Genomic DNA, 140,145 nt, shown 5'->3' on the forward strand with positions numbered 1-140,145 from the left:
GTGGATTCTGTCACGATATGAGCTTGGAGAAGAACCCAAATGCAGGCAGGCAGTAAGGGGTTAACAAAAACAAGATTTTATTTTTTAACAAAAAACAGAAACCAAAACACCCACGATGGGGGACAAACACAATAATCAAAGACACTAACAAAGACAAAGAAAAACTTCCCACGAGGGGGCAAGACAAAAACCAAAGAACACTACAAAACAACTAACTTAACTAAACAGGACTCACGGACAGGACAAGGCAAGGCTGAGACGCGGGGTCAAATGAAACACACCAAACATCCATAGAACATCCAAAAGACAATCCACGAGCACAGGACAAAGAAACAAGAGGGGTATTTAAAGGGAAGACAAACGAGGGATAATGAACGAAGGTAGGTGTGGAACATAAAACACTCAGGGAAAGATAAGGAAACGAGAGGGGCGGGGCCAATGACGAGACACTGGAGAGAACGTATATTATTGTCAAAAGGACAATAATATGTTTCTCTCCACACATAACCAAAAGCTTTGTCATGGCTCTGCTACAGGACCAAGAAAAACATGACTAAATGAAGCAGAGCCATGACAACTATTACTATAGATCGTTTCATCAGACACGCACGCGCCTGACCCTGGGTTAACTTCTGGTTTGTGTTTGGCTAGTGTCTAATAATATAGCTATTTATATTATATTTCATTTATGTTAGTACACATTTGTATTATTGTATTACTGTATAATAATTGTATTAAATAAACGATTTGTTGAATTTTGTTGTATGTTCATTTGATTAAATAAACAATTTGTTGAATGTAGTTTGGTCGCATTTAAAAAAAATGTATGGTACATTGGTATCTAGCGGTTGAGCTTGGTATCGGAGTCTAAATTCAAAATATTGGAGAGACAAGTTTAGCCAAGTAACGGTTTCTTTTGATTGTTATCAGAAATAATCTACAGGCACTCTATTGTTTGTGAATGTGTGCCATTATTGCATTATTCTTCAAGAAGAAAGTCACATTCACTTAGGATGCATTGAGGGTAAGTAAAACATGGGGAATTTTGATTCAAGCCTGAAGTATCAAGCCTGAAGCCTTTAAGTTTAACGGCCAGGATAATTGCTTTTACATGACGCTATGCAGGCAGTTTGAGCAAGTAATGTAACAGTTTATTTATCGTAATATAAAACACAAGAGACAAGCAGTCACAATGTTGTTAAAAATGAAGATATTCCAAGGGTACCAACGTTAAACGATCGATTTGTATGAGGAACAGATGCGAAAACGATCACCATCTGCCGGACATCTCAGATCCGGTGAAGAACAACAGACGTTCAAACATTATTAGGCTTGTTTGAGATGCACCTTGCCTCGCCTGAAAAGAAGACGAGAGTAGGCGGCTGCAGTAAGGGAAGGAGTGAAAAGAGCGCAGGCAAGACGGACACTTCCCAAATCGCGCCGTCGAGTCGACTGGAAACGTCAGCAATGCATAGATCGCGTTCACATTTTTTATCGCATTTTTCTTGGGTCAACTGAGTTTAAAAGTGAGAAATGTTCTAAATAGTATATTAGACAAACTCTCAACCATGCCAAGGCTGTAAGAAATAATTTTTATGTTCTTCGACAAACGAATTTAAACTCCTATTTCAAGTTTCCAGTGTATCCCAAAAATATATATATATACATTTCAAAATTGTATGTGATATTAATCCTTCTGGGGAGTTCCTATATTGTGTAAATTCTGTAACTCATTTCCAGAAAACACAGACCCTATTTTTTCAGAGCATATTTTTCTTTAATTCCTGGACAAAGTGCAATAATTGTGGTTAAATTAGTCAAATGTTGTGAATTATAAAAAAATGTAATATGGAAAATGTGACAAAGGAGGTCAAACTTTTTTATATATTAATAACTTACTTTTGTTAGCTAAGAATTTAATTCCCAAATGTATTTTTTAAATTGTTTGTAGTATTTAAGAATTATTTGGGACAGTATTTAAAAATGCTGTCAAAAGCAAATAATAAAAAGCTGGAATTTTGTTAGATTTATTCGATAATATAAATAATATTTCTTGTTTTGAATTTATTAATATGGATGGATTGAACATTTTGATTTTTTTCTGTCTTTTTTGTTTTTGTTGTTTGGTTTGTATTATCTTTTATTATTTTTTCTCGTCTGTTTTTTAATGTAAACTGTATACCATCTTGTTTTGTAATGTTTTGTTATACTTTAATAAAAAAGCGCTTTTTATCGCAGATGAAATCTATGCAATTGAATTGACACTGCTTTTACATCAAGGTGGTTATGAGGAAGAATCCGATACAGCCGCCTGGCAGTCGCGAGAGTTTTTTTGACACACGTCAGCATGACATCAGAGCAAGGCGGACGTAACTCGGACACATTTCTTACCATCATGCATCTCGCGCTGATCACCGGTGATCGGTTCTGCGCAGAATTTGGCCATCTCAAACGAGCCTAAGTTACGGTTTGTTTTTTGAATGTTATCCAACTGCGTGCATTCACGGACACGGCATCTTCATGTAAAGTTATCGTACGGCTTCGGAGCAAAAAGGTCTGCGACACAAGTTGTTTGTAATACTTTTGGTCAGTTTGTGCAATAAATACCTGTGACTGTACTTTTATTTGCGTGTTGTATTTTATATGGTTGAGAAGTGGTTAGGTTTAGGGTGGGGTTAGGTGCTCCAAAATATTAAAACCACAAATAATTATGAAATGCTAAGAATTGCACGCGTCTTGGTCTGGAGCATTTAGCTAACAGCAACGCAGTTCCCCGCTGGTCGAAAAACGACCCCAAAACGGTACCCTGCGCGTTCAAGTGGTGCTGACCGAGCATCAATATGTGACGAGTCGGGAATGAGAACGGCTTGTACCAACCTAATTTCACCGAAATACGCAACAATTTTACAAGGTATGAATTTGTACGATGTGAATTGTACAAAAGTGTATGATTCTTTTAAAATATTTGATCAGTTTGGTCAGTTCGCGATCGCCTTCCGGGGGGGATGGGGTGCATCGGTCTGTGTCCCCCAAAGGTGCACAGGCTCTTAGAATCATCCTCACCGTCCCCCCTTTATGGCACCCTTGTGTTGCTGTATCATAAACTTAATAAACAAAGCATGTGATCCCATGATTTTTCACAATACAGAAGAATGAATGTTGTACAGAAGCAATTTTTTTGCTGAAGATTTCTAATTTGTGACTGACATTTTGTTTATGCGCTATCTGCCTTTCTCAATGCTTATGTAAACTTTGCGAAATGCTTGCAAGAATCTTTTTTACACAAACCCATTGGTTCACTTCATGAAACAATTCACTTCATAATTAATGAACCCATGTCATTTAGATGACATGGAGCTTCAACATTTTGAAGTTTTATATACAGTACATCTGGGATGGCGGGTGAATAAATCATGAGAGAATCTTAATTTGGGGGTAAACTATTCCTTTAACATCAGCTGACGTGAACATTCCTATAGTTAGAAGAACTTTAACACACAAACGTACTATAAACTATGTTATAGATTCACAGACTCCTATGGATCCAGACACTATGGGATTGATCCAGTCTTGTACTGCGTTTTAATAAAGAGGCGGTCACGCTTGTTGGTAAATTCAGCCGCGGATCATCTGAGCTCGACTGTTATCATAAATAGCAACCACGGGGCGTTTAAAGTCCATTTAAATTGATGGTGCAGAAAGTCAGCCCTTTAAATCCTGTTCAGTCCTAATTACCGTGTCCCGAATTGCTTCGAGTGGCAGAGCACATTTACTCCTCATCTGGGATTTTGATTTGCCGCTGACCTCTATGACCCTAAGACTGGTCCCTCGGGGAAAACTATTTGTAGCATTGTCCTGATAGCAACGCAAAACGCATTCATTCACTGCATACCTCCATCATGCTATCAGACATCAGTACGACAGACAAGATTTTCAGAAATTCTCTCAGAAAAAGATACTTCCATTTTTTATGTAAGCATAATTTTTTTTACAATGTCATTGTCTGGTATAGCATGAATGTTTGCTTTGATTGATATCCCTTTGCGTTAAACATGTATTGGCAGGTGGCGTCCATATACTTTTGGTCATATACTGTAGTGCACTTTACCCACAAATCAATGTGCTCTGTGAAAATGGCCAAAGTGTGCAGTGATCTTGCCACATATGTCACATGACAATATAATCATCACACTCCATCTACCTTGTGTATACAAACACTACAGAACACAGCGCCAATACATTCTCCTCATTAGAGCGATATTACACCATCACCTCTGCTAGAGAGATACTGTCAAATTCAACATGCGGTTAATTAACAATATGCCCAAGAAAACAGGGAGCACGGCCAATGATTAACCCCTTAGCTGGCTTGTCATCATACTAGTTGTACCCTTGTGCATTAGTGCACATATAGATCGGTCAGTACACACACACACGCACTATCCAATTAGCTTCAGCTGATAGGCCTTAAAATAGACATGGAGAAGGTATTTCATGGACCACTTGCTCCTTGGCTCTGGAATCGTGAATTAACTCATCCCTAGTGAAGTGCTGACATTTCTTGGCTGATTGGAATCAATACGGGTGACCTCTCAAAAAAAAAGAGCGATATAGAAAAAGAAAGGCGAACGCTCAGCCTCTTAGTATCCCACGACCATCGGATGCATATCAGACGAAGCCCAAACAGCCTGTTAAACATGTGGCGGATTTGAAATCGGCCTCCCATTGGAGCTTCTACCTTGTCAAGCGGCGCACAATAACGCATGATTGATATGAATATCCCTGTGAGTCAACAACTGTTAGACCCCCACTGGATACAAGAACAGCAGGTTTAGGCCAAAACGCAGCCCATCAAAATCTGTCAACATTGTGTGCCAGTGAGGTTCTTGCAATGTAAGCTACTGTACAAGGAAAAATCAGCAAGAGTTGAAGAAGAATATTCTTGTTGATCTGTACAAGATCTGTGAAGATGATGACTCGTTCAACCTATGTCATGTTACATATAAATATAAAATGGTTATGTGTTTTAGATATAAAGCAAAAAAAGACCACTCCAATTTTTTTTTAATAGAATTTCTTTGTGTATTGTGGCCATTCCAGTCGAGTGTCTGTTGAATTTCAATAAAGTCAAACCCTATGAGTGACATAAAGTCATCCAACAACAATGTGAAAGACTGACAGCATGACAAGATGCATGAAAACTGTGATAAAAACCAAGGTTATCACATAAATGATCATTTTTTAACTTTTTCCAAATACATGTAGAAATATTACTGTTGTGTAGCTTAAAAGTGAATATGAACTTGTTTTCTTTGCTGTATTTAAGGTCTGAAAAAATACAGAGCATCTTTTCTGTTTCCTATTTTTATCTGTTTCTCCAGTTTTCATTTACTGCAAATAGAAACAATATTTTAATTTGAAATTTGGGAGAAATGGGGTTAGTAATTCGCGGAATTAAACCAAATTAATAATTTTACCTAGTCAATTTAGAAAAATGGAATAACTGGTCTCTTAATTTTGTCCATGGCTCTACAGTTTATGTTAGCCTACATAAGGAACTATAGTATCAGTGCCAGAAATGTTTTATTAATTCAGATTGTGACGAGGGAGGCGGGACGAGAGCCGTGAGAGAACGAAGTGAGGCCAGTGGCACAAGTGATAATGAGTGTCAGCTGTGCGTTACACAGGTCTCGCATCTCTCACGGAGGAGCTCCGGAAGCATAAGAGGAGGAGTGACAGGAAGGTAAGACGAGAGAGGACCAGGCCTGGACATTGTGTGTTTTAGTTATGTTTGTGTAGCCGGCAGTCGACCGTGAGGTGGCTGCCGGCCTTTTACTTTGGTTTTGTTGTTTGTTTATTGTATTAAAAAGTTTATTTAATGTTCGCCGGTTCCCGCCTCCTTCCTCCTTTTATACGAACATTGTTACACAGATTATTTATTTTTTAATTGAATAAATATAATTCGGATAATATTTATTTGTATTATTTCCTTCATGTGTTACAAATAAAAAATATATATGTATTAAAAAAGATTACTCAGAATACTGGTCAACAACTAGGCTTTTCAAAGTCTGATTTTTAAACTGTTACCCATAATCATACATATGTGAATAATACACTTATAATAAAATACTGGGGTTTATGATTATGTCAGTTTTATATCAGTATTGTCTCATAAGTAAATCAGTTCACCAATAAATCATGGAAACAAAAATAACAAGAGGCGGAAATGAGAAAAACAGAAAGAAAATAGGGGTCGTGTGTTCTGTGACTCAGGTCACGACTTTTACAAAGCACTAGATGTCAGCCGCTCCATTTGTCATTTTCCCAGAAACCCCTGCAGCACAAGTCACAAGCGTCCCTCGACTGCACGGCTTTTAAATGCACCTCAAAATATTATTGACCTGAATATAATTCACGTTTGTCAACATTTACATAAAATCTCCTCTATTAAAAAGCCAATACAATTACAGTAGAAACATGAGTATTGCAGGGCAGTAGTTTTTACTTAAAGAAATACACTCAGGCTTATCTAATTATCTGTCACACATTATTTGTTACAAAATGTGGGGTTGCATAATTCAATTAAAGACATAAAAATCATCCAGTTCTGATGCAAGAGCGCACTAAATCAGAACGTCTGACGCAGAGCGTGTCGTACCAACGATGTTTACAATGAATTGTGTGCCTTTCCCTGGTCTTTAATGCATTCTCCCAGTTGCCTCAGGCAGTGAAGGGAGATTCTAAATGTGTCCAGAGCACCAATGATCGAGTCAAACGCAGCACAGCACAGCGCAGCTCAGCCAGCAGTCTACGGGCACACAAGAGGAATAAGATGGAGGGAAAACATAGGAGGAGGGTGGGGGTTTCTCTGTGTGCCCCCTTTTCTACGTCATCATAGCTTTCTTCTCTTGTTTTTACTCTCTCGCTCTCAGAAGCACTACCTCAGGTCTTTCGCTTTGGCAATCGATTCATTTATTGGTTTCACTTTGCACTTCCTGCATTTTAAGCATGCACAGGAAGTGCAGCGTCAAGCGCCCCGAATCAGATTGTGTCCGACACGATGTTGCTTTTGCAAACCTGTGCTTTTCGGATACATTGTGAAGGGGTGGGGGGCATAAACGGGCGGCACGGACAGGAAACTTCCACAGTCCGAGTGGCTCCATCTTCCTCAATTCTTAAACACAAGACAAGTGTGCTTTGAACGTCAGTGCGCTCAGAATTGTAAAATACTTCTGCCGCTATTCTTCTGTCTGTTCCTCATTCCCGACGCCCCCCCTTCCCCCCGCCTGTATGTACTGAATACAAGCTGCAAGCAGTCACGCAGCTGTTTCCATGGCAATATCTATCTGCGAGATAGATTCTTAACCCTCTCGCGCAGGCTTTCCTCACCCATAGCCCACACTGGCTGAAGCAAAGCAGGGGTGCTGCTATTTACAGCAGGCTGTATTTAAAACCTCACAGAAACACACGTCATCTTTTTTTTTGCCAAAGTATTTGTGTGGGAATACGTGTTAGGATTTCTATTGTTGCCGATGTATTAACATCCGGCAGACTCGCCCGGTCCAGTAGATGTGCAGTCTTTGGATTTCAGTGTCGGTTAGAGATTAAAAAGGAAATTGAGGGGGGTGTTCGGGGCTTTAGAGGAGGGGTCTCTTCTGCCTTAATGTGTGAAAGAAATCAATTAGCAATGCCTGTAATAATAATGCTAACAGATGATTTACCAAAAGTGTTGTGTAATAGCTTGGATTGAGTAAATAATAAAAGGGAGCTTTCCAGTCAGGTGGTAACAGATTAGTTTTGGTAGATACAAAACGCACAGCAGGGCCTTTACTGTAGGACCTTTATCTTTAGATGTGTGAAGGGTTTTCTGTAAGTATAAATGATTGCAAATGCTCATATTTATATACAGCTGCGGAAAAAATGAGGAGAACGCTCGAGTTTTACCTTTAAGCAGCATTTCTGCGTGTATTGTGTCAATTCCAACAGAAACAAAACCTCAGGCATGACATCAGCAGTCCCTCAATGGCAATATAAGAGAATGCAAAGACACATGAAATTTGTGAAAAAATTCTGCCTTATTGCATCATATATTCATTTTCAACTGATACATGTGAAAACATCAGTATTGTGTTATTTTAACATTGCAGTAGTCAAGATCACATCTTTTTTTTTGTTACTTTGTTTGTTCCTTTTCTGCAAATAAATGTAGCCTACAGTATATATAAATATTTTCATTTGGAATTTGGGAGAACTGTTCACTCGTTCACTGAATAAAACAAAAATTATACGTTTTCTGAAAAAACTGAAAATTATTTCGGAATCTCCTCATTTTGTCACCGGCTGTATTTTTTGTATTAGAATCAGGCTAATGGTTCACAGATGTGAAAAGCTCACACGTTCAATTTAATTCAATTAAATTAAACATCTCAAGAGAACATTTCAACATAAACGCTAAACTGTAGACCAATCACAAAAGACTGACTCAGCTCGACCAATCAGAGCGTTTCGTAAGGAGAGACTTCATAGAACCATGACAGCCTGTTTTCTGAGAATCGAGATGAGAGTGTAAAACACAGGTGAAACATTTAATATATAAAGCTTTTAGCCAAAATCAGACCCCTTTAAGATGTTTTGCACTGTGACATTATCTTCACAACACCACAAGACTGAACTGTACTGTATATAGAAAAGAGTAGAAATATACTCTCAACTGCAGTACAAAATAAATGTTCATTTAATGTATTTAGGACAAAACAGGAGCTAAATGTCAATGAAAAAGGGACACGTGTATGAGGATGTGCAGTTAACACAATAATCCCAGCTCATACTGAGTGAAAGGAGAAATGGTTCAATAATGCTATTGTGTAAATTAACCTTTTCAGAGCACCTTACAAGCACTTAATTGACCGTGTGTGTTAGATTAATGAACGTCATTGTGTGTGTGTTATCCCAGGTTAACAAATACAAAGTGAAAGACAAAGCCTGGTTATTGCAGCTCTGAATACAATGTATCTTTGACATATAACCTGATGATCTGTATTAATGCAACACATGCTGTGTTATTAGGCAATATCTATCGCCTTTAATGAGCCATACATTCGGAATCTGTGTATAAGGACTGGTTTATTTTTCTAGGACATTGCTTTACAGCCATTACATGTTGCACTTAAATGCAAAAGATGTGTCATGAATAGGCAGGTGAGAAGAACCCAATTGCAGGCAGCAGTGAAGGGGTTAACAAAAACAAGACTTTATTACATAAAGCACAAAACAAAACCCACGATGGGGAAAAACTGATAAACAGGAACACAGGATAACCGGGACGAAGACTAACAGACTAAACTGAACTAAAACAACACTTGACATAAACTAAACTCAAACACTTACTGAGAATAGACAGGACAATCCACACAGGAAATCGAACTTGGGAAATACAGCCAGGGTACATCAACACAGACCGCAGCAAGACACACCAAACACAATGACCGAACACAGGACAAAGAAACATGAGGGTTTAAATAGGGAAGACAAACGAGGGATAACGAGCAAGGGCAGGTGTAGAACATAAGACAAGAGGGAGACAATACAGGAACCGAGAGGGGCGGGGCCAATGACAGGACACTGGAGAGAATGCATATTATTGTCAAAAGGACAATAATATGTTTCTCTCCCCACATAACCAAAGACTTTGCCATGGCTCTGCTACAGGACCAAGAAAAACATGACTAAGGAAGCAGAGCCATGACAGAAGCCCCCCCCCCTTTAATGAGCACCTCCAGGTGCTCACCAAGGGGTAGACGGACAAGACAAGGAAGACTGAGACAAAGGCAAGACCAGACAAAACATGGAGAACAGAATAAGAGGCAGACAATACAAAATTACAAAGGGACTAGGGTGAGACAATAAAAACAACAAACATGGGAGGGGGGGAAGGGCCAAACCAGAGCCCATAGGGGGCAGTCCATGGGGGTGGGGAGAAGTCCCAGTCCCGGGCTGCACCTGAGGGTGCGTAGCCCAAAGGGACTTAGGAGGAGTCCTGGGGGGGACAGTCCTTGACCCTGGGGGTCTCCCCGGGGCCGGATTGGCTGCCGGACTAGGGACCGGCTGGAAGACCGGCTGGAAGCGGCTGGCAGGGCTGGCCGGCAGGAAGGCCGGCTGGCAGGGCTTGACGCCGGCTGGAAGGCCGGCTGGCAGGGCTTGACGCCGGCTGGAAGGCCGGCTGGCAGGGCTTGACGCCGGCTGGAAGGCCGCTGGCAGGGCTTGAGCCGGCTGGAAGGCCGGCTGGGCGGACTGACCCGGCTGGACATCGGACTGGACGCCGGCTGGATCACCGGACTGGAGCCGGCTGGACCACCGGACTGGACGCCGCTGGATCACCGGACTGGACGCCGGCTGCGCCGGACTGGACGCCGGCTGCACCGGACTGGACGCCGGCTGCACCGGACTGGACGCCGGCTGGACCACCGGACTGGACGCCGGCTGGACCACCGGACTGGACGCCGGCTGGATCACCGGACTGGACGCCGGCTGGACACCGGACTGGACGCCGGCTGGACACCGGCGGACTGCGACGCGACGCTGGACCCTGACACGCTGGACGCCGCTGCACCGGCTGGACGCCGGCTGCACGACGGACCTGGACAGGACCGGCACGGCTGGACGCGGCACCGGACTGGACGCCGGCGCACCGGACTGGACGCCGGCTGCACCGGACTGGACGCCGGCGCACCGGACTGGATGCCAGCCGCACCGGACTGGACGCCGGCCGCACCGGACTGGAGCCGGCTGCACCGGCGTGGACGCTCCTCCGCTGCCCTCTCCCTCCTTCTCCGCACCACCGGATCCATAGCCGACCTTGGCGAATCCGTGGGGACCGGAGGGAGTTCCGCAGTGGAGGAATCAGCCGACGTCATCCCCGGATCCCCTCCTCCCGCTCGCTACCGGCGCCACCAGAGTGAACGGGGACCGTGGAGCTCAAGCCGGAGGGTACCGAGTCCCCCCGGGCAGCGGCAGCCAGGTCGAGGCCCTCCGGCGTGATCGACCGCGAGGTGGAAGTCCCACGTGGAACCCCACCCCCGGATCGTCCCGGTTGGCCACGAACCTGACCATTGCCGCGAACCCTAGGGGACCCAGCAGCCTCTTCTCAGACGGGGTGAGGCGCTGAGTGAGGCAGCAGTTGAAGATCGTCTTCAACTCTGCCTCGTTGAACTCAGCCTCTCAGCCACCGCCGAGAATGCCCCGGCGAACTCCCGTTCCCATAGTTCCCCTGGCGGAAACCTAGCAGCAAGCGGGCTTGAGGCGGACCGTGAGGACGAGCCGTGCCGTCCATCTTGCTGCCCGCTGGGTTCTGAATGGCTCGTGTATTCTGTCAGTGTCATGAATAGGCAGGTGAGAAGAACCCAATTGCAGGCAGCAGTGAAGGGGTTAACAAAAACAAGACTTTATTACATAAAGCACAAAACAAAACCCACGATGGGGAAAAACTGATAAACAGGAACACAGGATAACCGGGACGAAGACTAACTGAGACTAAACTGAACTAAAACAACACTTGACATAAACTAAACTCAAACACTTACTGAGAATAGACAGGACAATCCACACAGGAAATCGAACTTGGTAAATACAGCCAGGGTACATCAACACAGAACGCAGCAAGACACACCAAACACAATGACCGAACACAGGACAAAGAAACATGAGGGTTTAAATAGGGAAGACAAACGAGGGATAACGAGCAAGGGCAGGTGTAGAACATAAGACACAAGAGGGAGACAATACAGGAAACGAGAGGGGCGGGGCCAATGACAGGACACTGGAGAGAACACATATTATTGTCAAAAGGACAATAATATGTTTCTCTCCCCACATAACCAAAGACTTTGCCATGGCTCTGCTACAGGACCAAGAAAAACATGACTAAGGAAGCAGAGCCATGACAAGATGGTATTTGGATTATAATTCAATGTATTTTTTATTATTATTTCACATGGAATTTTAATGAAGGAGCCCTGTGAATGTTTACAATATCAATACATTTTCCCAACATTTTTGGTCAACGCATGATCAACAGATGCAAAAATGAGAATGAAGAATCCAACTGTTCGTTTCTTGGTAAATGGTCCCTTAAAGACCTAAAGGTTTACAGAGCCATTTAGAATGAAACACTAAAGTTGCCATGTTTGAAGTTAGGGGTCTAGTTGGGGTTACCCTCCTGTGGCGAGGTGGGTTGCATTCTGAACATGAAGCACGGATTGTCAGAACATCACTACTGTCTAAAAAACAGAGAATTTGAATGTCACAGCTGGCATCTCTGGGACACGACTGGGATTTGCAGCCGAAAACAGATGAATGAAAGCCTTGCAAAGCATCCTCAGCGAGATGATACGAGAGTAAAATCTCGAGCATTCATCAGTTTTACAACCATTGATTTTCACATGCCGCAAGCTCTCCTGCTGTGTTGCTTCCCATCAAGGTGAGACTCGCAGAGGAATGCGTTTTTCAACCTTGTGTCTTTGTGCGGGAACGCCGTGTTCGCTCTTTAGCCAAGGGGAACATGAAAATCCAGTTCAGAGTCCGTATTAAGGGCAGTTTGGCCTGGTGTGGGAATGAGTCAAAATGAACCAAACTGGAGATCTCGATACATCCGCTTGCGGGAGTAAAGGGTTTGCAACAGAACTACTTTTCAATAAAAAATCAGCTGTTGCATTTGTAATTTATCTATATATAAATCTTGAAGGAAATGGGAATCAGCCACCTGTCTGTTCTGCATCCAACACACTGGTTGCTGGCCAGCACATGGATTCCTAATTTATTAATAGAAATAAAACACATTTTAAATGAACTTAATTCAACGGTCTTATTTTAGACCTAAGTCTTTGTGAGCAATGAACAGTGTGTATAAAAAGAGCAGCCAAGAGACTTGAAGACAGCAATGCATGAAGCATGTGATACTATTTATATCACAGAAGTGAGGGTGACCTAGTAACTCACACGCCTTATGCAACATTTGTGCATGTGTGTGCTCGCATGAATAAGTGTTTGTGCACGGTCTGGGACTCAACATATATAATCCTCTCAGATTCTAAACGCTTCCACCTTGGGAGTCAATTACAAACCGGTAGACATTCTTCACTGGACCTCACATTGTGAGAGGAATATACCAAATGTTGGGATCGGTTCCCACAGGATCTGGTTTAAAAGCCAAGACTCAACAAAACTTTCAGAAGGCCATCAGCTGACCTTCAAAAGGTTTACAGTAAGAAAAGCATATAAGAAAAGTCTGAAAGCATATTTATAAAGCTTTTGTTTAAATTGCATATAGTCGTCAGACTATTTACATTAATGTGTTTTCAGGAGTAGTGTAGTGTATGTAGGTAAACACATACCACAAATTTAATACATTCATATATAAAAAATCACGAATTCTGTCCTAGATTAAGCTAGATGTTGCCTAAAAGGTTAAACTGTGTACTTTTTAAAATGTCAGGTTGGCCTTGACAAATATATGCAGAGGCTATCAATAGTGATAACTAGCCCCAGTCTTTCCTAATACTATATATTAGAAAAAGTTGTTTTCAGTGCCTAATGTGCACCTGTGTGTAAAAAAAACTTTGTATTTGTTGCCTTTTTATGGTATTATTGCTCTGCTTCATAATCTCTTCATATGAATAAGCCGATTCATTCTTTGAATATTTGATTCAAGAAGTTCCCACACGAGTGCTAAGCATGTCAAAGGTCAGAGCAGAAGAGAGAACGGGTTCTTTATTTGCACATTTAAAGCCTAACACAGTGAAAGACAGTGTAACGCAGACCTTCAACGCTCACACCACCAAACTGTACATTGCGCTTAAGCAAGATTGAAAATAATTGGTGTAAGCACAAACCAACTGCACAAATCGCATTTTTGGAATTCAGCAATAGAGACCGAAAGAATGTCTATCTAAGCCGTTTCGGGACTGCATTTTCACAGATAAAGCAATACAGCACGATCTAGAAGTAAAAAAAAACTTAATTAGCTTTCTGCAACACAACTGAGTGACATTTTTAATAAGAGAATTTGCAACAAACAAATGCAAGCGTTGTAGCACATTTCCAAGCGCACACGTTCTCGCATGCTTTCCAAGGCGCATTTTTTGAGTGAGTCAGCACAGCTGAAATTGCTGTAGCTGTTCGCCTTTACCTCTTGAATGGCTTAAAGTTTTAAGGTATTTAAATGGAGACAGAAGCACATTCTCCTTTTACAGGCTCCCCTGAGACAACATGTTACAAAAAGTCGAGTGTGCAAAATCTAGTACTGATAATAGGAGATTATATCTACTGCTCCCAACACCCTCTCTATGCGGTGTGCACATGATCTCGGGGTACTACTCGGGCTTTGTGTGCCTCTGCTGATGAATTTTTCTAAAAACACTCTCAGTAGTAGAAATATGTCAACAGTATTACATCACTGAAGAAATCAGTCATTCTTTTATAAACTTGTGCACCACATATCAAGTTGTATATTCTGTTTAATACTATTTTGTGGTGGAAATGAATATGTTGAAAGTATATGGGGGTAACAAATATGGGGGTGATGTAGTTCGAGGAAAAAACAATCTACAAAGTTCATTGTGTTTCACAAGCTTTCACTTGTTTTCATGTTTTTTTTAATGTAATAATATTTTCAGGGTGAGACGCTAAAAATCCATAAATAAAAAGTCTTGCAAAATTACCAAAAATAAGTACATTAAGAAAAGTTTCCAAGACAGTTTTAGCACAATCTTAATTAATTTTACAGAATTGTACAGTTATTTTTTACAGATTTCTCCCGTATGTACAAAAATGCAAATTACAAATTTGTACTGTTTTATTTTTAACAGAATTTTCACGTATTTTTGAAATATGGTCAAAAACCATAGAATTAAAAAGACTACAAATTTACGCAAAAAAACGTAATTTTACAGAAACATTTTTTATTTTACGTAATATTTCTGGCGCCGCAGCTGCTAGAAAATATTCGTTTTTTTAAATGATGTGTTTGTTGTTAACACATTGTTTATGTTATGCTATTTAACAATTTTTATTTTGATTTTGTGCGAAATAAATGAAACGGACACCAAGAGTTGTGTTAAAAAGAATACAACATTTTGTTTGTTGAAATAATGCATTTTGACTAAAAAAACAACAAGTAACCAAAGTATTACACTACAGTCCACTGTTTTCAATTTCAATTTTTTTTGCTACAAAAGATTATTTTAATATCCGTTATTGACATCAACTGAAACTGATTTCAGATCAAACAAGAAAAGAAAGCTTTAAATGATATTGCCTGTTGTGCCTGCAGTGATTTTTCTTCTATCGTTTGACTGTAGAGCAATTTAGATTGAAATAACTACACATTCAGTGGTGTCAAAAGAACACTGTCATTTCCATTGTCATTATCCCAGTGGTCTTTAATATCATAGCTGTCATTCTAATTCATTAAAGCATTTAATGGCATTCGGACAGCCTGGAGCTCTGGCTAAAGTACCTTACGCTAATGAGATGACTGCGGAGATGTCTTGTATCTTCAACCTGAGGTTGGATAGGGGGTGAAACTCAAAAGTCACTAAGAGATGTCTAAATGACCTTCCTATTTTCCACATGCACTTCTAAGAGCTTAAAAGAGCAGAGCTTATATAGTTTATCAGAGGATACTCTTATGTCAGTGTAGGGTCTATGGCAGGACATTAGCAGGACATTACTTGTATGATCAATTTGCTCTTTTACACTTAAACACAGAGACTGACAAATGTGTAATGTAAAGCTCATACTGTATATGGCTGACCTGAAGGAGATGTAATTCTTTGTCATTTAGCCTTAACACTGCGAATGTTACACTGTTTTTGTCATGGCTCTGCTTCATTTAGTCATGTTTTTCTTGGTCCTGTAGCTGAGCCATGACAAAGCCTTTGGTTATGTGTGGAGAGAAACATATTATTGTCCTTTTGACAATGATATGCGTTCTCTCCAGTGTCTAGTCATTGGTCCCGCCCCTCTCGTTTCCTTGTTATCTTTCCCAGAGTGTTTTATGTTCCACACCTGCCGTCGTTCGTTATCCCTCGTTTGTCTTTCCTTTAAATACCCTCTTGTTTCTTTGTCTTGTGCTCGTGTATTACGTATGTTTATGTGCGTGATGTTTGTGCTGCTTCGTGTCATCGCCTCGCCTCGCCTCGCCTCGCCTTGCCTTGTCCTGTCTGTGATCCTGTTTTGTTAAGTAAGTTGTTTTAGTGTTCTTTAGTTTAGTTTGTTTACTGTTCTTGCTTTTGTTTTGCCCCCTCGTGGGAAGTCTTTTGTTTTGTATTTATCGCTGTTCTGTTTTCCCCATCGAGGGTGTTTTGTTTTGTCTTTTGTATTTATTATTAAAGTCTTGTTTTGTTAACCCCGTCACTGCCTGCCTGCATTTGGGTTCTTCCACGCCACACAGTTCGTGACAGTTTTAGCTATTATCAAAAAGTGAATGCTCTCATTCATGCATTTACTTCGAAGAAAATGTAGTAAAATGTCAGTTAGGGCAGCAGTTAAGGGGTTAAATAAAATAATATTTGTTTAACACAAAACACAAAAGAAAAACCCACGATGGGGAAACACGGTAACAAAACAAGAATACAACTAATATAAAAACTTGAGACAAAACACTTCCCACGAGGGTGCAAAAATAAACTAAATGCTACACAACGACACAACGTCAAACGAACACGATTTGGGTAGGTAAGGCAAAAGGCGAGGTGAGGCGAGGCAAGGTAAGGTAAGGCAAACGTTTGGCAAGGTACACATAGCAAACACACAAATGGTACAAAACGAACGAGCACAGGACAGAAGACACAAGGGCATAATATAGGGGAACTAACAAAGGATAATTAACAAGGGACAGGTGTCAGGGATGAAACACTGATGGAAAGCTAAACGGGGAAACGAGAGGGGCGGGGACAAAATACGAGACCCACAATAATATGTTTCTCTCCACACAAAACAAGAGGCTCTGCCATGGTTCTGCCACAAGACCAAGAAAGACGTGACAAGAAGAGGCAGAAACATGACATATTCTAAATGAACATTGAAAATAAACAAACATACTGTATATAATGTAAAAGCAATATTTGATCACAATACCATGTTGAGCAAGTGTATTATTTGAAGTCTGTTACTTAATTTGTTGCAGTCCTTTTTTGTACTTCCCTATTGGAAATTTCTCTCCAGAACATTTAGCTTAGCACAACAACAATGGATAGTCCAGGTAAGTGACTTGAAACATAAGCAGCAAACTAATCCTATAAGACAAAAGAAGCTTGTACAGTGCGTCCAGAACAAATGTAATCTACTCTTTCTGTTGGGCTTCTACTGATGCACTGGTTGCAGTATTTTGTACAAGATGGAGACCATATAGATTTTTGGGGGACTGTTCCAAAGTGAAAACAAACAAAAGTCATATAAAGCAGTTCTTTTTTCCAAATGAAAGGATAGGAAACTCAGTGTGTATCCGGTAGGTCTGTGTAATATTAGGGGTTTACCTCTGTTGTGACAAACAGAGAAGCACAACGTATTAATATTCTCCACTGGACAGCTCATTGAAATTCTATACACTGAACATGCTGCCTTGACCACTGCCAGGCACACATCGAAATCCGCTACACATCACACCCAGTAAACATATGATGTAAAGTCAAGGGGCTGTTACTGATACAGCATGTAATGCCTTGTTAAACTAATCTTGTAAAGCACAGCTGAACTAACGTTGATACTGCTGACGTCTGCCTATCCGTGTCCTTCACATCAACGTCCCTCACGTTTCAGTGGGAGGAGAGGCGCAAGAGAGAGGGCACGTTGACCCATTTAAGAAGTCAACTGGGGGTTGAGGATGCCCACATCACTATCGGGGCCCTCCTGTTCAGGAGATGCAACAGAGACGCCCTCAGCTCCTTTAAATGTGCCATCGAAACGCCACTGCTCTGCATCTCTGCTCGCAGCGTTGCCTAGCAACTAGACAAGACACATAGATGCCTGCATCCCTTATGTAAAAAATAAATGGGGAAAATTCACACTTCTTATGCGTTTGTGTGTTGTACACCAATCTTTTTATGAATTCATTTGATGGAAAATCACCTAAACCCATAAACGTGTCTTGATATTGTGACCCACATGTTGCCATGTGCAAAGGACACCACTAAATGGTTCCTTATACATCATTATTTATGAGAAAATCGTATTTTCAAGGTGAGCTGAGCTGAAATATGTGACAAAGCGCTAGAAATGCATGAAAATACACCGGGATACTCTCGCAGCATCTTAATAGGTTGCAGCGCGCGAGCCGACAAGTACAGACATCATTCCTCCGCGAGACTATCGCGTGGACAGACTGCCTTTCCTCTTTAGTTCGCTTTCGCTTTTATTTTTTAAACAAACATCGGCGTTTTATTCCGCACATTACGAAAGGACCATGTCCTTTTCTCTTCTTTTGAAATCCAAGCGTGCAAATCGGAGATTTCCGTTCCAGTCTTGATTATTTTCTCGGTTCCTGGAGGTGTTTTTTGCAATAGAAGTGTGTCATCATGTGTGCATTTGTTTCTCTCGTGAACAAGAGCAGGAACATGCTCGGGGATTCAAGGAAGAGATAAGGAAGAGCAACCTTGGACATTTTCGACCATTTTATTGTGGTTCATATATATATATATATATATATATATATCGCAGGGTTTTGGACAGTTACCTACATTTGGCTCTGCGTTTTTTCCCTTCATCTTTTTTATAAGGTTGTACTAGACTACAAGCTCTGACGTCTGCATCAGATATTCTCTGCTGCATTTCTTTAAATGTGCATTTATTCCCCTCAGTGACTTTGAGAGGAAAATCTCGACCATCAGCAGTGGGGGATGCAGATTTCCTTAAGATTTTTTTCACCTCGCACCCCCAACCTTTACAGCTGAGGGGGGGGGGGATAAGTGAAAATATCATACACCGTGGAGCATCCCCCCTCTTTGAAGGAGCATCACTGGAGCCATGGCTGGTCCACAGCTTTGGACCTGGAAGCTGCGACGACAGGTGTAGAAGAAGACTGATATCCTTTCATTTTTTTCTTCTCATTTTTTATCATTTTCTTTGTTTTGGGGCTTTTCTCCATGGTTTGGCTCAAGAAGACTTTCCAGCACTTTTGCAGAAGTCCTGTCGAAGCTGAGAGAGATGTCTGATCTTCTGGTGTTGATCGAGGGGGTCTCTGACCTGCACGGATTTCCATAGCTGAAGAAACAACAGCTTGGACCCATTAAAGATCTTTCAGAATCATCTGTTTTTTCTTTGCAGGGCCATCACACATGTGTGCATCGGCTGTTTGATCTCAGTCATTCATTTGGCCTTTTTTTCTCCCTTTTGTTGGATTTTTTTCATTATTGTTTTTGTACATATCTGTTTGGACCAAAGGCGGTTGGATTACAGAAAGTGAATAAACGGATTTGTGGAAATGTTGGGTCCTCAAGAAGACAAATTATGTGGAATTGTTTCTGCTCTGGCAGCTTTGTCCTTTGTCTGCTTTGCACAAAGGTAAGATGAATTCAAAATTATGACCATTCAATCAAATAAATGACTCCAAATTTTGGCCACTTCCAAATGATACGACAGATGATTCACTGATGGGGAAAAGGAGACATGTTTTCGTTATGCCACTTTTTTACCCCAATTTGAGGTTTGTGTGTGTGTGTGTGAGAGAGAGAGAGAGCGCGCGTTCCCCCATATGTGTGAGAAACATGCTCGCAATTCGCTGTGTAGCGCGTTAATTAATAGACCAAAACCAACAGCATCATTTTCTTAATACTGGTTACCCGCATGGCCTTTGACAGTGACATCTCACTAAATCAAAACCAGGTCATGAGAGAGCTGTACTTTGAATATCACACATGCAATATGTTGTTGCTGACCCTTATATAACTGTTTTTTATATTTTATTGCAATAATTTATTGAGTGAAATATACTGATATGCTATTGATCAGTGCATTTCCTCTGATCCACCCCCACCGCCACCCTGTCGCTGGCATTAGAAGAGATCCATCATCTCTCAGCCAATAAAAATAAAAACGACGACGCCTATCAGTCAATAATGGTTAATGACATGTGTTCAGTTGTGATCGTTGAGATGCGACGCGGGTTTGAAGCGACGAAGGCCGACATTCAACAATACGCACGTAATCTTTTCTCTATCTCAATACTGGGGATGTGAAAAACCTGTAATCCTGTGCCAAATAACAAGCATAATTAGATGTTCGACTTTACAGATTTTACGCATTCCACGTCAGATTTAAAGGATTTTTACATTTAAATTGTATTAAAACACTTTAATCGGTCAGCGATGGCCTAATACACAACGTCTTCCATTTTGACGTTTTACTATATTAATTTCGGTTCATTGCGCATGGCTGAGATATGCAAAGTGGATCGTTTTTGTTATCTAGACATAGCCACATTGCACTTGATTTGAAAATTCAGTAGTCAAAACAACAAGCTATGCAGAGCAAAAATGTATAAATAAAAATTGGGTTAAACTAGAAAATATGATATCGGGATATGCATTTTCTCAGATTGATATCATCTAAACCCTTCATTTTGCTCATTTTGATGTGTCAACAAGCTATCTGTTTAAAACCCACAGTAGGAGTTTTACAGACCCCCTGGTTCTAGTTTGTTTAGATACAATAAACCCATCAAAAGTTCCATGTTGAACTGACCACCACCTGTTTGTTCAACAGGTTGTTGCACCGTAAATGTTTTTCATAATATGATGTTTTTCTCTGCTCCAATGAAATGCCAGTAAAATGTTTTTGTGAATATGTTTTAAAATGGTTATCTTTGAGAGCCGGTGCGAATACACTGTAAAAGAATAATATCACATCTTGTAGCTTTGTTTGAATTCTTTTGTACAGGGTAGTTAGCTAAATCAGATAAATCTCTCTGTATAGGCATTTGAGCCAAGCATGCAACGGAAGCTGTATACAAAAAGTACACCGCAATGTAATACTTAATAAGCAAACAAATATGACTCAGGAATGCATCTATATGCTGTGTTTTCAAACACGATGTGTTCTCATTCTCTCTCCTGTAGCACCTCCACCGGAAGTACCGGAATATCTGTGGCCAAGACGACAGTGGACAAATTGCTCAAGGGGTATGACATTCGTCTGCGGCCTGACTTTGGAGGTACACTTGATCCTTTCCTAGTAATTTATTCATGTTATATCTACAAATGGTTATTTCCAATATAGTACATACTGTATGCTTACTGGCTGATGCAGGCATTTGTGTAGAAATGTTTTGGAACTTGGAGTTGCTTTTGAAATGTTGGTGCTTGTTACGCATGATGGGATGTGATTTACAAATTGTTGGAAGAATCGTGGTGACTGTGAGCATCAAACAAACAGTTTTTGGGGAAAACATCTTTTCTGTGATGAAACAGCACTTTGCTGGTTTGCTTTTCTATAAAAAGTTGTGTTTGCACAATGGCTGAGCACACGGTTTTAGGTTGCAGCTTGCGGTCCATATTTCTGCACATGCTCACATTGTTGAAGGACACAAAGTTGTCCGAAAATCCACAGGTAGCTTTGTCTGGCTGTCCGGCTATTCATCACAAGCCTTCTGTTTGTCCTCTGATATTGCAAAAAGACGATACATTTGCTACAGAATGTACTTTACAATTTAGCCATTCAGCACCCTTTCAGCAAATAACTGTGTATTTCGCCACACAAGCGAGTCTATTGTGAACTGTGCTAGACACAGCAAAATCAAACCCGATAAAGATCTAAACAAGTATGTCCATCTATACGTGTATGCGTCTATATTTACGTTCATGCACTTGGTGGACTGTTCTCTCCAAACCTCTTTCTCTAAAGTTTTTCCAGCTTTTTGTGTTCGGAGTATGGATGTTCCATCAGAATTAAACCCAAAACCCTCGCTCACTCGCTTACTCGATCCATCTGTAGCCTCCGTCAATCTATTCATTCTATTTTTTCCACCGCTCACCCATTATTCATATCCATTTGACAGTGTGCCACTATTCAAATATCACATATGTATTATTCATGCAAATATATATATATATATATACAGTATATGCTATATTCGCCCTACATGTATCTACGATATTTACCGTACAGCAAGCTATTCATTGCATTGTTTTTTGTTAAGGATTTTGTTGGTATACAGTCTGAGTTTGCATCTACTTTGCAGTATTTTAGGAGACACATGCGAGATCATTAACATAGCGATGTTAGCGACGGCCCCTCCACAGAGCACTGACGTGAGGTCAGTTCTACTTTTAGCGGAAACAGCATCCGCTCTGGTGCGGCCCGGGGAACTGTAGTCTATCACATCCTGATAATTCCATCATTAGTCAGAGTCTAACTCTCCTGACACAACTGCTGACCAGCTTCAGGAGCGCTGTGCATTTTAATTGGACCCGGACCACAGCTAAGCCAGCCAGCGAGAGAGGGAAGGCAGGGAAAAAGAGAGCGATGCAAAGGATGAAAACAGGCCAGTTACGTGGTCGGGAAACCAGGCCGTGCTTAAAGAGTTCCATCTCTTTGGCCGGCTAGAGGGATAGCCGCGGGGTTCAGTCGCGGTTTATTTGTGTATGTGTGTGTGCGTGTGTGTGTGTGTGTGTGCGTGCACTCCTAACGTCACATCACGCACATGAAGGCAAAGCCTGCTTACGCATGGAAGCATACATGCTTTAACACACGCAGACTCCCGGATGGTGCCAATCCCAACGTCAGTTCTTCAGATCTCTGCAACTGGCCCCAGCTGCAAACCGTGAAATGAAAACACATTTTTTTATGTTGCTTGCATTTGTAAGTCATATTTAGACTTAGAGTAGAGAAAAACTTGTAAACCTTGTTCCCCAAACATTAGGAAGGAAAACAGTTAATTTTCTCGAAGATAAAAGAGCCAGAAATCTCACAAATGTCTCCATTAGACAAACAGAGGAAAGATCGTAACAATGTCACAAACTGAGCTCAGATTTGCCAAGTCTGCAATCAAAAGTCAATGTGATCTCAATATGAACTCAAATATTTCTCATCAAATGTATCCAAATCCAGATTATTTTACCTCCACAATCAACTCTTAGTGTATTTTAATCCATTTTATTTCTCCATATCAGCTTTGGGAGAAACATCTGAGACTTGTTGATGCCTGATATTTAAATCGATGTTTAAGTAAAACACAACTGACAGCTCCATAAAATCTCCCGAGCTTTGAAAGATTTTTCTCTGAGAAGTCACAGATCTTGTTTCACATATTTTTAAGGGATGCTTTTTTCATGTAAATAAACCGCAATAATAGACCAGCATGAAATAAGGTAAATTTGTGGAAATGCATGTAGACTGTAATCATACCATCCAAAGTACTGATAATTATACAGACATTTCTAAAACAAAGTGAAATATGCATTGCTGGTCTTTTTGTGTATAATTATTTAGCACATCTATAGCAAATTCCATGTTTTTCCCCAAAATTTGAAACACGATTTACCAGATTTTTGGTGATCTTGTTATTTCATAAGTCTTTTTCGGTTTTGTTTGCTACACATGGTTTATGAACGTATGTGTGCAAATGTGTATCGGTCCATAGATTTCACTGTGGGCGGAGCCACTCAGCATGATGGAGTAATAGAAACAAACAAAACAAAATGTACTCCCAGACAGAATAACATGTGTCTATACTCTAACCACTAACATTATAATGGAAGTAGCTTTCTGCACTGGATACGTATTTACTGAATATTGAATAAAAATATTTCTTCTTCATTGAAGTTGATATGATATATACATACTGTAGCTAAGCCATTTCACTGTTGCAATGTGCATTGAACATACATTACCTTATAGCTGACTAGTCTTTGTTTGTGAACGTTGCTCCGTTGACTCTTCCAGTGTAAGACAGACTCGAGTGGCGCAGCACTCGGTTGTGTCCGGTGTGGACAGGCTTTAATGTGTCTGGCAACGTCAGTGTGATAAGCAAATTCCTCAGATTCAAGCCTTAGTTGCACCTATTACTGTTCATTGTTTTATCAGCAGATGGATGAGTCACTTTTTGTGTTATAGGTTATTTGCTTTGGCTCCAGCTTTCAACAAATAGCCCGTGGATGTGGTGCTTGGTCTGAGAAAGCAACCTGCATAAAACCACTGGAGGGGAAACAACATGCAAAATACCAACCCGGTCTCATGAATTGCGTATAAATAACACGCTGTTGCATTATCGTGAAATACGTACGGCAAAGTTCGATTTTGCGTGCATATGATACGCCAATGTTTGCGTGCACACCTCGCTGGAGAGCAGCCATTTTGAAACGTACATGAAGAGGAAACACTGAAATAATTAAAATAAAACTGTTAGATTTAGGGTTTGGGTTAGGGCAGAGGTTATAATATGCACGCACGCTAACATTAGGTTTAGGGTTTGGGGACAGGTTAATAAGACAAATTGCCGGTTAATATGCACACGCGCTAAATTGGCGTATCATATGCACGCAAAATCGAACTTTGGCGTACGTATTTCACGATAATGCAACGCGCGTGTTATTTATATGCAATTCATGAGACTGGGCTCAAAATACGGATACATCTGCAAATCTCTGAGGGAGAAATATACTATCATGATCCTTCATTCTTATATCGCAGTACATGAGAACACGGGGGAAAACATTTGGGGAACATTGTAATATTTGTGAGTTTTAACTCTGCAGAAATTTTTCATGTGACAAAAGCTTTGACTGTCAATGAAATATCAAAAGATTTGATTTCAAATCTGGACGCTTGTAAGGCAGCCTCTTAAACAAAACAGAAGCTCTGAGTGAATGATGTGGAACATCTACATAGGCAGGAAATTCTGGGCAGACACAAATAGCGCTGCTCAAAGCGTGTGGTAAATTTGACTCATTCTGAAATTGATTCTGAAGGAGTCTGACGTTTGCATTTTACAAAGGTAATGATGCAGTGCTTTAAGAAGCATATATTGGGCAACATAGTCAATTTCTAATGAGATCGACCAATTAAATAAAAATTTCAGACTGAAATGTAAATACATTTTTAATCAAGGTATCCCTTGACTTGTTCTCCATCCTAGATAAATATTTACACAAGTGCTTTCTGGGATTGCATTCACCGTACAATATGCATGCAAGATAAGGCAGCTGGCTGCATTTAAAAATCAAGGAAGTTTGATCATGACTTTAGTTTGTTAAGGTTCGGTGGCTTGTACATGCATGTAAACCTAATTTAATGTAAGCTTCATGGTCTATTAGCATCAACATGCATTTAAACTCCATTTTAGTTGCTTCAGCACTTGACATAGTAGCCCACTACGCACTTGAGCGCTCTTTCATCCGCATCCAAAGCATTTAACCATTATGCAGGTGAATTGTCCTAGCTAAAAGGGTACATGTAAGAACAGTCTGCGCCCATTTTTAAGTTGCGGATGTAAGCAATGGAAACGGAGAGTGGTATATTAAATTCCACCAACCTGAAAGTTAAGCCACTCGTATAACCCGCTAAACTGCGCCTGAATCCCTACGGAAAAGTGACAATGGAAAATGATGTAAATGAAGCAGAATTCCCCATTGTCTTAAGGAGGAAGACACTGAATTAATTACAGCCAGCGCTGGCCTTATTTATAACCTCAATAATCAGGGCAGCCTGTGAAGGTCTCTGAGGACCTTGAATTTATGAGATTGCTGTTTCTCATTTCGAGTCATCCTATCTAACAAAAGATACCTCCATGTGCCCTGGTCTGGCTGTGTCACCGGGGCCCATTTATGTGCTGCCCATAAAAAACATGCTGAAAGTTTAATCAACAGAATGGAACATGGATGCAGTTGCCTAGATACGCAACATGTCACACCCGAGGCCATAAATCAACATCAGGGCCTTATTCTCTTTCACAATTTTCCATGTCTCTCTTTTTTAGTAACAATAGGTGCAATTATTATTATCATTTTTATAGATAAAATTTACAGGGGTGGGAAAAAAACAATTACTCATGCCTGAAAACTGATTGCATCTTACTTTTGAGTCCTGCACTAATAATCTGAAAAATGAACAGTGTTGGGTAAGCTACTTTGAAACTGTGAACTGCTTAAAATCATAATTAAAAAATAATAAATCATAATTAAACATAGCTTAACTATACCATCAAGCTACTCTTTGAAAAGCTGCTAGGGAACAATGTATTTCTAAATATCTAAATATATGTAATCAGAGCTGTATTTTTTCTCATAAACTGTTCTTTAAAGTCTTCATTTACTCACACCCAAGGTGTTCCAAATCTGTATAAGATTCTTTGTTCTGATGAACACAGAGAAAGAAATTGATAAGAATGCTTGTAACCAAACAGTTCTTGTCTACCATTGATTACAATAAATTATATTACAACAAATGATAAATTCCTTTGTTCCGTCGAACACAAAAGAAGATATTTTGAAGAATGTAGGAAAGCAAACAGTTCTGGGGCACTTTTGACTACTATGGTAGTCAATGGGGTCCAAGAACTGTTTGTTTACAAGCATTGGTCCAAATATATTTCTCTGTGTTCATCAGAACAAATAAAATTATACAGATTTGGAACAACTTGAAGGTGAGTAAATGATGACAGAATTTTCATTTTTGGGTGAACTGTCTCTTTAATAAATATAAATCTTTTCGAAAAACACAACTTAATATTTAACACAGTAATATTTGTAACTGATCAAAAACATATGATTAAACACCAGCATTTACATACAGTAACTAAATATAAAACAAAACTAAGCTAAACTTCTGTATATTGATTAAATCAGTAAATTCTTTTTTAATGTTCATTAACAGAAACTATCTAAATTAATTGCCAATAAAAGCAATAAAAGAGCCAACGTCTCTTTTATTGGCTGTTACTTAAGTCGACTTGTAACATAAACATTACTCTATTCTGCAAGCAGAACTTTTCACATCGCTCAGAAATGTAGTGTTGCTAATTCTGATTTATTACTCTCCAATATGATTAATAATAATACAAATCCTGTTTATCGGTTAACTTTTTTTTTTATCTCTGAGTGATGAGACAGATTTGGTGTAAATTTGTAAAGTTTGAGTAATTGTTTTTATTTCCGCAATGTGAGGACACACTTCACAACCGTCTGGCAGTACAATGAGTTGACAGAACCAAGAGCATGAGCTCAGCACACAAGCACACTTAAATACACACTAACCTGGGCAAATGTAATCACACGCACACACAAACACACACGCACGTACGTACACACACACACTCAAATGCACACTAACCTGGGCAAATGTAATCACACGCACACACAAACACACACGCACGTACGCACACACACTCAAATGCACACTAACCTGAGCAAATGAAATCATGCCCAGACATACACACACACACAAATATATTGTGCTAATTTAACACTGTCACATTCATTCTCACAGAAACACGGGAACACACAAAATTTACCTGACTTTTCAAAGTCAGCACACACAGTACATGATTCCTGGCACTCCTGAAGACAGACACACACCCACACACAGGGCATTCTGACAAAACAAGCTCCCGCCTATCTGTTGGCATCCGAGGATGGTTTGACTGCTATCACAGCTACTGTATCAAAGTCACCCGTGTTTCTCTCTGAGACATTGTGAATGCTAATAACTGTTCTACAAATATAAACAAAGAATAAAGGTTTAGTTAGTCCATTTACTGGCCTAATGGTTAGAGAGTCGGACTCATGACCAGAAGGTTGCCGGTTCGATTCCCAGGGCCGGCGGGTAACAACTGAGGTGCCCTTGAGCAAGGCACCTTACCCCTACTTGCTCCCCGGGCGCTGTAGTGATAGCTGCCCACTGCTCCGGGGGTACGTGTGTTCACCACTTGCTGTGCGTGTGTTCACTACTCTCTGGATGGGTTAAATGCAGAGGTTGCCTTGTACATGTGCAATCTAAATCTAATCTAAATCTAAACCCCTTTCACTTAAAGTCCCAGTGAAATTGAAAATGACAATGCCTATTTTTTCATGAAATATTGCAGCGTTTATTGTAAATAGTTTATCAATGTGGGTCATTCTCTTTTTAGACTTCGTGTGCCCTCATAATCTTTAGTTAAAATCTGAAAATGCACTTCCTTCCTGTAATGACTATCTATCTTAAATGACGTAAGTTAGTCGGCTTGGGTGGAGCATCCAGTCTGCTGCCAGTTCCCTTTCAAAATGCAACAGCTGTTTTTATACTGTACCTCCAATCAAGTCGCAGAGAAAGACGAAAGCCACGCCCACTATTTTTCTAATTAGAAATTCCATTTCACTCGGAAATGCGTCAAAATACGGAAGTAAAAACGATCGCAATTTCCGGTTCACGGGGACTTTAAACTAAAGATGCACCGATATATTGGCCAATAATCTATATCGGTCAGTAAAAGCATTTTTCAAACTATCGGCTATCGTAAAAACAGCCAATGATCAGGCCGATATATATATATATAGCTAAAAATGTTAAGACACATCACCAGTTTGATGTTCAATATTAATAGTCATTATAAATTCATTTAATTGGCATCGGCAGATATCACTCTGAATAATCGGCTACCGTATCGGTAGAAAAATTTAGTATCGATGCATCTCTAATTGAAACCCATCTTACTGCTGATCTGAGAACAACTTAGGTTTGACTCCCCAATAATAATGACATACGGCTTTTAAAACGTTTCCCAGTTCAACCTTTACTTACACCCTCCACCCATTTCAGATTAAAGGTACTTACACTACGATATATCCTCTCAATAAAGCCTCAAATCAAAAAGAAGGGTGTTCTGCCAGGGGTGTCCACAGAAAGGCCCTGAAGGATTAGGCCTGCAGTCTAGTAGAAAGACCATTGAAATGAAACTGTGAACTGAAGGCAGCTAATTACATTATCTTTGAGAAGCTCACCATTTTACCCAAGATGTAAGTGCCCCCCATGGACTGCAGGATATCTAATAAAAAGCAGTGGCCTGTAAATTGTAGCAGTAAGTGTTTTGCCTGTGCTGGGTTATCGGCGTCTCCTTCAACTCTAGTACTGTGGGCAATGTTTTAAAAGCTTTGTTACATCGACACTGAGTAAATTAGGTTTGAATTTGAGGAAAAGTAATGGAAATGGCTCGACCACACTGTAAGCGTGTAATAAACTTGTAATAAGTGATGGGAAAACATTTATAAGCTACTTTTAGTGGTTAGACTTCTTTTTTATGCAACTTAATACAGAAATGTAATCATAATGTTGAACAAATAGAATCATGAAAAGGCAATTCGACAGTATTTCAATGAAATGCTACTCTTAGCCAAGAAGTCTTATACATTTGTGTACTGTACACTTGAATTGTGAATTGCGTGTGAATTGCACACTTACACACACAAATGTATAAAAACAGACTTTGTTGCATATGTTAACAATTCACACTATTGTTTCATTAACCTAATGGTTTTTTCAACGTTGATAAGTTTTTGTCAATTATATATTTTTTATATTAATTACTGTTATTATTATTATGTATACTTAATATGTATGATAATTTTATTAAAGCTGCAGTCAGTAATCTCTGTTTAAAACATAGCTGCAGATTACTTTACATGCTATTTATATGTGTTGAAGTCACTCTGACTTTTCCCACGAATTGCACCCAAAAGTTTATTTATAAATAATAATAAATTATTAATTTAATAATAATACTTTATTTATTTATAACAATAATTATAATTATAATACTTAATAATTGTTATTTATAAATAACATATTTATAATATAATAGGGATAATGGGACCGTTTTCAACTCAGATTATTTATGTACTTGTTCAATAACTGATTTTTGTTTATTTATAACCAAAAATGTTACGGATCAACATGTATGAACCACTGTTTGAGAAACACTGGATTAGACTAACCATCTTTTGTCAACTCCGTGAGCACAATTTTACACATACTGTTCCTTACTTAACTGGATGGTACCACGTCTCATGTGTAAATTTACATTGCAGGGCCGATATATAATCTAAATGGATGCCAAATCCTAGACAAATAGCAGTGCAGAGTAGCCAGAGGGCGAACCATCTCGTTAACACTGTGATTTACTATCACAGTCCTCCACAACAGTGTGTGTGTGTGTGTGTTTGATGATGTGTAGCCGCTCTGATGGAACGTACAAGCTGACACTTCTTCAAGCTTTATGCATTGCTGTGCATTACATGCCACTGTCACAGGCAAGGTGCTCTGGATGAACGTTAACTTGAGAAGATGTACGTGTATGTACGCTGTCTTAAGATGGTCGGCACGTTACTATGATGAACCACTTTCTAAAGCTCTCAGGGGCCTATGTCAGAAAACGACGTAAAAGTGCTCCGATGTACCCGCAACATTTGCTGCTCACCGTCCATGATGTCAGTTGCGATTTTAAGACGTTCTTATAAGTTTCTCTCTATCTTACCAGCCTGTGAATCTGTTGCCAGAATTGACTGATATCACCCCATAGCTGCACAAGCTTAGTGGAATGTTACGGGTTCAATACAAGTTAAACTCAATCGACAGTGTTTGAGGCATAATGTTGATTACCGCAGAGAATAAATTAGACTTGTCCTTTTGTTTGTAAGCAAAAAAAAACCTTGGGAGTAGATGATGTTTAAATAATGTTTATAGGCACAATGGTAGTATCAGAACAAAAACATCTACTTCTGTTTCTTGTCGTCTAAAAACATTCATAATGTGAGATGACAACAACCAGCTATTAAAAGTGCAGATGGTTTTTTTCCCCTAAAATAATTTTTACAGTGCAGTTTAATTGCAATTTGTAATTTTTTATACATTTTTATAAAGGGATGAGTCAAAATGATTTTTTCTGGTAATTTGCATCCCGGCTAACAGGGAATGTTCTCAGAACTTAGACTAACATACTTATTCTCTGCAAATATCATGCAGTAATATTAAAAGAGCATTTTATTAACATAAATGGGCAGTTTGACTGGACATGGGTTATCTTAAACCAGGCTTAGTTAAATTAGGATATTTAAGTCATTTTTAAAAACATAATTTACAAAAAAACATTACTGGTGGGCATCTTGACACAAAACAACCACACTGATATATTTTAAGATATGTCATTGCAAGTTGTTTTCGATCAAGAAACTTCTAACATTTAAGTTAGTCTGGGACTAGGCTTAAACCCTGTCCGGGAAACCGCCCCTATATGTTTCTGCTAAGCGTTTACATAAAATATTCTTATTTTGTTAGTAGACCGTTTACAAAAACTTTTACAAAACGCTTTCATAACTTATTGGAAATGTTAGCAAAACGTCTTGGTTAGCTGGTGTTATGCAACTGCATTCCCTTAACAAACACATCTGACAAAACGGAGGATGGGATGGGAAGCCAGTCCAGCAGAGGTCAGTCCATAAACATTGGGAATATGCCACAGCATATTCAGTGGGCTCCTTTATTGTGTGCCAGGAAATGGGACTAACGTGCATCCGCTGTGTTTGATTTGGGCAGGGTGAGTCATTGGCTAGCAGCGCAACTCCCCAACCCTAAAAGGGGAAACCGAAGTGATGATTATGGGAAAGAGAGAGAATGTTGAGCAGCCCTCTCCCATCCCACCAACCCCGGCCCCTCACCCTGGAGACGGCACTTTAAATCTAGCTGTCATCTGCGGGGCTGTGAACACGACCTCTTCTCCCTCAAGAATGAAGCTACTGGGCTTTTGGTTATGCCTGGTGTTTTGATATTGAACCAGACTGGATCTATCATAGACGTGTTGTCATTCTTATCTAACAACAATTTTAGCAGTGTTTGCTAAGGTTATTTTCATTATTATTATTGCGTATGCTAATATACATTTGAATGAACTCCTCAATCTAAATAGTAATGTGCCACTATTCATTAGTTATATGGATTTGAAATGTCCTACTTGTTGTTCGAAGGAATCTTCTGATATTTTTTGTGCGTTTGTTCATAAACCGACAACATCCGGTTCTGGATTAAAACATAAACAGATCCGAGTCATATCGGTAGTCCAGAATGTCAAAAAGACTTCATAAGGCTTTAGTGAATAACCACCTACTGTACTTACAAACATGCTGAAAACTCAAAACATCACCACAACCACCACCACCACAAAATAATGTCCTGGCATTCACTCAAAACGCCCCAATGTCCCAACTTTGGTAAGCTTTTACATGCATAAGGCCCACTCAGTTTATCTAGAATATGTCAAGATCTATTCTTCTTATCTTTATTTTTCAGGGTTAATGCTAGCGACAAGTGTTGCATAAGCATGCTATGAAGTTATTTCAATACAACCTCATTGGTAACTGTTTTACATTTTGGTGAATTGGTGGCTAATTCATATGAATTTGTACAATCTCATTTGCACGATTTTGTACAATCTGCTTTGACCAACTGACACTTATTTTTAGGGGGGAACCTTTATGCTTTCTTTTTTTCTAATAACCGTATGTTTTTGTATGATTCATATTGCTTAAATTCAAAAACATTTTCCCAGGTTGATTGGTTTTTGAACACTGTGAACAAGCTTGTTGTTGCATCTGTATAATGCTTTTAAACTTTATAATGAGCCATGTAAGGTTTTACTTAAATCACTTAAACATACATACACACACACATGCTGTAACATGCATTTGTCTATGTTATGTGCTACGTTTTTATCTTACCAGAGGAAAGCGAAAGAAAGGGAGGTTGAAAGTCTCTGATGTGTTCTACATTACATCATGTTGCTGCAGTCGTTTGCTTTCACCTGAGGTTTAGGTTGTCATGGACACCAGTGCATTCTCCAAATACATCACACAGGCTGTAACACACGCCATCTTGCAGATGTGGGATACTGGGACGCTGGCCATTGTGAGGTCAGGTTGTGAGGTTTGCTGAAGAGGATGGAAGATAAAGGGAGATCAGGAAGGCTGAGTCTTAATCATACGAGTGGCATGGTGACTGATATAGCTTTTACATTTACACACATGAATTTGGCGGCTTTAATTCAAAGTCTTACAAAGCAGGGAATATATTTGATCTGTATGTGTATTCGATGGAATTTAGCTTTACCAACTGATCTACAGAACCAGCATGTGTGTATGGTATTTATTTCACATTACAGTACATACTGTAGAACCAATAAACTATAATACATTTTGAGTTATTGGAGATGCGGATGAATGGTCAGCATGTGTGTTGTAGTTACTGCACGTTGAGACAGTGTTCATGCAGGAAACGCATGTTTGTGTCACGGTTTCTAGGAAAGAACCCAAGTGCAGGCAGCGGTGAAGGGGTTAATAAAAATAATAATTTATTAAACACAAAACTAAACACCCACAATGGGAAAACTATAACAAAACAGGAATTCAATTAATATAAAGACTTGAAAACAAAACACTTCCAACAAGGGGGAAAAATAAACTAAATACAAAACAACGACACAACGTCAAACGAACACAATAAGGGTAATTAAGGCGCTAGGCGAGCAAGGTACACATAGCAAACACACAAATGGTACAAAACGAACGAGCACAGGACAGAAGACACAAGGGCATAATATAGGAGAATTAACAAAGGATAATTAACAAGGGACAGGTGTCAGGGATGAAACACTGATGGAAAGCTAAACGGGGAAAAGAGAGGGGCGGGGCCAAAGACGAGACCGGAGAGAACGCATATTATGACCCCCTGGATCCATCTTGGGGGCCCCTAGTTTGTGTACCACTGTTCTAGAGTATTGGTGACATTCGTGAAATTTGTCAAGGGCATGTCTGGACCAAAATAACATAATGTTTAATAATAATGTTTTTCTTATTTGCTCCTGTAAAGCTGCTTTGGAACAATGCACATTGTGAAAAGCGCTATATAAATAAAATTGAATTGAATTGAATTGAAATAACCAAGATAACCAAACTACAAATGTGAACACACCCTACACTCTTAAAAAAGTGCTTCAAAGGGGTCTTCGATGCCATATAAGAATATTTTGGTTCCAAAAAGAACTTTCTGTTTCACAAAAGTTTCTGTTTCTGATGCACAAACCCATGACTCTGGCATTGCTAGCACCATGCTCCACCACCTGAGCTAGACAAAAGCCAATAGATACAGTACAAGTAATCAAATGCGCCAAAACAGTTAAGTGACACATGGCTCAAAGTGTTGTGCGACCACGCTGTGCCTCACAGGGGACACGCTTCCATAGCCAAGGACGACTCCATGCCGCAAAATCTCCCCTAATTGCTGAAATCTCCCCCAGCTGGCATAACGACTCTTAATTAATAATGAATACACCTACAATGACCAAGCTAGTTTCCATATTAATTAACTTGACTCCTGCGAGCAGCCACACGGCTTGTCTCCCCTGTGCCAACACTTAAAAGAAAAGGTTCTTTTTTGCCATGCGTGGGCCGAACGTGCATCATAACCGAATGCAAAAGTACCGTGTGTCCAGCACAAAAGCAGGTTGATGAATGGGCAGACGACGCAGGAATGATGACTGTCCCGACAAGCAGAGAAAGCTCGCTGATTTATGAAGACAGAGAGTGTAGTTGTCGAGGAGAAAATGCTCAAGAAGGCCCTTCCTTCCTGGATTCCACATTGCCGCAATCTTTCACAGTAGAGGAACGTGCTCCGAGGGCATGTGTTAGACGGTCGTGCTCGGGAGGAGAATAAGGAGGCCTATTAGCAGGCACATAACCGCAGAAAGCATGCTTCATTGTTCACGCAGAAACCGCACGTTTCAGCAGCTTCGAGGACACGCGCTGCAGGTGGCGGCGCAACACAATAACCCACATCCCCGCGGGACGCTTTCGAACCCTCCGGTGATGGATGGTGAAGACTAGTCCTTGGGAGCCGGTGGGGATCCGTCAAGGACGGGGTACGGCCGGGATGCGATCGTCACAGATAAATACACAGAAAGACGTGTCATTTATTGCAGGGTCTGAGATGGATCTGACAGGCTCAGCAGCCAGGAAGCATGTTTAAGAGACCATTTCATTATTATAGCTCAAAAGAGCCTTTGGGAGATATTGACCTTCCGCATGCAATAGAACTAGCACCTCAATGGTGACACTATCTGAACATATACTGTACATACTAGTAAACGCAATAATCGTTGATGAGTGTTTACTAAATCTTAAACATAACCTGTATTGACACTAAATCACACATGGAAATATGGATATGCATGGAAAAACTTTGCTGCCTGGAAGAGGCTACTTTTGGTAATGGGGTACTTGTAGATTAGAGTGGTCTTTCCTGACCACAGCTTAAAAATAATGTAATGACCACATAAAAAATCGTGAATCATGATCATTTGATTGTACATCATACCAATAAAAACAGTGCATTCTTCATAAATCTCCATTCAGTTCGACAGAACCTTTTCCAAAGTTACACTATCTTTGTCACTCCATTCAACATTATAATAGGTCTTATTTATTTCTTTTTTTACAAAAGTTGTTCTCTACATGACAGAATAAGTGAAATCTGAGAGTTCTCTTGTACTGTATTTCTCCATTACCTCACTGGAGGTTTTGATTGATTAAGGCTTTGCTACAGTAGCTCTTTTTTCAGCTGATGTGTATTTCTGCAAATGCGGCAGCACCATATGGCTACTTGCTGAGTTTCTTTTTACATGTCCTGAAGCTCACTGTACACACTTTTCTCTTTGTTTTGGCTTCAGAATTTGAGGAAATGATGTAATCCATCAAAGACTCTGAGGGTCTGTGTAATAACATGTGCAAACTTGATAGCACAAGCAAACAATGTATGATCTATAAACAGCCTATTTTTATATGCACAGATAATATTACTTTTTGCAAGTTTCCCTTATTGAAGATGTAAACTGAGTCACACCCCAAACACGTTTAAAGATGTGATGTGTAAAATATGTAACTGTGTAACTGTATACTTAAATAAACTTTATTTATACATTTGACATTTAAAACCAGAATTGTTGACCAATGTGTTGTATCAATATATCTGTAGCAGTTGTCTTCAGTTTGGTTTTGCCTCTGTGTTCATTATTAGTTAATTAGTCCCTCACCTGATTCTGTTCTCCCTGATTCTGTTCCCTTGTTATTTAAGCCCTGTGTTTTGCCCCATTCCTTTGTCCGGTATTGATTGTGTTCTGTGTGCTTGTGTGGATTCTCTTTGTTTTTTTTAAAAGTTACCCTTTTCGGATTACCGCTCTCATCGTGCGTATTTAGTCACACAGCATACCGTTACAGTACCGGACCCTAACAGAAAGAAGCGTTTTTTTCCCCCCTTTTTTGTACCCTTAATATGGATTTACCCGCCGTCCAGGTTCTCTGCCTGGAGCAGGGAGACCGTCCGCTGGAAAGTCATACTCTCGACTTTTTAGATCTGGCGTGCCTCACGGACTTCCTGGATCGCTCGCTCTGTGTTTTTTACCTCACCTGCCAGAGCGAGCGATCGAAGGCATGCCTTCCAGCAGACGGTCCTAAGGAAAACTTCACTGCTTTTGTGGAGTGGGTGCTGGAGAGAAATGGACTGTTTTTCTTCGTCAATCTCGCTGAGGATATCTCCAGTCCCACTCCCGAGCCCAGCCAGCCATCACCCCGCTGCACGGAGCCTCTGCACGAGCCCACTGCAGATGGAGAGCCCGAGCCTGCTGCGATCGAGAAGCCATTGCTTAAAGGAGCGACAGAGCGGATCATCGCCCCGGAGCCCGAGCTCGACGACACGTCTGACCAGGTGTGTGAGCCGGCTACACCGTGTGCTGCCATGGGAGTCCTCGTGGACATCGAGGGGCTAGAGGGAAGCCCCGCCCACACTCCCGCTGCAGAGGGTGAGCTAATACTGGACTCCCACATATTAGACTGTGCCAATGGATTGGATTACTGGCTGCTCCCGCCCCCGCTGGTCCCGCCCAGCTGCTCCTTGTCTCCGCTGGTCCCACCCATCTCCTCCTCGTCTCCGCTGGTTCCGCCCAGCTCCTCCTCGTCTCCCTGGGTCTGCTGGCACCTGGAGATGCCTCGGCTCACCCTCTGCACGTCAGCGCCGTTGGGTCGGTTGTGCTTCGGGATCTCCAGCCACCAGCTACCTTGGGGGTAGACTTTCCCATGTCTTCGCCACCAGCCCCCGAGACCCGGATTCCACCTAGGCTCCTGACTCCCTCGACTACACCTTGGTCAGTCGTCGACCATCCATCACCTCGGGGCTCTGATCCTCTGGCTACACCTCATCAATCTGCCCCTTCTGCTCAGTGAGGCTCCGCCTTCCCCCCGGCTTCACCTCCATCCTCGGTCACTCTGGCTCCACCGTGGTCTTCCGGATCCCCGCCTCTGCCTCGGTCGCCGGAGCCGTCTGCTTCGCCTTGGCCCTCTGGAGCCTCGGTGTCACCCGGGCTCTCTGTCTGCTCATCTCCACCATGGGTGCCTCCTAAATCAGCTCCGTCAGTCGACCCCTTGGTGTCATCAGCCATTCCTCCACCAGGGCTCCGTCCTCCGGAGACTCCACTGTGGGCCACCACCCTGGCTGGTCTCTGGACCACCGCCTACCTCCTCCTGCTTCAGGCTCCTCCCTGGCTCCTCCCACCTTCCTCACCACCCTGGCCCCACGGACTGCTACCTCTCCCCATTGCCTGCCCCTTGCCAGGCCCTCGTCCACCTCCTGAACCCCCACCGTCCCTCCTCAGTTGGACCTTGTTGGCGCGAGGTAGCGCCGTTCCGTAGGGGGGCGTTATGTAACAGTTGTCTTCAGTTTGATTTTGTCTCTGTGTTCATTATTAGTTAATTAGTCCCTCACCTGATTCTGTTCTCATCATGCGTATTTAATCACACAGCGTACCGTTACAATATCAAAAAGTGTCTGGTAAGAGTACAATTATTGCCTAATATTAAAATGATTAAATAATAATCATTACGATACAATTTCAATCATTATTAAGATGTTAGCTGATGGTCTCTAATGCTTATGCTGTATTGTTGGCCTTCTTGTTAGTGTGGGTGTTTCCAAACACTATTTAAACATAAAAAATAAGCCATTAACTCTGACTCACACTGTCCGGCGACACATTTATGTTTTTTAAATGTCAATGTGTTAATAACTACAAATGTCAGACACAAATCCAGAGAACCATGAATATTCTGCTATTCTCCTGACACATACATGTTTATAACATGTTCCTAAAGCATCTTCTAATATGCAACTATAATGATTTGACAGAAAGCATCATCTATATGTCCTTAATCTCAGAAAGGGACACAATGCCAGTGTTTGGAAAAAATCAGAAGAGGATTGAATACAATGTTCAAGAAGCGCTGTGTCTCCCGTTGCAATGTACGAGTGACAATGCTGCCTTGTTGCTATGGAACCCCTCTGTTGCTAAGCAATGAGTTGATGATTAGAATTTTGAATTGGGTGCAAGAGTGGTATTTTCTTTGCCGCTCTGTTTCTCCATGTATGGTGCTGACTGCTGTGCGTGACTGCGTTGATGAAATGAGTGCGGCTCTGTTGTTTTCCCGATTCAGATGCAATCTGTCTATTCTACTGTGGATTAAACAAACATATGATGGAGAAAAAATGCTTTTATGTTGAATAATACAGTATACTGTGATGTTTTGCAAAAAGAGATCTTTTTTCCACCTTTTACGTCAGTGACATCTGGATGGAAACGAAATGCGTTTCGTTAACACATGATGTGGAAGCAGCCCAGTAGAGGGCGCTCTGGAGCACAGCACATAATCAGGGACTCCTGACCCATAGGTGTGGTGGGCGATACTGTAAAATTTAGTATCGATCAGATACCAAGTAAATGCAGGGCCAGTATTGCTGATTTCGATACCGATACCAATACTTTTTACTTTTAAAAAGCATTCACTTGAAATTACATTTACTTTCCTGTAAATGAAATGTAATGATTTATCAGATGAATGCATCATTAATATGCTAAATCTGAATACATTTTCATGACCACTAAAATATTTTGTGATTTGTGCTCTTAATGTGCCTGTAGGCTAATTAATCATGTAGATGTTAAAACACTCGACATCATTTAAACCAAATAAATCAATTTATTTAGTTATTTATTCCTGTAATCGAATTTGCAAACATGAACTTTGCACCAAATTATTACTGGAAAATAGTAACAATAACAGAATAACAGAACAGAAAAACGATATATAACAAAACAATTTCTCGTTATCCCAGTACACAAAAGTGAACAAAATTATTACTCAAGAACAAAGATTTTAAAACTGCTTTTCCTTGTTCAGTGTTATGTTTAGACAAAATAATAGAACAAATTAACATGTTTCCCTTTCACTACACTTTTTTAAGTGAATTTATAAACAAAGTGCACACTATTATTTAAGCACTTTATTTACTTTGTCTCTCAAACAATAAAGTACTTTCAATCTTTGGCTTTTTACCCCCAAAGGCCCACTGCCATACATCGCAGTTCGCAGTGTTTTTATTCACCGAGGTGATAAAACTCCACACGATGCTCCTCTTCTTTTCGCTGGCTGCAGCAGCGTCTGCGTGCTTGCGCTTGGCGCTGCTGAGTCACGTGATAGCGGACTACAAAACACAGCAGGGCAGGTAGGAGCAACGTGTGCAAAACTAGGTGTATGGGAAATAGTTTTTATTCATTATACAATTATTAGCTACATTAGTAAATAAATAAAATCAGTAGTAAAAACACATTAGTATCGATATTCTTATGTTAGGATCGATCCTTTTCGATACAACCTCAGTATCGAAAGTATCGATACTTCAGGATCGATCCGCCCACCACTAATAGGTGTGTGTTTTTGTTTAGCTCAAACTGAGACCTGTTTATATTAAGCTCCGTAACATGGCGAAAGCTCATTAACTCCTAAACTAATTGGGGCGATAAATCCTCGGCAATCCACAGTTATGCCGAAGACTTGTGCCTATATCATCAGGCGACCGCTTTGAGTTTTTTTCACCCCCCACCAGTAAGAACTTTCAGCTCTCTCTGAAGGAAAAAGGGTTTGACACGGCATTGCCATCATCATTACCTGTAGAAAAGAAACATTGCTGTGTCAGTGAAACCTGCTTAGGGAACAAGCAGTGGCCCGTGAGAATTCGGCCCGGGACGCTGTATCTGTGCTACTCCTGCTCCGTCAGAACTGCTATTTTTGTTCTTTCTACTTGCTGTTCACTTTTTCGCTGCATCGGTGCCGGGCTCCTCGTGGTTTGCCCACAGTTTAGGAAAACAAAGGCGTTGGGGGAGCAAAGCGATCGTCTGAATGGAGTCAGCATCTCTTGAGATGCCACCTGCCTTACATTTGTCATTTAAATATGTACACAGATGATGGTACCATCTGCTAGCGGAGTCGCAGATGAAAAAATGGGTGGAAACACGCTGAATTCTTGAGGTGGTGCTGCGGTTTGTGGGGGTGTGGGGGCATACAGACGCCCCGGAGCATTAAGCAAATAAATGCAAAATGTCAGAGTATGCAAAAGAGCAGTAGCACAAACAAAGCCGTCAAATCTCCAAGTCCTATTGAAAATGTGACAGCTTCTGCTTGAAATGATCTACCATTTTGTGCTGTCACGGCTTCTTTGGAGGAAACGGCACACTTGCTCTTTGTATTTTTTCAGTGTCATCCTGTGCAAACTGTAGTCGTGTTTATTTTCCATTTTCAAAATTAACTAATGAAAAACTAGTTACATTGAATTGAACTGCACAAAGGTCGTGTTTTTAAAGATTTCCTGAACGCTCCACTTACCTGTCATTGGTTGGTAAATCCGACAGTCCCGCCCCGGTCCAGCGCCATTGGTTGAGTCATTCTTGGATTTGGTTGGGAGGCACAAATAAACTGTGCATTTACTCAGTATTTACTCTTCAACTATGAATGTATTAAAATCTTTGCATACAAGGCTGGAATAGGGTTAACTATTTCAACGAAAAAATGAATTGAAAATGGCTCATAATCAATGTTTTGTTCTTGTTGAGTAGTTTTTAAAATGTTATGTTTTTCATAATTTTCCGCTTCTTTGTAAATGGGAAAGATATTCAGAGCAGGCACAAGAGAGCAGCCCATAATAATTATTATAGATAAGCTAATAAGAGCGCATGGATTTGTGAATATCTAATGTCACGTGTGGTGTTGTGGAACTTTCAGGCAATTACATAAATAGCTAATGAAATTATTAGGCTCAGTTCCAGAGCTCAGTGTAGCTTTTGTGTGGTAATATCGAACCAGCGTGTATCAAAGACATGGATATAGACAGTTGTAACCCAGATTAAGCCTTATGTTTCCTCTCTTTGTTTGGTCTTAAATTAAAACCTCAACAAATTGGCAGCATCTACTGTCAAAACATCAATAGTCCTCAATGTCCTGCCTGCTCACGTATCAAAACCAAGCTGAAATCTGAGAAGGGACTGGCAGATAATCAAAGACCAGCAGATCTTTTACTGGAGCTGAGCCTGCCACACACACACACACTTTAGTACAGTATACTCCATCAATTCTCTGTGAGTTATTTGCTTATGCTGGAAGAACACTCTACACTAAGTGCCTGAGGTCAGGGGAGTGATGTCTAAAAACGGCATCAGGTCACTTGCTGGTTTTTTACAACATGGAAGTCCCACGAAGCACTTGGACCTTTCGATGTAATAATCATGAATGGCACATGACCCCCATCATAGCCCCGTCTGAAAGAAACGTTCTGGGTTCAGTACAAGATAAGCGCCATCAATAGCCTCTGTGACAAAATAATTTCAGATATCCCTCAACATGTAAAACACACTAAAAAATGTCAATTGCTTTTCAAAGAGTTTTACTAGAGCAGTTTTGAACATTCCTTCAAGCTGTCACAATACAAACTAAATGTCTGTTCACAGTAAGAACACTAACTATAAAGATAACCGTGGCGACACTCTGTACTTTAGAGATTATGTATTTTTGTGGGCCAATCCGGAATTTAACGCCGCAATGGTTCCCTCGACCGAAAACCTATGTATTTTTCCCATAGACTTTTGGAAGATCGCAAAAAATAAGATCTGTTATTAACAAGTGCTCATGAAGTTTACACGGTTTGTCTATCAAGATCAACTTTACAGATTAACACAATATTTGCTATTTTTGAAGCCTAAATAAAATCGGCAGAAGTAAAAACCTAAAACGGGGCTCACCACCACCAAACCTCCGACAACTTTTTCAAACTTTATTAAAAACGTGTTCCCTGATAAGTAATTACTCAGTGAATGAATCCCCAACAATGTTTTTAGAGATTTGTGCCCATGTTGCATTATTTGTGAGATTTACATGCGCGGTGACATCTAACATCCCCGCCAAAGGATGTAGTTGCTTTCAAAAACTTGTTAGCAACTGCCGTTTTAAAGCCATTTTTAAACCACAATAAAGGTTTAAAAAATCACAAGCGGGCAGTGTTGGGTGTAACTAGTCACTAAGTAATTAGTTACTGTAATTTAATTACTTTTCCTTATAAAAAGTAAAGAAAGGGATTACTCTTATTTTTTCTGTAATTTAATTAGTTATTTCTGATGTAATTGAGCTAAATACTGTGTAATATATTCAATAGTGGAAATGACATAAAAAGTATAAGTCTAACTTTAAAATGTATGCTTTAATGTATCCTTCTCACATTTGTATATTTTGGTCAGTTAATGAGAATAATTTATGAAGTTATTTATTAATTATTTGAATGAATTAAAAGAGCCGTTTCATGTCTATTCTTGAATCAATTCTAATCAAGGTTGATGAAGGATATAGAAAGTAATTTATACAGTGATCTAATTGCACTATTGAATATGTAATTAGTGACTAGTAATTCATTACTTTTCAGAGTAACTTACCCAACACTGCAAGCGGGTTGTAACTGGTGTGTTTCGTGTCATAGATTAAAACGTGAAAATACCAAAAATCCATTCAAAAAACCCATAGACTTTGGGGCAATGAACCGGAAGTCCTACTCGCTTCCGGGGTAAACGGCACACTTGCTCTTTGTATTTTTTCAGTGTCATCCTGTGCAAACTGTAGTCGTGTTTATTTTCCATTTTCAAAATTAACTAATGAAAAACTAGTTACATTGAATTGAACTGCACAAAGGTCGTGTTTTTAAAGATTTCCTGAACGCTCCACTTACCTGTCATTGGTTGGTAAATCCGACAGTCCCGCCCCGGTCCAGCGCCATTGGTTGAGTCATTCTTGGATTTATCAATAAATAAATTACATAAGTTTAGATTTTAACATAAACATTTTTATTTAAACATTGCATTATGGATGTGACATAAAACACAGAGAATGTATTTGTTACCAACATACTGAACCATTTGTTTATATTTTACTAAACCCTTGTTGGTAGAACTGCACTTATATGATAAAATATCAGTCTATGCACACGTTTTCTATTTAAAAAATGGGAAATAAACACGCGTTAGGATGTGAAAAAAGGACACCGTTTTCGGGAGGCAACAAACTTTGTAGGATTTCTGTGAATTAAAATGTACAAACAATACCTTAACTTGAAGAGAGACCTCACATGGGTATTTGAACCACCAAATGTTGATATCGGTGCAGCTAGTACAGTAAAAACCTTTGGTAAAAACATTATTTTCTCATGGTATTGGTTGACATTTGCAAGGAATGTAGTAGTCCGAGAACTTTCCTCTTCATATGAACTTAGAAAACAGTTTAAAGAGCGTTAGTTGTTTTGGTTCCAGTACTGCTTGACCTGACATATCCACAGAGCAGTCTTACTGAAGAGGATCGATCTTTTCCTGGGAGTTAGTAGACAACAGTGTGGTGTGCACTTCGGGAAGTGGATGTCCAGGAGGAGGGTTTCTTTATCAATTTGTTCATCTATAAAGAGAGTAAGAGAGAAGAAAAGAGACAAGAAGAGAAGAATGTAAGAAAACTGGCCTACCCAGAGCACAATGGGTTATAATGGACATATAAAGAAACATATTTGCATTTTACCAAAATAAAGTTTACCTTTAAGCTTGGTATCAGGACATCGAAGTTCCATTCCTCTTTCTCCTGAACAGAATTATCCATTATTATTAGCTGTTATTCTGCACCCTGTCAGTGACGAAAAAAGAAAAGTGCCAGAGGCTGTGAGCTCTAGGTCTCTAGTAACGTTACAGATAGTAAAATATAGACTTAAAAAATAAAATATTATAAACGTTAACACAACACTTAAACTCATTCGACTAATTCAGGAACACGTAGAATAATAAGACCAATGATTGCTCGTTTCATATACCCAAAATTAATTATATCGCACGGTTAACCACTATACGAGGCACGGCATATTGAAAAACTGGCCGAGATAAAGCTGCTCTCAGCGGAGCCACGAGTGCTGAACGACCGCTGACAGCCTGAAGCTCACATCTCCGACATCTCCAAATTCTCAAAGAGGCGCTATATTTATATATAAATCGCATATTTAAGGTCTAAACAACTACATTCTCGTCTAAAAGACTGTTAAAACTACGTTCCGTGACCGAAAACTAGTAGTATTTATTAAAAAAAAAAAGATTAGCTGGATGTTTGCATTTTTGACACGACGCTCGCGTGTTGACCTCAAACTAATATAGATGCACTTACTGAACTAAATGTGACACTGGATCACAAAACCAGTCTTAAGTAGCACGGGAACATTTTTAGTAAAAGACAAAAATACATTGTGTGGGTCAAAATTATCGATTTTTCTTTTATGCCAAAAATCATTAGGATATTAAGTAAAGATCATGTTCCATGAAGATATTTTGTAAATTTCCTATCTTAAATATATAAAAACTTTATTTTTGTGAGTGGATGGTCTGCCACAGTGCCCCTGATTAACAACTTCAAAGGCAATTTTCTCAATATTTTGATTTTTTTGCGCTCTCAGATTCCAGAGTTTTAAACGGTTGTATCTCAGCCAGATATTGTCCTATTCTAACAACTCATATATATATAGAAAGTTTATTTATTCAGCTTTCAGATTATGTAAAAATCTCAATTTCGAAAAATTGACCCATAAGACTGGTTTTGTTGTCCAGGGTCACAATTGACTCACACAAGTCACAAATTTCAGAGGAAATGTAGGCCATAAAGGACGTTTTAATTATTCAAACGCTGTAATTTAAAACAACGTGGGCATTCAGAGTAACGTTAACTAACCAAAGCTAACTAAGCTAAATGGTACTTTTCAAACCTAATGTGAACTGCCGAATTTTACATACTTATGCATTTTATGATGTACGGTGATAGTTTTATAGATTAAAAACTCTCAAACATACCTTTTTTCTCCGAATAACAGCTGTCTTCGCTTGTTCCTGATGTGATTCAAAATGCCCGCGAAGGTAGAGTTTGTCTGAGGCGTCGAGGAGGGGGAGGGGTTTACTCTCTGAACTGTCACTCAGTTGGACCCAACCGGTAACCCAACGATTGGGTTACACAAAAAACTACCCAACACTGAGAAAATAACCCAACAAAATGACCGAACAGGCTCAACCCAGCGGTTGGGTTAAAAAAACAACCCCAGCATTTTTTAGAGTGTATAACATTTATCTTATCCTATTTTGTTCTTATTTTTTGTACTTGATGTAAATGGGCCTTGGAGTAACTGTTCCTAATGTTCACAAGAACACACACTACAGACTCTTCAAAATAGTCAAACTCACTCTTAGAGTCTCGAACGCAGGACGTAATTTAATTTTGAGCTGTGGCGTCCCCATACGGGGGTGTCTTTCTCCAGCGTGCCTCTGTTTCATGGAAGCCCAGGTCAAAAATATGTAGAATATAGGAGCGTTTAGGAGATTTCAGGCCTCGCTGTATACAACAGGAAAAATGAATGTACTTTGACATCTCCTGGGAAAATACTTGCCGGTTGCCTTCAAAAAGCGCACAGGAAAATGGCTCCACTTTTTCCTTGCCTCTACAAGCACTGCAAGTCTCTCTTCTGTTTTTATGAGAGCGAGAGAGAGAGAGATGGGGTCAGGGAAAAAAACTGAACTGCGGGCATTTAAGAGTGAGGCGGGATGCCGTGCAAACATGTCAGCTGTGAAAGGAAGGGGGTGAAAAGTAGCACTGCCCATAGAAGAAGGAGCAGATATTCAGAGAGATGGAGGCCTGCACTCTCAGTCAAGTGCTCAGTTAGTAAATATTTCAAGACGCACCGTGTAATTTTGGGCGTTTTTCCAGCGTTTCTGGATGGAGATATTTTAAGACGGCGGGGAAGATGGATGATAAACAAAGAAAATGTCAGAACATACACTGCAAAAAGAATCCTTTTCCTAATCCGTATTGTTGTCTTGTTTTCCAGTGCAAATATCTAATATAAAATTCTGAAATGAGGACAATTTCTTCCATATTTTATATTGCATCATGTTTACAATTTTCACGGTTCTGCAATAAGGCGTATGAAACAAGTACACTCTTACACCATCACCACGTTTAAAGTACGAACATAAGAATCTTTTAAGAATTAACAATAACCAAGATGTGAACATTATTGTAAAGTATTACCAATTTTGAGATTCACCTCTGTAAAGCACAGATTTATCACACTGACATTGTCTTCATTTGGTGGCCACAGGAGACAAGCCTGAGCAACCTCCAGATATCATACCAAACCCATCTAGTGAGATTTATCACCCTGTGTCTAAAATAGAACAAGAAACTTTGCATTACCTAGCAATTTTAACATTTTAACAATTTTAACTTCTTATCTCGAGATTCACACAGAAACAGCTCAAGATGAAATCATCAGTATTTCCATACAGGCTGTTACTGACTTCATTCAATGACATGTGGTGTTTTTTGTCAATGCATGTTTTTGGTCATGCTGTAATATTCAAATTAACCGTAATGTAGTTACATTAAAGGAACAGTTCACCCAAAACATAAAAATGATTTCATCCTTTACTCTGCATCAAGTTGTTTCAAACCAGTATACGTTTCATTGTTCCACTGAACACAAAAGAAGAAATGTTTGTAACCGAACAGTTCTGGGGCACCATTGACTTCCATAGTAGGAAACCAGACTACTATGGTAGTCAATGGTGACCCACAACGGTTTGGTTACCTACATTATTCTAAATATATTTTTTTTGTGTTCAACACAAGATTTGGAACACACTTGAGGGTGAGTAAATGACAGAATTTTCATTTTTGCGTTAACTATCCCTTTAATTTTAGAGTAAAAATTATATGCTCTATCATTTTTTATCATATTCTCTATTATCTAGCATGTTCAATACAGTATTTCAAATATACATTAAATTGTAAAATTTAAGTGTGTAATAATTAATGCACTACTAGTGGCACCACAAAGAAATGCAGGCAAATATATGTATGTCAAAGAAAGATATATTCCATTGCATGTTTTAAAAGGGTCATATAACAGATAAAATGGTAGAGTAAATACAATGATTTGATCATTTTCTGAACATGATCCTAGTCCATTTAGTGAGTTATAACGTCTTGGTTACAGATGTAACCTCGGTTCCCTGATGGAGGGAACGAGACGTTGTGTCGAACCGACAGATGGGCTTCGTCCCAGAGAACCAATCGCTTCCGACTTCTTAGAAAAGCCCAATGAAAATTGGCGAATGAAATTTGCATGCCAGACTCCGCCCCTGGATATCCGGGTATAAAAGGGAGACGGCGTGCCTCATTCATTCACCTTAGTTCTGAGGAGCCTGAGACCTCTCACGACTGCTGCAGTGGACAGCACGTGTTGTGGCAAGGAGGACACAACGTCTCGTTCCCTCCATCAGGGAACCGAGGTTACATCCGGAACCGAGACGTTCCCTTTCTGTCGGTCTCTCGATGTTGTGTCGAACCGACAGATGGGGTTCCTATGGAAAACACCATAACACTGTGCCCTGTCACAATCTCTAGCGAAGCGACAGTGACTGGCCTGGGAAATTGTAACCTACCAGTGGGTAGGTAGGGGGTCCCAGAGCTTTCTTGAAAGGTGGGAAGGCCCTGCCTTCGGCCTCACAGGCGGCGGCCTTGTTTCTCTAACAGCGAGAAGCCGCCCGGTACCGTAAGGCCACTGGGTAAGCGCTACTTCCTCAATTGGGGGATGCGCTACAGAGACCACTTCCTACCGCAGGGAGGAGTCTAGTGGAGATACCAACATGGTCTCACCGATAGGGGAGAGCTCATGGGAAGAAGTGCGGACTGAAGGAGTTAACTGCGAGGTGGAGGTCCACCTAAGGAGGTCATGGGTTACCAAGGTGGGAACCAGCATGAGGATACATCAGACGGAACCGCCCAACTGGGGGGTTGCAACGTCTGGTAGCACTAGGTCCGGTTAGAGCTATGTTGCGAATAACTCCGGAGATACCCGGCCTAAGGGGCAGGGCTGCTCTGCCCAGCCCGCCCGCAGGAGGTGCTTGCTAGTGATGGATGGAGTGCCTGTTCTTCACTCAGTGGGGGAAGAAGGGAGACTAGTTAGTACGCTGACCCCCTTAGGAAAAAGGGGGGAAGGTACTGTCATAGGCGTACACCCTACAGGCCGCCAGTCTTGCCTGATGCCCGCAAGACTCGAGCCGATACCGGTTTACGCGGAGGCTGTAGGACCTCGCGAAGGTGATGGGTGTAGCCCAACCCGCAGCTCTGCAGATGTCTGCCAGAGAGGCGCCTCGAGCCAGTGCTCACGAGGAGGCTGTACTCCGTGTGGAGAGAGCTCACACCCAGTGGGCGTAGGCGATCTTAGGACAGGTACGCCATAGTGACGGCGTCCATGATCCAGTGCGCCAATCTCTGTTTGAGACAGCCCTCCCTGCTGATCTCCAAAACAGACAAAGAGCTGCTCAGAGCTTCTGCGGCTCTGCGTGCGGTCCAAGCAGAGGCGCAATGCGCGTACTGGACACAACACGGATGGGGTTGGGTCTTCCTCCCCGGTGGGGAGCGCCTGTAAGTTCACCACCTGGTGTCTAGGGGGAGTGGTGGGAACTTTGGGCACGTAGCTGGGCCGGGGTCTCAAGATAGCGTGAGAATAACCGGGCCCGAGTTCTAGGCAATCTGTAGACACGGAGAATGCTTGTAGGTCCGCTACCCTCTTGAGCATCCTCCCGAGAGCCGTCTTCATCGTGAAGTGAGAAAGAGCGGCATCTCCGAGGGGCTCCAGGACCACATCAAGGTCGTAAGAGGGTACGGAGCATGGGTGAGGTGGTAGCCTTCCCGCGCCCCTTAGGAACCAAATGATCAGGTTGTGCTGTCCTAGAGACTACCAGCAACTGGGTCGTGATGAGCGGCAACAGCGGCTACATACACGTTCAGTTTGGAAGGGGAGAGATTATTCTCGAGTCTCTGGAAGGACCGCACCCACTTGATCAAGCAACTCCGCGGGTCTTCTCTCCGAGAAGAGCACCAGGATGAGAAGAGGCACCACTATAGGCGTATAGTCGCCTAGTGGCCAGGGCCCTAGCCTGAGTAGTGGTCTTAACCACCGCAGGGGGTAGGCCACTCAGGATCTCCTCGTTCCGTCCAGGGGTCAGACATGGAGGTTCCAGAGGTCTAGCCTGTGATGCCATAACGTGCCCTTCCCCTGGGAAAGCAGGTCCTTCGTCAGGGGAATCGGCCAGGGGGGAGCTGTCGTCAAGAGCATTAGCTCCGAGAACCAAGTCCGGTTGGGCCAGTATGGCGCAACTAGTACACTTGATGCTCCTCTTCCCTGACCTTGCACAGGGTCTGTGCAATGAGGCTCACTGGGGGAAAGACGTGCTTCCGCTTGTCCCACGGCCAGCTGTGCGCTAGAGCCTCCGTGCCAAGGCAGGGAGTACCTTAGCGGCAATGGGTGGTGTCCAGGGAGGCGAAGGGGTCTACCTGAGCCCGCCCTGACTGTCCCCAATGAGCTGGCTACGCGGGGGTGGAGTCGCCACTCTCCGCGAGGCGTCAACTGACGAGAGAGCACATCGGCTGTCTGGTTCAGGTCACCTGGGATATGTGTGGCCCTGCGGACTCCACAGGAGGAGGCGTCGGACGAGTCGTGTTAGCTGCCATAAGCGAACGCCACCCTGGCGGTTAAAACGCTACGGCAGTTGTGCAGTCCGACCGGACCAGCACGTGCTTGTTCTGCACGAGAGGTTGTAACCCCTTCAGTGCGGGTAGCACATCCAACAACTCTTGGCAATTGATATGCCTGCGCAGGCGGGTGCCCGTCCATCGCCCTGACACTGCGAGCCCATTGCACACGGCACCCCAACCCTGCAGGGAGGCGTCTGTCGACCCTGACGCATCTCACCTGCCCGAGAGGGACCCCCGTCCGTAGAAAAGGTCATTGAAGACCAAGGGGTTAGGGTGCGTCGGCAGAAAAGCGTAATAACTATCCGCCTGCTGCCGGTGTGCTACGCTCTCCAGGGAACTCGACTCTGTAGCCAGTGTTGGAGCGGTCTCATGTGCATCAACCTGAGGGGTATCACCACCGTCGAGGATGCCATGTAACCAGGAGCCTCCTCCCGCTGACTGCTTGAAATATTCCAGGCAGTTCAACACTGACTGAGCGCAGTCGCGCTGTAATGGAGACAGAGTTGAGTTCCATACCAAAAAAGAGTATGCTCTGCACAGAGGAGAGCTTGCTCCTTTTCAGTTGACCTGTGGTCCCAATCGATCTAGGTGCCGAAGCACTAGGTCCCTGTGTGTACATAACAGATCTCACGAGTGTGTCAAATGAGCCAGTCATCGAGATAATTTAGTACCCGCACACCTCTCTCCCTGAGGGGAGTGAGGGCGGCTTCCACGATCTTCGTGAAGACTCGTGGGGACAGGGACAGACCGAAGGGGAGGACTCTGTACTAATATGCCTGACCCTCGAAAGCGAACCGTAGGAACGGGCGATGATGAGGGAGAAAGAGACATGAGAGTAAGCGTCCTTCAGGTCGATTGCCATGAATCCATCTTGACATCTGACAGATGCCAGGATGCGCTTCTGCGTGAGCATCCTGAACGGCAGCTTGAGTAGGTGCCTGTTCAGGGTACGCAGATCTATCGACCCCCGCTCTTTTGGGGACGATGAAGTACGGGCTGTAAAACCAGTTGAACATCTCGGCTAGAGGGACGAACACGATCGCTTCCTCACCAGAGGGGTGGCGACCTCGGCCCGAAGCACGGGGCATCCTTGCCTCTGCTGAGGTTAAGAGGATGCCCCGAAACTTGGGCGGGCGTCCGGGGAGTTGGATCGCGTAGCCGAGACGGAACGTATCCCGTAGTCACCGTGACGGTTTGGGAAGCACTTGTCAGGCTCCCAGGGACCGAGACAGGGAGGCTAGGGGTACGTTCTGCTTCATCGACCTCCCGGGGGTGGTTCAATGGCTGGCAATGCAGATCCCTCGCCGTGGGGGGGGGCCCCGGAGAGGAGATCGGCTATGCAGTTTTACCTTTAGCACAATGCACCATCGAATGAGAGTGCTTAGGCTGATGATTATCATCGACATTGGGTCTTGCCGCAACATCGAGTTGCCGAACACCGTTGTGTAGAGGGTGAGAGTGGCTGTGATAATACCCAGACGATGATGTGGCACAACGCACCGTCGATTGAGAGTGCTTAGGCTGCTGATTATCCTCGTCATTGGGTCTCGCCGTGACGCAAAGTTGAGTTGCCGAACACCGTCCTGTAGAGGGTGAGAGCGGCTGTGATAAACGCCCAGAGAGGGAGAAAACTTTTAGAAATGGGCTGTCGGGACGGGGCAGGAACCGTCCCGGATCGACCACCAGCAATGGAATGGCTGGGGTCGAGCCCGAAGGTATTCTCGATCTCCCTGGGGGCTGAGTTGGGAGAGGCAGTGCAGTGCACCGCAACCCAATGCCGGCGACCCGGGAAAGCATGGCTGACATTTCGACGTCCGCTTCTTCCTGATCTCGACCCCCCGAGGGAGGGAGCTTCAAGGAATCGTCGGAGTCTGATGCCAGTAAGTCACCCTCCGATGCTGCAACAGACATCTCATCATCACGTACCGTGTCCGATACGTGATTGAGGAATAAGACGGTGGACCGTCTCATGGGGAACGGTCAGACGAGCAAGAAGAGGTGCAAACAGCCAGTGGCTGACGGATTAGCGCTCACAGTAATCCTCATATCACCCTCGCTGCTCGCCGTAGCGGGCAGCAGGGTCGTAGTCCTGTCGTCACAGAACGGGAAGCAGACGAGGTGGTGGCTGAGTCCCGTGGGAACACAGCCACCCGTGACGCAACGTCTGAATCGTCAACCGCCCGCAGTGTGGGCAGGACATATCCACAACATCTGCCCCAGCGTACTGGAAGCAGACATCGTGTCCGTCCCCCTCCTCGATGAGTGTGTTGCACCCACGAGAACAGCGGGACATGCCATGCTGGAGAAATTTGCTCTTTTAGAGAAAAAACTCGAACACTTCTGGAACCACCGAGACGCCCAGGGGAAGTCGCTGCAGGAAGGGACAGTCTGCTGCACCACGTCGTTGAGCCGGCAGTCTTGTAGCGAAGTCTGTTGATCATGAGCGAAGGCTCCGAAGAACAAAAGGTGAATGAATGAGGCACGCCGTCTCCCTTTTATACCCGGATATCCAGGGGCGGAGTCTGGCATGCAAATTTAATTAGCCAATTTTCATTGGCCTTTTCTATGAAGTCGGAAGCAATTGGTTCTCAGGGACGAACCCCATCTGTCAGTTCGACACAACGTCGAGAGACCGACAGAAAGGGAACCTTGGTTACTCTGATGGAACACCTCTGTGAATATGTGTGTCCTATTTTTGCTTTTTGTTTGACTTGTTCAGCTGCTTTGATGCAATGCAAATTGTAAAATGTGCTAAAAAAATAAATTTGACTTGACTTGATGAGTAGAACTTAAAATATTCACTAAAATATAAGGTTCTGACAAAACTTAATTGCAGATGCCACTTGCTTTGATATTTTTTTATTCAGAGACACTTTGGAGCCACTGAATATTCAATGACCAAAGCAAAGGCACAAATTGCATCAATGTCAAATGCTGTTTCACATAGATTTCTCTTTATATACTGTATATATTTCTTATACATTTTGGATAAACATGAGTTTGTGTATCATTGTAATTTAACAGATATTGTTTCTTTGTTTCTTTTTTCCCTTTGCTGTAGGTCCTCCAGTCATCGTGGGAATGAGCATCAACATAGCCAGCATTGACTCCATTTCAGAAGTCAACATGGTTAGTAACGTTGATTTGAGAAATATTGCTATTACTTCGTTTATTGTCGCCTATTCTTTGTTATTCACAATATTTGAAAGGCTGAGAATCATAAGTTGACCTTAGCTCTAGATTTTGGGATCATATCATCTGGTTTTGGGCCTGTTCCATTGAACCTTTAATGATGCTCGATTCCAAAACGATCAGCATGCATAATTATGTATAACTGTGGTCATGACCAATTATATAGCGCTAGTCGACCTTTTTGGCTTTGGACCATCACCCCAGTTAAACATCGCCCTGGGGCCCTTAAAAAGCAGTTTACTTAAAGAGCAGTCGTCTGCATTTTTGCTGACTACTCCCCATACATACTTACCATGGAGACCCCACACAGACTCCTGCATTCATCATTTCTACCTGCAGCGTCAGGGACTTTGGTTTTATTAGCGCCTCTGCTTCAACGACTGCGGCCTGAATCCATAAAGCACCTTCGAGTGGAAGCACTGCATCTGGATCGGTTGTTCGCATTGTTGGGTAATAATGGTTTGACAGCAGGAAATATGATCCCAGATCAGTTCTTTTATTGGGAAATTTATGAGTGCGACGCACCAGGAGAATAAGTCACAGTGCGATCCCACCTTAAGACCCTCCGAGGAAATTAGATGCCTGAAGTTGCTGCGCTTTCGGGGAATTGCGGTTCTCGGCGGTCCCAGAGGTACGGCATGACCTCATCATCAGAGAGGACCCTTCTACAGTCATCACGGGAAGCAGTCTTCACCTGACTAAAATAAACCAGGCCTAGCCGATGTGTGAAGAAAAGATGCAGTGCTTAGAATACATTAGCTCCTCATTTTTTATTTACTTTTTCACACAGAAAAGTCCTGACACAACTCTACGCCTCTTCTGAAAATGACGTTTTGGGATAGTTTATTTTAGAACGCTGACATTTTTCACTGTCCAGTGTTGCCTCAGAGAATAAGGTTGATGAGATAATCAAAAAGGAGCTGAAAATTGGTTACTTTGGACAAATATGTGCTGCGTTTGACTTCTGCTTGGAACTCGATGAGTGAAATATAGTTTCACGCAGTTTTGTATTTTTGTATTTGTAATTGCTTTTATCTACAGATACAGATTATTGGGTGAAATAGCAGTGCATCTTTAATAAATATTGTTGTTCCATTGACCATCATGACAGTTTTTCTTTTAAAACCCAGGTGTTTCAGTATATGGAGCAGTATTGTACATGTTAATATGAATTGAACAGTTAGTTGAGTACAGTTAGCATTATTGGTTGAGTTTCAGACAGTGTTCACACGGCAGGTCGTCTCTCTCACGTGTCATATGCATTACGCTGCAGGTGTGTTCATTAGCTCTGGCCGCAGCATTATCAAGCGCCAAGTGAAATTCAATTAAAATCCACTGACAGGGAGCAGGGCTTTTTTCTAGATTAAACTTTGCATGAAATCACTCCCAGGTATTAAAGAGACAGCACGCTGACTTCAAAAATGCTTAATTTCAAAACAACAGAAAATCTACAGATATATAAGGTCTTAACTATTTGGTTGTAAACAAGCAGCACATAAACTAGACATTTTCTTCCAGACATGCTGACGCGAGGATGCTGGATCAAAATACTTTGCGTCTGAAAAGTTCCAGGTTACAGGAATAATTCACGCAAATGCTTTTTAAATCTGTAAGGGCAAGAAATTGAAATCTAATAAATGTCCCTGTTTAGAAAGTATAGAATGTTGTTCCTTAACGTGACTAAACTGCTATAAACAGCAAATCTAACAGTGATACAGAGTACTGGCAGTTTACGATACCTGCAGTTGAAAATGATAATCTACCTGCAGTGAAACTATAATTCCTTTTACTTTTACCCGATATAGACTGTAACAGAATACATAGTTTCATACATGACCTGCTCTTTCAGGATTTCAACAAGGAGAAGACTCAATTGCGGGGTAAAGGGGTAGTTTATTATGTGTCCACAAAAAGCAAACAAATAATCCACCAGGCACCATCAACGCCGACCACGAGAGTCTGTGGGGAGAGGACTCGACCCGACGGAGCTCACGGGAGAGAGAATAGAACCACCGAGGGAGATCTTGACCCATCAAAGACACACTCCACAGGAATCCCGGGAGTCCATGGGGAGATGGCTCGACCCAACGGGACTCACGTGAGAGAGAACAGGACCACTCCGGAATAATTCCACCCATGGAGGGAGACCAAGAAGCAGGGAGGTACCTTGACCCATAGAAGATTCAGAGCTGACGAAGTCCGCCCCTGGTGGTGAGTTGCCTGGGTGAAGAGAGCCGAGAGGTCCGGGACGCCAATGAGAACTGTAGGGGCACACCAAACTGATAGAAAATGGCCAAGACCCTGGAGACACAAAAAAACAAAGAGAACCAAAAACTAGAGCTTGCTAAGGATAGAATACTAGAAACTAGGGACTAGAACAATATGACTAAGATTGTGACTAAATTCTAGACTTTGGTAGACAAGCAAAGGCTGTAACATATACTAGGCTGTGAACCACACAGTGTGCTCAACAAGAGAAAACACATGAACACGAGTGAAGACAAAGACACACTAGACAGGAACCCTCAAAGTACCCCCCCTCCAAGAGTGCCACCAGGCGTTCCAAAGGGAGAGAGGCACCCACCCAGACAAGAACCCCAAAAACCAAAAGATGAGACCAAGAAGGAGGAGACAAGACAAGAGTGAAAGGGGGAGCACAGAACCAAAGGACATGGGGGGAAGGAAGGGGGGCACTGACTACCAGGGCGTAACGGGGAGGGAGGGGAAAACAAAGGGCGCTGGAGAAAACCTGGGGGACAAGGACTGGGGTGGGGAGGAGGGCGAGGTGGAACAAAGAAAGGAGGGAGGGAGGGAGGGGGGAGGCCAGGGTGGGGACAATGGGTGGGTAAATGGGGCTAGACCGGGACTGGGTGGCCAGGGCTGGGATGACAGGTAAGATGGGTAGGATGGGACACATGCCTGTGGTGAGGTAAGAGGGGCAAGGCTGGGGCTAGGTGACCAGGGCTGGGCAAAGGACAAGGGAGTAGGAGAGGCTGCAGCTGACGCGGGTATGGGCATGGGAGAGGCTGCAGCTGACGCGGGTATGGGCATGGGAGAGGCTGCAGCTGACTCGGGCATGGGTATGGGCATGGGAGAGGCTGCAGCTGACTCGGGCATGGGAGAAGCTGCAGCTGACTCGGGCATGGGCATGGGAGAGGCTGCAGCTGACTCGGGCATGGGAGCAAGGGAAGTTGTGGCTGACATGGATACGAGGACTGGGAAAGCTGTGGCTGACATGGATACGAGGACTGGGAAAGCTGCAGCAGACTCGGTCGCCGGCTTGGGGAAAGCGGCCGCTGACTGAGGGCCTCCTGGCCCTGGGGACATGGCCGCTGGCTCTGAAGTAGACTCAGGGAGTACTGCAGCAGAGTCTGTGGCCGGCTTGGGGAAAGCAGCCTCTGACTGAGGGCCCCCTGGCCCTAGGGACGCAGCTGCGTGCGGAAGCAGGCTTGGGTGAGGCTGCAGCTGACTTGGACATGGGAGCAAGGAAAGCTGTGGCTGACTTGACTACGAGGACTGGGGAAGCTGCAGCAGAGTCGGTGGCCGGCTCGGGGAAAGCGGCTGCTGACTGAGGGCCTCCTTGCCCTGGGAAAGCAGCCGTGGAAGCCGGTTTGGGGGAGGCTGAAGCTGACTCTGACATGGGAGCAGGGAAAACTGCGGCTGACTTGAATACGAGGACTGGGGAAGGCTGCAGCTGACTCAAACACTGGCATGCCGAAGGCTGCAGCTGACTCGGACGCCTTCTTCCTTCTCAACCTTCGTTTCTGTGAAGGTGTTAAATTATTTTCAACCTGACTCAATGAAGATGGATGGAAGGGGTAGTCGCTGCAAGCAGACTCTGATTGGCGAGGCGTCCTCCACTGGGTACGATGGCCAAGGTATCTGGAGAAGCCCCAAAAATCCAGAATGTTGAGAGAATCCATCTCCCATTTAAGCAACGAATCATCTAAACAAGTATTAAAGATGTCCTTGAGGGCAGCGTCATCATAATCTAGCCCCACAGCCATTGTCCAGAACATCTGTGCAAAAGCCCCCACATCCAGGACTGAAGGGTGAAGGGTAGTAAGACCACGATGGGGGGCCCGTCTTTCACGGGCATTAGAAGGAGGCGGGATTCTGATATTCATACTGTCAGGATCATCGTAGGGCTGTGGGTCAAGGACGTGGGCCTAGGGCTCATAGCTGGGTGGTGTTGACAGCATGGTGTCCGGGCCTGGAGGACAAACGGCAAGGTGACCTAAGATGCCGGCTGAGTCCATTTTCTGTTCAGATCGTTCTATCAGGATTTCAACAAGGAGAAGACTCAATTGCAGGGTAAAGGGGTAGTTTATTAAGTGTCCACAAAAAGCAAACAAATAATCCACCACCAACGCCGTCCACCGAGACCACAAGAGTCTGATCTTGACCCGTCAAAGACACAGTCCACAGGAACCCCGGGAGTCCGCGGGGAGATGGCTCGACCCGCCGGAACTCACGGGAGAGAGAACAGGAGGGGAGAGAGAGAAGATAACAGGCAAACCAGGTGAGAAGAATTAAACAATAACAAGGAGATAAACAGGGTAACGAGGGGCGGGGTCACACCACAATTACAGGAAAGCACATGGCAGGCTGTGAACCACACCATGTGCTCAACAAGAGACATTTGACACATGAACACAAGAGTGAAGACAAAGACACACTAGACAGGAACCCTCACACCGCTCCACACTCATGGGGGCGGTTTCCCGGACAGGGATTAGTTTTAAGCCAGGACTAGGCATTGGTTAAATTTAAGTCATTTTTAAAATCATACGTTACAAAAAAAACATTACTGGTGGGCATCTTGAGACAAAACAATCCTGGTGATATATTTTAAGATATGTCAGTGCAACTTGTTTTCGATTAAGACACCTCTAAGATTTAAATTAGTCTGGGACCATGTGCTTACTACATTCTCTTAAACATCTGCCCAGTGCAATGGACCTGAGAGGTTAAAACTGATAGTTCATACGCAGATAGATTTTATTAAATAAGGCTGAGAGAGAGGAAGTGAGAGGCAGGAGAGATGATGTGGAAAGTCAGAGAGATCTGATTCTTTGCTTTCCCTGCAATATCCCATTTGGGACCACCAGAGGTTTTCCATCCTGTTCCAGGCAGAAGTTTCTCACGTATGACGTTGTTTTCTGCACTCTTTTCTCTGCTCCTTCTTCTCCAAAAACAAGTTTGACTTTTTGATTCATGAAGTGATTGCTGAATTTCTTTGTACTGGGCTGTTTTGATGATTCTGCATCTGATTTTTGTGGTAATAATCCTTCTCTGGACACTTAAAAATGCAGAGAGATCGGAGAGGCGAGGGATTGCTAAACAAGTTTCACAGAGAGAGAACTCTTCACAGCTGTTAGGGAATAGATCCAGCTGTTATTTAAACAGAACAAGATATATAACATTCTTAGCATTAAAATCACAAAAAAATAGTGTGAAACTTGAAATGTAATAATATGAAGCTTATTTTATAATAAATTATTTTTTGTCACTGTCCATTAATAGAAACTCATCGAAAGTTTAAGATAAAAAAGAAATGCATCCAAAATTGTTTACCCAGAACAAGAATTCTCTTGTCAATTACTCACTCTCACGATATCTGAAATAAAACAAAAATCATTACGAAGATAACAAAAGCAAACACATATTTCCACTCAAATCAAACAAGGGGCCACATTGAATCCCATTTGTTGCTGCATCATGTTATTGAGTCATTTGGATTAATTTTAGGATTGCTTTATGTGCTTAATGGATAGATCATCAACTTTTTGCCTCGTATTTTCTTTCATTTTAAGAAGACTACAGAGACTACATTTGTGCTATATTGAGTATACAGTGCATAAGCTTATGTCTAAAATATAAATGACCCATCATCAATATTACAGTCACTAAAAAATGTAGTTGCATATCGTTTTTTTACATCCAGTAAACACGGATAGTGCAGTAAAAGTCCTGTTAAGTGGATCAGTAAGAAATCACATACATTCACAAGCTGGTTGCCATGGCACCTGAACACTAGCAAGGCCTTTGTTCTTCACAGTATGTCAGTGCGGCCCAATGGCTTCATATCTTAACCGACCATTCGCTTAAAATCATGCAACATACGTAAACCCAGGCCTATTACATCAGTCTGGTCTCTGTGCAGAAGCTTCGCTTGTTTCATTAAAAATGCCGAAGCAGTTCTCAGAGATGAGTCATATCAGTGGATCCTTCCAGTCCTGTTTGCTCTGCATCCAAAAGTCACAGCTTGGATTGATATAATCCAATCAAAGCTGCATTTTCTTGCTGCTTATATAATCAATATCAACGTTGGTACACATCCTAATCCAGTTTATAATGTTTGCATTACCTCCCCGTTCAATAGAAAGCGTTTATAATGAATGTGCTGTCATGACTGTTACAGAGACTTGGATTTTATTTTTTCAAGAATCACCAAAAAACCCTAAATATTGAATATGTGTATTACAACGTAAAATGTATAAACTGGATTCATAATTTGCATTGGAAATGAATAACACATTTGCCAAGTCAAGTATTTAAGGCTGCTATCTGTAACATTTGACTCTCTGTCGCCATCTCTGTTTAAAACGTAGCATTGCAGGCTACTTTACATATTTCATATTTCTAAATGATTATTATAAGCTTACTGTTGTGAATTAGGCAGTGATAAAACAGTTTTGAACACAGATTTTTTTGTGTATTTGCTCAGTGGCTGGTTTTTATTTATTTGAAACAAAAAAGATTGTAGCTTTAAAAATGCTGCTCCTCAAAATTTAGCCAACAAACTTGACACACTCCTAATTTCTGTTGTTTCTCTGGTTTGTTTTTCAGGACTATACCATCACCATGTATTTCCAGCAGAGCTGGAGGGACAAGCGGTTGGCCTACTCTGAGATGGCTTTGAACCTCACTTTGGACAACCGTGTGGCTGATCAGTTATGGCTGCCAGACACCTACTTCCTGAATGACAAGAAGTCTTTCCTGCACGGCGTGACGGTGAAGAACAGGATGATTCGCCTCCACCCGGATGGCACTGTTCTGTATGGACTGAGGTAAATCACATCACAGTTACAGTACAGATCCCAGTTGTGTTGTACACAGGAGGGCTGCTTTCGCGATATCACACTCTTAAGAACATTAGCTGTGTCCCCATTTGCATACTATCCGTCCTAAATAAGTGTATTCGAAAATAGAATTAGTATGTCCCAAATCATAGCATGCTGAAATATCCGGATGGTCTACTGATTCCGGTGAAAATTCGAAGAGTGAATCCATGGACACCTAACAGCTGTTATTACCCACAACTCACTGCGAGAGGGTGGAATTTAGTGATGCTACACTGCATTAATAAAATCAAATAAAAGATGCTTCGCTAAATTAACAAATATAAGTATACAGTAAACATTACATACGAAGTAAAGAATGAATGAATACCTAAATGCAAGGAAAAGCTCTATTTTGATGATCGTGACTGTTAACATTCACAGTGTCTTCTAGGCAACAGCAGCCACTTCAGTTTCGCGTTAGTATGTCCCAGTGCGTGCGTCACCATGAAACGGAAGTTGCGATTGACTTCTTTTCCGTATCGTGACGTGTATCCGAGTGAAACAGCTTCGGAAATTAGAAAAAAATGTAGGGTGGGGCTTTACTTAGCCCTTCCCTTTTTGATTGGTTTGTTGTAAGTTGGGCCTGGAGGGGAGAGCTTAAAATACCTGGCCATCGGACAGTCAGTGTAGTCCTACCTCTTTTTTGTTGCTGACATCATGTGGTGAAGAGTTGTTGTTGAGAGGGGGAGAGACGCTTAACGTTTTTGATTAAAGTTGCAAATTAATTTAAAAAAATAATGGTGTGCACTTCTAAATCATTTATAATAATCACTGCAGCACTGTGTAAAACACTTAGAATTTTCCTGTTTGATTGCATGGTGACTTTAAGGGCATAGTATAAGTAGGCGAATTGGGATGCAGTAATTGTCATATTAAATAATGCTAATACGTTAATTAGCAAGACATGCTAGTTGCATAAAAAGAAGTGAGTTCTGCTTAACAATTCTATTCTAACTTAGATTAGCCATTTGACGAACAATTGATGATCCCGCCCCTTACGCTAGTATGCTACATAAATAAACTGTTTCTCTACTGGCAAGAGTTGACAGTACAATTGTCATGGGTCCGAATGCCAGGGAATACGCCTACTGATAAAATGTATATCTCTGTATAAGTTGCTTTGTATAGAAGTGTTTATGTGCATTATTAAAAGAACAACACGTTAGCACAGCGATTCAAGTATTTCTAGCTGCAATGTTTAACGTTCTGGAAAATCCTGAAAACTAAGAAAAGTGCCCAACACTTTCTTGATGTTGTGGACGGTTGGCGGGCAGGTTATCTATGGGGAGGTTTCTATTTGGGGTGTGTGAATGATATCTGTTAATGGTTCACAGTACTGACAGACCGTGTTGAAAATGAATGCGCTAATGATATTGGGTGGAAAATGTGATCATATGAGGATGATGCTTTGCCCTTTTTTTGCATTTCTAGCTCAAACTCCATGACAGCTCTTCTCTCGCTAAACTTTGGCAGTATTTTCTGTAGTATTTTAAAACGCTATATTAAAGAGTAAGCTAAATTTGACAACCATTGCACTTCGCAGTGCTTTTTTGTCTGCACGTGTTGGTGGAGATGTTGACAGCTCTTAACTAGGCCCAATGTTGTTTCGGAAGGACTTGGTAAACGTTGCTTTAGCTTATGTTGGACCATGATATAATTCATTAAACAGTTTTTACATTGTGTCTCCCTAGTACCAGACAAACAATTACACGGATGCTGTGACGTCCAAACACTGTTGTACCAAATGTTGTCCTCCTTTGGACAAACAGAGAAGTAGGCGTAAAAACAAACCACTTCCCCTGCCTGCTCTGCGATGCATTAACCTGGAGGCTCTGGGTGCCCGACTCAATCAGACTATCAATATCAAAAGATGACAAACTGCTTCTTCTTTCCAAGAGGCTCGGGCACAGGTGGAATCAAGAAATAGCAGTGAAGCCACAGGTCCCTCAAACCTGAATGCCGTGGAGAATGTAAATTCAAGGGGCATCACAGCATGGATGTTTACAGTGTCGATACATCCACTCTTTATAATGTCACAAAATGGACCATTGTCGGTTTTCAATTATTCATGAGTCAGGGCTGTTGTTAATGTTTAATTATCATATCATGGCCTGCTGGGTCTAAAAAGGGATTTCGAATTTGCTAATGTGCCTTAGTCAGCTTTAGCGTAGCCACGGTACGTATGCAAAGCATCCTCCATATGACCCACAAATGCACAGAGGGTTGTGCTGGGATTTGGAGGAGAAAAGGTTAATGCTCATATTGTAGGGTTTTAATCACTGTGTAAAAGGGGATCGGATTCTATAGGATGTTTATACTGAGCGTCTACAGTAGCTGATGATTTAAACCACATTTACGAGACATCAGGGCAGGTCTCTAAAGAAAGGGCTATGAAATAGATTTAAAATGAGAACAAGCACGTTACATAGAAATAATGTGCTTTTAGGGATATTGTCTTCCTTCTAGCCACAAGAAGCAGTTTCAATTCAAAGCGTTTCAGAGCTAAAAACAAACGCACCTCTAAATGCTAATTATAGGATGTCCACAGTTAAATGCACAGAAGGCAGTGTAATAGCTACATTACTATGCTCCATTACCTAATTTAACTCCACAATCATGTGTATGGCATTCGCTGTTGCCATGTTCATTGTTATTGTAGGGATTATGTATATATATATACAGTATACACCGCCAGAGCTGTGAGGGCTACTTAATTTTTTTTCGAAAAAAAAGTTTTTGGATAACTATTTGCATATGCAAATAAAGGCACCAACAAAGAAATGTAAACAGCAGTTTTATATCCTAAAGTAATGGTTTACCTCATGGTATCCATGAAATCAAATGTTTTTTTTCAGTAGTGGCCATCACGATACAGTGGGCTGGCATCTGTGTCAACGGCATATTTGACCCAAGATCAGCAGTACTGACAATGACATTTTTTTGTTTCCTGGACCAAGTAAAACAGTAAATGTAGGTGTATTTATATCAGGGGTGGAGTGCTCTGAATGCCTATACCGCACTATTTTACATTTTCATTTTATCCAAAGCGACTTACATTGCATTGTATTATACATTTGTTTCTGACTATGTGCAACCCCCTGGGATCCAACCCATGACCTTGGCATTGCTAGTGCCATGCTCTAACCACTGAGCCACTATTTATCGTTTAGGTACTGGTACTAGTCCACCAGTGACAAAATAACCTACCCCAAAACCGGTAACTACAAAAAATGTGTAGTTTGGGTTACACTTTATTTTGATAAAGTAATGTCTACTTTAGAAATCATACTGACTACATATCAACTAACTTGCAGTGTAAAGCCACGGTCACACTTGACTTTTCGTGCCATTGACTTCCATTCATATGCATGTGAATATGTCAAATCGGAAATGCACGCCCGTCCTAAGTTATTTTGCATTTCGCTGCGTAGCAAAGTTACAGTTTGGTGAACTCTGACATGCGAATTTGCGTCACATGAACGCGTGAGACCAACAGAAAATCAAAACGACACAACCTGATCTCTCGGTACAGAAATGTAAAAAATGGAGGAATTGCTCCCGCCCATTTTTGCAGTGACCGCGGAATAATACTGACTAACTTATAGTCAGTAGAATGTTTTTTTTTTTTTTTTGAGGCACCATGATGAGTCTACCCATACTCCACAGACTCATTGACAAGAAGATGCAAAGTTACTGATAATTTGTAAAATATCTCAAATGGACTATCAAAATACAGTATTACTGTAGTTTGAGCATGTAGTTTTGCACATCTCTATGTATGGTTTGTAGTTGGCATCACTAACTACAGTATGTCTTATTGTCCTTCACAATTTTTCATACATCAACGCTTGTTTAGTAAGGTTAACACTACTGGCATCAGCGTAGCTGATTTAGATTCAGCGTTGAATATTTGCACCAATAATTCAATAATCCCAGGATGTAGTGAAACTAGAGGGATGTGGACAGGAGAATTATAATAAGGAGCAAGAGATCAGACACTCAATGAAAAATCTATGTGCAATATACTGTACTGAATATCGAAACAGAAGCCCCTTTCAGTTCATAGAGGACTTGTTTGGCATTAGTTGGACCAGATTTTAAAATATTGCAGATTTTTATACCATTCTTCATTCGTTTAATTAGAAGGGAGCTATACATGTATACTTCAGTATAAAGAAAATAGCTCCCCAGTGCATTTACAAGATGGCAGTCAAGTGAACTGACTTTCCTGAAAAGGGAAAGTTCATCCAAAAATTAAAATTCTTTCATCGTTTAGTCACCTCATGTCTTCTGCAGAACACAAAAGAAGATATTTTGAAGAATGTTGGTAAGCAAACAATTAACAACTGGTCTAACAATTGACTTCAATTGTATGGACACAAAACCCCTGACACATTTCTCAAAATATCTTCTTTTACATTCCACAGAAGAAAGAGTCATGCTCATGCACAGGTTTTGAATGACGTGAGGGTGTATAAATGATGACAGAAGTATTATTTTTAGGTGAACTAAAACTCCTTTTAAATGAACAGAAAGTAGAGAAGCCACAGACTGTCATATTGAGTGGATTTGTATGATATATGGAAATACACGTGGATGAAGTGTGAAGTGATAAACTTCTGATCAGCAACTTCTAACAAACTTGCGTTTTGCTTTCTGCTAGTCTCAAGGTACCCAGAAGCAGCTGTGAAAAGGCTTGAGAAATGAGCTCCGGGTTTTGAAGCGTTGTCAAAATGTTCTGCATAGCTGTTAAAATGTGCTCCATAATTGCATTGTGTGAATGTGTGCTCTGAACTTTGCACTCGCAGTCATTTTAGCTTTGTGTAAACACAGACTAAGCAAGATTAGATAATAGAAGATTTATGTCACGCATTAATATATGGTATTGCTCTTAAAAAAATACGTTGTGGAATGGCATTTCCTTACCATAGACACAATAGAATACAGGTTTTAAAAAGAACATCACATTTGACATTTTAAGCAGTTTTTATTATTTTAATTATTTCTAGTTCCAGTTATTTATTTGAATTTGTAAGTAAATTTTGTAAAGGAAACCATTTGCTGTTACATGACACATACTGTAGATGTGCACCATGGACACCTTCACACCTTTAAAGGTCCACCTAAAAATGAAAATTCTGTCATGAATTACTCAACCTCAAGTTGTTCTAAACCTGTATAAATGTCTTTGTTCTGTTAAACATGAAGAAAGATATCTATAAGAATGTTAGCAACTGAGATTTCTGTGAAGAATAAAGTGCATATGAATTTGAAAAAAAAATGAACTTCGCGTTTCAGCTTTTATGCTTTTAAACTCTTTTCAAACTCTTTTACTGGAAATGCATTTCATGCATGTTTTTACAGCCTGAGGGATCGCAGATGTTGTCCATACATTGAATGAAACTTTGAACATTCATGTAACTGTTTTAAAGATTTGCAGTAGCATGTCACAAGTTGTTCTTAGTTTACACTGTAGCTGGTTCATACAGGCCATATGCCGCAATAATGTTTGCACCAAGAAATCAGAAGACGAACCGTTATGAAAGAACTGTTATGAAATAAACATTGTCAACATAGATGAAACACACAAGCAATGCACTTCTCCCGTTGCTTGTCACTGGGTCGTTCCAGTTTTTCTCCAGAATTGGGCATTGGGCCAGGAGACGGAACTAAAATAGCTCAGAGGTCGCTCAGTAACAAAGCCCGAGTCCTAAAGCCACCAACACTTTAGTCATTTTTAAGCAACAACCAATAGTACAAATGTAGCCTACACTGTATCTTTCACATGTTGTATAAGAGAACGGTCAGTTTTCCCATTTTTGGAAACTCATGTGCCCATAGTTCATTTCACCCATGCGAATGCATCTGCATGTTTTTAGTTAATGAATTGAAATTCAATGAATTTCCCCCCTTCACACTTTCCATTAACTCACAACCAGGGAAAATAAAAAGGGAATCGCTGTGATTTAACACAGCAAATGTCATTACGAAAATGTTCTCCTGTACCGAAGAAGAGCAGAACACTCAACTTGCATGGCATTTTTACTCTGGATGTTGGAAAACTGAATGTTGTGTACACTCGCGCTCACAGTACGCGCCTGACAAAGGACGTACTTTATCAGCACACGCCCCCAATACAGGCAAACACACACAAATTGGATGTTCAAAAGGAGGCTTCAGTGATAGAACTTTCATTTGTATTTGCCATTGACTTGAGACATGTAGACATTGCAGTGAACAAATGTGAATTCACTGTTATTAGCTTTCCTGACGTCTTTAGGCTTGCACTAGGAGACATTTCCGGAAGACGACAAACTGTGTTGGTGGTTAAACTAATCAATCAATGGTCGAAACAAGGGTTGTTTAAAGCCTTTATATATGAAAGGTTTTTTGCTATGAAATGAATTACATTTGGAAGATTATATTTGTGAATATGTTTTTTATAATTTTGTAATCCAAATAGATTTATAAATGCACTTGGCAACAAAGACACAGAGAGACAGATCAAATGCATTATATATTATTGATAATTATCTCTAATGCATTTAATTCACTAACATTTGAAATTTGCAAGAATCAAGACTCTCCAAACACCATTTGACTACCAACGATCTGTTCTTTTTCTAAGAATAAGAGAATAGATACCAAACATTTACTCATGACTGAGATATCCACATGGCGCAGTCAAGGCTAAGCTATGATTTCCTAAAGGTTACCAAGGCGGTGGCTCTAATTTTCTCTTCTCCCTTTCTCTACCTGCCTCCTTGCTTTCCTTTTTCCAGAATAACCACTACAGCAGCTTGCATGATGGATCTGAGACGATACCCCCTCGATGAGCAGAACTGCACCCTGGAGATTGAGAGCTGTGAGTATCACTGAGTGAGCAGAAATGCCAACGCACACAAATAAGCTTTTTTTCCGTAATGGAACACTAGCGCACATTTGACTGCATATTGTACGATATATACTGTTTGCTGTGCTGCGGTATAGGAATGGTCTGGAAAGCAAGGGAGATGCATTATTAACCTAATAAACAAAGAATATTAATTAGGGGATGTAACGTACGCCCTGTAGTTGTCATGGATCAGCGTTTGTGTAGTCTACTTCCAAAACAAGTTCAATTCAGCAAGTTGCGTCCAGTTCTCACAAATAAAACATATTTTTTGTAATAACTCAATTTTGTAGAATTATCTTTTGGCAGTCAAGTCCAAAAATAAGCATTGATGTAAGATGTAAGTAAGATGAAGTAAGAATTGAAGTGGTTTACAACTGATTTGTCTCAAAAATTTGAGCATTAGGGCACAATATCTTTACAGTATAAATACCTTTTTACAAAAACACATTTGTTTTTATGCTTTTCAAAGATGTTACCAGTATCTTTTCACTTTGTCTCAGATGTTTCTCCTTAAATGTCTTACATGAAATTAAAGATGACACAATCAACTTGAATTATTGATATCATTAGAGTATATTTAAAAAGTTATATAAAGTAATATTATTTATTAAATAAATTACACATTTATTAAAAGGGGAAATTAGGGCTGTCAAACGATTAATCGCGATGAATTTCATCCAGAATAAAAGTTTATGTTTATATAATATATGCCTGTTTACTGTGCATATTAATTTTGTATTCATAAAAACATCCACATGCATGCATATATTTGAGAAAAATATAAAATATTCAAATAGAATTTTTTTTTATATATTTAATTTAAACGATTGGTAAATATAAATAAATACACGTAATATTTTGCATACATGTACAGTATGCGTATGTGCATGTGCATGTGTTTATACAAAATTAATATGCACAGTACACAGACATGTTACGGAAACGGAAACATTTATTATAGGTGCAATTAATCGCGATTAATCATTTCACAGCCCTTGTGACAATTGATTACGGATTTTGGTGTTATTGGATCTGTAGCATGTATTCTTCTATTCATTTCATTGCTGATCTCATTCTTATATGTATATGTATGTAGGTAGAGAGAGGTTTTTGTACATAAATTAAACATTTTGTGTAAACGTAAATCCCGTGTCATTTCAAAGCAGTGGCCATTGGCCACCACAGTATTTCTGACAAATCGTACTTGCTGACCGCAAAACTTGAACTAAAAGTCCAACTGAGGACAACAGGAGTTTGAACTAGCTCCACTCATCTATTTCACTTTTCACTTCTTATCTCGGTCACACTCCACAGAGACCTAATGTAAGCAAACGTAATCATTAAGCCCATTTAGAGCGATCACCCATATCTGCAGACCTGCCCACTCGGTCGTTGGGTGTCATTAGTGATAAATGCTCTTTAAGGGATCTGACTCTGAGGCCTCGTGGCACAATACCATTGACAGACGCAGGTAAGATTGAAGGTGTTTGCCAGTTTATCAATGAGCCGCCCTTGCACTATCGATCACACAGTGGTACCTGGATGCTGTGCCCTGACCATCACGGCATCACGGCGCTACTGCCTGCTGAGGCATGGAAATTGCTAGATTGCTTGCATCAACATTTCCTTACATTTGGAACAATATTGTTTGATTTATATAAATGTAAAAAAATGCCTTTGGTGTCATTCACTGTACAATAGGCCTCGTGAAATATGAGCAGAACAAAGCTTTGTGTACGTTGTTTCATAAAATCACAATATTAAAAATCTGCATCCGCATGCCAGACTACCCTGCAGTATTGCTATCTTTTTATCGTTTTGAGCTGTACAAGTAACAAACATTTGAGAAGATGCAGTTCCCTTTCTGTCGGTCTCTCAACGTTGTGTCGAACCGACTAAATGGGGTTTGTTTTGAGAACCTATCATCTTCTGAGTATTTAGAAAAGGCCAATGAAAATTGGCGAATGAAATTTGCATGCCGGGCTCCTCCCCGGATGTCCGGGTATAAGAGGGAAGCCGGCGTGCTCATTCATTCACCTTTTGTTCTTCAGAGCCTACGCATCTGATGAGCTTCTCTATGATCTTGGTGATCATTCTTTCTGCTGGAATCTACGACGTGGACAGCGGACGGTCCCTTCCTGCAGTGACTCTCCCCTGGGCGTCTCGGCAGTTCCGGAGGTGTTCGAGCAAATTTCCTTTTCTAAAAGAGCAAATTTCTCCAGCGTGGCTTGTCCCGCTGTTCTCATGGGTGCAACACACTCATCGAGGAGGGGGACGGACACAATGCCTGCTTCCAGTACGCTGGGGCAGACGTTGTGGATACGTCCTGCCCGCACTGCGGGCGGTGACGATTCAGACGTTGCGTCACAGGTGGCTGTGTTCCCACGGGACTCAGCCACCACCTCGTTTACTCCCCGTTCCGTGGCGGCAGGACTACGGCCCTGCCGTCCGCTACGGCAAGCAGCGAGAGTGATATGAGGATTACTGTGAGCGATAATCCGCCAGCCACGGGCTCACGGACCGTTCACACCTCGTCTCGCTCGTCTGACCGTTCCCCAGGTTCCCCGTCGGACATGATGCGTGATGATGAGATGTCTCTTGCAGCATCGGGGGGTGACGTACTGCCATCCGACTCCGACGATTCCACGGGCTCCCTCCCTCGGGGGGTCAAGCCCAGGAAGAAGCGGACGTCAAAATGTCAGCCATGCTTTCCCGGGCCGCCGTGAGTGTTGGGTTGCAGTGCCCGCACTGCGCCCGCCCCCAGTGCCGTGTTTACCGGAAGTGCATGAGGAACTTGGTAAGACCTGGAACGCCCCTTACCGGCACGTTTCACATCAAACAAAGTACAGTCACCCTCTCTTCCCTCGAGGTTGAGACAGCTGGAGGATACGTTGTTGTCCCCCAGGTGGAGTATGCCGCCGCGGTGCTCGTGCCCGTAGGCGGCGGCCACCTGGGGGGGGGCTCGACCTAGACTCCCGTCCAAGGCATGTGGTGTCTCGGCATCTCTGGTGTCGAGAGCTTACATTGCGGCGGACCAAGCTGCCTCCTCTCTCCACGCTATGGCTCCTGCCAGGCCAGGGTGTTGAGAGAGCTCCACGAGGGTAAGACCGACCCAGCACATATGCAGGAACTCCGCGCCGCCACCGACCTCGCTCTACGGGCGACCAAGGTGACCACGCGGGCCCTGGGTCGGACGATGTCCACACTTGTGGTCCATGAGAAACTCCTCTGGCCGATCCTTGTGCAGATGAGTAATGCTGCGAAGGTCCGCTTTCTCGACGCACCCGTCTCGCAAGGGGGGGGGCTGGTTGGTGTTACTGTCGATCCACGGCGGCCCCGCTCACCCCCCCCCCGCCCGTCTGGGGGACGCGAGACCCGCATGCGGCCTCCCCCGGAGGGTTCTCGACAGTAAAGAAGCAGTCCTCCGTGCCGCGACTCGGCCGCCTCGGCCGTCGAGTCCCGTGCACTGTCTGCTTCCCGGCAGCCCTGGTCCTCTTTGACGCCCTCCAGCTCTGGCGCCCCCCACTCAGGCGCCCCCCCCCTGGAGGCGACAGCGAAGAGGAGACCATCGCCCCATCAGCAGCTGCGGCAAAGCAGCCCTCATGGGAAGACGTCAGGGGGATCGAGGCTACCATTGGGCCCGACCCCAGCCACATCGCTGGGAAGTCGGATAGGGACGGATCCTGCCCCGTCTCTCCATCTGCTGGACCCCTCAGGGGGGCTAGCGCCCGTTTACTCTCTAAGGAGAGTTTCCTCTCTCTCTGGGTTATCACAGCCGCTCCCACCCTCTGCACGACGGTGAACGGCAAACTCGACGTTGCGTCATGGCGAAGCGCAATGTCGAGTATAAGCACCAGCCCTCAGCACTCTCAGTCAGACAGTGCGTTGAGCTGCGCAGTCGCCAGGCAGGAAAAACAGCAGAGCCGATCTCCTCCCAGGGGGACCTCCCCCGGCAAGGAATCCGTACTGCTAGCCATCAAACCACCCCCCGGGGGGACGATGAAAAAGATCGTACCTTTAGTCCCGTCTCATTTCTGGGAGCCTGTCCGGCTTCCCAGACTGTCAGGCTGGCTAGGGAAGATGATCTGTCTCGGCTACGCGATCCAGTCGCCTCACGCCCGCCAAGTTCAGCATCCGATATACCTCAGTCAGAGGCTAGGATGTTCCTGTACTTCGGGCCGAGGCCGCCACCCTTCTGGTGAAGGGAGTGATCGAGCCAGTCTCACCAGCCGAGATGTTCAGCGGGTTTTACAGCCTGTACTTCATTGTCCCCAAGAAAGGCGGGGGGTTGCGCCCTATCTTGGGTCTGTGTGTTCTGAACAGGCACCTACACAGTAGCTGCCTTTCAGGTTGATCACGCAGAAGCGCATCCTGACGTCCGTCAGGTGTCAGGACTGGTTCATGGCAATCGACCTGAAGGACGCGTACTTCATGTCTCGATCCTCCCTCGACATCGGCCGTTCCGACGGTTCGTGTTCGAGGGACGGGCATATCAGTACAGGGTCCTCCCCTTCGGTCTGTCCCTGTCTCCACGAGTCTTTACGAAGGTCGTGGAAGCCGCCCTCCTTCCCCTTAGGGAAGGAGGTGTGCGGGTACTAAACTATCTCGACGACTGGCTCAGTTTGGCGCACTCTCGAGATCTGTTGTGTACACACAGGGACCTGGTGCTCCGGCACCTAGATCGGTGGGGCTACAGGTCAACTGAGAAGAGCAAGCTCTCCCCGGTGCAGAGCGTCCTCTTTCTCGGTAGGGAACTCGACTCTGTCCTCATGAGCGGCCCTGCTCACCCCCCGCGGGGGGCGCGAGACCCGCGATGAGGAAGCCCGCATTCACGCGGCCTCCCAGAGGCAGTGCGACTGACTACAGAGCGCACCCAATCAGTGTTGAACTGCCTGAAGCTTTCAGACAGTCAGCGGTCCCCCTGAAACAATTTCAGAGGCTCCTGGGATACATGGCATCCTCGGCGGGGGTGGTCCCCCTCGGGTCGATGCACATACGACCGCTCCAACACTGGCTACAGAGTCAAGTTCCTTGGAGAGCGTGGCACACCGGCAGCAGGCGTATGGTCACACGCTTTCTGCCGACACACCCTAACCCCCTGGTCTCCATGACCTTCTTGGGGTTGGGGTGCCGTGTGCAAACGGGCAAGCAGTGTCGGGGCGGTGGACGGGCCCCCGCCTGCGTTGGCATTTCAACTACCTAGAGTTGTTGGTTGTGCTACTTGCATTGAGGAGGCTACTACCTCTCGTGCAGGGCAGGCACGTGCTGGTCCGGTCGGACAGCACAGCTGCTGTAGCGTATATCATTGGATTCGCTCACGGCAGCTAAACATGACTCGCCCGGCGCCTCCTCCTCTGGAGTCAGCAGGTGATAAGTTCGCTGCGAGCCACACACATCCCAGGCATCCTGAACCAGACAGCCGATGCACTCTCTCGTCAGTCGACGCCTCGCGGGGAGTGGCGACTCCATCCATGCGCAGCCAGCTCATTTGGGAGAGGTTCGGCCAGGCACAGGTGGTCCTGTTGCCTCCCTGGACTCCACCCATTGTCCGCTTTGGTACTTCCTGTCCGAGGCAACCCTTGGCACGGATGCCCTTGCGCACAGCTGGCCGTGGGACAAGCGGAAGTACGCTTCCCCCCAGTGAGCCTCAATGCACAGGGTCCTGTGCAAGGCCAGGGAAGAGGAGCATCAAGTGGTACTAGTTATGCCCCTTGGCCTAACCAGGACTTGGTTCTCGGAGCTAAGGCTCTGACAAAGACTTCCCCCTGGCCGCTCCCCCTGGCGAACTGCTTCCCCAGAGGAAGGGCCACGTTACGGCATCCCAGGCAGAACCTGGTCTCCATGTCTGGACGGGACGAGGAGATCCTGAGTGACCCACCCCCGGTCTGGTTGGGACGTCACTCAGGCTAGGGCTTCGGTCACTGGGCGGCTATACGCCCATAGGTGGCGCCTCTTCTCATCCTGGTGCTCTTCTCGGCGAGAAGACCCGCGGAGTTGCTCGGTCGGGTACGAGCTGTCCCGTCCTCAAGAGAGACTGGGGAGTAACCTCTCCCCCTCCACACTGGGAATGTATGTAGCCGCTTCGGCCGCTCATCATGACCCAAGTGCTGGGTAGTCTCTGGGACAGCACGGCCTGGTCATTAGGTTCCTAAGGGGCGCGAGAGGGTGACCACCTTCCGCGCTCCGTACCCTCTTGAGACCTAGGTGGCGGGCCTCAGGAGGCCCTGCCCCCTTCGAGCCTCTCGGGATTGCCGCTCTTTCTTAGTCCTGATAAAGACGGCTTTCCGCATGGCGCTCACCTCCAAGAGGGTAGGGGATCTGCAAGCACCCTCCGTGTCCACAGATTGCTTTGAACTCGGGGCCGGGATTCTCACGATATCTTGAGACCACGCCCCGGCTACGTGCCCAAGGTTCCCACCACTCTCCCGAGAGACCAGGTGGTGAACCTGCAGGCGCTCCCCACCGGGGAGGAAGACCCAACCTATCCGTGTTGTGTCCAGTACGCGCAAGGCGCCTCTACTTGGACCGCACGCAGAGCCCAGAAGCTCTAAGCAGCTCTTTGTCTGTTTCGGAGGTCAGCAGAAGGGAGGGCTGTCTCCAAACAGAGGCTGGCGCACTGGAACGTGGATGCCCTCGTTAGGGCATACCGATCTCTATTCGCCCCTGCCCGTGGGGAGTGAGGCACACCCCTCATGGGCACTGGCTCAGGGCGCCTCTCTGGCAGACATCTGCAGAGCTGCGGGTTGGGCTATGCCCAACAACTCCGTGAGGTTCTAATACCTACGCGCGGAACCAGTGTCAGCCCGCATCCTGGCAAGGTGTGGGACCGGCAGCCGGTAGGGCGTACGCCTGCGGAAGCCCTTCCCCCTCCGGGGGAGCAGTGGCGATCCTGCCTCAATTCTTTCCCCTTGGGTAAAGAACAGGCATTCCATCCATCACTAAGCACCCTTCCAGGGGACAGGCTGGGCAGAGCAGCCCTGCCCCCTTAGGCCGGGGAACAGTTGAGTTATCTCCCACATAGCTCTAACCGGACCTAGTGCTCCAGACGTGGTAACCCCCCCTCCGTGGGCTGTTCCGTCTGATGTATCCTCATGAATGGTTCCCACCTTGGCAACCCATGACCTCCCGAGGTGGACTCCCACCTTGCGGTTAACTTCTGCAGTCCGCACATTCCTCCCATGAGTTCTCCCCTGATGGTGAGACCATGTGGTGTCTCCACTATTCCTCCCTATGGTAGGCAGTGGCCTCTGCAGCGTTTTTCCCCCAGGGGGGAATAATGCTTACCCAGTGGCCCGTACGGTGCTGGGCGGCTTCTCGCCATTTAGAGAACTAGGCCTCCGCCCGTGACGGCCGGTGACAGGGGCTTCCCAACTTTGTGTAAAGCTCTGGGTCCCCCTTCCTCTCCACTGGAGGGTCATAATTTCGCGTTAGCGTGTTCGTCTGACTCGCCCCGGCCAGTAAACGTCACTCCGCAGAGATTGTAACGCGGCTCAGTGCTGTGGCGTTTTCCATAGGAACCCCATTCTGTCGGTTCGACACAACGTCGAGAGACCGACAGAAAGGGAACGTCTTGGTTACAGATGTAACCTCGGTTCCCTGATGGAGGGAACGAGACGTTGTGTCCCTCATGCCACAACACTGGCCGCCCACCCCAGTGGTCGGGGGAGGATGCTTTAGGCTCCTCAGACCAAAGGTGAATGAATGAGCACGCCGGCTTCCCTCTTATACCCGGACATCCGGGGAGGAGCCCGGCATGCAAATTTCATTCGCCAATTTTCATTGGCCTTTTCTAAATACTCAGAAGATGATAGGTTCTCAAGACAAACCCCATTCTGTCGGTTCGACACAACGTCTCGTTCCCTCCATCAGGGAACCGAGGTTACATCCGTAACCAAGACGATTTGTTTATATGCATGACCCATCGCGGCTCAGATCATGCGGCTCAGATCGGTAAAATATATAGTTCCGAGCAGTCTAGACCAGTGGTTCTCAAACTTTTTTGTTGTAAGGCCCCCTTTGTGTAGAGTGCATTTGCTTTGCCCCCCCCCATTAAAGACTTAAAATTTTAATTAAACCAAGAAAATATTCAGTTAAACAATGCTAAAACATCAATTCTTTTGGTTGGTGGCGTTGTTTTTCTGATGTTTGATTGCACAAAATTTATGATAAATATGGCCCCCCTGGAACCATCTTGGGGCCCCCAGTTTGAGAACCACTGGTCTAGACAACACTAAAACACCAACCACAAATTGATTGAGCAAGTAAATAAATCCCTTTCTGCCATCCAGTAACTTGTTGCTGTTTTCGCTTCACAAGACACTTTCTTGCGGCTTTCGGTTTGCTAAATGTAAACTGTTATCGTTCACTGCCATGTTTGACTCAAATGTACTATGAGAATTCATTATCCTTTATGCTTTCTCCATGCAGATGGATACACCACAGATGATATTGTGTTCTTCTGGCAAGGAGGGGACAGCGCTGTGACTGGTGTGGACAAACTAGAATTGCCTCAGTTCTCCATTGTGGAGCTACGCCTTGTGTCCAGAGAAGTGAGGTTCACAACAGGTATGAACGAATCACCTCAAACTTCAAATGGTCCAATTATGGAATATGTAGCATAAATAAATAAAAACATACATTTTTGCATTTGATTATGACTTTCATCCAAAATTAGTTGAAGTGCCTGTTCCCTGGGACACCGCCAGCACAGGATTTCGGCTGCGTCCTCCTGATGTCGCTTTTCCAGGGATGCATGTGGGAATATGTGTTTGGTCCATCATGTGTCTATGTGCATCGAGGATCATGTTAAAATACGTGCCTCCTGCTGACGTGCCGATCGGGTTTATGATAAAAGAGATGATATTTTATCATAAACCCGTGTTTGCTAGATGGTCGCTTAGTTTCATAGGTTCGCATGATGCACCGAACACATATTTTGCATTCCTGCATCCCCGGAAAAGCAACCTCAGGAGGATGCAGCCGAAATCCTGTACAGGCCGGTGTCCCCGGGAACAGACACGTCTGGTCACCTTAAATCTAAAATAACTCGTTGTGTTCAGCACATAGCATTAGCATTGCTAGCGCTATGTCCTATAAGCTTCCCCAATTTTGAAATGAATTCATTAATCTTATCATTTGTAAAAATAAAAGGAGCTACACAACGACAATAATACCTATTAAATTTGTGAGGAATAAGTTTAAAAAAAAGTGATGTACCATTTTAACAAATTAGAAATGTTCGAAAGTACAGTAGCTTGTTACTGGAAAGCACAGCTCAACTGAAAAAAGTACTGAAGACTTTTAGTTTAGTTACTCCCCATGACCGACACTAAATTAATGGCCCAGGATAAGCTTCACTGGCAGCAGTGCAGTGCATTGCAAGAGATCTACTGAAGATTTAAGGTTATCGCCATGCGCTGTTCAACTTAAATTAATTTAGAAAATGCAGCTTTCATTTTAAGTGCTCTTGCCCTTGTGTGCACTTGTTTATTCAGATTCATGGGAACGCAACCCAACAAGCGTGAATAAAAAAATGTGCGGGGGGTATATTGATTCATCAACTTTACAGGAAGCGAGCTGTGACTGGGTCATATCACGTCGCATGCCGCTCGTAGTCAATTGCTATTTAAATTACAGTCTGATCGCTTTCGCAAAGTTACCTCCCTCTCTCTTTGATAAAATTGCAGCCGAAAGGCTCCTGGTGGAATTTGTTCTGCATCCTTAGCTGAAAACAGTTCACTTAAGCCCAAGTGCAGAGAGATGAGAACCGCAGGGAATAGACAAGACTATTTCTTTTGCGTTAATAAATATCCATTGCAGCAATTTGAATAATCAGTACATTGAATGAGTAAATTAATCTTGCCACACCTGACAATGAGCTGCGTAGACTTTGAACAGACACGTGCAGACTAATCTTAAACCGGCAATTCGAAACACGCTGCTGTTTTCTTGTACAGTAAACCAGACTCCACATATTAACACGGCATGCTCTTTAGTTACATTTTTCTTAAATTCCCTGTATTAAAAAGCTAAACGGAAAATAAAATAGACACTGCAGGCTTTTGTGACAACTCTCAGAGGGCCATGGATGCTGTCTGCTGAGAGAGGGGTTTCAGAAAAATCTGCCATGTTTGCGACTTTCTGCCATGTTTAATTGGAATGGAACTAGTCCCTGGGAAGGAATCCATTGCTTTGGGGAAATTAAACGCTCCATCTGAACAAATGGGGAAATGACTATCCATTGTCAAAGTGCAGACTTTGACAATTGCAAATTGTAGATCTATTTTTCCTGCGCTTGCTCTTTTGCGTTTCCACTTACCTGTTGACATCTTTTTTGTTCTGCTTGTGCCGTGTGTCCCCCTCTCTCCAGGTTCGTACCCTCGGCTGTCGCTGAGTTTCCGCATTAAGAGAAACATCGGCTACTTCATCTTGCAGACCTACATGCCCTCCATCCTGATCACAATCTTGTCCTGGGTCTCCTTCTGGATCAACTACGATGCCTCTGCTGCTCGTGTGGCCCTGGGTGAGGTTTTGTTCAAGAGCATCTTGGATTTCCCCACTATAAAGATCATATCAATAGTCTTGAACGTCTTCCTTGAAACTTCCTTGTACATCGCAACCATGATTAAAACTGTTTTGTTTTATGGATGGTAAAATACTTTTTTCTATCTCAGCTTAAATTTTGACATTTGCATGGAATTGCCCAATTTGTTGATAGGTTGAAAATGTATCAACGCTGTAGCTCTGTTGTGCTACAAAACATGGCTTTACAGCGACATGGCAACATTAGCTCCCGTCTGTTTGCCCAAGCAATGGTCAACATATCCCAATACACTGAACTAGAAAACCTTGAAGCTACAATGCTACGTGCAGGTCAACCATTTTACGGCAGACATTATCGGCATACAACGGTAATGTTGAGAGGTGCATTAAAGCCCTCCATGCTGGGAAATCCAGCTTCATTGTGTTTGGATCATATTAGCTGTTTTTGAGCTGGTCCAATCTGTTCATTGGCTGGTTAACCAGCCGCCATGTTCCAAAAACAACTTGAATACCTTAAGCTGGTGTTACAAGCTGATTTGTTTCCGGCCCAATATGTCTCACCAGCTTGGATGTCATTTTATGCATATGACTAATACACAACTTGGCTTCCTTGCAGGTGTAACTACGGTGCTCACTATGACAACCATCAACACCCACCTGAGGGAGACCCTCCCAAAGATTCCCTATGTGAAAGCCATCGATGTCTACCTCATGGGCTGCTTTGTCTTTGTGTTCCTGGCCCTGCTCGAATATGCCTTCGTAAACTACGTGTTCTTTGGACGGGGACCCCAGCAGCAGAAAAAGATGAACGAGAGGCTGAACAAAGCCAACAACGAACGCCCCCGCTACGAGGAGAAGCGTCTGAGAGAACAGGTTCGAGTCTGTGATTCGCAAGCCATTTGCGCATTTAGTTGTCGTGTCAACCAAAGGCTAATTTAATAGAATTTAATAAGCGATTTCAATATTCATGCATGCATCTATGTAAGCAGAACAACTTCACTCATCAAAGTAACTCTTGCATGAATGAATCGCTTCACATCACCGCTAAAAACGAACATTCGATAGTCCATTAACCATCCTAATCGGTGACGTATTTCATTTGATTGAAGCTACGTTTCATTATTATGAGAGGTTCATCTTGCTCAGAACGTTACAAATTACATTGTCATTATACTGTCAGATTCAAGTCTTTTTTTTCCCTCAGGGTCTTTAAACATAAGTACAGTAGTGTCCCAAGACATTACTTTTTTTTTAAAAGAGCTGATTTATTTTCTTCCTCCAAAAAGTGTGTCTTTACATGTTTTTACATTTGACAGTTGTGTGGACAAAGCTCAATATAAAAAACAATACAGTCATGTGAGAAAATCAAATTATGACATTTTTGTATTGACCCTCTTATTTATGCATTTTTATATTATTAGATAAATAATATTGCTTGATTGTGAGAGTCTATGGTCGTTTTAATGTTGTCTTCATTTCTTCTTCATTTCTTCAAGGACTCGCTGTCAGTGCCGTTTCAAAGCAACACCCTCAGGTCATATACACAGCGAAGAAATCTGTATCTCGAGGAACAAAGAAAAGTCGGGGTACATGCATTAACAAATCACATGAGTTGAACGAGTGAAGAATGCCAAGCTTTTTCAATTCTCTAAAGTAACATTTGTTGTAACTGTGACTTCACATCATCATTCCATCTGCACGAAAGATTGAAAGGAAGTAAAAACAGTTTACGACCGCCCACTTTCTGTGCCCACCCCTGACCGCACCTCTCTTTATTTTCTGTTCTCAAGGTGGATGCTTACGGCAACATTCTTCTCACCACTTTGGAGATGAACAACGAGGTGATGCCGTCCGACGTCGGAAGCAGTGTCAGCGACTCGCGGAATTCCGTCATGTCCTTCGACAGCTCCGGGGTGCAGTTCCGCAAGCCCATGGCTTCGCGGGATGGGTTCAGCCACCACTCGTTGGACCGCAGCGCCATGCGCAGTCGTGCCAACTGCCGGCTAAGGAGGCGGTCGTCCAAGCTGAAGCTCAAAATCCCCAACTTGACGGATGTTAGCACCATTGACAAGTGGTCCCGGATCATTTTTCCTATCACTTTTGGATTCTTCAACCTTATCTACTGGTTGTATTATGTGAATTGATATGCGTTCCCCCAGGAAACATGGGCCATATTTTGAGAGCACATTGAATTGGCTTTGATACAATTGGAAAATATGTGTACACATATATGAAAAGTTGATACATATGTATATGCATATTTCTATATATTATATTTCTATATACACATGCGTGTGTAAAATCTAAAGGACTTTTCTGCTGTAAAAAAAAGTATTATATAGAATGACTTGAATGTTTAAGAATAATACGAGAGAAACATTTCAAGTTTTGAATTTCTTTTCCTTCTGAAACAAACCACAAATAAACATACAAACAAATGTCAACTCCCCATTCGAGGGTACGGAACAAAAGACTGCATGATATTTTTGCTAAAAGAAAAGATTGTGAGATAAAAAGGACACAACCGAACGACTCATCGGCTTTTTATCGATACTGTAATCAGCCTTTCCCGCAGCTCATGAAATCAGAAGTGGCTTTTTGGGGCGTCAACCAAGCAGATCCCGAGGCCCGACCCACTACTTTTCCCTCCCCCTGGAATAGACTCACGGAAATGTCCGTTTCGACACTGTACAGCAACCTCTTTTGGGATTATGTGTCATTCCTTGATTTTGCAAGTGATAGGCGTTCTCTCTTTACTGGACCTCAGCTCTGGTCTATGGTTTACACTGGACGGCTATCTTGAGTTTAACCAATGCACCCTACCCAGAGTCAGTACGATTTGATTTTCTCTCTTCCCTCTTTTGGCAATTCTCTTTTCTTTCCAGTTTGGTCTAAAGGTTTAACTGTGTTTTTGGAGGGCGTCACCTTAACATGTTCTAGAGGTAGTTCATCAGTAATTAAATAAGCCACTGGTATGCTTCATTCATCTTGAATTTAAGAAAACGATGAAAAAAATGAGAGTGCATTCATTCATTCATTCAATCATTCAGTAGCCTTATTGACATGGTCAGGTGGTGTTCTTGTTCTTTCTTTACTCTTGTTCCTAGTGCATTTCCTCTGTTCTCTTGATACAGTTCATCTTGTAGAGCTTTGTGTTGTTGGGAGTGGAAGGGAAACCCTTAGTGAGCTGTAATGTTTCTTCAGAACTTGGATTTGAAGTTAGTCCAACAACTATGTGAAAATGTACAAAATAAGGAAAGAAAAGAAAAGATTATTGTGTATTAAACAGGGGATGTGACCACGGTTTTTATCTGTTTCATGTTTAAGTCGATCGATCCGACCATAGTGTGACCTGATATTGTATATATTCAGTCATCGTAGTGATTCATCCTGAGAACGGTACACACCGACGTTTTAAGTTTCTCTAAAATGTGCCTGTCTGAAACCTGAAGGATGTGTCCTCAGTTCATCAATCAGTGAAAGAGGGTCAAATGGCCCTTGATCTATGAACTTTCACTTTAAGCACTGCAGACCCACCCACAGCGCTGATGTTTTGCATCTTGGGATTGAATCTGGGAGATGAATTACATCGGTATAATCAGGAAAAAAGCTTCTGAGTTTTTTCGGGGCAAAATGACATGTACTATAAAAGCCATGAACTGAAGTGACAACCAAAAAGGCCTATAATCCATTTCTCGTTTTACCATTTACCTCAGATTAACCCAACACCACTTTTCCGGGGTTCGCCTCATTATGATTTACCTCAACATTTTCTGGAGGGGGGTCCTTCACCACTGTCACTGAGGTCATCAGATCTCAATCTTTACACATACAGCCTCCCATGTCAAAATCCACTTTCATCCATTCATCTTCGGTCCATTTCATCAACCTCGATCACAGAGTCTCTAGACGTCTCAATGCTCAGAGTAGGTGAGCTGAGTAGAAGGGAACGGTTGAGGGATGCTTTTCACGGCGATGTTGGATCAGTTTTTCAGAATTGCTTGAAAACTGAGCAAGGAGACATTTAGAAAGCAGGTCCAGTGATGACCTGGGAACACGAGAGCCTTGGACTATATTGAGTTGGATATTACTGGGAGGACATTCTGAGCAGGTCTCAGACCTCAGAGCTCAAGATAGCCCATGGGCTCTCGCATTGTACCACACTAGACCTCTCAACGGTGGGAAAAGGGAGGGCAACAAAAAGACCAGTCACCAAACCACAGATCAGTCACTCATACCATGAAGGAAGAATGGAATTGATATCAAAGGCTGTACCTCACAGTACTAGCAAGGTCCTACGTTACTTGTCAGCAGATGACCACAGAAGCATATTTGAGGGATTTTCACTTATTGTGTTTTATTTATTATTGTGAGCATGACCATAACACCTGTGCAAGGGAGTCGGTACTCTCAAGTGCAAATAGGGAAATGCACAGATATTAAGTGTAGCAATTAAGTTAAGCGCAAATCTGCACTAAATGAGGCTGGAGGTCAGAGTGCTTCTCATGAGCATTTGCTTGAGGTATTATGAGTGTTACGGGGGTGCCTTGGCCGGTTACAACTCCCAGTAGGCATTGAAGATGCTGCAATGCTTTGCCAAGGAAAGTTCAAAGGCAAACATTAGGTTTAGCCAAGGTAGAAGAATTAAGTACCTTTGGGATAAGATAACCCATGCGGTTTAGAAATGAATTTATATTAAGACCTGTTAAGATCCAATTTTAGTCCACGTCCACTAGTGCAGTATTTTAGATTAGTTTAGTGAAATAACACGACAATGCCCATCATCCATCAGTTGGTTAGCGACAAACCTTGGATACATGCAGTGAACAGAAAGAGTTTGCATCGCCTTTGACAGAAGGGGACATTGGAGTAGGCATAACTTCTAGGTGGCATTTGTTTTATTAAGCGCCAGCTACTATTAACTGATAAGACTGCACAATATGACAATTTAAAGGATATTTATATATTTTTCTATCAGATATTTGTGCTCTATGAAGTTATCAATCAGTGTGACATATATAAGTGCTCTATTTTCTCTTGCGCAACTGATAGAGCAAAAAATCCTATAAGGTATATAGTACTCATAACCTGTGATTTGGTATATTATCCATGGGACTAGTGGATAAAAAAATCCTTAGAAGTAGATAGTACAAGGTGTTTCATGAATACAGTACAGTATATGCATGTAAGATGCCACACATTTACTCCATAGCTTATTTTAGACTACACAAACCCATAAACACTTGCTGGCACTATATAGTTTCACTTGCAAGTAGTCAGTTTAATGTTCACAGGGTACGCTGAAATACTAGTGGTCCACGTGTCAGAAACGGCCAGTGTTACGTTTTCCAGTTGAGTAAGGATTAGCTACATGCTAATGCAGCCATACTGTGCCACTAAGACATGCTGGATGTTTGCTAAAGCGGATATTGCGTCATTCATCGTGTTCATGTAGCACCAGCACTCTGTTATTTCACAGTGAGCTTATACCTAGAGTTGATATTAGGTAGAATTCTGGTTTGTGGACATTTGTCCCAGCAAGATTTGCCTTAACAAGATCACTAAGCATTTTGTGAAACATTTCAGAGCAATACAATGCAAATACCAGAACGTTCATGAAGGAGTTATACTCTTTCAAGTCAATTCAAGCCTTAAAAATTGGTATTAAAGCATTGTAATTTCACCATTCGACATTTGTCATTTAGTCTTATGACAATTTAGTCATCTGTGGTAGTACATCCTTAAGAACTAGTTTGTTCTTGCAGTCTCGCTTCCACTGTTGAACATTAGAACCACAATGGAAAGAAGCAATTATCATCTGTGGATTTAGAATACCGCTGTGTACTAACCAGACACGACGTGATGCTGTGACATGCAATAGCAGTTATCTTTTCCATGTCCTACCCAGTCGTGACGGTGGTACATGGCGAGCTACAGTAGATTAACATGGAAAATATACATCGTGTTTCACACCATGTCTGGTTAGAATGCGGTGTAAAGGTTTTTAAGTTATCAGACGATAGAACCAGTAAGAAACCAAGTAAGAAAACAGATGTTGGAATTGTTTTGGAACATGTTCCTCTAAGACCAATCCCATTAGTTACTGCACTCCTGAAGAAATAATTTTCTAAAACTATATTCAGTTAACTTCACTTGGTTTCAAAAGTTAAACGTGGCTAATGTAGATTAGTTCACATCACTAATTTTTATGTGAATAACCTATTTGGAAATCGTAATTTTTGTTCAGCGGTATACAGTACATTAACTGTACACATTTTCCTAGAAAACGGGACTTGAGAATTTGCCTAACTGCTAATTTCTTTGTATTAGCTGGCTTGATCAATTCACCAAGTCTGCAACCTACAACTATACAAATACAAAGATAGATGTATTAGCTGTACGGCATATCTAACATTTATAATGGCGCAGGTTGCTGGTTCTAAAATACAATTTTAGCCGTCAGGGTAAGCACACACAGCTTATATTTGCGGGATATCTGGTGCAAATTATACAAACATTTAGCTATTTTTTGAAGGTTTATGGTTTAATCATAGTGCTGGGGTAGATAAATTGTCATTAAGACCAATTTACCAGTTTACAAGGGTCATTCGGGCAAAATATGTATGTAGCAGCAGTGGGCTGAGAGCGGGATTACACCACTGGTCTTTTTGTTGTTATTGACAATTTTGTGGGTTTTTTTAAATACTAAAGGCTACATCATGACCGATTAGCTATTCTGTGCCAATGCATCATCCTGTGTGTCTTTGATTTGTATGAAATAATTTCATCAGAAGGTTGTCGGACTTGTTATCGTCCGTTGAAGAATGTGTCAGATGGGTTTCAATTGTAAAAGATATCACTGCTAATTACCTCTTATAGCTCTCATTTGGGTGATATTGTGCAAGACAGCATATGGTAGTGACCATTTTCAGATTTATAGCATCAGAAACTGGGTTTGAAAGGCCTATGACGTGTTATGTCATAACACACAATCTATAGAGGGAAACGACACTAATACAATGAGATATTAGAATAACATTATGTCAAGGTAGCAACACTGATGGGATTGTCGGCCTTTTTTAGAGAATGTGACTCATCGTAATAGTAAAGTATGATTTCTTTGGTGTCTTTATTGGTGTCCGGTTAGGGGATAGGGACGCTCTTCTTTTGCCTTGCACTGTGTTTCGGTTTCAGACTACTAATTTTTTTTTTAATGATTTTTGTTCTTTGTAACAAAAGAGTTTTGCACAACTCGTTTAGGGGGGGGCGGGGGGAGTGTGGTCTGGCACAACTCAATGATGCTAATGTTTTCTGATGACAATGGAGGACATAATAATCTTCGCACTAGACACAAATCACCCCATATGCTCACGTCCGCATTTTCATACCATTAACATAACTCGACAAATCATTGAATAGCTTTTACTCGAGTACATTGTTTTTGTCTTTTGCTACATCCACCCGCCAAGCAGGAGAAAAGGAAGTACAAAAACTGTTGAACTGATTTTAATGTGAATTTTTCTTGCCTCCTGTGTATATGTGTAATTACATGTGAATTGTATTGTAAATATGATATCTTTCACTTATATTTCTTAATGCATGAACAAAACAGGGCAGTTGCTAATAACAGCTAGCCTCGATGCTATCGGCATGGACAGCTTTTTGCAGCACAAGCATAACGAAACCTATCTCTGAAAAAAGAAAAAGAAGAGGAAAAAAATCACAAAAGATACCGGTTTTGTTTTGCATGTCTTACGTTTTTGGAAAGGTTTATTTTCATAATTTTCTATTCTGGAACTGGCCATTCACGTCACCCTCGCACACGAAGAAAAGTTTTTCTTGTTTTCATGGACAGGCATTGAACCAAACACTGTAAACCTTTAATTAAATTAAGAACTTGAAAAGAAATGATGACAATTATAATAATGATAATTCTTTAAAGCTACCACAGCGGGAGAGCAATGGAGAAAAAATGTAAAGAATATGCACATTTTCATCCTCTCTTGCGTTTTATGTATCACATATGGTTTAGAGTAGATAAACACACCTAGATTCGAATAGACTACGCCTGCTTACATCTCGTCGAACAGAAGAGCCGGAGTTATGAAACCTTTACTGAGCAAATCAGAGTTTTTACAAATGTATGACCCGGTGATTTTGCTGTGCTGGATTTCTTATTTTCTTTGCAACGGGATGATGTTCCTGAGACATTTAAACACAGCACACATGAGCAGAACTTCTAAGTAACCAGAAGTGAAAATCCTCCGAAAATTGGCAAATGTCTAGGGCAACTACTTTCATACTTGATTGATGGGAATTCAATCGCATTCAGTACTGTTTTGTTTCATTTCTAGATGCCTGTGTTTGTTGTATTCTTTAAAGGAATTGTTACTCTTAGCGTTGATGTTTTCTCATAGAAAGGAAATATATTTCTACTTTTCATCCTGCCCTGAAAGTAAAATGCATTCTGTTTTTTGTGTTGAACTGGTTTCGTTCACATAAAGATCTCGGTTTGATTCTGTTGAACTGTTGAGGTGTGATGAATTTTGATGATCCATTTGGGGATATGATTTGTCTTCATGAAATCAACATTTGTAAAGTACAAGGTTGTGTTTTCTTCATTTCCGTTACTTTAACTTTTTTATGTTTTGGTTTTCGTTTGTTTTTATGCTTTTGTTTCTTTTTGTCAGTGCCAATTAATGTAATGGTGTCGGTCAGCTTTTCTAGGTGTTTGAGCAAAATGTGTTTTTTACTAATACAAGATGTTAAAGTATGTGGTACAAAAAAGGGTTCTAAATAACCAACTGACTTTTTACAAATAAAGGCTTATACAGTAAAGAATGACGACGCACGTCTTTTCGTTTGCCATTTGTGGACTAATGGTTGCGTTTCTTTCTTTTGCCTGAAAAGTTTAAACTAATTAGTCCCCAAATGGTAAATCATATCTTTTTGTTTTCATAACCTACGGTACGGAGAGACCTTCGAAATATAACAAAACTGCTGCAGGTCTTGACCATGTAAGTTTCTTTTTCCTTCTGTTTTTTGAAAGGGCTGCAGAGACCAAAAAAAAGGGCAAACTGAGATTGCGAACAGACGTAAGACCATAGCAATGTTTTGTATAATCAATTTGAATTGGATTATAATCATGACACAATACTAAGGATATAGTTCCCACCCAACCCTTGGTCCTGAATGAAGAACAATCCCAATCCCTGCTGGAAGAGTGTAATCTTTGCCCCATAACAACATAGTCTGGATGCTCATATTTGCCAACATCTCAAAGTGTTTGCAAAATGTATATCGGGGCTCCCATATGTCTTAAAGAGTAATCTAACTCGCTGTTAAGAGAAACTGAAAGAGTTGCATCATTTCGTTCAAATAAACTGGGAGATGAAACTCAATCTGAAAAGAACAAAATCTAGGAAGTTTCCCCTATTTGACATTTACTGTGAGATTTGTTACATTTAAAGGTGTCCTAAACAGGGCTTGTTTATTGTTTTATACTGTTGTATGAGGTCTACTTATGACGTTCTTGTGGTTTTTACATTCAAAAACATCAATAAGTAATTGGCTATTTTTTACCCGGGTTTTGAGGCCGTCTCGACAAACCCTCGGTTTTAATGGGCGCATTGAAGACTTGGAAGTAACTATGTTCTTCCACAACCAGGCACTGACTGCACAATATTTTGCGATCTTTAACAGCATGTTAATTGCTTGCTCGCTCAATATGGTTCCACGCAACTTGTGTTACTTCAGTACTGTCATTCGCAAACCAGTGGGCGGGGCTAGAGAAGTAGTCGTTGATATTCTTCTGTTAAGGCGGTGTTCATAGGTGCATTCCAGGACCTGGCGTTCGTTGAGCCTGGTGTCAATAACAGTTGTAATTTCAGTAACAAGGGCGTTTTCCGTTCTGACACTTACAGGATGTTTGCTTGAATACGATTCCCTCTTATATAACAAAAGCACGGGTTAAAATTGATGTCTTAATTCATCGCCCCTTAAACATATTTTTGGACTTCCTGTTTGACACTTTTTATGAAAAATATTTCAAATGAATCCATTAGCAAGACTTGGCAATTCATAAGTATATTATAAGATAATTTACTTCCATTGTGTATGGTTTCATTCATATGCCTTTACAATCTACTTTTACCTAAGTAACAGTTAGGTTTAGAGGAGGAGCTTCAATCTTGCTTTTTTTTGTAGGATTTATATTGTATGAATTCATGTGAAATTGCCACCATGTACAATAGTTACATTTTCTGTGAGATGAAGTTGGCATTAGTGTATGTAAAACTATTTCAGTATTTCAATGAAATATTTACATTAATAGTAGTACTTTTTTTTCATTTAACAAGATATTTTAATTTACATAAGAATAGGATGTTTAATAGTGTCCCACATATCATATGCAACAACTTATGCATATTACAGAAAACAAAATTACATTCTAAAAAAGTAACTTAATTGCAATAAGTGTGACAGGAAGATAAGATTTCAATTTCATTTTTGTAAAGTGTTACCTACATAAGGAAAAATAGAGGAAAAATCTATTCGTGTTTTTACGTGTATAGAAAATCAAGTCAATCAACAAATCACTTTGCAAGATGCAAACACTGGTCCTCAAGCTTTTTCGTATTTTTTATTGTATTATTTTTAACTCTTAAATCTTAAAGATATTTGTTTAACATTTTAATTTAGTTAAAAGTGTTCTGTTGGTTGTATTTTGTTCAATGGTTGTGCAGTGTTTAAAAAAATGACCAGCATTGCAGTGTTGTTTACATCTTCTGGAGTGGTGTATAACCACAAAGAGTATCCTTACTAGCCAGCCCAGAATAATGTAATGTTACTTAACCCCACTACACGCGTTTCTTTTCTCCTTTTTTGTATTTCTCGATGTTTATTTAATATTTAATGCAAATAATAATAATTTTATATATATACTTTCACCTCCTGATGTTGACAATCAACATCTTTAGATGGATAATATAAGCGCCCCTATTTTTGAGCAATATATTGATTCCAAAAACAAGTTCAGAACATAAATGTTGAGTGTTTTATCTCTCAAATGAGGCATAGATTGTGATCTTTGACTGAATAATAATGTAAAGGTTATAAAAATGCAGACACGATAAAAAAAGCCTTTTCCATGGGTTCATGTGCCCTGTATGCATGTTAAGGCACCCCCTTTCATTGGTCGCTTGTTAAAAAGTCCACTTCATTCAAGAGTTTCAGGCCTTATTTTGTACCCAATTTGGGTAAAATGCCAGCTGACATTGCCAGGTGAATCTCTGAGGCCGTGCACATGTGTCACTATACTTCACCTCAAAGACTTTGACTTCAGGCAGAGGTTTCCTCCACCTGGATTCCCGAAGGGGAAAATTTGCCACTCTGCCCCTGAGCAGAACCCATTTTCTCCCATTCTTGCTTATTCTGACGGCAGCTTTTGTGGACATAACCAATGTGCACAATGCACAAAACACAATGCTTGCCCCAATGGAACAGACTAGATCAGACATCAGAGATGGAATAAACATCCACACACACATATATATCTTTCAACCTAGCTATCTTCCTTTCAAGTCCCTGTAGTTAACCTGAGGCGGATTAAAGGGGGTGTGAGGCAGAGAAAGGAAAGATCTATATAGAATCTTGGGGGAAATACAGAGTTGTTGTTTTTTCTTCATCTTGCCTTAGAAAACTTTGAAAATGTTCCCAGTGGAGGTGAGGCACTTATGGGGCTGGGAGTGCAAAGATCTGCTGGGAGGATGGAAGCAGAGCACTGAACTAGATTAGCGAAATGTGCCGTCCATTTCCTTGTTCTATTGTCAGCACTCCATATAAAAACATCAAATATTGAGAGGCTGCATTAACATAGAACAGAAACTCTTGGCTGCTCCGGTGAGGGGAAAGAAAGCAAAAACAGTCAAAGGGGTGGAAGATGCCTTTTCCACTTCGCCGCCGCCTTGTATGAGCTTAGGTTTCCTCTGGGATGATTTTCTCCATCTTGAAAAGTTCTTGTGTCTTTTGTATGTTAAAACAAGTCATATTAGTGAACATTTCTTTAAGGCCCAATGAAATGGTTTAATATGTGACTTGATTTTTTTGTTGTTTCGATAGGACACGTCAAATGGTCCCTTTTTCAATCGTAATATTTGCATCACAATAAAATCACATAGATGTGATTTTCTTCTTGCTAATCTTAAGAGCTTTCTTTTATTTTATTTTAGAGGGAATTTGAAAATATGTTTAGTGCAACCATTATTTTAGTTCTATTTTCCCAGAGGAGACACACTGTTTTAACTGCATTTGTCAATTTTGTGACACACATGTATACATGACCTGAAAGAGTGTGGTACCAACCACAAGATTTCAATTTTGATTCAAATTTGATCTTTAACCAAACAATACACAGGGGCATTTTCTGTGTTATTAGCAAAGCCAAACAGAAGAGGAACATAAAAAGAATATTTCGCCATTCATTATTCGGGGATGATGTAGTGCCAGTGTTGTGACACTTTGTGCTCTCTTCGAATGTTGCATAGCTGTGAGTTAAGATAAGGGTTGGGGTTAGGGTAGTCTCACGTAGCCAGACCTTCATACTACCACTTTCTTTGGCCAAGGCCCACCCAAGAGGCCATATGACTGAGAGGTAAAGCAAATCATGTTTCATTTAGAGGCGTGGAAATGTCCCCACAGTAACAGAGCGGTGTACATTCAAGAATATGTCAAAAGTTAACAGCGACAACGTTTATGAGTTTATGCCGTGAAACGTGCATACTTTCAGGAATTTAGCGTATTTTAGCAATTTATATTGTGGCTTTCCTGTGGCTCAGTGGTTAGAGTATGGTGCTATCAACGCCAAGGTCATAGGTTCGATCCCAGGGATTGCCTCAGAAACAATGTATATGTGACCAGGTGGTGTTTACTAGCCTTTATTTCTTTTATTCTGCGAAAGCATATCTTCATTTAATAAAGGGAAGGTTCCTTTAAGAGGGACGATGACGTCATCGCGTGCGCGAGCAGCTCAGACAGAGAGCGCATGCGATAAGCAGAGAGGAGAAGAGGTGTGTTGGGAAGAGAATTCGGCCTGAGATTTTGGGTGTTTATGCGTAATTGCGTGGATGATTTGGTACGTGGATGATTTCGTACAACTTGATATTGTCCGCGTGAATAACTTGGTGAAAGTTTTGAGTTATTTTTCTGTGTTCACAGGAACGTGTGAATGTGTGTGCGTTAGCACTAAGCAAACAAGTTCACCTGTGCATCATTATTTTTATTTGTCCACCACTGCACACCAAAGAGATAACTGAAATTACTGTCATCCTTATTTGCCTTTGTAATAGGCTACTAATAGTTTTGAGAGGATTTTCCAAAGCTGGTCTCTTGAGTATTTGATTGTTCTTATTTCCACCAAAAATATAATACATTGATACATTATAAAAAATTAAGGAATAAACAAAGATCCCAATCAGTGGTTGGTCCTGTGTGACAATTTACAGCGGCCACATATAGTATAATGCAATCTAAGTCGCTTTGGATAAAAGCGTCTGCCAAATGCATAAATGTAAATATTGCAACCGATGTAAACACGACAGCTCTGAGCTTTGATCAGATGGCTTTGTGTTGTTTCCAGGCAGATGGTTAAGGAACGTGACACGCACGTCTTTCAGAAATCCTGTGGAATTCAACCAATCAGATGACAACTTCGAACTTGGTGAAGTGTTTCCAGAAAAGTGAGCCTTATGCATCAGACGTTCAGATAACGGTCCTAGGGTTAAAGTGACCCACGGGTAGGGGGTATAACACATTCTGAGAGGTTAGAACAGATTGACTGCTATAGCTCACCCAAAAATGAAAATGCTGTCATCATTTACGCACCCTCTTGTCATTTTAAACCTTTATGACTTTCTTTCGTCCGCAGAACACAGAAGAAGATATTTCGAAGAAAGTTGGTAACCAAACAGCACTGGCCCCCATTCACTTCTCTTGTATGGACACAAAACCAATGCAAGTCAAAGGGGTGCAGGTTAACAACATTCTTCAACAAATATCTTCTTTTGTGTTCTGCGGAAGAAAGTCATACAGGTTTGAAATGACAAGAGGGTGAGTAAATGATGATCTAATTTTTATTTTGGGGTGAACTATCACTTTAAGACAATATTTAAACTAAACTGAGCAATGTTTTTGAAAGGGCCACAGAGCAATGAGACTTTTTTCACCCCACAAATGGCTTACAGGGCTAGTTCACCCAAAATGGAAAATTCTGTCATCATTTACTCACCCTCAGATTGTTCCAAATCTGCATACATTTCTTTGTTCTGCTAAACACAAAGGGAGATCTTTGGAAGAATGTCAGTAACCAAGCAGATCTCGCCCCCATTGACTCCCATAGTTTTTATTTCCCCTACTAAAAATAAAGGTGAGATCTTCCAAATATCTTCCTTTGTGTTTAGCAGAACAAAGAAATTTATGCAGGTTTGGAACAATCTGAGGGTGAGTAAATGATGACAGAATTAAAAACTTTTGCCTAATCTTGTCATGATTCTGCCGCATCATGTCATGTTTCTCGTGGTCTAGTGGCAGGATCATGACAGAACCTCATGTTTTATGTCGAGAGGGGCATTTTTGTCCGTATGGCCTTCCATACATCCTCTCCATTCTCGTCTCTGTTCCCGCCCTCTCGTCTCCTCATTATTGCTCGTTTATTGTTTCATGCCCCACAGCTGTCCCCCTCTTGATTTGATCTCTTTATAATGCCCTTTTGTTTTCTGTCCTGTGCTGGTCCATTTCGATTCATGTGGGTGAGTCTCTGTGTCTAGTTCAGTCTAGTCTAGTTATTTGTTGTTAATGTCAAATGGTGTCTCTAGTCTAGTCTAGTCTAGTCTAGTTTAGTGTAGTTAGTCCGTGTTCTTGATATCCGTAATGTTTTTCCTTTGTTCTTTGTATTTTACCCCCTCGTGGGTTTTTGTTGTGTATTTACTAAAGTCTTGTGTTAACCCATTACCCGCTGTCTGCGCCTGGGTCCTCTGTCCTTTTATCCCTGTGTCTCACCCCCGTACGTGACAGATCTATCACTTTAAATAGTCAGCTCTGCCCATTAAACTGTAATCCCAGTAAATCGGAGACTATTTAAAAATGGAATATATATATATACATTTTAGATTCCCTTGCAAATAACACTGTATGTGTATACCTTATTACAGCTTGTATCTGCCAGTAGAATCATACCATGTTCCTAAGACGTTCTTTCTCGAGCTGTATGATTCTACTTGTAGTAGACATGTAAGTACTTATCAATAGAACCTTTCTGTTGCACAAGAAAGGTTGTGCAACCTAAAACCTTTATACACTACAAATGACAAAAAAGGTAATAACTGAAATGTTCTTCAGGGAACCAAAAATGGTTCTGCTCTGGCACATTCGCTGCACAGCACCTTTATTTTTAAGCGTGTTCCATCAGCTTTTGATAAAAACCAAATGGCTACACAAAAATCTCATATAGGCTACAGTTCCATGGTGTCCTCTAAAGCTATAAATAGACTGGGAAATCTGCTGTGGGAATAAGATGTCTGAGGACAGGATCATCCTAAAGGCCAAAAATATTCCAGATTTAATGCTTTTATAGCCGAAGTGAAGGGCAAATGAAATGATCAGTCCCTGTTAATAACTGGACTTACGTAAGACACACATCAAACATGTGATGCACTGATGTGTTGTGACATCACAGTTAGACAAAATCTCAATTAGCGTGTCAATCTTGTTATGTCTAATGATTTTTGTTACATACACTCTAAAAAAATCTGTAAAAATAGGGCACAATATACTGTATTAATATGAAAGAATTTTCCGTATTCGTTTTTTAAAGTTGTTTTACCTGAATTTTACATTTTGCACTGCATTCAATTACATATTAGCATTAATGGAAAGTCCGTAAAATAAAGAGAAAGTTAACTGGTCATTTTCTGCCTGTACTTTATCCGTTTTTTATGGGATTTTTTACAGTGTACTGTACAGTTAATAAATATGATACCTTCAGTAAAAAGGTGATTTTATTTTTTTTCAATGTATTTTGACTGCTAATGTACACTGAACAAAAAGTTCAGTGTAGCTTTCAAGATCTGTGAGATACCAACCATGCATTAAAGATTCACATTTCACTAAATGATCACAACAGCTAATGCTAACACAGCAAATACTGTGACAGAGTCGATGTACAGTTTTTTATGGTAAACGATGTGCATTTAAAGGCGCAGTTCTTGAAAATCAGCGGCCACTAGCGTTGTATTATAGTTTTGCAACGAATCTCTGAGTCATTTGCCCACCCCTCCCTTACGACGGTGGCTGCAACAGTAAAAAAAGATGTAGTCTACTGAGACAGCGGATAGCAGTGATATACAAGCAACGATGTTTCTTTGCAAAGGTAAGAAAATAACGTAATTAATCATTTAACATGTATTCTATTGCGAAAGTTACTGTTACAATTCTATAATTAGATATATTTCTTGAGTGCTATCTAATACACGCTGAGAGTAGTGAAGTAACTAAAGGTAGCTAATCCTAAATAGCAAGGCTGCTCAAAGCGTTTGATCTGACAGCGACATAGGCAGTTAGGTGTAAGTTAGTAGACGTTTGTCTCCCCCTTTGTAAAGTCAGGAACAACCGGAGTACGTAACGCAGGGACGGAAAAACATTATTATTCGGAGGTTATATGGTTATGTTATCATTTGTATAAAATGCTAACGTTACCGTTTCAACAAAACAGTTGTTTGGTAAACATTGAAAATGTTGAATTATCTTACCAGTCTAGAAGAAAACAGGCAACTTCGGCGTCGCCTTGAAAACATTTGTCTTTCAACAGTGCCTTCCATCTGGTAATAGATACACCGATGTTTATCCTGGATTTCTGCCGCCGTTTGTCTCTAATTCGTCTGGCAGCATCACGTTTGCGCTTCTTTGACGACGGAGATTCACGCTCTGTCGGCTCTTGTGCACAATACGCATGGTCCTCCATTTTATCAAAACTTCTAAGACAGAACAATCAGTTGCTTCAGCTAGACGACGACTACTCCTCCTCCTCTCCGTACTACGACTTACTACTTTGTGCGTCTTCAACTCAGTGATGACGCAAGCTGTGTCTAAAAACACACACGAAGACCAACATATACGAAACGCGCTCTGTAGAGCTGTTTGTCCGTTAGAGCTTACTGTACAAAACATGGCTGCGCAACATAACAAATTCCATGTAGATAGGCCCGCTCCCTATGTAGATACAACTGGTTTATTCTAAGGTAATAAAAACATAACTTTTCATTACGTAAGGTTTTTATACACTTCTAAAGACACAGTTTTGTATGTTATATTGCATTTCTGATAATAGATCATACAAAACATCCCGCACTGTACCTTTAAGATCGTCCCACATATGCATGCATTAATGCACACACAGACACATATGTACACACTGTATAATACCGTTCAGTCAGGGATGAACAGAGAAGATGAGAAATGTGTCTAATAAAATATTAAGATTTAGCGCTCTTTTATCCTTACCATATGACCATTGTTGCACTAGTGAATCTATTTTTCTCTTTCTAGCTTCCGTCCTCTAACACACGTATTTGCTCATTTTATTTGCCATCCACAAGCAACCCTCCAAAAACGTCTGCCAATTGCTTCACGTGAAACATGATTGCCTCGAATGAGATTAATGATTGGCTCAAATTATCACTAGTAATTCCAATGCAATTTCTTTGTCTGTTTCAAAAAAACACACATTCCCTTGTGGTCTGCACATAGCCAGACACACGTCTTTGTCTTTATACCACAGATGAGCAGCACAATGTTTCATCAGATGCTTCAACACTGGTATTGGCACAAATATCCTGTGGATAGACTGTGATTTAGTGTTTTTTATATCGCTCTGGCATGTGACCCATGTCTGAGACGCGCTATGGCACAGTGTAGATAGAGCGAATCTTGCTGGAATGTAATCACAGCTAACATCTCGCCTGCTTTCTCTAGAGGACGGTAGAGGAGATGTGAGCCATTTTGTTGACTGAGGCACACACGTCTTTGTCATCACTTGGCTCCAACTCCCACAGCTCTGGCAGCAGATGCTTGACTGTGTTTTCTTAATCAACACCGCCCTCTATTGGTATGAAGGCTTATACTGCAACTGGTTGTTGTTTTTCTTAAAACAACAAACAATAAAACATGAAAAACAGTATTCTAGTTTTTGTCATATTCTTCATTGCGAGCAGAAAATGTGTGCTTTTTAATGTGTACGGATACGCTAAGCAGCATAAGATACTTCTTCACTCCCGGCAGTGACATGCTTTGACTGTAGGTTTTTGGGTAATCAAATAAACAAAAAACAAAACAAAACAATACAATAAAAATTAAATTAAATTAAAATAAAATGGTTTAGGTTGTTGTATGATCAGTTTGCTTTTGTGCTCTAAAAACAAGTCTGATTTGTTTTGTAAACTATGACATGGGGTGTTGTCGGTGGTTGCTAGGGAGTTTTTATGCAGTTGCTATGGTGCTCTTGCTACATAGTGGTTGCCGGGGTGTTCTGCTGTATGTTGGCTCAAGTAACAACAGCCCACCTTTGATATTGGACTCTAAATATGGCTCAGCTCCATCTATCAGTGTAAGTCTATAGGATTTTTCTCTTTTTATCGTTCACTAGCCAGTCAGACTGCACACATAAAAATAACAAGACACATTTCATCAAGAAGCTACCATGATTTAAAATATCATTACAAATGGCGAGAGACACAAAATGTTTATTATTAGCTTCATGGGTTTAGTGCAAAGTATGGGTGACAAAAATAGTGCTGGTTATCTAAATTTTACATTAATGCATCTCCTCAAAGAGAAAATGAGTGAGAAAAGTCCATACATGGAGGTAACCAACCATCTCTCTCTAATGATCCCCAAACCGGCCTTTGTTTCAGTTTTCATATACATTATGCTTTTGCAGATGCTTATATTCAAAGTGACATACGATGCTTTTAAGTTACATTTTTTTATGAACACATGCTGCCCCCTTACGAAACAAAATTATATTGGAATATACTGGAAAATATAATTTATATGTATAGGCCTAAGGGTTGTGATGCACTTCTCTACCATTTACATTTTAAAAAATGTAAAATGAGTGTGGCCAATCATCTTTTCCAGTCAAGACCTGAAAATCCATGTATATGATTACAAACCAGAAAGATGCTTTTTGCTTTTACGTATGAGTAGATGTGATGCCAGATCTATCAGTTTCCTCTGCCGTCTTCAGGCTCCCATGAGGAATTCTTCATTTACATTTTTAAACTGCGTTTACATCATAAATCTGAATCATGAATCATGTTTCGCTGTGTGAAGTTTGGGAAATGTTACAGATTAGCTTCATACAAATATCCAAACATTTTGTTTTGCAGTGTTGCACGGACATGAACTAGTTATTAAACACTGTTTTGGATGCTGATTTTCTCATATCTCAGTTTCCAATGCCAAACCCCCCCCCCATATGGGGGTGATATGGGGATCACTGTGAACGTTAACCAGCCAGCCGCAGGCTCACGGTCCGTTCATGCCCCGTCTCGCTCGTCTGACCATCCCTTAAAAGACGGTCCTACCCCGTCTTGTTCCTCCGCCACGTACTCGGAAGTGCGTGACGAAGATGAGATGTCGATCACAGCATCGGAGGGCGATCTTTTGGCATCCGACCCCGAAGATTCCTCAGAGCTCCCTCCCCCGGGGGGTCGAGCCCAGGAAGAAGCGGACGTTGAGATGTCAACCATGCTTTTCCAGGCCGCCACGAGCATTGGGCTGCAGTGCACAGCACCGCCTTTACCCCAGCGCTCGCGGTTGGATACGTGGTACCTGGGGTCTGAGCGCGGCTCCAAGCCGCGCCCAGCTCCAGTCCCGTTCTTCCCGGAAGTGCATGAGGAGCTGAGTAAGACTTGGAACGTGCCCCTCACAGCCCGTTCCAATCAGAAAGGCTCAGTCGCCCTTACTTCCCTCGATGGTGGGGCGGCCAGGGGCTATGTCGAGATCCCCCAGGTGGAGCATGCTGTCGCGGTGCACCTGTGCCTGCAGACAGCGGCCACCTGGAGGGCTCGGCCTAGACTCCCATCCAGGGCGTGTAAGCTTTCGGCATCTCTGGTGTCGAAGGCTTACACGGCTGCGGGTCAGGCCGCCTCCTCCCTCCACACCATGGCCATCCTGCAGGTCCATCAAGCCAAGGCGTTGAAGGAGCTCCACGAGGGCAAGACCGACCCAACGGTAATGCAGGAACTCCGTACCGCCACCGATCTCGCTCTGCGGGCGACTAAGGTGACAGCACGGGCCTTGGGTCGGGCGATGTCCACCATGGTGGTCCAAGAGAGGCACCTCTGGCTCAACCTTGCGCAGATGCGGGACGCCAAGAAGGTTCGCTTTCTCGACGCCCCCATCTCGCAGGGAGGGCTGTTTGGTGACACCGTAGAGGATTTCTCTCAGCAGTTCTCGACGGTGAAGAAGCAGACGGAGGCCATCAGACACATCCTGCCCTGCCGTGACTCGGCCGCCGTCAGGCCTTCGAGATCCCGAGCGGCGTCTGCTTCCCAGCAGCCCCAGCCCTCTTCGACTCCGGTTCCGGCTCCAGTGCCCCCTTTTCAGGCTGCCTCCCGGAAAAGGATGTCAAAGAGGAAACGGCCTCCCCGTCAGCAGCCGTCGCGGAAGCAGAAGCGGCCCTGATGGAGAGACCCCAGGGAGATTGAGACTACCACCGGGCCCGATCCCAGCCACTCCATCGCTGGGTCGGATAGGGACGGTTCCTGCCCCGTCCTACCATCAGCTGGTCCCCCCTGGGGGGCCAGCGCCCACTTCCTCACAAAAAGAGTTTCCTCTCTCTCTGGGTTTTCACAGCCGTTCCCACCCTCTGGTCGACGGTGGACGGAAACTCGACGTTGCGTCACGGTGAAGCGCAATGTCGAGTATAAACACCAGCCTTCAGCACTCTCAGACAGACAGTGCGTTGAGCTGGACAATCGCCAGGCAGGAAAAACAGCAGAGCCGATCTCCTCCCCGGGGTCCTCCCCCGGCAAGGAATCCATACTGCTAGCTATTGAACCACCCTCCGCGGGGGCGATGAAGCAGATCAAACCTCTAGTCCCCCTGTCTCGGTTTCTGAGAGCTTGGTCTCAGCTTCCCAGACTGTCAGGCTGGCTGAGGAAGACGATCCGTCTCGGCTACGCGATTCAGTTCGCTACACGTCCGCCCAAGTTCAGGGGCGTCCTTTTTACCTCAGTTAGAGGCAGGGATGCCCCCGTACTTTGGGCGGAGGTCGCCTCCCTTCTGGTGAAGGGAGCGATCAAGCCCGTCCCACCGGCCGAGATGTTCAGCGGATCCAAAAGCCCGTACTTCATTGTCCCCAAGAAAGGCGGGGGGTTGTGCCCTATCTTGGATCTGCGTGTTCTGATCAGACACCTACACAAGCTGCCTTTCAGGATGGTCACGCAGAAGCACATCCTGACGTCCGTCAGGCGTCAGGACTGGTTCATGGCAATCGACCTGAAGGACGCGTACTTTCATGTCTCGATCCTCCCTCGACACCGGCCGTTCCTGCGGTTCGCGTTTGAGGAACGGGCATATCAGTACAGGGTCCTCCCCTTCGGTCTGTCCCTGTCTCCACGAGTCTTTACGAAGGTCGTGGAGGCCGCCCTCCTTCCCCTCAGGGAAGAAGGTGTGCGGGTACTCAACTATCTCGACGACTGGCTCATCTCGGCTCACTCGCGAGATCTGTTGTGTACACACAGGGACCTGGTGCTCCGGCACCTAGATCGGTTGGGGCTACAGATCAACTGGGAAAAGAGCAAGCTCTCCCCCGCGCAGAGCATCTCCTTTCTCGGTATGGAACTCGACTCCGTCTCCATGACAGCGCGACTGACTACAGAGCGCGCCCGGTCAGTGTTACACTGCCTGAAGCACTTCAGGCAGCCAGCGGTCTCCCTGAAACAATTTCAGAGGCTCCTGGGGCACATGGCATCCTCGGCGGGGGTGGTCCCCCTCGGGTTGATGCACATGCGACCACTCCAACACTGGCTACAGAGTCGAGTTCCTTGGAGAGCGTCCCCCTAGGGCAGGTATCAAGACACGTCGTGGTAATGACGGATGCCTCCCTTCAAGGCTGGGGTGCTGTGTGCAACGGGCATGCAGTGTCGGGGTGGTGGACGGGCCCCCGCCTGCGTTGGCATATCAACTGCCTAGAGTTGTGAGCTGTGCTACTTGCACTGAAGAGGTTCCAACCCTTCGTGCAGGGCAGGCACGTGCTGGTCCGGTCGGACAGCACAGCTGCCGTGGCGTACATCAACCACCAGGGTGGCGTTCGTTCACGGCAGCTAACACGACTCGCCCAGACGCCTCCTCCTGTGGAGTCAGCAGGTGATCAGCTCCCTGCGAGCCATACACATCCCGGGCGACCTGAACCAGAGAGCAGACCGGCTTTCTCGTCAGTGGTCACCTCGCGGAGAGTGGCGACTCCACCCTCACGCGGTTCAGCTCATATGGGAGCAGTTCGGCCAGGCGCAGGTGGACCTGTTTGCCTCCCCGGACTCCACCCATTGTCCGCTTTGGTACTCCCTATCCGACGGTCCCCTCGGTACGGATGCCCTTGCGCACAGCTGGCCGCGGGACAAGAGGAAGTACGCCTTCCCCCCAGTGAGCCTCATTGCACAGACCCTGTGCAAGGTCAGGGAAGAGGAGCATCAAGTGCTACTAGTTGCGCCCTATTGGCCAACCGGACTTGGTTCTCAGAGCTGATGCCTGACAACAACTCCCCCCTGGCCGATTCCCCTGAGGAAGGACCTCCTTTCTCAGGGGAAGGGCACGTTTTGGCATCCCAGGCCAGACCTCTGGAACCTCCATGTCTGGCCCCTGGACGGGACGAGGAGATCCTGAGCGCCTACCCCCGGCGGTGGTAGAGACCTCACCAGGCTAGGGCCCCGGCCACTAGGAGATGTATGCCTTCAAGTGGCGCTCTTCTCGTCCTGGTGCTCTTCTCCGGAGAAGACCCACAGAGATGCTCGATCAGGTACGTACTGTCCTTTCTCCAGGAGAGACTTGAGAAGAACCTCTCCCCTTCCACACTGAAGTGTATGTTGCCGCTATGCCGCACATCACGATCCAGTTGCTGGTAAGTCTCTAGGACAGCACGCACTCAACTCAACTCAACTTTATTTATATAGCGCTTTTACAATTTTCATTGTTACAAAGCAGCTGTACATGAGACACATTGACTACAAGCAAAACAATCAAAGTTGTACCTGCAAAAACAAGAAAAGGTTGAAAACACAGAAGACAGACACACCCACACACAAAACACTCCACACACACAACACACACACGCACCAACACACACAGACACAGAGACACACACACACACACACACACGTACGTACACAGACAAGTACGCACACACACACACGCTCAGTGAGAGCACACATTTAGGATAAAGGAGAGAGAAGCACAGGTCAAATATAGCAGATAATAAATTCCTATATGCAATATTAATTAAGTAAAACTTTAAGATTCTAAAGCAGCCCCCCCGGTCAGGCAGATAGTGCAAAAACAGTATGCAAACGGTGGCGAGGAACCCAAAACTCTAATCGAGAAAAAAAACCTCAGGAGAACCCAGGCCCAACCAGGGGATTCCAGTTCCCCTCTGGCAAAAGCTGCTGCCTCTGCACAAGCTCCAGAGAACTTGCACAACAAGGCTAAATAAAATAAATAAACTTAATAATAAAATAAATTGTAGTTTAAGATTATCATTAATAATCTAATAGCATTTGAAGTTTTGTGGTGAAGACATGTCAAGAGACCGCGTCCTTCTTTATCCAGCTCTATCATCTCAGCTCTTGTCAGGTCCCCACTTCCCATTCTCCCTCTACCATCAGGTCAGGCCATGAACTGCATCCTGCTCGCTGTGGTAACCTTGGAACAATGAGACAAGACTGGCTGAGAGTAGAGTACTGTTCTGTACTCTTTGATGCAACAAGTACATCAGTTGTGTTTTTGGTTCCGGTTGATCTAACTAATGCAGCCTAAACCCTCAGAAGATTTATATTATGGAAGAGTAGTGTATGCAAGATTAAAAAGATGCGTCTTTAGTCTAGATTTAAACTGACAGAGTGTGTCTGCCTCCCGGACAGTGCAGGGAAGACTATTCCAAAGTTTAGGCGCTAGATAGGAAAAGGATCTACCACCTGCACTTGATTTTGAAATTCTAGGTATTACCAACTGACAGGACGCCTGAGAGCGTAATGCACTGAAGGACTGTAATACAAAAGAGTTCATTCAAGTACTGAGGAGCTAAACCATGTAAGGCTTTATAGGTAATAAGCAAGATTTTAAAGTTAACGCGATGCTTTATAGGTAACCAGTGCAAGGTTGACAGAACCGGGCTAATATGTTCATACTTTTTTGTACGTGTAAGAACTCGAGCTGCCGCGTTTTGGACCAATTGGAGTTTTTGTAATAAGCCTGCAGGGCAACCACCTAACAGTGCATTACAGTAATCTAGTCTTGATGTCATGAATGCATGAATTAACTTCTCTGCATCTGACATTGACAGCATATGACGTAGTTTAGATATATTCTTAAATGGAAAAACGCAATTTTACAGGTGTTGGCGACGTGGCTCTCAAATGACAGATTACTATCGAATAGAACGCCAAGATTCTTTGCTGACGACGAGGGTTTTATGGAACATCCGTCAATAGTTAAACAGTATTCTTGGTTGTTACTTATAGCAGTTTTCGGTCCAATAAGTAACACTTCCGTTTTGTCCGAGTTCAGTAATAAAAAGTTGTTACTCATCCAGTTTTTTATATCGACTATGCATTCCATTATTCGATGGAACTGCTGTGTTTCATGAGGCTTCGAGGAAATATAAAGTTGAGTATCATCAGCATAACAGTGAAAGCTAACTCCGTGTCGCTTTATTATATCTCCTAGAGGTAGCATGTATAATGCGAAGAGCAGAGGCCCTAAGACTGAGCCCTGTGGTACACCGTACTGGACTTGCGATTTGCGTGACACCTCATTGTTTATTGCTACAAATTGAAAACGGTCGGATAAATAAGATTTAAACCATTTCAAAGCTATTCCCTTAATGCCGACATAATTTTCGAGTCTATGTAGGAGTGTGCTGTGGTCAATGGTATCGAATGCAGCACTAAGGTCTAGCAGCACCAATAACGAGATACAACCTCGGTCAGACGCCAATAGCAGATCATTTGTAACTCTGATCAAAGCAGTCTCTGTACTGTGACATGCTCTAAATCCAGACTGGAATTCTTCATTGATGTCATTCCTTTGGAGGAAGGAGCATAATTGAGTTGAAACTACTTTTTCCAGAACTTTAGATATGAAAGGTAGATTCGATATAGGCCTGTAGTTCCTTAGTTCTCTAGGGTCGAGTTGGGGTTTTTTGACAAGGGGCCTTATAACAGCCACCTTATATGCTTTAGGCACATGTCCTAATGTCAGAGATGAGTTAATAATACCAAGAAGAGGATCTATAATTTCTGGGAGCATCTCTTTCAGTAGATTTGTAGGTATAGGGTCTAGTATGCATGTTGTTGATTTAGATGATCTAATAATTTTAGACAGCTCATCTTGATCTACGGTATAAAATAATTGCATTTTCTCCTTAAGGGCGCTGTAGTTAGTTTGTTCAGCGGGTTTCACTTCTGATTGCATTGTTATAATTTTTTCTCTAATATCTTGGATTTTATATGTGAAGTAGTTCATAAATTCATCACTGCTATGCTGATATACAGGATCAGAAGTCACTGACGATTTATTTTTTGTTAATTTAGCCACCGTGTTAAATAAAAACCTAGGGTTGTGCTGGTTTTCTTCTATTAGTGATGAAAAGTAGGCGGATCTAGAAGTTTTTAGGGCTTTCCTGTATTTTCGAATACTATCCTTCCATGCTGTACGAAATACCTCTAATTTAGTTTTCTTAAAGTTGCGCTCCATTTTTCGGGCCGCTTTCTTTAGAGCCTGAGTGTGTTCATTATACCACGGTGTGGGGCTGCCATTTTTAATCTTCTTTAAACGTAGTGGAGCAACTTTGTCTAGCGTTACCGAGAAGGTGGAATTAAAATTTTCAGTGGTAATGTCAAGATCTTCAACGTTATTTCTCATGATTTGAGACAATTCGGGCAGATTATCGAGAAACGCATCTTTGGTAGTTGAAGTTATTGTTCTACCATATTTGTAACAATGAGTTTTATTTGCAGCCGTAGGCCAGTGAAGCAAACATAATACCAGATAATGATCCAAATGTCTTCACTCTGCTGAAGGATTTTAACGTCGTCCACATTTATACCGTAAGACAGTATTAAATCTAAAGTATGATTACGAAGGTGAGTGGGTCCTGACACATGTTGACTAATGCCCATGGAGTTAAGAGTGTCTTTGAAAGCCATTCCTAAGGCATCTGTAACGTTATCTACGTGGATGTTAAAGTCACCAACGACAAGGAGTCTATCTGCGGCCAGTACTAGTTCTGATAAGAACCCACCAAATTCTTTAATAAAATCTGTGTGGTGCCCTGGAGGCCTATATACAATAGCTAGAATCAATTTAAAAAGTGTTTTATCTTTAGTATTAGGTGTTGAAACATGAAGAACCATGACTTCAAAAGAATTATATTTAGAGTTCGACTTCTGGGAAATGCTAAGAGAGTTATTGTAAAGTGCTGCGACACCTCCCCCTCTGCCTTTTAGACGAGGCTCGTGTTTATAATAATAATCTTGGGGGACAGATTCATTTAAAGCAATATAATCATCTGGTTTTAGCCATGTTTCTGTCAAACAGAGCATGTCTATTTTATGATCTGTTATCATATCGTTAACAAAAAGTGCTTTATTAGAGAGAGATCTAATATTTAGCAATCCGAGTCGTAACAGTTGATTATCTGTATTTTGTTCATGTTTAGTTTGTTTAACGTTTATTAAATTACTTTCAAGAGGTTTACGCATTATTTTATGTTTGCTAATCCGGGGGACAGACACAGTCTCTATTTTGTGATGTTTGGGAGAACGGATTACTACATGTTGTACATTTTGTGTATTCTGCGATGTGAGACGGCAAGCAGACAGTTGGTTAAGCCATACTGTCTGCTCCCTGACCTGGGCCCCAGCGAGTCAAGTTTTAGCATTAGCATTAAGACTTTTTGCCATATTTCTAGACAGGATGGAAATCCCAGCCCAGGAGGGATGGAGACCATCTCGTTTCAACAGGTCAGGTCTGCCCTCAAAACTCTTCCAGTTATTTATAAAAACTATATCATTCTGCAGGCACCACTCAGACAACCAGCCATTTAGTGATGATAATCTGCTATAAATCTCATCACCACGATAAGCATTGAGGGGGCCAGAGAATATTACAGTGTCTGACATCATGCTTGCGAGCTCACACACCTCTTTAATGTTATCTTTTGTGATCTCCGATTGACGGAGTCGAACATCATTTGTGCCGACGTGAATGACAATCTTACTGAATTTACGATTAGCCTTAGCCAGCACATTTAAATTTGACTTGATGTCAGGCGCTCTGGCTCCCGGTAAACATTTGACTATGGTGGCTGGTGCCTCTATGTTAACGTTCCGAACAATAGAATCACCGATAACTAGGGCACTTTCAGCAGGTTTCTCAGTCGGTGCGTCACTGAGCGGGGCAAACCTGTTCGAGACTGTAATCGGAACGGTCGAGTGATGTTTTGTCCTGCGACTACGCCGTCTCACAGTCACGAAGTTTCCCAGCTGCGGAGGATTTTCAACCGGAACCGAGCTGTGTGCGCTAATGTTGCTCGCATCCAAAGTGTTTTCTATCGTCGTTAAACTCTTACTATCCTCAGATAAAGATTGGATGCGAGACTCTAATTCTAAGATCTTCTCTGTCAGCCTAACTATTTCCCTGCATTTATCGCATATAAAGCCCTCGCAGCTGACAGAGAAGGCTAAGCTAAACATATGACATGAGGTGCAAGTAACAATAATAGGAATAGAAGCCATAACTCACCGGATTTGAAGTGCAATTCCAACTTACCAAGGTTGCTCGATGGATCGTAGTATACTCGAAGCTGCCGACAGCGATGCAGGAAACAGGAAGCAATGGAAGCAATTTAGACAACTGGTCAGCGACAATGTCGAAACTGGTAAAATATATAGTTTTTTTACTTAGTCCATAGCTTGCATCCAGAGGGTCACCAGGTTCCTGAGGGGCGTGAGATGGTTGCATCCGCCTCGCCCGCGCCCCGTACCCTCTTGGGACCTCGAAGTGGTCCTGGAGGGCCTCCAGAGGCCCCCCTTCGAGCCCCTAGGAGAGGCCGATCTTTCTCACCTGTCGATAAAGACGGCCCCCCTGGTAGCGCTCGCCTCCTTCAAGAGGGTAGGAGACCTACAAGCATTCTCTGTGTCCTCGGGTTGCCTAGAATTCGGGCCTGGAGACTCTCACGTTATCCTGACACCACGGCCCGGCTACGTGCCCAAAGTTCCCACCACTCCCTTCCGGGACCAGGTGGTGAACTTGCAGGCGCTCCCCACCGGGGAGGAAGACCCAACCCCATCCGTGTTGTGTCCAGTACGCGCACTGCGCCTCTACTTGGACCGCACGCAGAGCTTCAGAAGCTCTGAGCAGCTCTTTGTCTGTTTTGGAGGTCAGCAGAAGGGGAGAGCTGTCTCCAAACAGAGACTGGCGCACTGGGTCGTGGATGCCATATCCTTGGCATACCGGTCGCAAGATCGCCCCTGCCCCTTAGGAGTTAAGGCGCATTCCACTCGGGGTGTCGCCTCCTCGTGGGCACTGGCTCAGGGCGCCTCTCTGGCAGACATCTGCAGAGCTGCTGGTTGGGCTACGCCCAATACCTTCGCGAGGTTCTACAACCTCTGCGTTGAACCGGTGACAGCCCGCGTCCTGCAGGGCAACAGGTAGGACCGGCAGCCATTTGGGAGTACGCCTGCGGAAGCCCTTCCCCCTCCGGGGGGAGCAGTGGCGATCCCGCCTCACTTCTTTCCCCTCGGGTAAAGAACAGGCATTCCATCCATCACTAAGCACCCTTCCAGGGGACAGGCTGGGCAGAGCAGCCCTGCCCCCTTAGGCCGGGGAACAGTTGACTTATCTCCCAGGTGGCTCTAACCTGACCTAGTGCTCCAGACGTGGTAACCCCCCCTCCGTAGACTGTTCCGTCTGATGTATCCTCATGAATGGTTCCCACCTTGGCAACCCATGACCTCCCCAGGTGGACTCCCACCTTGCGGTTAACTCCTGCAGTCCGCACATCATTCCCATGAGTTCTCCCCTGATGGTGAGACCATGTGGTGTCTCCACTAATTCCTCCCTACGATAGGTAGTGGCCTCTGTAGCGTTTTTCCCCCAGGGGGGAATAATGCTTACCCAGTGGCCCGTATACGGTGCAGGGCAGCTTCTCGCCATTTAGAGAACTAGGCCTCCGCCCGTGACGGCCGGTGATAGGGGCTTCCCAACTTTGTGTAAAGCTCTGGGTCCCCCTTCCTCTCCACTGGAGGGTCATCATTTCGCGTAGTGTGTTCGTCTGACTCGCCCAGGCCAGACAACGTCGCTCCGCAGAGATTGTGACGCGACTCAGTGCTGTGGCGTTTTCCATAGGAACCCCATTCTGTCGGTTCGACACAAAGTCGAGAGACCGACAGAAAGGGAACGTCTTGGTTACGGATGTAACCTCGGTTCCCTGATGGAGGGAACGAGACATTGTGTCCCTCATACCACAACACTGGCCGCCCACCCCAGCGGTCGGGGGAGGATGCTTTAGGCTCCTCAGACCAACAGGTGAATGAATGAGCACGCCGGCTTCCCTCTTATACCCGGACATCTGGGGAGGAGCCCGGCATGCAAATTTCATTCGCCAATTTTCATTGGCCTTTTCTAAATACTCAGAAGATGATAGGTTCTCAAGACAACCCCCATTCTGTCGGTTCAACACAACGTCTCGTTCCCTCCATCAGGGAACCGAGGTTACATCTGTAACCAAGACGTTTTCCAATCACAGACCGCACTGAGACATGTGTCTGCTTGCTGCATTCAACACAATTCACATGTTTTTCTTATATGCCAATCTGCCAAGAAACACTACATTCAATGATCACTTTGATCACACCTAAGCATTATGGCCGCTAATACCATTGAATGACCATTACGAGAGAAAATCTTCAACACAAATTAAGCTCATATGTTTATCTGTAAAAATGGTTCAGTGTCGTCTGTTTATTCACTAATATGTTGCTTTTGCTAATGGTTTTTGTGCCATCTGACACTTGAAAAGCATCAGTATGTGGCTCCAGGAGAATGTCTAATGTGTTTTCATTGAACTAAGGATAACCTTGGCAGGGCGGTCTTGAGCGCATTTCCATAGCAACAAGGATGAAAAATGCTCTTTCTGAAATAAACGCCGATGCCGGTGTTTCAGATTGCACCCATATGTTCCGTTCCCTGCAACAGGTAGTGCTTACAGTGAGGTAGATATGAATGGAAGAAGGGAGGTTATTGCCAAAATAAAGATACAAAATACACTCATTCTTTTTCTTGTTGGGTCAAGAAATTGTTTTTGGCGTCAGAGTCAACAACACGTTTACCCAAGTCCTTCAGACACGTCCTTTAAATGCTAACTGTAGTGTAATGCTAGTCTAATAGTTGGTCGATTACAACTCCCATGCCCTTTTCTTTCAAAGAGTTGTTTGGTGATAAGACCTGCTATTCACTATATCAACAAAATATGTCATGTTTGTGCAGTTTGTGTGTGAACGTGCACTAGTTCAAACAGGTCTCGGTTGCTGTTACCCTGTTTGATGATTAATTTTGTGACTTTTCTTTAATCGCAAGTCACAATGCAAATATATGTGCTGCCTGTTTGGGTGTGAGCTGTTTGACGTTTATTTCGATAAGAGTTTATTGTTCCGCTTTTTAGTTCATACACGGTTAATATTGAATCATTTGGCTTTCTTTCGGTTGATAATCAATTCGGTTCTGTCACACTTGATACTGAATCACCTAGGCCTGTTTTGGTTGGTCTTAAATCATCTTAGGCTTCGGCTAACTCATTTTTGGTCCGGATTCATTTTGCTCTTATACTTTTGATACCGATTAAATAAGGTCTGTTTTGGTTGCAACAAATTCATTTTGGTCTGTCATGGTTTATACTGAATCGCTTAGGCCTGTTTTGATTGGTCCTCATTCATTTTTCTGATTCATTTCATTCCTCCACACTTGATACTGAATCAGTTTCGGTCTGTTTGGTTGGTTCTGTTTCATTTTGATCTGTCATTGTTAATATTATGTGGATCTGTCACGTGATATTAAATCATACGGAGCCCTTTTAGGCACATGGGGTGGAAAAATATGAAAGGAAAGAGAAATATATTTTTAAAGCTTTTGTGTTATCTCGCAAAAGTTTTGCGTTCCCCCGAGAAACATTGCGTTCCCTCGCAAAACTTTTGCATTCTCTCGCGAACATATTTGCGTTATCTCGCAAAACATTCAAACATCCTGTTGTCCCGCTCTGTACATTAACAATGGAGTGGTTCATAGTAGATTCCCGGACAATAACTCGTGAGCTAAACATTGTTATAACACAAATAACACTTAATTCCTTAGACAAGGATCTACAACCTAGTCTTCCTCAAAACGAGAATATAAATTGATCTCTGTATATGAGCAGGTGACATCGTCTGCATGTGGCTGTAAATCCGAAAAGCGTTACTATCATTAATAACTTAAATGTTACACACTGTAGTCTCACCAAATTCAGTTTACACATTAATGCTCTCCGGCTGAATTTAAACTGGTTTTAGTTATACTACAGTATGTAGCACTGAAGTTAATGACTATTTTTAGTAGCCTAATGATCACCGGGTTTTGCACTTTACAGACGATCCCTTCGGTCTTGTCTCAGCCGGTGTTCTGCCAATTTATGCTACCCATAAATTTGTGCTACCCTCGTGTTGTGATTGGGTTGGGGGAGGGGTTATTTAGGTGTAAGGGTTGGGTTGGGGGAGGGGTTAGTCCTGTTTTGTATGGAGGTAGCAAAATTTGATAGGGATGCATAAATTGGCAGAACACCGGCTCCCGCCTGAGATCAATACATGGCTCAATTTGTGGGAAATTAAGTTAAAGTTCATTGTTTATGTTACTTAGAATGAGGTGTCATTTGTGTTATAAGAACGTTTAGCTCACGAGTTATTGGTCTGGGAATCTGCGACTATAGACCAATGTTTATGTATGGAGCTAGTCTTAAATTCTGCCAGCGGGACATTAAACATGAAGTGTTTGTCCGAACTCGCGAAATGTTTTGCGAGATAACGCAAATATGTTTGCGAGAGAACGCAAAAGTTTTGCGAGAGAACGCAAAAGTTTTGCGAGGGAACGCAATGTTTCTCGGGGGAACGCAAAACTTTTGCAAGATAACGAAAAAGCTTTAAAAAAAAGATTTTTCTCTTCACTCTCATTTTTTCCACCACCATGTCCCTAAAAGGGCTCCATAGAATCATGTTTGTCTGTTTTGTTGCTTGATTTATTTTGGTACGTCGTGTTTGATTCTGAATCATTTAGATACGTTTTGGTTTGTTTTGATTTATTTTGGTTTGTGACAACTGATGCTGAATTATTTGTCTTTTTTAGTAGGTTCTATATTTTGTTTGGTCTGTCACACTTGAAACTAAATCGTTTAGATTTATTTTGGTTAGTTCTGATTCGTGTTGGTCGGTCATGGGTAGTACTGAATCACTTAGGTCTGTTTTGATTGATCCTGATTCATTTTTCTCATTCATTTCATTCAGTATATTCTTCCACACTTGATACTGAATCATTTAGGTCTGTTTGGTTGGTTCTGTTTCATCTTGATCTGTCATCATAGTTGATATTATGTAGCCTAGGTCTATCACTTGAAACTGAATCATTTATGTCTGTTTTGTTGGTTGATTTGTTTCGGTACGACTTGTTTGATTCCTTTTGGTTCATTTTTATTCATTTTCTGTCTATCACACTTGATGCGCTATTTGTCTTTTTTTGGGGTTGGTTTTGATTCATTTGGGTCTGTCACACTTGATGCTAAATCATTGCAGTCACTTTTATTTGACTCTGTTTCATATGGGTCCGCAGTTTGGTCCGCAACTCATTTTAGTTGGTTCTGGTTCATTTTAGTCCGTCACACTTTATATTAAATCATGTAGGTCTGTCACACTTGATACTGAATCATTTAAGTCGGTTTTGGTTCATTCTCATTTTGGTCATTCACTACTGAATCGACTAGATCTGTTTTGGTTGATTCTGATTCATTGTGGTCATTGAATCATTTACAGTGGGTCTGGTTTGGTTAATAATTAATATTCTGTGTCAGTCCTAGTTGAGTGAATAATTTAAGTCATTGTTCCGGTTTAAATTGAAATAAACATAATAGTAATACACATGTCCATTTTAGAACAGTTTCAGAACAGTGCAGTTCTCTTTTTGTAGAGTATAAATTGTTCGATTGTTGAGTCATTATTATTTTCTTCAATGTGAAGCACTTTCAGCTTCGTACTATAAATGGCAACAAGGCATAAACTTCTCGTGATACTCTGACAAAGTAAATGGAGATAGGGGATGTGATTGTTTACACCAACTTACAACTACATGAAACTCTAGTTCATGTTTAGTTTATGAAACTGAACGTTTCGGCAAACGCTAGTGTCAGTGGTCCTGTTGGCTTTCCAGCTAATTTGTGACGCATCACTTTGATACACTTTTACACTTTTGTCACAGTATCGTACACAATTGTTAATATGTTTGTTACACAGTGTATTGATTTTAATTGTGGCCATTGAAGATGAATAATTCTGTAAAAATTGATTTGTTGTTTCAAATGAAAAGATTAAGTTACCCGGCTGCCTTAAAATGTTTAGTTAATTCAATGTAAAATATTAGTTGTTACGTGAATTTGATGCTAAATTGTTATGTTAACTAATATTTTGAAGGCAGCCAGGTAACTTAATTTTTTAAGTTAAAACAACAAATCATTTTTACAGTGAAGCATTCCTAAAAAGTAAAGATGCAACAAAGCCGTTAAGTTAGGAAAGCGCTTAGCTCTATTTCTAAGTGTTCTTTTTCTCAGAGAGGGTTTGTTGCACTTGGCTCCAGGTCAATATGATTATGGGTTTCAAGAATACTCAGATATGGGCGTTGAGCTATTACAAATTAAACACGTGTTGATTCGTCAGTTAGAGGGTGTTTGCTTTTTGGGATTGAAGAGATAAGTTACGCTTATGAAAAAATCCTCTTTGTTAGTTTGAGAACCGTTTGCACATATCTCCATCAAATTTTTTGCGGGTTCAAGTCAGATTTTCAAAAATGTTTTCACTTTTTGTTCTTTTGCTTACTTTTATAGGTAAGTAACTACAATTTGACCTTGAGACTAAAATTATTGTAATGCTTGAATGAATATTGCTTGCCACTGTGATATTTATTGACGTGATATTTTCTGACTGTGTTAAAAAATAAATTATAACATATCTGGTCCTTGATTTATGGCTTCTTGGGGGTTATTGCGTTATTTAGTGGTCAGTTTAGCTCCGTGTCATTGTATTTTCATACACCGTAGAAAATGTTTAGTCCTATCCAACTCAAAATGTTTGATTAACTTGTTGTATCTTGATTTTTTAACTGGCTTATTTCAAGTTTTGTTAAGTGCCTATTGAGAGGACTGTTGCCGCAAGTGATGAATTTATTAAACCTCAGCTGAGCCAATTGAAAATTTTAGATGACTAGAAAACTGGGCTCTGAATTTTTATTTCAGTGTAATAATAGTTTCAATGATTCAAGAACGGCTTACCTGATGAATAGAAATGCTTAAGCTTAAATTCTATTGTAGACTCCACACACTCCATCACTGTAAAGGTCCCTAAGAATTTCATCAATGTGACCGTGGGTGAAACCATCTATCTACAGTGCACCTTCACCACCAATCAGCCCACCACCAACCTCCTCGTGCAGTGGACCTTCTACAGCAGATCCTCCATCAGTCCTCAACAGGTTTGTTTTGTTGTTATGACCCGTGAGCAGGTCTGTGATGATTTTTAGTATTCACCCAGATTCCATAAATACCAACCCCATCGTTGGTACATTAATGTTCTTTTAATAAATCTAAAAAAACTCTTCCTGCCAAGAACTAATGTAAGAATACAGAAATAAGTCTTTGGTGATTTTCAGAGTTTCTCTGTTTCATATCCAGGAACTTCTGCCGTGCTTTGAAATAAAATCGATTTCTGATTCAGAGCCATTATTAATTGTGATATCGCACTCCATTATGAATATAAAACTGTAATTAACGCCTAATTGAGATTCAGTGAACCACTTTCAGATGTCATTTTGATTCATTGTGATTCATGAAATCCAATGTAAATGTTTCGAGTGGCCAGGATATGCCCAGAGGCCTATTATATGTGAATCATTTTTTCCACGTTGTCTTTAAATTGGCTATTTTTAAATAAGTACTTCTGATTAGTCTAATGTTGACTTCTATAGGCCTATATTTAATAGTGCATGTACATTTTGGTGTATCAAGATTAAGAAAATGCATTATTTGCCTCTGCGATCTTATATACGCCCTAGATGGTCAACACAATGTCCACTAAGAGCACTACTACACATGGCTTCATGTATTTCCATATATATATATTAAATCTAGATATGTTTGGTATATTATCATTGATCACCAATTCTCACACTAAAGACCTAATGTTTTTTAAGATTTTATTGTGCAACATAAATGTGACCCTGTATCACAAAACCAGTCTTAAGTAGCACAGGAACATTTTTAGTAAAAGACAAAAATACATTGTATGGGTCAAAATTTTTCTTTTCTGCCAAAAAACATTAGGATATTAAGTAAAGATCATGTTCCATGAAGATATTTTGTAAATTTCCTACCTTAAATATATTAAAACTTTATTTTTGTGAGTGGATGGTCTGCCACAGTGCCCCTGATTAACAACTTCAAATGCAATTTTCTCAATATTTTGATTTTTTTGCACTCTCAGATTCCTGAGTTTTAAACGGTTGTATCTCAGCCAGATATTGTCCTATTCTAACAACTCTTATTTTAAGATTAATATTATTTATTCAGCTTTCAGATTATGTAAAAATCTCAATTTCGAAAAATTGACCCATAAGACTGGTTTTGTTGTCCACGGTCACAAATGTTAAATCCACATCATAGAAAATACATGTACATTTCAGATCATGTTCAAATTCAAATTGATTTGAAGAATTGAAGAAAAAAATATGTTTTTTGATAAAAATGCTTCTTTAAAAACGTCATTAACACATTTATTCAGTTTTACATTAAGTCTGTCTGTTACAAAAATGATTTACCCTTACTATAAAATATATGGGAATATAGTGAAAAGTATAATGCAATATATTAAATAATTCATTTCCATATATTGGAACTGCTTATATGGACGTGCTTATATGGTATTTTTCACTATATGAAAACGGCAATTTCGACATTGACACAGTATATGTACTATACCACACATGTCGTTTTTGTGCAGGTATTTTTTATGTATGCAACATTCTGTTGTACTTGCACACGTAGGATTGAAAGTCACAATCATAACATAAAAGCTTGTGTTATCCACGCAAATGCCTAATACATAATATCCTACACATGTGCATATTATTACGTTTTGTTGGAATTAAATGTGATAACTACAATCCTTTATGTGATTCATTGTGATTAAATATATTAATTGACTAATAGTTTTTATTACATTGCAATGTAGGTATATTTCTACCAATCTGGAACTGCATACATTAGTCCTCAGTTTAAGGGCAGACTGACTATGCTCAATCAAGTCAACACAACTATGAACGCCTCAATCTCCATCAGCAACATGCAGCCCGCTGATTCTGGATCATACACCTGTGAAGCCCACAACATCCCTGACATCGAGGGCATCACTTCTGCTTCTGTCCTGGTCAAAGTGCTTGGTAATACATCAACATACTCTACGCACATGATCCTGAATAACAATTGTCAATTGTATTAAGCCTTAAAGGGATAGTTCACCCAAAACTGAAAATTTTGTCATCATAAACATCAAATCATATCCTCAGATTGTTCCAAACCTGTATAAATGTCTTTGTTCTGCTAAACACAAACGAAGATATTTGGAAGAATGTCAGTAACCAAACAGAACTCATCCTCCATTGACTCCCATATTTATTTTCCCTAGTATTTGAAGTAAATGTTAAAAATGAAAAAAAATATCTTCCTTTGTGTTCAGCAGAACAAAGACATTTATACAGGTTTGGAACAATCTGAGGATATGATTTGATGTTTATGATGACAAAATTTTCAGTTTTGGGTGAACTATCCCTTTAAGGCTTAATACAATTGACAATTGTTGTTCTAAGAAAGCTAGAAATTTATACAGATGTGGAACAATATAGGAAATGATGACAAAATGTTCATTTTTGAGAATTTTCACCTTTAATAGAAAAGTATGTGGGCAATGAAAAATAGGGTTGTCTGTGATAATAAGAAGGTGAAATCTTTTTAAAAACTTTTTATAATATTTTAAATATTAAAAAAATTAATTAAAAAAACTACGTATTTTGAAAATAATAATAAAACCTTATTATAATGTTTTTCTTTACTAAACAGATATATTTATGTTACTATATTTTAATTATATAAACTTCAGGTTAAGGCATTTTAAAAAATGAAATTGTTCATCACAAAAAAAATATTTCATTTAAAATTTCATTTTTAACATGTTTTTCAATAGCTTGACATCTTGTATTTAATTTATTATTTTAATGGTATAATCAGCAATATCAGAGGACTACAAATGTACATCACTTTTTTTAAGACTAATGATGATGCGGTGAACACAGCTTCTCGACAGTACTGCAGATGGTCAGCTCAGGTTAAGGTTAACATCCACACTCTCGTAGATGTGCTTTTACCAATATCTTAATATGTTTGTTGTGGAACCAGTAAAAAAGTGTTTTACTATTGTGTACCTTCATAAGAAACAGATTGGTTTCCAATGCTATCTGTAGCTCTCGCTCATTTACCCAGTTACCAGGACAAAAACAGCAGCCCTAGTAACCATGGTAGGGTTGCACCAGCCATTCGTAAGTTCTTTCATAAATGTAAACGTAAAGTCCACACTAGATGCTCAGTAACTACTAGCTAGTTTGTAACTAAATCTGTATGTTATTCGGTTGCACCATTTGGTCTTAAGGCAGAACGTAGCTAGTAGTTCGTAAGCTCTCCGTAAAGTAATGCGTAGTCGCATAATATGACGTTTACCTATAATAGTCCAATAGCTGCCTTTAAATTCGTGAGAAAAAGTTGTGTTGAAATGTTGTGAATTTCAAAACATTCTTGATTTAAACTTATTTTACCTCACATAATAACGGTAAAAAATGATTAACTACACTGTAAAACTTTATTGTAATTTCGCAGCAGGTTTGCCAGTAATTTACTGTAGATTTACTGTACAATTTTGTTTTAAGCATAAACATGCCTAGTTTATATATTTTTCGTTCATAATACAAGATTAAATATCTTGGGTCACTTTTCTTGTTATGTAAATGTATCGTAATTTAAGAAGTTTTAAATAGTTTTACAGAAAACAAGAGAAAAATTCTTAGGAATAATTTTATTTTTTTGCAGTGTTGATGTGCTAATGCCAGTCTCTTCTTGCTCATTTTGAATCTCAAAAGTCAAAGTGTTTTAATTTTGATTAAAGTAATTGAAAACAGTACTAATTGGAAAGTATATTACGTAGTAATTAAATCTACAGTAAGTTACTGGCAAACCTCCTGCAAAGTTTTACAGTGTATGAATAACATATTTCAAATTAGATTAATAAACAAATGCTAAAAACATTACAGCCTAATTAACGCAGTAATAAATGACATGTAATATGGGTGATTTCATTTTACTGCTAAAATGAAATAAAGATATGATGATTTTATTTTGACGTGCACAACACAGGCAGATATCCACACACGGATGCGTGCTAGGGCGGTTCTTGTTAGAGCCGCTAATAATGTAATGTCATCACATAATGTTCTCTATTTTAAAAGGCAAATGACTGTATATGTCAGCTTATTCAGTTAGTTCAGTGAGTCTGCTATTTTAATCCTACAGTTACTTCCGTAAATATTTAGTTTATACGTAACATTACTCTTCAGCAAAGTTGAATGGTGCAACTCAAAAATATTTAGTAGTGCGTAAGTTGTAACTTAGTGCCCGTTTAAGTCAAAACTAGGCAAAGTTGTAACTTACAACCGGCCCCAGAGCCGTTGAATATGAGAGTTACGACACTCGATCTCGCCGCCGTGTGGTCACATGGTTCATGGAGTCCTCAATTGTTCCAAACAAATCCGTGATGTCAACCTATTTCAATAGATTATAGCGGGACAGATAACAGCAACTATATTTGCATATGTTTTACTAAATATAGTAACACATTGTGTACAATAAATAGCCTACATACGTTGACTACATTTATAGCAATATTTTGTCTGGGGAGTAATATGAAAAAGATCTATAAATATAAGTCCTATGAATATAAGATGTGTCTGCCAACTGGTTAAAATGTATAAACATAGCATTATTTCACCAACTGGACAGCAAATGCGTTTGGGAGACATTGAAAAGAATGGGCATCAGTGCAGTGTTTGGAACTATTGGTCGCTCCATGACACGAGTTACTTCCGCATTCCATTCTTCCAATGGATGTCTATAGCTGTGTCTTGTTTTGGAAGGCTGCATTCTCCAGAGGTCTCATTTGAAGCCTGCTACGTCATCCAGGCTGTCTCGTTTCATAAAAGCAGGTAAGACACTCCGTATGCACCCTGCTAGTGGGACCCTCTTTCACTAGAAATCGGAGGACACATGAGGTGTATCCTTCGTTGCTAGAGATAACCCACAATTCTTTGTGTCGGCCAACATCTGTTGTTTGAATAAACGGCAACAGCTGCACATTCAATCAAATATGTGGTGTTTAAATGTTAACAGTTTACAATTTGTGTGCCGTTTTTTTTTATCTTAGCAGGCATATGTAGTAAACAGGTTTACAAGTGTTTAGTTATTTTTAAACATTTTAAAACAGTAAGGCAATTTTTTTATATTTGTTTAACTCTTTTGGCATTGTAGGGTAGAAATTAGGGTAGAAAGTAACCAACTTTTTACCTCTTAAAATCATGTAGAAATCATTTTAATTAATTTGACAGGCGTGCGAGTGAAACGTGTTGTCATAGCAACATGGTACTTCCTGTTTCCTTTTCTGCCAGTATGTCCTACAAAGGACATCTCGTATAATTCTAAGTTGAGAATCCTCTGTATACCGCATCCTTTAGAGGATGATACCTCTGTAGGACACAAGGACACAGCCTTACGAAATAAGACACAGCTTATGTGAGTGTCGGAACTCTGTTTTTCAACGGCTCTACTACTAACCACACTGGTTACCATGGAACTACTGCCGACTAGTCTCTTCATTGTCAGTGTTAAGAATTAGAACAGAAAGGAAAGATGGGTTACATGCTATTTTACAGAAGGAGTTTTCATTTCTATATAATGTATACATGCTCGGTTTCAAAACTTCACAAGCTTCCTCAGTAGGTAAAAGAAGATGCTGCCATCTAAGATATTTTAAGATGAGGTGTAGTCAGATTTTAGGGCAACATTGTGTGTCATGAATCTGACAGGAAGAACCCAGATGCTGACAGCAGGTAGCAACCAAGACTTTAATAAAACGAAAACCCACGATGGGTTCAAACAGTAAATAATAAAACACTAGAAACAAAACACTTCCCACGAGGGGGGAAAACCAATGACAACCAAACAACACGAATAAACAGTCCAATTCACTAGAAGGCAAGACAGGAACAAGGTAACTCGAGGCTGGGGAATAACTCTACACGAACTTTACGCAAGACTCTGCAAACATTGCAAAATGAACCGGCACAAGACAGAAAACATGAGGAGATTAAATAGGGGACCAAATCAGGAGGGGAACAGGTGCAGGGCATAAAACCATTACATAATCAATAATGAGAAAACAAGAGAGCGGGGACAAAGACCAGACCGGAGAGAGCACATGGCACGCCAAAACAAAGAATAGGCTTGTTCAAGTTGACCCATACTAGCCTGCCACCGACTGGCTAGATCAGCCAATTGCAGGCGGGGGAGGAGTAAAAAGACGGCTGTCAGGTCGGACACGTCGTGCTTCCCGTAGGGAGCTGAACCTACAGCAGACCACGGGATATTCATTTCTTTATCACTTCATAAGTGAATATGATAGGAATACCTATTTTATTGCATTAAGATCAGTACAATAGACATAAAATGTGATACAAAAATCAAATTTGTGAGTATAATCGTAACCGAGTGTGTCAGAATAGACACGCAACACATGTCACATATACACATATACATATATATGAACATTCTGGCCAATGAGAATAAAGTGTGTCATCATCGAGGCTTTCGCAGTCGATTTTGAACAACTGCAGCGCCTGACCTAGGTGGCTGGTCTCGTTTTGCTCTCGCGGTACTTTAATGGCATATGTGATCTTAAAGCGGCTGCAGCACGGATAAAAAAAAAAGTCTAACCAGAATGCATTGCGGTTGTCAGGCGGCTGCAGATTCTTGCGGCGCCGCATGAAGTCGAACGAGCCTAATGCCATGACTCTCTCCACACTAAACACGTGGGTACTGCCATGATCCTGACACAAGACTCGAAAACCTGAACAAGGGATCAGGTGTGTGTGTGTGTGTGTGTCTCATGCAATGCTGCAAATTCAACAACAAAGTCATATTCATTATATTACATTTAATAACATAATAATTTTAATATTATTTGTTTTTTTTTTCAAATATGAAAAGGTATGGAAAGTATGATTTAAGTCGATGTACATCTATATAAAAATGTTTTCTTTTACTCATTTTTTTTATTTGCTGCCAACACAAAACTCAATTACAAACTATTTGAATTGAAGAGATAGTTCACCCAAAAATGAAAATTCTGTCATCATTACTTACCCTCTTTTTATTTCCATCCTGTATGAGTTTCATTCTTCTGCAGAACACAATCATTTTTGTAGAATGTTGGCCAAACAATGGCTGTATCCATTAACTTCCATTGCAGAAAAACCAATGCAAATGAATGGGTACCGGCATTGTTTGGTTACCAACATTCTTCAAAATATCTTCTTTTGTGTTCTGCAGAAGAAAGAAACTCACACAGGTTTGAAATGACAAGAGGGTGAGTTAATGATTCATTTGTGTGTGAACTCTGCCTTTATAAGTGAATTACAGTAGTCTTCCATGTTCTTTGTGTTAGACGGGTTGTTTGTGCGCCGTATATACTGTATTTGCAACCTAGACCCTTTTGTGGGTCATTTTCATAATTTTTGTATCAAGGTATGATGACTTTGTCTTCTTTTAAAGAGAAACCATCTGTTCCCTATTGTGCTGTCCACGGCACTGTGGAGATGGGTCATTTGGTCACCCTCACATGTCACTCCGAGAAAGGCAGTCCAAGCCCTAACTACACCTGGACTAAACTCCAGCAGGGCAGGAGCAGCAGAGTGCTTGGCCAAACAGGTGTATCTTCACTGCAGTACAAAACCAATTACATTCAAACCATATGCTGAGAAATGCGGAATTTACTGTTTTGTGTGTGTGTGTGTGTGTGTGTGTGTGTGCGTGCGTGCGTGAGTGTGTGTGTGTGTGCGTCCGTGCGTGGGTGTGTGTGTGTGCGTGCGTGCATGCGTGTGTGTGTGTGTGTGTGTGTGTGCGTCCGTGCGTGTTTTGTTCTCTGTTCTAGACGTGACAACAGGGTTCATGTACATCAGAAACATCTCTGAATTTGAGTTTGGCGAATATCAGTGTAACGCATCCAACGTTGTAGGTTTCGCTACTTGCAGTATTGTGCTGCACACAGGTATTTACTTATCGCCTACACTAGCAGTATAGTCTATACTAACAGCAGTGATTCAGATTTACATGTACGTTAGCTTTACTGCATACTGATCATTGAAATTTATGTTTGCTCAGAGCTGAATGGTGGAGCAATTGCTGGGGTGGTTATTGGGGCAATTCTGGGAGCCGTTTTAATCGTCCTGCTGGTGTGGTTCATCACACACCAGCTGAAGAAAAAGAAGCACAAAGTATCCAAAGAGTCAGTATTACACCACCAGACACACAATCCATGCTGCTGTCATAGCAAGTTTTTCTTTACTTGTATGATTGTCAATATTTTGTTGGTCGTGTAACAAAACATATATATCTTTTGTCAGGAATAAACAACAGAGTGTAAAGTCAGTGGAATATGTGGTTGTTCCAGCAAAGCCAATTGAGGACCATGGAGAAGAGGAAGCCTAACATCCATTAATTTATAGTTAAACATGCCTGATGTTGGTGATCCTGTTTTTAGCAAAGATGTCTTTGATGTTATTAATTAATAAAAAAAATAAGATTTTCCCCAAGGTTTTCTGAACACTCCCTCTCACCACCAGAAAAAAAATACATGTGATATACAGTAAATACATGTAAATTCACATTGTTTTATTAACACCACAGTTTTGTGATATTACTGTAAAACATTTTTATATTACTGCATATCAGAAAATATTAGGATGAGATAGAGGAAAATATTTTAACATTAAAAAAGTACAGGTTTTATCTTCAAGGGACAATCGTAATGATATGTTTTTAACTTTCTTTGAAGTTTTACAATATATTATTTTGCAAATATAAGTGCTGCATGTCGCATGTCGAAAGCTCGGATGTCAAAATGAGCTGTTTTTCAGGAAATGGAAAAAAAATTACTTTTTAAATGATTAAATACTGTGTTTTCCAAGTTGAGAAGCACTTTTTTAAAACTTTTTATTGGTTCGAAAAAAATCACAAAATGTGGAGTTTTCAGAAGGACAGCAACAATTTGTGTGATTTAAATAGCTTCCTTAAAATGTGTAAATGGACACGCTTGACTAAAATATGTTTCCTTAAATCTTATGAATATTTCTTAAAGCTTATGCTTAACTGCTTGAAATTCATTTTGTGACAAAAATAAACTGTGCCTAGCAATCCATGTCTTTGTAAGATAAAAAAATATTACCATTTTTGTTGCTTTGTTTATTTAAATGAGTCAAGTCAGATGTAAAGTGAAGGAAAAGCAAAAACAAATATTGTTTTGATGATTTTAACATAAAATAAGGAAATCGGCGATAAAGAATCGCTGAATGTGTTAGTAGGGTATTTTAGGTGCTGTACTTTTTATTGCGGTGTTCATTTTTATTGAGCATTTATTTTGACTAGATTCAGATATGATCACTGTAAAGGGTAAAGTGAGTAGTTTTTTATATTACGGCATAAAATGAACACATGTCCATGTAAACTTGTTGACATCCTGTCAAAACCATAAAATACCGCTGCTGAACAAATTCTCCTGCTCCCTCAGATAATAATGCATGAGGAAAAACACGAACAAATCTCATTCTCATTCTGTGCTCCTCTTGATCTTAGCAATCCATCTCTTTTTCTGAGAAAAAAAAAAGAGTAATGAAATGACACAAGAGGACGGGGAAAGCTCCAATTATTGTGCAGATGGATGTATCTATATGGCATGGTTTAGTGTGGCTTAGCCATTTTCTGAATGATATCATGCCCACCGTGTTCATTAAGTGGCTGCCATTTGAATCAGTGGGCACTGAAATGGATTGGCAACAGATGGTGAAAGGATGTGACCGTTAACACAGTTGCTTAGTAACACAATCAGCCTCTGAAATGAGAGCCAGAAGCTCCTTTGCATTTTTCAATGGTGGGTGAGAGTACAATTGGCTCCCATCGTACACAAGGAGCTTGTGTGAATTAAAATCTCTGCCATGTAGACTGTGTGTGGAGTCGCATAGTCATGTTTTTTGTGCACGTAATTCCTCTATTAAAGAGGCAAACATTAATTTTGATTTTTTTATTTATATTTCATATTATTCCCATAAGTCTTTGTAAATTAATGTTTGATTTTCTGCATAGCTACCAGCAGAGGGGGCTGTACATATGTTTACTACACACCGTGGGCATATTTTGATAATTCCTGAAAAGATCAAGTACTGCACAAAGAGCTTATTCTTACACATAATAAACCCTACCGTACAATTCTCTTACTATTTAAGTCAATTCATTTAAAAAAATCATAGGCAGAAAGTGGGAGTGCTTAGGTTTAGGGTGGGGTTAGGGGCTTCAAAATATCTTTATAGGGTATAGCGAACAACCTTAAACAATGGAGTCCAGAGTAAGAACATCCAGTAAGAACTGGATATCAACCCAGTTTCAAGGCAGTTTGTGGCATAGGCACGAAATTTAGGATCTAATTTAGAATTTTCGTGCCACTCAGCACGACTTTTTGTACTTCACCGCGTGTGTATATACATTTATATATGCATAACCTGATATCAAAGGAAGTCGTACATGTTTAAGGAGGTGGCTAACCCCTTACCTCACCCAAACCCTAAAACCCTAAAAATGCAGCTGTAAAGGCTAATTCTGTTAAAATGCGAATTCTACGAGCTGGCAAAGCAATGATAAAAGCCCATAAACCCGCCCCTAAACCTAACGTCACAGGGGCAAAGTACGAATGAGATCGTAGGAATTTACCCGAATGAGCCACCTCGTGAAACAGGTACGAATTCCCATCAGATTGCATTTATATACGTATATTCATACATCTGAAAGACATCACATTTTAAAATATGTTAGATTGAAAATCATGCAGGGTGACACAAAAAAGTTGTGCTGAGTGAAAAGGAAAAAAATGGGAAATTCTTGTATGAACACGAATCAATAGATACATTTCTTGACATTGTCACAAATTCCTGTGAGATATAAATGGTCAAAATAGCGTGAAGAAAAACAGGCCGCCATTTTCTTGTATGTGTTTATAGGCTGTCTTGCCCTATCTAATATGGCGGTACTGTTGAACTGTTGAATTTGCCTACAATATAGTATGTAGAACGTGAACTGGCCGTTTTTGAAACGTGATGTTGTTTGGAGAATGTTCATATTGTTCCAGGAGTTTTTCAAAAAAGGAATGACAAGACAGACATCACACCCTGCATGCTCTTTATTTCAACTCTTCTGAAGCCATAAAATGTCTTTCTCAAATGAACTGGAGGAAATGTACATGAATTGTTGGGTAACACTTTACAATAAGGTCATATTTGTTAACTAAAGAAAATGCATTAGCTACAGTAACAATTTATTAGACTAAATATAAATATAAACAGATTAATATTTAGCAAATAAAGTTAACTAATGTTAACAAATAAAACCTTATTGCAACGTATTCCTGAATTTCCACAGAAAATCGTTTGCTTTGCCAGATCAAATTCCGATGCACCCGCAAACTTCGTTGACGCTTTCGCTTCGAAACCAAATGAGGATAAAAGGTAAGGAATCACTTCACTTGACCTCTGTTGTGCCAAATTTAAATGTCCAAAATACAAAAGTTGTCGTCACTTTCCATAGAGCGCCACAGAGATTATGTGTTTTTGCATGCAAATAAGCAAGTTAGCATTTTGGCACTTCCGCTTCCATCACCCCAAAGTCAATGGCTTTTTTGAATGGGTTTTAGGCCCATTCAAAAAAACTTAAATGACTAAAATAAGGTCTGTGGTTATAACCAAAGCTTAAACAATTTTCACTTTTTATTCTATGACAAAACAAACATTCGTTCATCATTTACTCACTCTCATGTCATTCTAAACCTGTATGACTTTCTTTCTTCTGCAGAACACAAAATAAGATATTTTGAAGAATGTTGACAACCAAACAACACATGGACACATAAGCACCTTGACATTTCTCAAAATACCTTTTGTGTTTCATTATATATATCACTAATGGTGGAGAACATACTGTATACGTTTTGGACAAACATGTTTTGAACTTGTTTATTTGTTTACTTACAACAAATGCAAAAATAATTTATTCAGATATTAAACCGGGAGAAATACATTTCTTGGCACATGAGTTTGTGAGTGATATAGATAATAAAGACCATTTCATTTTTCAAAAGCTGTTCCCTTATGTAAACATGAGAGGTGGGGTAACAGTTAAGGGCCATACATTAAAAATCCATACAATAAACAGATCTGTATACAATACCACCTAGTTCCTCACCTATTTATCTTTTTTTTTCTTCCAAAATTACAGTGTGTATTATCAAAATGGTAAGCAATCTGAGCAAACAAGTTTTATAACTCGCCCACACATTCAGGAAAAACTTTTTATCAATGTTCTCCCCAATTTAATAACACTTTGCTCTTGTGATCTGACTCATATCAGAAAAGAATGACAGCTCTGAGCCTCACGCATAGTTTACTAAACGTATGAATCCGTCATACCAGCTGAGAGGCTTTTCGGTGTTGATTTGAGGTGCATGATATGCAGTCCTTGCATGAAATTTGAAAGAAATAAGAGAAATATGTAAATAAAGAAAAAGAAATATGCAACAATAGTAAATACAATAAGTAAATGAAACAATCATATAATAATAATTTATTTATTTAGTTGTTTCCATAAACTGTTATAATAATAGATTACAGGCATATACACACACATAAAGATAAACTACGATGTAATGCATTTTACAACACAAAACCATATGTATCATTTTATATATTATCTCTAATACAATACAACATTCAATGATGGCTGTTTTAATAACTCATAAACCAATAAAAAATAAATAAATATAATAAATGAAACTCGATAAAATCAAAGAAAAATTCGAGACATTTTAGAGATTTTTTTTTCAAATAGTCTCTTTTTCTGTGTAACTTGGCTTAACATGATATCAATGGACCAGTGTTTCCACAGACATATGTGTATTTTGCATTCTTTTCCCTTTTTGTTTCATTCTCCCTTTTATTTTTATTTGTCATTCGTTATAATGCTAATGTTTCTAAAATTAATAAAACCGCTTTGAACCATCATTAAACTAGATTTTCCCCAAATTGCTTTTAGTTTTAAACAGATGCTCAATGTGGCTAAGAAATATATAGGCTAACTAACTCATCACCGCAAAAATGGGTAACGCATATAACAGGGCTCATACCACAGAGGAACGATGACATCTAATGAGAGAGCCACGACATTTACAAAGGTCATTTTATTTGTCTCATTCTTAACTAGCATAAATAAAGGTCATGATCTCTATGAATTAGTAATACTGTTTCAACAAAAGCAACAGCATGAACAAAATTTTAATATGTACATAAACATAATCTTATACAGCTTCAATAAATCTATTCACAAATATACACTAAATGCTACAGTCAATATACACATGTGTTCTGCATTTACAGAAACACAGGAGATGCTGAAAACCATACAGCACCAGTCAAATTATGATCGTTATTCATGTTTTCCACATTTTAGAATAATAATGGAGTAATCCAAACAAAAAAAACTATGCATTGTAAAAGAAATTGTTGGTTCAACTTAAAGGGGTCATATCACACAGCTAAAACGAATATTATCGTTTGTTTTAGATGTAATGCAATGTGTATACAAAATTTAAGGTTCAAAAACGCTGTATTTTCCACATACCGTGCATGTTTGTATCTCCTCTTTGCCCGCCTTTCTGGAACGTGCAGATTTTTTACAAAGCTCATCGCTCTGAAAAGCGAGGCTATGATTGGCCAGTTAACCAGTGCGTAGTGCTTGGTCGAATACTGCAAGCGTTGATGGAAATGTAATGCCTCTTACCATATTCGGAACATCAGGTTCCAAAGCAATTGTACTGACAGGTGATAAAATGTAATCGATACTTCCTTAGATCATTTCGAGCCCGAATCTGATACGGAAAATGAAGATAATCAAGCCGATACACCAACTTTGCCAGCGCGACTCAGCAGGATGTAAAGGATTGGTAAGGTTTTATTAAAAAATATATTATGTTAAAGAGTTAAAAACTACAGCTAACTGTTTTACCTTTTATATACGAGGTTACAAAGACTATAAACATACAACCATATACATCATACAGAGTTTGTTTGAGATAGAAACAAGCATTAGTTTTTAGTTGTCTCATCTTTTGGCAGGGCAAACAAAGAGTTTTTCTTTTTGCAACGAAACACACAACATCTCCGCGGCATGGCTGCGACAGTGACAATACAATGAGACTTACAGGTACGCCCACATTACTTGCATTTAGATTTGGGCGGTCTTAGTCAAGTCATGTTACAAAGTGACGTACATTCGCCGGGGTGTGGTTACACGAGGCGTTTCAGGCAGGTCTGGGTGAGCATTCGCTTTTAGATAGAATGCATCTTTTGTTCCGACATTTTAATTTTTGCAATTTTACGTGTGTAATACATGCATGGGCAACTTATAACACACCAAAGACACAGCCATATGGCCCCTTTAAATAAATTACCTAGTTGCCTTAAAATTTTGAGTTAATTCAACTTGAAAATATAAGTCAACTCAACGAGTTTAGTCAACTCAACGAGAAATTAATTGAGTTAATTAATTAACTAAAAATTTTAAGGCAACCAGATAACTTGGACCAAAAAAGAACAACAAGTAATTTGGTAACTACCCAAATGGGTGACCAAATAAGCAAGACATGATTTTTCTTTTTCAAATCAGTCAACGTGTAGTTTTTAATCAGTTAAGCGAATTTATTTTGTTGAATAACTTAATTGTTTATCCTTAGTTGTCACAAGTCTCAAATGACTCCAAAGGGTCTGTTAACCTAAATTTCAGTGAGCGAGCGGTTTATGCTGATTCATCTTCTGTTTAAAGCATACATATTTTTAAACTTGCCCTGTATGGCACATAAAATGGTTTTCCTGTATGCGCTAGACAGGAAATAATAGATAACTGGGTCTAGGCAGCTATTAATAGTGGATAGAAGCAAGGTGCTCTCATTTAAGATGTGCAACAACTGTTGGCTCTGAAGATCTCCAATCACATTCATTTGAGCCAGAACGTACGGTATGCGTATCATATGATAAGGCACGAAGCACACCGTGAAAATGGCCGGCACCAAGAAAGTCTTTATGATGACCTTCTTTTTTCGACTTTGTCCCTTAGGGTCGCCGTTTCCAAGGGACATAGTCCTGAGTTTATTGGTGATCTTCACATAAAAACAAAGAAAAGCCAGGTAAAAAAACAAAAACAGCACCACGGTGGTCAAGTTAATAACTCCGCCGACAACCCCCTTGCTGTGGAAGTGGAAGCAAATCTTGTTGCACGGATGTTTCTGGTCGTTGCTTGCCAAGAAGGGGCTCATTCCCAAGATGAGGACCACCCAGATGGTATAACTCACCATTTGGCTCCACCTCGTCTTTTGGATACGGAAGACCCACACGGGTTTGATGATTTTCAGGTAGCGATCCAGGCTGATAAGACTGAGGAACAGGATGCTGGAATACATGTTTATATAAAAGAAAATGCCCACCACCTTGCACATATAAAAGGGTCCTTCTTTATTGTGGTAGTAGACACGCAGCGGCAAACACAGGACCAGGAGGGTGTCTGCCAACGCTAGGTGACGCATGTACACGGCCATCGAAGAATCTGCATGCCGGCGGAGGAAAAATATGTAGAAGGTGACGGTGTTGCAGAGAAGTCCCACACAACAGATGATGATGTAGCCAATGGGCAGGAAGGGAGACAGTGTGCCGTCATGGATCTGACAGGTTTCGTTGGTGGTAACATTGCCGTCGTGGGACATCTTGACAGCCAAAAGCTGCTGTACACTTCCGAGCCACTTTGAACGTCCAGAAACAGAAGATCCTAACAACCAGAAGAGAAAGCATCAAAGCATGTTCTGCTGTTTGGCACAGATTTGTATCAAAAACTGATAAAAAATGTTTGCTTGACAAATGAATGTCGTTCTTACCCGTGTGACTGGTTGACTTTCTCTTGAGCAGAAATGAAGATGTGAGCAAATGCAGTTTCTGCTCAGAAACTCCATAGCACCCGTGCAGGAAATTATTTTCATGTGTGACGTTGCATCTTGGTCGCTGTGGTTGAAAATGATGCTAACCCCAGCAGAAAAAGCACACAACCCACAGCGCTACAAAGATTGCATTGAAAATGCTTACCTCACTTTTCTCACCATTCTCAGAGTCCAGGAACTGAGTTTTGTTATTTAAGTTTCCTAAAGATTCGGAATTCAAGTTGTCTTTCGCTGTATCAAACCGAGGCAGAATTTCAAGATGGCTGCCTCGGTTTGGAGCTCCCTAGTTTTTTTTTACATTTTTGTATTTACTCCATCTTTATTGTTATATGTCGTATTTCAATAGAAGCTTCAAGAATAAACAACTTGCACTCTCTGGCAAAATGCTACTTCTAATTCTGATTAAAATAAAGGTTCCTCAAAGGCTTTATGTCTGGGTGGTCCCATAAAGAACTTTTAAAGCAGGGGTTCTCAACCTTTATTGACTCCAAGAATAGGAAAATATGTTATATTAATATTAATCTAAATATGAATCGCAATTAATTGCATCCAGCATAAAAGTTTGAGGTTACATAATTTATGTCTGTGTACTGTGCACATTAATTTTGTATTTAGAAAAACACACACATATATTTCAGAAAACTGAAAAAAATAAACATTTATAATTTAAATTATTGGTAAATATAAATAAATACATGTCAATATTTACAAAATATGTATACATGTATGTACGTGTTTATAAATACAAAATTAACATGCACAGTACACATATTAAGTAAATACAAACTTTTATTCTGGATGCAATTAATCGTGATTTATGCACTATAAGTCATAATCGTCATCACACTGATTCAAAGACTGATTCAGACAATATGTGCTTCCCCCCTGTTTTTGTCTGTGGGTTAACATAATAATTAAACATATTGGGGTGGTTTCGGGATTATCTTAAACCAGGACTACGCCTTAGTTAAATTAGGATATTTAAGTTGTTTTCAAAAACATACTTTACAAAAAAACATTACTGGTGTACGTCTTGAGACAAATCAATCACTCACAACAGGATCCCGCCTTCCTGGCAGTTATTTCTCTTGTTCTGGCCGACGGGATCATAACAGCCCCATTTCTTGTGTTTTGTTTTGGAAGCCATGTGACCTCCCGTCCTCCGCCTAAACCTTGCCCCCTCATTTCCTTATTCATTGTCCCATCATTAGTTTACCCCTTTCACCTGTTGCTCTCGTTACCTCCCCTTAGTTTCATACCTTTAAAGCATGTGTTTTCTGTCTTGTGCTGGACCGTTTTGTTATTCCCCTGCCACGTCTTGTCACTACCGTAAGTGCTTCAGTTAAAAGTTTAGTTTTGTATTTATCCTGTTATGGTCTGGGCCTGTATTCTTAAAGCTTCTAAGAATCCTCTATGAAAGCTCTTAATTTAGTTAAAAAACTTCTACGTGGGAGTCTTAGCTTAAAAACGATTCAGGACCAATCTGAGAGAAACTCTGAGCAAGGAAAAGACAAAAACTTTTATCTCAGTGAGGAGGCGGGGCTGACCCCGTTGCTATGTATGACACAGTCTTTTATAGACTGTGAGTGGTTGGTTGACCAAGAAGGAAAAAAGTGCTTTAAGTATAGGGTCGTACGGAGCCCGTCTAGTCACCCCTCGGAGAAAAAAAACAAGACCCGCAAATCCGTGGCAACAGTTTTGTAATTCGTTCCCTCAGTTTACAAAACCGTGCTCTCGGATTAATAAACTGTACCCACGAGTTTACAATCCGTGCTCTCGGTTTTGTAAACCGTCCCCTCAGTTTTTGAAATCTGTACCCACGAATTCATAATCTGTGCCCACGCTTTCGCAATCCGTGCGCACGGTTTTGCAAACTGTAGCCTACTCGCGGAATTGAAGCCTCTGTCTGTCAACAGAACAAGCTCCTTCCTACAGGAACATTAACCAATATTGTATACTGTTTTATATATAAATTGTCCTAATGTGTTTACACACGAGTGCGTGGCGCATACAAAACATGCGTTCATTGCCGCGTTTCACTGGCATAAAGTTGGTTTGACATTAAACTTTCGTGAATTTAGGGACCATCTCTAAAGTACACATTAAAATACCTTTTTCCAACTTCAATGGCATTTAAAGGGAATGATTTATACCCACAAGACTAACTGTACAGTGTTCATGTGTGAGAGAGATAGAATGCACACCTTTTAGATTATTGATATGCATTAAAATAAACCGTCAAATCACATGCAAACATTCCTATGTGTATAATGGTCTCATACACAAATATACCATTATTTAAAGCTCAATAGCAATACGTATAGGAATATGTACATATGATTTGATGGTTTATTTTAATACTCAATAATCTAAAAGTTGTGCATAATAGATGACACAGACACTGTACAGTTAGTTTTGTGGCTATAAATCATTCCCTTTAAATGCTTTTGAAGTTGGAAAAGGTTTTTTTAATGTGTACTTTAGAGATGGTCCCTAAATTCACGAAAGTTTAATGTCAAACCAACTTTATGCCAGTGAAACGCGGCAATGAACGCATGCTTTATATGCGCCACGCATATAAAGGACAATTTATATATAAAACAGTATACAATATTGGTTAATGTTCCTGTAGGAAGGAGCTTGTTCTGTTGACAGACAGAGGCTTCAATTCCGCGAGTAGGCTACAGTTTGCAAAACCGTGCGCACGGATTGCGAAAGCGTGGGCACAGATTATGAATTCGTGGGTACAGATTTCAAAAATTGAGGGGACGGTTTACAAAACCGAGAGCACGGATTGTAAACTCGTGGGTACAGTTTATTAATCCGAGAGCACGGTTTTGTAAACTGAGGGAACGAATTACAAAACTGTGGCCACGGATTTGCGGGTCTTGTTTTTTTTCCGAGGTGACAGGGCTCGTAGGTCGTTAGTTTGAAATTGCACATGTTTTTCCTGTTTTTCCGTATCACGCACAAGCCGCACAGCTAAGTATATATATATATATATATATATATATAATTTATTTTGTATTTACCATGCTGTTAATGTCAACGTATTTGATAGAAAATGAACAGTGACACAATAAGTTTCTGTAAGTGCTGTAATTGTTTGTGTGATCACTATAGAAGATTGTGACAGAACCAAATCATCTCTGCTGCATTGTTGCATTTCTCCAGTTGCTAAATATGTTAACACTGTAAAAAATGATTCGTGGGCCTAGTAAATATGGCTCAATTAAATAGGCTGATTTTCCTCAAAAAAATAAGTTTTGCACATTACTTAATTTCTTGCTATAAATGTTACTAAATTTATTGAGATTGCAGTTTGCTTAAAATAATGAGTAAACACAGCAAGTAATTTTTAGTAAAGTCGCATGAATCTGGTTATTAGTCAATTTGACTAAACATTTTAAGATTCGGTTAGATCCCCTGATAGCACACATACATCTGGTTTACGTCTATTTGACGTCTGCATTTACATCTGCAAGACATCTACAATACATAGTTTGCTCATCTGCAATACGTCTCGGAGATGTCTGCTGTCAGACGTCATATAGACATCTAGAAGATGTCTGTAAGATGTTTATGATTTAGAATGGATGTACAACAGCTCTTTCTAAGATGTTTAGCAGATGTTTTTAAGCAGCAGATCTCCAGATCTTTAGCAGACGTATTACAGACGTTCAGACGTCTCCGAGACGTATTGCAGATGAGCAAACTATGTATTGCAGATGTCTTACAGATGTAAATGCAGACGTCAAATAGACGTAAACCAGATGGATTGTGCTATCTGGGTCATGTGACACAGCAGCGGCCATTTTCAGAAAATCAACTCCTCAGACGATAAAGGTGAGTAAACTTAACTTGTTTACTAAAATGTTTCATAAAATAAATCCCACCAATAGTGTGAAGATACATGTTTCTTAGTGTTTTCATTTGAAATAAGTTTAATTGTGGTGCTGCACGTTTCTTGGTGTTTTAAATAAGCTCCTAGATGTACAGAAACATGCCTGCACAGCGCTTCAACTTTTGTAAGAAGAAAGTTTATTTACGTTGCTTAAATGAGATTTATGGTAAACAATCACGATTGCCTACTTTTATGAAAGCATTGAAAACACGTTGATAGTTATATTCGCCGTCCAGCTCCTTGAGCTTTTTAGGTTCAATTTGACACAACGCGCCACATTAACAGGCAACGTTTTTAAGTGAGTTAAAAAGAGCGCGAAGCCGTCATTGCTTTATTTCAAACCTTTCATCTGTTTATCTATACCGCGTGCGAGCGTTGCGATGCATCGCGACAAACGCCTTGTTGTTAATGGTTTCTTTTATCTTTTGTCATGTGGCATCTTGAGGTGCGGACAGGGTGTGACCGTTTACCGTGAGCTAGAAGTGCGAGGCGGAGGCTGGAACAGCGGGCTCAAATCTCTATGCATCGTGTTGGTTAGAAACCTCCTTAAAACCGCACACTGTCACTTTGCAGACACGATAGAGGAGAATTGTGTCGGCTAAGGCTAGTGATTATTTTTTCTTTTATTGTAGTACTTATGTAATTGTTTGTGTGTGTCATAAACGCATATTTTTATACTGAGCAGTGGAAGTGAACAAAACACAGTAGTGTTAAATACAATCAACTTTGTTAGTGTGACATTACACTATGGCAATGTTGTGAAGTTCTGGTAAAGTTCCATTATGTGACTTTAATATCTTTGTTTTATATTTTAGGAAAGCCAATTCCTGAATGAATGTTAAAAAATATTGGGAGACCTAATTTTCATAGTGAGGAACTTATACAGAACTAGGTAAGAAATTATGCAGAATCCACATGATGCAGCAGACCTGTGTGTGCAACATAACAGTTCATATTGATTCTTTACATTCTTTTAATTATCAGTATGTATATGTATATATTTTATACTATTCTAAATTTATATTATACATTAATATCATATTGTTTTGTTTCAGGACAATAATGGTGAAGTTAATCAACCTTGCAGAGCACACAGTAGTCACCAGAGGGGGATCTCCAGATACTCCAGATCTCCATATTCAGCTCAACACCACATGTAACATGCAAGCATACAAGACCACACACAAACATTATATAAATAACATAACTCTACACGGTTATCAAATGCACATACACACTCATGCATACAACACCAGAAATATTAAAAACCACTAGCCTTAGCCATGTTGATGATTATTGTTGTTATAATGTTGTCAGAATGCCTGTTGTTTATCGTTTATTTGTTTTTGTTGTACAATGAAATTTACATTTCTGCTGTATGTTTCATGTTTAAATTATTCCGTGAAAAAATAAAGCTTTTAACATTTCACAGCTGTCCATTGTTTCTGTATTTTAGGTGTTAAGAACATAAAATTATTCATCTAAATGAGCTTACATTTGATCATGAGGGTAAACTAGACTTTTTTGGTAGAAATAACAAAAATGTGTTAGTAAATACAACTTAAAATTGTGAGTCACACCAACCGAAAAAATTAAGCAAAATCCCTTGCTGGGAATAGGGTTACTCAAAAATTTAAGCAATGCCTACTAAAGAATGTAAGGTAATGCTGCTTAAAATTTCATGTAGAACTGGCTTAAAAAATTGTTCGCAAAAATGATGCACTATATTTTTAAGTAACTTCAGCGTAATTTTTTTTTCAGTGTAGTGATTTCTTCTATTTCTGGCGCTGTGGCATTTCTGCACTGTTTTGGAGATGTTAGCGTCTTTAATAGGATCGGTCACAAACATCCAATGTGTTGTGTTAACTCACTGTCATTCAATTAAATGTAATTTAACGTTATAGCGTGTTTACATTTTACATTGCATCAAAGCAGCTATACAAGAAAATCAAAGTTGAACACACACAAAAACAATAAAAAAATCTGATAAACCTTTAAAGTAATACGGAAACTGTCATGCATTGCGACACATTTCTTCTCACTTTTCATGTTTTGTCCATTTTCTCTGCTGCTAAAGAAACTCTTAAGCCTCTTAAAAGTCCTCCTCGCTACTCCTAAAATGTTGGACCTTAAGAGCTCTTTTAGGGGTTAAGATGCTTTATGAATTTCTTTTTTCTTTACTAGGATCTTTTCTGTAATTTTAAGGGGAAACGCCCACATTTCTAAGAATTTTCTTAGAATTTTGTCACTAGGAGCAACTCTTTGCGCTAAGATTTTTCATGAATACCAAGGTATTGAATACCTGGTCTTGTTTTCCCCCTCGAGGGATTTTTCTGTTCTGTCTTGGTTTCATTCTGTTTAATAAATGAGCTTTGTTAAAGAGCTGTCTGCATCTGGGTTCTGCTTTATGAACTTCATTACAGACATTTTTTATTTTAAGATGTGTCAGTGCAAGTAGTTTTCGATCAAGACACCTCTAACAATGAAATTAATCTGCGATTCATCTTAAACCCTGTCCAGGAAACCGCCCCTAAAGGTCTGATGCAAAGGGTTTTTCAACCAAAATTTTTTTTTTTGAATTCCTGATAAGGACCTTGAACAGTTGACATCACTGTCTACCATTCCATATATGGTGAACCTTTGTATTACTTTTATCCATCACAGACTGTTACATTTCTAAAAAAGCCTTCTTACTGTACATTGACACACTTTGATTTATATCCGAACATTTAGGCCATACATTAACAAGCCTTTCTAATGACTTGTGTAGTGGAGAGTCATATAGCGAGTTGCATAAAGTATCACTTTGTGATGTCACTTTATGATACTGACTGATACAGGTCAGTTAATTCCTTTTGTCTTTCAGAATGAATACACTCCGTTCAAATAAAAAAATATCCGCAATATTGTTGTAACATAAACAAAATCTCACTTACAGTAGAACACTTGGAAGTTACAAAATCTAGTGCCAGGGAAATATAAGTGACTATATGACCATTTGTGTGTAGGAGTTGTTTTATTTTTGACATTTTGAGCTAGGTTTTATTTTTTTCAGAACTAAAAGAAACACATCATTCACGATGATGCCAAGATGTGTCATGTACGACATTCTTTAGTTTCTCATTTTTTATCGTTGCAGAGTATTTCAAAACAACTCAAGTGTACAATGTACAAGAGACGTTTCAAAGCCAAACAAATTCAATTTACCATGCTGAGGTTTTGGCTTCTGTGATTTATTATTAATAAGATTGCATTTAAGGTCAAATGACAGCAACATTATAAATATCACATAACACTGAATGAATAGATCACAAGCTGATATAAACTGTGTTGTGGTCTGGTTTGTAATATTAAAAGGCCTATTGCATGCATAAGCAAAAACATATGCAAGATAAAAATGTTTTTGTTTTTCAAAGTAACATAAAATGTGTACTGTAATACCCGATGTCTTCATAAATCAATAAATAAAAAGCAAAATTGTGTTTTTTGAATATGGTTGCGTAATAATGTTTTATATTTTTCACAGTTGTTTTGCCACATAAATAAGTGCTGCACCAAATGACTTCACACTTGGTGAATTGGGGACTTTTATGTTTTTTTTCCTAATGATTAAGAGAAAAATAATATATGCACATTTAGACACAGTTGTATGAGTCTTGATATTTTTTACCATATTTATATTTTGTCAAAGCATATATATATATATATATATATATATATATATATATATACACACACACATTTAATTAAAAGCATGCCATCAAAGGAAAGGATTTGCAGAAGATTTTGTCTGCTATCACTTCTATCACAGGATATGACAAAAGAGCCCAGTATCACAACTTTATTTTGCATATGAGCCAAACCACATACTGCAGTCACATGAAGTCTTGAAGTTTCTAATCGGTGCTACAGCTCAGTGCTTGAAAATGACGAACAGGCTTGAGCCCACGCAACAAAACTCCCCCAGTTAAACTTCTAACACAAACTAATCTAAAGGAAATATGGAAATATTTGATACTTTTCACATGAAATGCTGGGGACTTTTAATTAGACATGATCAAACAATGTCTGAATGACCAAATATTCAAGGATTCATGAAATGCCCACTTTACTTTTTAACTCGTGTTATGGCTTCATTTAAACATTATTTCATAAACAATTTCTAAAAGTGTCTAATATTAAATAGAAACTACACATAAACTATGTTAGAAGGTCAGGCAATTAAATAAAGAGTATTTAAATCTTACAAAGACAAACCAGACAATCTAGCTGTAAATCCTTTCTGTACTTTTGGTATTCAAAAATGGATTAAAAAGAAGACGGGTTTCTCTTGTGGTCCTCCTCAGCACTGCAATAACATTTACCAAACCTCTTCAGACCGCGGTTGGTTACACCACAACTTCTTTAGAACTCTGTGCACCTTTAGATTATAGGTGGTGTTGTTCAAGATGTCCACTTTACATCTTGCCATTTTTTGGTTGCAGCATATTTTGAAGCATATGACAAATAGAGACTTGTAAACAGAATTTTGGGAAATGTTGATAAACAAACATCATTGGCCCCCACAGCTTTCCACTGTAAGGGCACAAAACCAACGAGACATTTCTCAGAATATCTTATTTTGTGTTCCACAGAAGAAAATCATATAGGGTTTTAATGACATGAGGGTGAATAAATAATGACAGATTGAATGACAGATGAATTATTCTTTTAAGATAAAGATGACACATTTGTGGAGCCTTAAAAAGTAAAAAATGAAATTTGTATGTGTTGAGAGCTTGAGGATCCTTTACATGTAATGCAATCCATCTGACAAAGTTAATACCCAGGAAACAAACTCCAAATGAATGGAACTTTTGACCACGAGGGGGTGAAACTAGTTTTCTTAAGAGCTACCTTCATACTGTAAAATATAGAGAACATGCATGGTCTCTGTGCGGCGCAAGGGGGCGCACAAGCTCTATCGAAACTGATTTATAAACTGACTGAAAAAAATCGTGTATTGAAGGAAGCGTTATTTGCGTTAGGCTACTATTAAAAGGGAGACGTAAAGATTTTATCTTATAGGTGTTTATATTTATATAATATTTCTTTCTTTGTAATGCATCCTTGCTGATAGAAACCATACAAATTCGCACAAATACCATTATGAACCATCAGCTGTTTACCATTAAACCATTACAAATTTCCTTCGTTTAAAGTTTCCAGCAGGAATATTTAAGCTTTAAAACACAATCAGCACATTCACTGCTATTCGGCGTCTTTTTACCACGCGAATTTCAGTTCGAATAGGAAACGAAACCAGTGGCGTAACTTTGTTTTGAAAAGTGGTGGGGACAAAGACGACACAAACAATACTGTAATAAATTGTTTCTGTAAGAACTCGTCGGGAATATTCATGGGCGTCACAAGCGCGAAACATGTAGGTGACTCCTCTAGAAAACAGTATAAAAAATACACCGCTTTATCGACTGCTTCAGTGGTGTAACGTTAGTGCTAAAGACGCATAACAAGTAATATTGACACCGCCGTGAAGCAGGTTCGAATCCGCTGATCTCACTGTTCTAATTTTTCACACATCAGATCTGCTTCCATTTGTTTTTAAACTATATCATGTTTTCATCAGTAGATCATTTAAAGCATGTTGTGCTTTATTATATGTAAGGATGGCTGTTGCCGTACGTAATTAAACGTATTAATTCGTGATGAAACAAAAACTACTTAAACGAATGTGTGTTTTCCCCATGTTAAAAATTTGGTGTTTGACAACCCCCTGCTTAATAAGGACAAACTTTCAAGTATACAGGGGAAACAGATCGAAAATAATATCTTAAAAAAATCGTATTTTCACTAATTACTACGGGCATTGCCTGATAGGCTACAAATATACAACAAACTTTCTAAATTTTGTTTTGAACTCATGAAACTACAAAGTTGTGACTTTTTCCATTTATTGGAGTTGTCTATCAAGTATCAAAATGTAATTAATTTTGCAATAGGCAATAGCAACCGCATGTCGAGAACAATAAGGACGAATATATAGCATCAAAGTGCAATTAAGCGCAAAATGTTTGGTACATGTATGACTTGAACAGCCATTTTCAAATATTTTCATCATTTTATTAAAAACAATTACCTTTACAATCTGATATGTGATAGGGAAAAAGTTCAGCAATCTGCAGTCGCGAACCCACGACGACATGAAGCAGGTAACACTTGCTTTACGCTCTACGCCACGGTAGCAGTGAAACTTTATGTGCCTTTCTTACATTTTGTCTATTCCAATCTGAAACTGATGGGCAAAGTTAGTATAAATAGCCTCTGCTTACAAAGCGGGCTACTTGCACGGTAAATAGACACTCCGTATTTTTTATTTCTTACAATAAGTGGTGGGGACAAAATTGACTTTGGCAAAAAGTGGTGGGGACATGACCCACCCATCCACCCGCAAATTACGCCTATGAACGAAACAAACACAAATCAGCAAGTGGTGAAAGCAACAGATGCATTGCATTTCGATTTTATATTGTCAAAGCAAACAATCACAAGGTAATTTCCTAATTAATTTTTCTTGCTCCTTCCAATCACACTGATTCATATTCATAAGCCCCGCCCTCCTGTAGTAGCGCCCCATGATTCGCTTGTTAGCTGGGCGAACGTCGCTTTACGTAATTGGTATTCATGAGAGAAGTCCTCGCCATAGTAGTTGTCGGTACACGATCCGGGATGCCTGCACGATCCGTTCACGCATGCGCATAATGACGTAGTAGACAATTCTGTTTAGCGACGACACTGCACGATCTGTTCCACGCTTGAGCACCTTTGTACCGCGACTTTCACTACTGTCCACCTCTGGTCTCATGTCACTTCTGTGTGCACACTATGCGTTGAAATACTCTGTAACGTTTCCCCAGACTTGTTTGTAGTTCTTTCTTCATGTAAGTGCAGATAGTCTAGGCAGAAATGCATATTATGTTCCTTATTGTGTTCTGTAACCACCATTGAAGGGATTATTCCTCATTTAGATTATATAGATAGATATATTAGCCTATATATAGACCCATACTAATACAAAATGAGTCGATTTAAAGTTAACTAATATTAGCAGCTTTTAATAAAAACCGTCTTTGACAATACTACTGACCTCAGATCGAAACACGGCAAGTTAAGTAGGCCTAATGCCATGCAGCAATGAATCGCAAAGGGGAGTATGGAGGAAACTGAAGGTTTGCAGTGACAGACTCTCAAGACTCAGACTTTATTCCACATGTAACCAAAATCGTGTATGTTCATGTAACAACTCCTTTATTATTTTGGATTGGCAACCACGTAAACACATCGTAATGCATAGCGTAAGCTACATTTTAAAACATCAAAATAGACCCGCCGT

The 140,145-nt window shown here is 41.2% G+C and overlaps 3 protein-coding genes across 3 annotated transcripts; 2 read left to right on the forward strand and 1 right to left on the reverse strand.

Moving 5' to 3' along the window:
* Positions 1-18,266: 18,266 nt before the first annotated feature.
* gabrb4 (gamma-aminobutyric acid type A receptor subunit beta4) lies at positions 18,267-86,624 on the forward strand. The gene is made up of 10 exons (XM_057360171.1): positions 18,267-19,557; positions 21,111-21,205; positions 53,095-53,162; positions 60,078-60,298; positions 67,135-67,217; positions 75,675-75,812; positions 77,617-77,769; positions 78,406-78,662; positions 79,286-79,375; positions 79,580-86,624. The coding sequence occupies exons 1-10, from the start codon at positions 19,478-19,480 to the stop codon at positions 79,931-79,933; spliced, it is 1,539 nt and encodes a 512-aa protein (XP_057216154.1). The 5' UTR covers positions 18,267-19,477; the 3' UTR covers positions 79,934-86,624.
* A 5,953-nt stretch (positions 86,625-92,577) lies between these two features.
* Positions 92,578-121,997, forward strand: LOC130570587 (V-set and immunoglobulin domain-containing protein 1-like; the record flags this gene model as incomplete). The annotated part of the gene is made up of 7 exons (XM_057360949.1): positions 92,578-92,593; positions 112,720-112,880; positions 114,635-114,842; positions 120,328-120,483; positions 120,707-120,823; positions 120,937-121,060; positions 121,179-121,997. Coding segments are annotated over 7 exons (867 nt in total), but the record flags the coding sequence as incomplete, so codon positions are not given.
* Positions 121,998-125,486: 3,489 nt separating this feature from the next.
* gpr34l (G protein-coupled receptor 34 like) lies at positions 125,487-129,108 on the reverse strand. The gene is made up of 2 exons (XM_057360683.1): positions 128,792-129,108; positions 125,487-128,685 (listed from the first exon to the last, which is right to left on the reverse strand). The coding sequence occupies exon 2, from the start codon at positions 128,621-128,623 to the stop codon at positions 127,673-127,675; it is 951 nt and encodes a 316-aa protein (XP_057216666.1). The 5' UTR covers positions 128,624-128,685; positions 128,792-129,108; the 3' UTR covers positions 125,487-127,672.
* Positions 129,109-140,145: the final 11,037 nt, after the last annotated feature.

This window comes from Triplophysa rosa, linkage group LG19, assembly GCF_024868665.1.
Source record: "Triplophysa rosa linkage group LG19, Trosa_1v2, whole genome shotgun sequence".
NCBI classification, from domain to species: domain Eukaryota; kingdom Metazoa; phylum Chordata; class Actinopteri; order Cypriniformes; family Nemacheilidae; genus Triplophysa; species Triplophysa rosa.

Coding starts and splice junctions, on each gene's coding strand:
- gpr34l (XM_057360683.1), bottom strand. CDS start 128,623: ATGTCCCACGACGGCAATGTTACCACCAACGAAACCTGTCAGATCCAT.
- gabrb4 (XM_057360171.1), top strand. CDS start 19,478: ATGTTGGGTCCTCAAGAAGACAAATTATGTGGAATTGTTTCTGCTCTG. Junction 21,206..53,094: donor TCTGCGGCCTGACTTTGGAG/GTACACTTGATC, acceptor CCTTTGCTGTAG/GTCCTCCAGTCATCGTGGGA. Junction 53,163..60,077: donor CCATTTCAGAAGTCAACATG/GTTAGTAACGTT, acceptor TTTGTTTTTCAG/GACTATACCATCACCATGTA.